Source organism: Pseudophryne corroboree, chromosome 6, assembly GCF_028390025.1.
Source record: "Pseudophryne corroboree isolate aPseCor3 chromosome 6, aPseCor3.hap2, whole genome shotgun sequence".
Classification (NCBI taxonomy): Eukaryota; Metazoa; Chordata; class Amphibia; order Anura; family Myobatrachidae; genus Pseudophryne; species Pseudophryne corroboree.
The window spans coordinates 788,769,459-788,913,637 of NC_086449.1; the positions used below are offsets into that span (position 1 = coordinate 788,769,459).

Genomic DNA, 144,179 nt, shown 5'->3' on the forward strand with positions numbered 1-144,179 from the left:
CCCCCTCGCCAGTTTTGCTCAACGGTTATCACTTTGGATCCGTTAAAAGCGCAAGATCTACACTTGGTTGCACAATCCCTCCTGGACACAGGAGTGGTAGTGCTGGTACCTCTGTCTCAGAGAGGCAGGGGATACTATTCGACCCTGTTTCTAGTTCCGAAACCAAATGGGTCCTTTCGGCCTAAACTCAACCTCAATTCATTGAACAAATTTGTGAGAGTATCCAAATTCCGTATGTAAACTCTGCTCTCTATTGTGCTGGCCATGGAACCCGAAGACTATATGGTATCCCTGGACATACAGGATGCGTACCTGCACATACCTATTGCCATGTCGCATCAGCAATATCTGCGGTTTGCTATTGGCAACCTACATTATCAATTCCAGGCCCTGCCTTTTGGATTGGCCACGGCCCCTCGGATCTTCACCAAGGTCATGGCCGTGATAACGGCCCTTCTCTACCGTCAGGTAATCAAGATCCTGCCATATCTGGACGACCTGCTGATCCTGGTGAACTCCCAAGAGGTTCTCCTCAGTCATCTGGAACTGACGGTCCAATTCCTACAAGCCCATGGGTGGCTCATCAACTGAAAAAAGTCCTCGCTGGTCCCTGCTCGGAGCATGGTGCACTGCTGGACACACGCAGCCAACGATTGTTTTTGTCTCCAGGGAAAGTCCTGAAACTTCAGGACAGGATCAGATATTTCCTCTCTCGCCCAAGAGTGTCGATACACTAGGCCTCATGGTGTCGGCTTTCGACATTGTAGAGTACGCTCAATTTCATTCCAGCCCTCTGCAGAGATTAATCCTTTCCAAGTGAGACGGCCTGCCTCATCGGATCAGGTCTCAAATGATCTCCTTGACTCCGAAGGTTCATCTGTCACTGAGTTGGTGGCTACAGGAACAACAGTTGAGCAGGGACTATCCCTTATGGTTCTCCAACTGGGTCCTCCTGACAACGGATGCCAGTCTGCGGGGTTGGGGCGCGGTGTTGGAGCAACACTCTCTCCAGGGTCGCTGGACCAGGGAGGAATCTCTCCTCCCGATAAACATTCTGGAATTGAGGGCAGTGTTCAATGCATTGACACTGGCCCTGCCTCTAGTACAGAACAGGCCTGTTCAAGTACAATCAGACAACGCCACCACGGTGGTGTACATAAATCATCAAGGCGGCACTCAAAGCCGCATGGCAATGCTGGAAGTATCAAAAATCCTACATTGGGTGGAACGCCATCTGCCAGCAATATCGGCAGTGTTCATTCCCGGAGTCCTCAACTGAGAAGCGGATTTCATCAGTCGTCAGGACATTCACGCCGGAGAGTGGAGTCTTCATCCGGAAGTCTTTCAACTCCTAGTGGACAAGTGGGGCCTACCAGATGTAGACTTGATGGCGTTTCGACACAATCACAAGAATTCCGGTCTTCTGATCAAGGACAAGGGATCCCCAAGCAGCGTTCGTGGACACACTGGCAATTCCATGGAACTTTTGGCTGCCATACGTGTTCCCTCCAGTGTCACTCCTGCCCAGGGTACTACGGAAGTTCAAGCAAGAAAGAGGAATACTACTTCTAGTCGCTCCAGCGTGGCCCAGATGGCATTGGTTCTCATACCCGCAGGGTCTATCGATCGAGTGTCCTCTTCTACTTCCTCAACGCCCAGACCTCCTCGTTCAGGGCCCTTGTGTCTATCCAGACCTGGCCAGGCTGGCTTTGACGGCATGGCTCTTGAAGCTTCACTCCTGAGGGCCAAGGGATTCTCTGAGGCGGTTATTCAAACTATGTTGAAGGCCCACAAACCAGCTTCTGCACGGATTTATTACAGGGTCTGGAACTCCTGCTGCTATCAAAGCCCATTCTACTCGGTCCGCTGGACCTTTTTGGGCGGCCCGCCGAGGCGCGTCCGCTGAACAATTGTGCAAGGCGGCTACGTGGTCCTCCCAGGATGCTTCCTTTGGACACCAGGTTCTTGTGCCCGCTACGGTGCATCCCATCCCATGAGGAACTGCTTTAGGACATCCCCGATGTATTCCCTATGGAATCCCAGTGTACCCCGCTGCAGAAAAGGAGATTTATGGTAGACTTACCATGGTTAAATCTCTTTCTGCGAGGTACATTGGATTCCACAGGGCGCCCACCCTGACGCACTTAGCTTCTTTTAAGTTTGTATGGCATTAGCCGCTGGTCCCTTCTCCTGTCGTGAGAATGTGGTTCTATGTGACTAACATTTGCTGTCTCTTTTACCTGCTACTGCATTGGACTCGTTAACGAAACTGAGCTCTAGTGCCTGGAGGCGGGGTTATAGAGGAGGCAGTGCAGTGCATCCTGGGAACAGTCAAAGCTTTAGCCTGTTGGTGCCTCGGCTCAAGATCCAACTCTACACCCGGATGTATTCCCTGTGGAATCCAGTGCACCTCGCAGAAAGAGATCTAACCATGTTAAGTCTACCATAAATCTCCTTTTCTCTAATTTTCCCCCGTCATTGTCAGTGTCCCCAATAGATATGATCTTTGACGATTTAAACCATTGGTAGCTTTCCAGCCATTGATGGAGGGCATCAGTATTGATTGGTTAACCAATCGGTGGCCAACCCTAGTTAGCTCAAATCAGGGGCATAGCCAGAATTTTGTGGGCCCTACAGCAACATTTTGGGCGGTATTCAAATGATATATCACGCCCAATCTCCTTTCTAAAGTGATCCCAGTTATTGTGCATATTGCGCCCATAGTTATCAGGTTTAGCTGCGTAAAGGGTTAGTGCGCCCTCGCTACCCCAGGGGTAACGAGCTGAAATGATTATACCACTCCCGTCAGCAGAAACAGAACGGGTGTGGATGGGGGTCAAAATAATTGAATACCACTCTTTGAAGGGGACCCTGTCCCAATGTTTCTAGAGGGACACCTCTCCGTAGCAGTTGTTAATGTTCTACCCCACAGTGGTGCCCTAGTACACATTATGTTACATAGAACACATTATGCAACACAGTACCCCAAATTCACATTATGACATACAGTGTCCCCAGCTCATCTTATGCCGCATTACAGTGCTGACCCCACTTTATATTATGCCACACTATAGTGCTTTCACTTCATATTGTGCCACATTGCAGTGTCCAGGATCACATTATGTAACATTATAATGCCCTTCAGTTTATTTTATACCACATTGCAATGAGCAGGTCCAAGGGTATACCTAGAAATATTGCAGGCCTCAACGCAAACATTTGTAAGGGCCCCTTTGTACCACCAATGGTGACATTTTTTTTATAACACATGTAACTGTGACAGGGAAGTTGGCCCCTCTCAGCTCTGGGCCCCATAGCAGCTGCACTCCCTGCACCTATGGTAGCAACACTCTTGTATATTTAGGCTGACCATATTATCCCTTTAACCTGGGACACTCATGAATTACACAGGTTCTGTGGCTGCTTAAAACCAGGTGAAATGCAGTCCTGTAGTCAGCCAGCCACAGAACGTGTGTAATCTCTGAGTGTCCCAGGTTAAAGGGATAATATGGTCAGCCTAAAAAATAACACATGTAACTGTGACAGGGAAGGTTGCCCCTCTCATATCTGGGCCCCATGGTAGCTGCACTCTCTGCACCTATGGTAGCTACACCCTTGTATATAACATATGTAACTGTGACAGGGAAGGTGGCCCCTCTCAGCTCTGGTCCCCATAGCAGCTGCACTTCCTGCACCTATGGTAGCTACACCCTGTATATAACACATGTAACTGTGACAGGGAAGGTGGCCTCTCTCAGCTCTGGCCCCATAGCAGCTGCACTCTCTGCACATATGGTAGCTACACCCCTGTATATAACACATGTAACTGTGACAGGGAAGGTAGCCCCTCTAAGCTCTGGGCCCCATAGCAGCTGCACTCCCTGCACCTATGGTAGCTACACCCTGTATATAACACATGTAACTGTGACAGGGAAGCTAGCCCCTCTAAGCTCTGGCCCCATAGCAGCTGCACTCCCTGCACCTATGGTAGCTACACCCTTGTATATAACACATGTAACTGTGACAGGGAAGGTGGCCCCTCTCAGATCTGTGCCCCATAGCAGCTGCACTCCCTGCACCTATGGTAGCTACACCCTGTATATAACACATGTAACTGTGACAGGGAAGGTGGCCCCTCTCAGCTCTGGCACCATAGCAGCTGCACTCCCTGCACCTATGGTAGCTACACCCTGTATATAACACATGTAACTGTGACAAGGAAGGTGGCCCTCTCAGCTCTGGGCCCCATAGCAGCTGCACTCCCTGCACCTATGGTAGCTACACCCCTGTATATAACACATGTAACTGTGACAGGGAAGGTGGCCCCTCTCAGCTCTGGCACCATAGCAGCTGCACTCCCTGCACCTATGGTAGCTACACCCTGTATATAACACACATAACTGTGACAGGGAAGGTGGCTCCTCTCAGATCTGGCACAATAGCAGCTGCACCCCCTGCACCTATGGTAGCTACACCCTGTATATAACACATGTAACTGTGACAGGGAAGGTGGCCTCTCTCAGCTCTGGGCCCCATAGCAGCTGCACTCCCTGCACCTATGGTAGCTACACCCTGTATATAACACATGTAACTGTGACAGGGAAGGTGGCCCCTCTCAGCTCTGGCACCATAGCAGCTGCACTCCCTGCACCTATGGTAGCTACACCCTGTATATAACACATGTAACTGTGACAGGGAAGGTGGCCCCTCTCAGCTCTGGCACCATAGCAGCTGCACTCCCTGCACCTATGGTAGCTACACCCTGTATATAACACACATAACTGTGACAGGGAAGGTGGCTCCTCTCAGATCTGGCACAATAGCAGCTGCACCCCCTGCACCTATGGTAGCTACACCCTGTATATAACACATGTAACTGTGACAGGGAAGGTGGCCTCTCTCAGCTCTGGCCTCATAGCAGCTGCACTCCCTGCACCTATGGTAGCTATGCCCTTGTATATAACACATGTAACTGTGACCGGGAAGGTGGCCCCTCTCAGCTCTGGGCCCCATAGCAGCTGCACTCCCTGCACCTATGGTAGCTACACCCTGTATATAACACATGTAACTGTGACAGGGAAGGTGGCCCCTCTCAGCTCTGGCCCTATAGCAGCTGCACTCCCTGCACCTATGGTAGCTTGGCGCAAATCGTTATTGGTCAATAGGCAAGCGAACTTCCTGCAAGGTGCCTCTCTCCACTACCACTGTGCTCGGCACAGGTTACCAATTGTAGGCCAAGATGAAAAGGTGTTTTTTTTAAATCCCAAAAGCTCATGTCGACCATACACTGTGTCGATCGCTGAGCTGCTGACTTTTTGACCATGGTGACCATATTCATGTTGACCATTTGGTGTTGACCTATTGACTGTTGACCTTTTCACTGTCGACCTATCATCCAGACAGTAGCTCAGTTGCTCCCATACTTTGCTTCTTTCAGGCTGTGAATAGGAATAGAATTCATTGAGTGACATTTAAATTAACTACTATTTCCTCTTGGTGGTGAGGCGCAGGTCTCGCTTTCCAAAATATCTGTAAAGAAAGCACAGATACTGTACACATGCTATGATGTTATTAAACATTGCACAGTGCTAAGATAATTGATTCATTCACGTTCCCAGACCACGTTGTGAACATACATTAGAATCTTGAAAATAACATGTGGCCATGTTGAAATAGACTTAAATAGGCTATGTATTGTTTTTTTATTTTAGGATAACATAGGCTGTATACCATATAATGCTATTCTTTGATGTAGTGTTAATGCTACAAAGGATCACATTTTAACCTTAGCTAAAGCACTACTGCCATCTACTGTGCAAAATTTATATTGGTAATAAAACTATTTACGGTAATCATAATTTTTATGATATCATACCTCCCAACCATCCCGATTTTGGGGACTGTCCCGCTGTCCCTCCTGCGGGCCGCAGTGTCCCGCGGTGGGGGGCTCTGTCGCTCGCTGCCCTGCTTATTCACTGGAGTCAGAGGGAGAGGGGTATGCCAGCGGCTCACAGAGCACTGGGCATGCCCCCTCAGTGACGAAAACGGGGGGCATGGCTCGCGATCGCGGGTCCTCTGTGAAGCCACGCCCCCTTTTCAGGAGTGCGCAAGACTTTGCCGCGCGTGTGTCCCTCTTTCAAAGATGACAAAGTTGGGAGGTATGTGATATTGAAGAAGATTATAAAATCTCTGTCAAGTTATACAATTATTGGAATCCCGGTGGTCGATAAAGTAACATCATGCCAATCTTACTGACAAAGAGTCCTAAAAGTGATGCACGATTTAACCTACTGGGCTGCAGCGATGAGTGGGATCCCTATACTTCTTCAGAAAACCATTGCTTGTTTGTCAACCTTATTAACTGAAGATAGGTAAATCATTTCCCTATACATCTTTTGTGTCAGTTTTTTCTTTCTTTAACAGAATCAGAATCAGCTCTATTAGCCAGGTATACTTGCGTATACTAGGAATTTGTTTTCAGTTTGCTATACAACAGCCAAGTAGGTAACAGATAAGCAGGAGGGGTGGGGGGCAAGTAAAGTCATACAGATAGGTATACATAGGGACACAAGTGAGTTACATGTACGTCTGGTTAGTCCAATGTTCAGGAGTTCAGCAGGCGGACCGCTTGGGAAAATAAACTTTTGAGGCTTCTGGTGGACCTAGTGGGGACGGCCCTGTAACGCCAGCCTGCAAATGTTAAAGGGTCAGAAGCCAAATCATCCTGCCTAGATCCTTGGGCTGTTCATTGATGGCAGCCACTACAATTACATAGAAAGGCAATGGGCAGGTGGGATCTAGTTAAATGACAAATATTGAAATTTTAAAGCATTCTTTAAACTACCAAAATGATTTGCCCCTGAAGAATTTGCTTAAAAAAATATTTGCCATTTTCTAGTATTGTACAGGATATTATTATTATTATTCTTCTGCTGCTGCCAGAATGTTCCCACCAATGATAGTTTGATGTCTAACTAAGGGAAGGTTAATCATCCCAAAAAGTGGCTATAACAAGTTCTAATTATCAGGTCTGAAACACGATAATTAGTAAATACTGTATGTCTATAAGTTATGTAATACAAAAAAATGAAAAATATGTGTGCTTACTGAAGTCCTCAGAGTCTATGACCCAAATAAACTCAATTGTTTATATTTATATTATAATAATAGGGTGCAAAATAGAAAAAGTGAGCCGTCAGAACAATCTTATGGAAATGACTTGTAGCAGGTGGCCATGTTGAAATAGTGCTTTTACTTGTACCTTGGACCCGAGTTATTGGTCAACCCCTTTCACATTGAACCCGTCTCCCCTGCAAAACAGTGTAGCCATTAAATGTCGACATCACGGGCTGTTGAGTCATGAATCCGCGCTCCTGATCCACCAATCAGCTCCATTTAAGCATGACCCGGGTAGCGACATACACACTGAAGCCTATCCGGGTCGGACGCAGGAATAACCATGGTAGCGACCCTGGTAGCAGATCCTTGGGGGAACCTGAGATGCATGACCCGGGACGAGTCCCTTTAAAATGAGACAGGACCCGAGTCGTGCCGGCTTGCCACCTCAGCGGACAACCTGGGTTATCCACTGAGTGTGAAAGAGTTGTTTGTCTACTGGATTTCATGAGACGTATTATTCATCAATCATGGGAAAAAGCAATAAAGGTTGATGACCAAAATGGCTGAGTATAATGCAAAGGCCATACAATAGCTTACAACGGGTTTCGATAAATCAGAAACTAATGTAACCCATCCATGCATATGAGATATGTAAGTTTTTGGGTAGGTGTTCCTTAAAGGACCGCTTCCAGTTTCAAGAACTTACCACAACTGAAGAACATAAAGATAACACTGTGCATCGGGATCATGGAGGAGTAATTATTCCCTCACACACAACAGGTTTCCTGCCATTTTGTTTCTTTTATCCATGGTTCAGGATGCTTGTCACCACCAGATTGTCCAGAGCTGTCACAGTAAGGGAACTAGACATGGCCAAACTGTTTTTTTGTTTTCTTGCTGAATTTACCGAGCAGCTTAGCCCCAGTAGCTAGCGCCATCCGAAGATGTTATTAGCCATTGTAGCCTATAGGCTACACTTCACACAAAGCACCCGGAGATGGATCCATAGGATCCTTCTCTACCACTCACTGCTTGTGCATGCCCAGTAGTGCAGCCTGCGCAGCTAAAAGTAAAGTGATGGCATACACATCACAGAGACAGGTTCCTATCAGGTGTTTCATGGCCGTTTTTGAGGTGTGTATCTGCTTCAGCTGCGATCATATGCGCAGAGAAACATAACGCCAGCGTCGCTACTGCCACGGCCAGTCTGCGTAGCCATAGGGCAACCCTAGGTGTTGATGTTTGTCGTTATTGCATCAGTGCTATGTATGCGTACGGAGGACTTTGTGATGGCTCCGGTGGGCCTCTGTATCCTCTTCTGGGCGGCAGCTTTACTTGCGATGTTTAGGAGTTCTGTAGCGTGATAATTCGTAGCTGTGTAGGCATGTGTGTACAAACATTAGGCCCTTAAAGCGGAAATAGGGACATAGGGTGCCTCAAAGATGGCCCCCGGAGGCAGCTAAGGGGGTGGGCCGCCGGTCGGGCCACGGAGCAAAGGCGGGAAGGGCCGGGGGCCGGAGGATGAGCCCCGCCCCCAGTTTGGCACCTCTGCTGGCCAGTGGTGTAGCTAGGGCTTATCAGGAGAGGACGGAGAAGGGAGCAGTAGATAAGGGAGAGCAGGAGGGGGTTAAGGCAGTACTCATCGGGAGAAATTGGCCACCCACCCAGCCCTCAAGGAGGAGGCGGCGGAATCACATTTTGTATTTACCAGGTGGTGGGTTGTGTGCTTTTTGTTTTTGTTCTGCGTGTTCTTTCTCTGAATTTTGGGGTAATTCTGAGTTGATCGCAGCAGGAACTTTGTTAGCAGTTGGGCAAAACCATGTGCACTGCAGGTGGGGCAGATGTAACATGTGCAGAGAGAGTTAGATTTGGGTGGGTTATTTTGTTTCTGTGCAGGGTAAATACTGGCTGCTTTATTTTTACACTGAAATTTAGATTGCAGATTGAACACACCCCACCCAAATCTAACTCTCTCTGCACATGTTATATCTGCCTCCCCTGCAGTGAACATGGGGGGTCATTCCGAGTTGTTCGCTCGCTAGCAGATTTTAGCAGCATTGCACACGCTAGTCCGCCGCCCTCTGGGAGTGTATCTTAGCTTAGCAGAATAGTGAATGAAAGATTAGCAGAATTGCGAATAGAAAATTCTTAGCAGTTTCTGAGTAGCTCCAGACTTTAAGGGGGGTACACACAGAGCGATAATCTAAGCAATCTGACTAGATTGCTTAGATTTTCAGCAAGATCGCTCCGTGTGTAGCCCTAACAGCGATAGCGATGCGCAGCCCCGCGCATCGCTATCGCTGCTGCTAGATTGGCCTGCATGCAGGCCAATCTAGCGGGTCGCTCACTTCACCCGCTGGGTGAAGTGAGCGCCCCCCCCGTCTCCCCCCGCACGCTCAGCACAGATTGCGCTGTGCTGAGCGCCGGGAGAGATGTGTGCTGAGCGGTTCGCTCAGCACACATCTCTTCAGCATCGGGCCGTGAGTACTGGCCTTTACTCCTACACTGCGATCAGCTCAGCCCGTTTCGTTCCTGGCTTGACGTCACAAACACGCCCTGCGTTCGGCCAGCCACTCCCCTGTTTCTCCAGACACTCCCGCGTTTTTTCCTGGCATGCCTGCGTTTTTCAGCACACTCCCAGAAAACGGCCAGTTTCCGCCCAGAAACACCCACTTCCTGTCAATCACACTCCGATCACTACAACGATGAAAATTCTTAGTTCGGACGTGAGTAAATCTACTAAGTTTTGTGTTAAAATACTTAGCGCATGCGCACTGCGTACCATGCGCATGCGCATTTTTGCCTTAATCGCTCCATTGCGAAAATCGGCAACGAGCGAACAACTCGGAATGACCCCCATGGTTTTGCCCAACTGCTAACAAAGGGGGTCATTCCGAGTTGATCGCTAGCTGCCGTTTTTCGCAGCATAGCGATCAGGCTAAAAACTGGCTGTTCTGCGCATGCGTATGGACCGCAGAGCGCACGTGGCAAGTAATTTCACACAAAACTAAGCAATTTTACACAGGGGCGAGCAACGCTTTTCAGTCGCTCTGCTGATCGGAGTGTGATTGATAGGAAGTGGGTGTTTCTGGGCGGAAACTGACTGTTTTCCGGGAGTGTGCTAAAAAACGCAGGCGTGTCAGGCTAACACGCAGGAGTGGCTGGGGAAACGGGAGTGGCTGGCCGAACGCAGGGCGTGTTTGTGACGTCAAAGCAGGAACTAAACGGACTGAGGTGATCGCAATCTAGGAGTAGGTCTGGACTCTGGAGCTACTCAGAAACTACAGGAAAAGATTTTCGAGCAGTTCTGCGATCCTTTCGTTTGCACTTCTGCTAAGCTAAGATACACTCCCAGAGGGCGGCGGCCTAGCGTTTGTAATGCTGCTAAAAGCAGCTAGCGAGCGATCAACTTGGAATGAGGGCCAAAGTTCCTGCTGCGATCAACTCAGAATTACCCCCTTTGTTTCTTCCAGGCGGTGCTTTGCTCGTATGTTTTGAGGAAGTTATGTAAAATTGTTACGTTTAAAAAAAAAAAAGAAGACAAATAAAAGCGATAACCATTCACATAATGGGTGTCAATGTTATAACAGCATGTGCAATGTATATTTTAGTGATGTAACACTTTCGCAGGCAGAGTGGGGAAAGGGGTGAGCAAGGCATGGTAAGGAATTGGTAGTAAGGGGATGGCAGACGGCAAAGTATATTCACCCTGGCTCCAGCTTGAGACAGATGGGCCGCATGGGCTGCACGCCTGTGAGGGCGTATGCACGAGGTGCGCGGTCCCCGGGTGGTAGGGGAGGGGGGACGCGGTTGCCTGGCACCAGTTGGGATGGCCGCGCCCCCCACCCAGGTTTGGTTGGAGGGAGGGGCGGAATGCTAGCGTTTGCAAGCGGACCGGGCACGCTCCCACCCATAGGTAGGAGGGGAGGAGGGATGTCGCGTGCTCGCTAGAGATGAGCGCCTGAAATTTTTCGGGTTTTGTGTTTTGGTTTTGGGTTCGGTTCCGCGGCCGTGTTTTGGGTTCGAACGCGTTTTGGCAAAACCTCACCGAATTTTTTTTGTCGGATTCGGGTGTGTTTTGGATTCGGGTGTTTTTTTCCAAAAACACTAAAAAAACAGCTTAAATCATAGAATTTGGGGGTCATTTTGATCCCAAAGTATTATTAACCTCAAAAACCATAATTTACACTCATTTTCAGTCTATTCTGAATACCTCACACCTCACAATATTATTTTTAGTCCTAAAATTTGCACCGAGGTCGCTGTGTGAGTAAGATAAGCGACCCTAGTGGCCGACACAAACACCGGGCCCATCTAGGAGTGGCACTGCAGTGTCACGCAGGATGTCCCTTCCAAAAAACCCTCCCCAAACAGCACATGACGCAAAGAAAAAAAGAGGCGCAATGAGGTAGCTGTGTGAGTAAGATTAGCGACCCTAGTGGCCGACACAAACACCGGGCCCATCTAGGAGTGGCACTGCAGTGTCACGCAGGATGGCCCTTCCAAAAAACCCTCCCCAAACAGCACATGACGCAAAGAAAAAAAGAGGTGCAATGAGGTAGCTGTGTGAGTAAGATTAGCGACCCTAGTGGCCGACACAAACACCGGGCACATCTAGGAGTGGCACCGCAGTGTCACGCAGGATGTCCCTTCCAAAAAACCCTCCCCAAACAGCACATGACGCAAAGAAAAAAAGAGGCGCAATGAGGTAGCTGACTGTGTGAGTAAGATTAGCGACCCTAGTGGCCGACACAAACACCGGGCCCATCTAGGAGTGGCACTGCAGTGTCACGCAGGATGTCCCTTCCAAAAAACCCTCCCCAAACAGCACATGACGCAAAGAAAAAAAGAGGCGCAATGAGGTAGCTGACTGTGTGAGTAAGATTAGCGACCCTAGTGGCCGACACAAACACCGGGCCCATCTAGGAGTGGCACTGCAGTGTCACGCAGGATGTCCCTTCCAAAAAACCCTCCCCAAACAGCACATGACGCAAAGAAAAAAAGAGGCGCAATGAGGTAGCTGACTGTGTGAGTAAGATTAGCGACCCTAGTGGCCGACACAAACACCGGGCCCATCTAGGAGTGGCACTGCAGTGTCACGCAGGATGTCCCTTCCAAACAACCCTCCCCAATCAGCACATGATGCAAAGAAAAAGAAAAGAAAAAAGAGGTGCAAGATGGAATTGTCCTTGGGCCCTCCCACCCACCCTTATGTTGTATAAACAAAACAGGACAGGCACACTTTAACCAACCCATCATTTCAGTGACAGGGTCAGCCACACGACTGTGACTGATATGACGGGTTGGTTTGGACCCCCCCCAAAAAAGAAGCAATTAATCTCTCCTTGCACAAACTGGCTCTACAGAGGCAAGATGTCCACCTCATCTTCACCCTCCGATATATCACCGTGTACATCCCCCTCCTCACAGATTATCAATTCGTCCCCACTGGAATCCACCATCTCAGCTCCCTGTGTACTTTGTGGAGGCAATTGCTGCTGGTCAATGTCTCCGCGGAGGAATTGATTATAATTCATTTTAATGAACATCATCTTCTCCACATTTTCTGGATGTAACCTCGTACGCCGATTGCTGACAAGGTGAGCGGCGGCACTAAACACTCTTTCGGAGTACACACTTGTGGGAGGGCAACTTAGGTAGAATAAAGCCAGTTTGTGCAAGGGCCTCCAAATTGCCTCTTTTTCCTGCCAGTATAAGTACGGACTGTGTGACGTGCCTACTTGGATGCGGTCACTCATATAATCCTCCACCATTCTATCAATGTTGAGAGAATCATATGCAGTGACAGTAGACGACATGTCCGTAATCGTTGTCAGGTCCTTCAGTCCGGACCAGATGTCAGCATCAGCAGTCGCTCCAGACTGCCCTGCATCACCGCCAGCGGGTGGGCTCGGAATTCTGAGCCTTTTCCTCGCACCCCCAGTTGCGGGAGAATGTGAAGGAGGAGATGTTGACAGGTCGCGTTCCGCTTGACTTGACAATTTTGTCACCAGCAGGTCTTTCAACCCCAGCAGACCTGTGTCTGCCGGAAAGAGAGATCCAAGGTAGGCTTTAAATCTAGGATCGAGCACGGTGGCCAAAATGTAGTGCTCTGATTTCAACAGATTGACCACCCGTGAATCCTTGTTAAGCGAATTAAGGGCTGCATCCACAAGTCCCACATGCCTAGCGGAATCGCTCCCTTTTAGCTCCTTCTTCAATGCCTCCAGCTTCTTCTGCAAAAGCCTGATGAGGGGAATGACCTGACTCAGGCTGGCAGTGTCTGAACTGACTTCACGTGTGGCAAGTTCAAAGGGCATCAGAACCTTGCACAACGTTGAAATCATTCTCCACTGCACTTGAGACAGGTGCATTCCATCTCCTATATCGTGCTCAATTGTATAGGCTTGAATGGCCTTTTGCTGCTCCTCCAACCTCTGAAGCATATAGAGGGTTGAATTCCACCTCGTTACCACTTCTTGCTTCAGATGATGGCAGGGCAGGTTCAGTAGTTTTTGGTGGTGCTCCAGTCTTCTGTACGTGGTGCCTGTACGCCGAAAGTGTCCCGCAATTTTTCTGGCCACCGACAGCATCTCTTGCACGCCCCTGTCGTTTTTAAAAAAATTCTGCACCACCAAATTCAAGGTATGTGCAAAACATGGGACGTGCTGGAATTTGCCCATATTTAATGCACACACAATATTGCTGGCGTTGTCCGATGCCACAAATCCACAGGAGAGTCCAATTGGGGTAAGCCATTCCGCGATGATCTTCCTCAGTTGCCGTAAGAGGTTTTCAGCTGTGTGCGTATTCTGGAAAGCGGTGATACAAAGCGTAGCCTGCCTAGGAAAGAGTTGGCGTTTGCGAGATGCTGCTACTGGTGCCGCCGCTGCTGTTCTTGCGGCGGGAGTCCATACATCTACCCAGTGGGCTGTCACAGTCATATAGTCCTGACCCTGCCCTGCTCCACTTGTCCACATGTCCGTGGTTAAGTGGACATTGGGTACAACTGCATTTTTTAGGACACTGGTGAGTCTTTTTCTGACGTCCGTGTACATTCTCGGTATCGCCTGCCTAGAGAAGTGGAACCTAGATGGTATTTGGTAACGGGGGCACACTGCCTCAATAAATTGTCTAGTTCCCTGTGAACTAACGGCGGATACCGGACGCACGTCTAACACCAACATAGTTGTCAAGGACTCAGTTATCCGCTTTGCAGTAGGATGACTGCTGTGATATTTCATCTTCCTCGCAAAGGACTGTTGAACAGTCAATTGCTTACTGGAAGTAGTACAAGTGGGCTTACGACTTCCCCTCTGGGATGACCATCGACTCCCAGCGGCAACAACAGCAGCGCCAGCAGCAGTAGGCGTTACACGCAAGGATGCATCGGAGGAATCCCAGGCAGGAGAGGACTCGTCAGAATTGCCAGTGACATGGCCTGCAGGACTATTGGCATTCCTGGGGAAGGAGGAAATTGACACTGAGGGAGTTGGTGGGGTGGTTTGCGTGAGCTTGGTTACAAGAGGAAGGGATTTACTGGTCAGTGGACTGCTTCCGCTGTCGCCCAAAGTTTTTGAACTTGTCACTGACTTATTATGAATGCGCTGCAGGTGACGTATAAGGGAGGATGTTCCGAGGTGGTTAACGTCCTTACCCCTACTTATTACAGCTTGACAAAGGGAACACACGGCTTGACACCTGTTGTCCGCATTTCTGGTGAAATACCTCCACACCGAAGAGCTGATTTTTTTGGTATTTTCACCTGGCATGTCAACGGCCATATTCCTCCCACGGACAACAGGTGTCTTCCCGGGTGCCTGACTTAAACAAACCACCTCACCATCAGAATCCTCCTGGTCAATTTCCTCCCCAGCGCCAGCAACACCCATATCCTCCTCATCCTGGTGTACTTCAACACTGACATCTTCAATCTGACTATCAGGAACTGGACTGCGGGTGCTCCTTCCAGCACTTGCAGGGGGCGTGCAAATGGTGGAAGGCGCATGCTCTTCACGTCCAGTGTTGGGAAGGTCAGGCATCGCAACCGACACAATTGGACTCTCCTTGTGGATTTGGGATTTCAAAGAACGCACAGTTCTTTGCGGTGCTTTTGCCAGCTTGAGTCTTTTCAGTTTTCTAGCGAGAGGCTGAGTGCTTCCATCCTCATGTGAAGCTGAACCACTAGCCATGAACATAGGCCAGGGCCTCAGCCGTTCCTTGCCACTCCGTGTGGTAAATGGCATATTGGCAAGTTTACGCTTCTCCTCCGACAATTTTATTTTAGGTTTTGGAGTCCTTTTTTTACTGATATTTGGTGTTTTGGTTTTGACATGCTCTGTACTATGCCATTGGGCATCGGCCTTGGCAGACGACGTTGCTGGCATTTCATCGTCTCGGCCATGACTAGTGGCAGCAGCTTCAGCACGAGGTGGAAGTGGATCTTGATCTTTCCCTAATTTTGGAACCTCAACATTTTTGTTCTCCATATTTTAATAGGCACAACTAAAAGGCACCTCAGGTAAACAATGGAGATGGATGGATTGGATACTAGTATACAATTATGGACGGGCTGCCGAGTGCCGACACAGAGGTAGCCACAGCCGTGAACTACCGCACTGTACTGTGTCTGCTGCTAATATATAGACTGGTTGATAAAGAGATAGTATACTCGTAACTAGTATGTATGTATAAAGAAAGAAAAAAAACCACGGTTAGGTGGTATATACAATTATGGACGGGCTGCCGAGTGCCGACACAGAGGTAGCCACAGCCGTGAACTACCGCACTGTACTGTGTCTGCTGCTAATATATAGACTGGTTGATAAAGAGATAGTATACTCGTAACTAGTATGTATGTATAAAGAAAGAAAAAAAAACCACGGTTAGGTGGTATATACAATTATGGACGGGCTGCCGAGTGCCGACACAGAGGTAGCCACAGCCGTGAACTACCGCACTGTACTGTGTCTGCTGCTAATATATAGACTGGTTGATAAAGAGATAGTATACTCGTAACTAGTATGTATGTATAAAGAAAGAAAAAAAAACCACGGTTAGGTGGTATATACAATTATGGACGGGCTGCCGAGTGCCGACACAGAGGTAGCCACAGCCGTGAACTACCGCACTGTACTGTGTCTGCTGCTAATATATAGACTGGTTGATAAAGAGATAGTATACTCGTAACTAGTATGTATGTATAAAGAAAGAAAAAAAAACCACGGTTAGGTGGTATATACAATTATGGACGGGCTGCCGAGTGCCGACACAGAGGTAGCCACAGCCGTGAACTACCGCACTGTACTGTGTCTGCTGCTAATATATAGACTGGTTGATAAAGAGATAGTATACTCGTAACTAGTATGTATGTATAAAGAAAGAAAAAAAAACCACGGTTAGGTGGTATATACAATTATGGACGGGCTGCCGAGTGCCGACACAGAGGTAGCCACAGCCGTGAACTACCGCACTGTACTGTGTCTGCTGCTAATATATAGACTGGTTGATAAAGAGATAGTATACTCGTAACTAGTATGTATGTATAAAGAAAGAAAAAAAAACCACGGTTAGGTCACTGGTATATACAATTATGGACGGGCTGCCGAGTGCCGACACAGAGGTAGCCACAGCCGTGAACTACCGCACTGTACTGTGTCTGCTGCTAATATATAGACTGGTTGATAAAGAGATAGTATACTCGTAACTAGTATGTATGTATAAAGAAAGAAAAAAAAACCACGGTTAGGTGGTATATACAATTATGGACGGGCTGCCGAGTGCCGACACAGAGGTAGCCACAGCCGTGAACTACCGCACTGTACTGTGTCTGCTGCTAATATATAGACTGGTTGATAAAGAGATAGTATACTCGTAACTAGTATGTATGTATAAAGAAAGAAAAAAAAACCACGGTTAGGTCACTGGTATATACAATTATGGACGGGCTGCCGAGTGCCGACACAGAGGTAGCCACAGCCGTGAACTACCGCACTGTACTGTGTCTGCTGCTAATATATAGACTGGTTGATAAAGAGATAGTATACTCGTAACTAGTATGTATGTATAAAGAAAGAAAAAAAAACCACGGTTAGGTGGTATATACAATTATGGACGGGCTGCCGAGTGCCGACACAGAGGTAGCCACAGCCGTGAACTACCGCACTGTACTGTGTCTGCTGCTAATATAGACTGGTTGATAAAGAGATAGTATACTACTAATATTATATATACTGGTGGTCAGGTCACTGGTCACTAGTCACACTGGCAGTGGCACTCCTGCAGCAAAAGTGTGCACTGTTTAATTTTAATATAATATTATGTACTCCTGGCTCCTGCTATAACCTATAACTGGCACTGCAGTAGTGCTCCCCAGTCTCCCCCACAATTATAAGCTGTGTGAGCTGAGCAGTCAGACAGATATATAATATATATAGATGATGCAGCACACTGGCCTGAGCCTGAGCAGTGCACACAGATATGGTATGTGACTGAGTCACTGTGTGCTGTGTATCGCTTTTTTCAGGCAGAGAACGGATTATAAATAAAAGTGGTGGTCACTGGTCACTATCAGCAAAACTCTGCACTGTACACTACTGAGTACTCCTAATGCTCCCCAAAATTAGTAAATCAAGTGTCTCTCTAATCTATTCTAATTCTAAACGGAGAGGACGCCAGCCACGTCCTCTCCCTATCAATCTCAATGCACGTGTGAAAATGGCGGCGACGCGCGGCTCCTTATATAGAATCCGAGTCTCGCGATAGAATCCGAGCCTCGCGAGAATCCGACAGCGTCATGATGACGTTCGGGCGCGCTCGGGTTAACCGAGCAAGGCGGGAAGATCCGAGTCGCTCGGACCCGTGAAAAAAAACATGAAGTTCTGGCGGGTTCGGATTCAGAGAAACCGAACCCGCTCATCTCTAGTGCTCGCACGGTCGGTCCGAGTGCGCCTTCACCTATAGGTATGACCTGGGGGGGGGGGAGACGGATAGACGCGCCCCCCCACCTAGTTAAGGAGAACCTTGCTCACCAGTCCCTTCCTGACTCTGCGGCATAGTGTGCGAGGTTTAGTTGATGTGCGTTTCAAGAGTGAAATAAAAGCGATGAGCAATTTGGCCCAACAGAGACGACTCAATTCTTTGGTAGGCACGGGTACAGGGGTTCGCCGGGTGGTCGGCCTCTCCCCCTTATTTGATCTAAGACATAAACAGATTGGTTTGTCCAGCTCATTTGTTTGTTTGCTTTGCTCCGAACTAGCTCAGGAGAGCGCTGGGACTATTTCCAGGTCTATATAATACCAGTATGAAGGCCTACGAGGCAGAATGCCCGCAGTCGGCATTAATATGTGGTGCCAGACAGATAATGAATCTTTAATACCCCTTTCACACCGCACAAATAACCCGGTTTATTGTCAGGTCGACACAGGTCGGCGTGCGGTGTGCAAGGAACCATGGACGAATTCCCGGGTCGCCTGACCCGGTAATTTAACCTGGGAATAAAACAGTGTTATTCCTGGGTTGAATACCGGGTCAGGTGCAGTGGGAACAAGTTGCCGGGTCGATGCGACCCAGGACCTGTTCACTACGTAGGGAGAGGCGGTACGGAGATGAGCTCATCTCCCAGAGCCGCCCCCGCCCAGATGCCGGCTCCGCCCCCACCGCTATGGCAACCTGACGGCATATTGCTGGCTCAGAGACGCAGTGTGAAAGATCCACCCGGGAAGGACCCGTTTCCAATTCCCAGACGGTACCTGGCATTTCGATCTGAAAGGGGTATTAGAGGATCTGGCACAGATTGCAGAGGTGTCCTATAAACCTACATGGCTTACATTAACGAACATATCAAGCATCTCAATGTACATAATATACGGGAGGCAATTCCAAGACCGTCTATTGGAATCCCGGCGGTCAGACATGCCGGTATCCCGACAGGTGGTAAAATGCCGCCGCCGGAATACCAGCGCCACAGGCTTTTCTCCCTCTGTGGGTGCAGAGAATATGGAAAGCGCAACAAGCCCGCAAGGGTCTTTCTAGCGCTCGCCCCACTGCCGGCCGGGATGCCACTGTCGGTATCTTGACAGCCGGCATCCCGCCTGCCGGTAAATAGTATGTATTCCCACATATACATATTGTTTGAAAGGGAATTCCACCTGGATTTATGCTTTATTTTCAATGGCCTGGATCCCTGGCACGTATATTTTCCAGCAGGCTTTGCCCTTTTCTGCCGCCTAGAACTGGGTCTCTCTTGGGATAATCAGGACTGTTGGCAGCAGTAGCGGATCTTGCTACGGGCACACGGTACTTTTGCCCGGGGCGCCGCTCCATAGATCAGAGGAGCAGCGCCAGCGGCCAGAGACGGAGGGCAGCAGCGGTCGGGAATCAGGGGCGGGGTTGGTATTAATTTTTTTTATTTTTATTTTTAAAAGCGGCACAAATGGGGGGAATACTACTGGGGCCACAAACGGGGGCAATACTACTGGGGCCACAAATGGGAGCAATATAACTGGGGGCACATTGACCACACTCCTTTATGAAGCCACGCCCCTATTTCCGCGCGGGCAGCTACAAGGGCTAGAACCGGCCCTGGTTGGCAGGTGTGCATGTGGGTCCTCAGGACGTGGTCTGCCACCAGCCAGTGTCGGATTGGGGCATGAAGGGCCCACTGGGGGAATGCAGTAATAGGGGCCCATACTTAGGGGTGTGGCCAGCCTCCACAGAGGATTGAAATACACAATAGACTTGTGCGGTGTAATGCAACATACCTACCATGTATAATACAAGTGCACAGTCTGGAACCTGATCCCTGGAGGAAGGAGTGGGGCCCCAGGCAGTGGGGCCTACCGGTGGTTTCCCTGGTACCCTTGTGGGCCAGTCCAACCCTGCCACCAGGAATGTGTCCTGTTTTACAGGACACATTCCAGCTGCAGCAGCCGGGGCGCCTGTGTCCCCTGCGGGACAATGTCTCTGACAGCGCGGGGACAGCTTGTCTGTCCCCAGCGCCTGTCAGTGTGTGGCGGCGGCGGGTGTCCGGTGCAGGGATTACCTTTTTCCCTGCACCGGACCAGAGACTGCAGGGGCATTTGAATCTTGGCGCCCTCCGGGAGCCAATCGCGGCTCCCGGAGCGGCAGCCAATCGGAGAGGGGCGCGGCGAGCCAATCGGCGCTCGCCGCGTCATAGGCCCCGCCCCCGGCGTCTGACGTCAGACGCCGGGCGGGAGCCTGAAGAGAAGCCCGCGCGCAGGAGCGCGAAGAGGACGGCGCGGAGGAGCGCGAACAGAAGAGACGCGGTGAAGAGGTCGGGCGCGCGGAAGAGCGCTGGGGAGCTCCGGTGGCCGCTGAAGAGGCCAGAAGACGTCGGCCTGCTTGAAGAAGATGTCCGGCGGCGGCTGGACGTGGAACAGCGGAGGCGACGCCGCTGGCCAGGACGGGTCAGCGGCAGAAGAGGACGCTGGAGTTCCCTGGAGCAGGTGAGGCCTCGGTGAGGCAACATTCACCCCCTCCCCTCGTCCTCCCTCGACCACCAGGGACGGGCATTAGGCCCGAGGGCACAAGTCAGGCACTAGGCCTGTGGCGCAGCTAGGAGTTTGGGGTTTCCCCGCGCAGGATCAAAGAGACCGGATCACGGACACGATGTGGAACGCCACCAAGAAGACCTCCCTGCGGATGGCTCCGGAACAGACTCACCCACGGACGCGTGCGGACCAGAGCGACTGGGTGACGGTGTCTGGGGCAGACCTCCTGAAGATAGTGCAGCGGTCGGTCCAGGGTGGAAAAGAAGAGCGCCGGGAGAAGGGGCGCAAGAAGGCCGCTGTGACGCCCTGCAAGAAATGTCGGCAAACGGGGCACTTTGCTGACAAGTGTACGTGGCGAGAGACGTCCCCAAAGAAGGTGGTCCAGGAAGCGGACCGAAGACGTCAGCAGGGCCAAGTGAAGAAGGAGTCCCGATGTTTGCTCTGCGGAAACTACGGGCATGAGCATAACAGTTGTCCCTGGGACGAAGAGTTGAGCGAAGACGAGGTTGATTCCCGGTGTGAAAGCTGTGGAGATCCCCGACATCGGCTCCTGGAATGTCCATGGACGGAAGACAGGATGGACTACGAGGCCACGGTGAAGCAGCTGACGGAATCTCGTCAGCAGCTTTGGGACCGGGTGGATGCAGAGCCTGTGTGTGCGCTCTGCGAGGCGAGAGGACATGCGCTTCCCGAATGTCCGTGGAATGAAGACCGGATGATTGCAGATGGTCGCGCCCAGAGATGGGAGGAGGAAACCAGGGGAATGGAGCGGAAGACCCTGCTTGAAGTTAGTTCGCAGGTGCCCATTTCCTCTGAGCCGGAACCAACGGGTGGAGATTCCTCAGCGAAGAAGGTGGACCAGGAACCCGTCTTGGAGAAGGTGGCAGTGGCCCTCCCTTGTTGGAAGTGTCGGCGACCAGGACATGCGGCCAGTGAGTGCCCCTGGGAAGATGCTGCGGACCTACTCTGTCCCAAGAAAGTGACCCCAGTAAGGCAGAATCCTTTCCCGCATAAGGCGGAGGTGGACGACTGGGAGGTGAAGAGACCACGCTGCGAAGAAAAGCGTGAAGACCCAGTGACGGAGATGTCCGGAATCTCCCCGCGATGGAACCGTCCACGACCAGGACGTGCGGAACAGGAGTGTCCTGGGTACCAAGAAATGCCAGCGGAAACGAAGGAGTACGCTGAGGAAGTAAAGAATCCAGCGGAAGCGAAGGAGTACGCTGAGGAAGTAAAGAATCCAGCGGAAGCGAAGGAGTACGCTGAGGAAGCAGAGGTACCAGCGGAAGAGACTAAGTACGCTGAGGAGGAAACTAATACCCCAGTCCAGATATCGGAGGAGGACTCGGACTACGGTGAGCTGTCCGCCGACGAATCCCTCCCAGAACAGATGGAGGACGACTCTGGCATCGGAAGCGCCGACGAGAGTGACTGGCAGGATCGGGTGGAGTCATGCTCCCAGTTGAATGCCCTCCGTGAAGAGGAGGAGATAGTCCTGGAGCAAGAGTACCTGCCGGGAGTGCCGAAATGGACGGACGTACGGGGACAGGATCGTGATGCCGTGGGAGGACCCGTTCCAGAGGAAGACACAGGACCTTTGGAGATGCCCCACGAGGAAATTCGACATATGATGGCTGTTGCCCGGGAGGAAATGGATGCCCCGGAGGATTCCGCTGTTGGGTGGTGGTCGGTACCACGCCCTGAAGACAGGGACGATGTCCCAGACGATCTGGAAGGCCAAGAGTGGGGGACTGCTGTCCCCGTGGTGGAAGATTCCCCTTGGTGGCCCACGTTGAGCGACCGTGGGGAGATGCCACTTCCCCAGAGGATCCACCAATGGAGGTCAGGAGGAACGAAGAAGAGGAACCCGGAGCTGGAGGTGGAAGGATGTGGGGTCACAGCCTGTCCGGGCTGGACCCTTGAACACAACCTCGCCGGAAGGACCTTGGAATTCCCTGACCCGCGGACGATGGACGTCGTGGAGATCTTTGTAGGGACTACAAAGGAAAAAGGGGGGGGGAAATGTGGGAATGTGTCCTGTTTTACAGGACACATTCCAGCTGCAGCAGCCGGGGCGCCTGTGTCCCCTGCGGGACAATGTCTCTGACAGCGCGGGGATAGCTTGTCTGTCCCCAGCGCCTGTCAGTGTGTGGCGGCGGCGGGCGTCCGGTGCAGGGATTACCTTTTTCCCTGCACCGGACCAGAGACTGCAGGGGCATTTGAATCTTGGCGCCCTCCGGGAGCCAATCGCGGCTCCCGGAGCGGCAGCCAATCGGAGATGGGCGCGGCGAGCCAATCGGCGCTCGCCGCGTCATAGGCCCCGCCCCCGGCGTCTGACGTCAGACGCCGGGCGGGAGCCTGAAGAGAAGCCCGCGCGCAGGAGCGCGAAGAGGACGGCGCGGAGGAGCGCGAACAGAAGAGACGCGGTGAAGAGGTCGGGCGCGCGGAAGAGCGCTGGGGAGCTCCGGTGGCCGCTGAAGAGGCCAGAAGACGTCGGCCTGCTTGAAGAAGATGTCCGGCGGCGGCTGGACGCGGAACAGCGGAGGCGACGCCGCTGGCCAGGACGGGTCAGCGGCAGAAGAGGACGCTGGAGTTCCCTGGAGCAGGTGAGGCCTCGTGAGGCAACATTCACCCCCTCCCCTCGTCCTCCCTCGACCACCAGGGACGGGCATTAGGCCCGAGGGCACAAGTCAGGCACTAGGCCTGTGGCGCAGCTAGGAGTTTGGGGGTCCCCATCTGAGTTGGTAGTTTGGGCATTAGGCCCAAGCCACCCCTTTCCATGCACAGTAGGCGGGCACTAGGCCCGAGGGACAAAGGCAGGCAATAGGCCTGTGGGACACATAGAGGGCATTAGGCCCTAGTGTATTTCGGGCAGTAGGTACATCTAAGGTGACCCTGGGCACAAGGCCCAGGTCACCCAACGGGCAGCAAGTTAGGCGGGCGCTAGGCCCGTGGGCGAAGTCAGGCCTCCGGCCTGTGTGCAGTTAGGGGGCGCTAGGCCCAGTGAATCAGTGTTTCCCCGGGGTGAGTACAGGTGGCCCTGGGCGCTAGGCCCAGGCCACCCTGGGGTATTTAGGTGGGTAGGCCGTGCGGCGCCCACCCCCTTCCAGCGGCAGGTAGGGATTTAAAGGGACAACACCGTGTGATCTTGTATTCCGATATTGTGATGTATGTTGTTACCGTGCAGGGCAAAGTGTATGCGTTGTTTAAGTTGTGCATAGTTGTGTCGCACCACACCCACAGAGCTAGTTTGAGGGCTCTGTTTATGTAGCTAGTGTAGCGGACGCACACTAGGGTAGTTCTTGGCCCTGCACGGCTGTTTCTCTTTGCCTCCTTACAGGGACCTGTAAGTGGAGAAGATCGGAGTGCAAGACTTGTGACGGTGAGTAGCATCCGTGTACGTTTGTCCCTTGTCTGTCCCCGAGCGCCGGAGTCGGGATTGCTCACGGACGTGAGAATCCTTTTCATCACACTACGTGCGAGAGCGCGAGTGTGTGAAATCTGGGTGGCTGAGGCTTTGTGCCAGTGATGACCTTTCACCCAACCGGTGAAGGTCGCGGTCACCCCTGGGGTATCCCCTCTTCCAGTGGAAGAAGGGTCGATACCCCCTTTAAGGTAAATTATTCTCTCCTCAGCTCGGTCGTCGGTCAGCTCCGAGAGGGAATCGCCGTGTCCGGATCCGACTGAAGATTTCCAGGTCCGTTGAAGGTTCCGGTACCTGAAGGTGAGAGAGAGCGGCGCCTGGTGAGTACCGAGTCTACACCTGCACGGCAGCAGGCACCACCACACCGCAGCCGCACCTCTCACAGTACCCTGGCTGGAATCAGGGCTTCACTTAATAAAGTTAAAAGCAAATGTCTTTTTCTGAGTCCCTCTCAAGTCCGATAATCACTATCAGCTTTATTTTATACTAACGCGTCTTGTTCCCTTCTGCAGTAATTACATTACGTGAACTTTTTGCTCTGCATTAGGAGAAACATTAATTTGTCTGGAAAGCTGCTAAATTGAATTAAGCAAAGGGTTTGTCAGCATAAGAGCAGAATACAGAGTCTTCACCTAATGGTTTCAGTAAGCAGACAGTACAAGGTTTATTACAGAAGACTTCGCTCTTTAACGTGTCATATAAAAAAAAAAGAAAAATCAAAGCAATAGCAGGAGTAAGGGGACCAAACCACTCTCTCCTCTCCTTCTGTGCTACTCTGGTTGTCAGCGGTAAGTAAAATTTACTGACAGCCACTAAAAAATATGCTGTTGTTTTTCATCAGCAGACATAAAAAGTGGTTTCTGGGGGTAATTCTGAGTAGACCGCAGCAGGAACTTTGTTAGCAAATGGGCAAAACCATGGGGGTCATTCCGAGTTGTTCGCTCGCAAGTGAATTTTAGCAGATTTGCTCATGCTAAGCCGCCGCCTACTGGGAGTGAATCTTAGCATCTTAAAATTGCGAACGATGTATTCGCAATATTGCGATTACACACCTCGTAGCAGTTTCTGAGTAGCTTCAGACTTACTCGGCATCTGCGATCATTTCACTGCTTGTCGTTCCTGGTTTGACATCACAAACACACCCAGCGTTCGCCCAGACACTCCCCCGTTTCTCCAGCCACTCCTGCGTTTTTTCCGGAAACGGTAGCGTTTTTTCCCACACGCCCATAAAACGGCCTGTTTCCGCCCAGTAACACCCATTTCCTGTCAATCACATTACGATCGCCAGAATGATGAAAATGCCGTGAGTAAAATTCCTAAGTGCATAGCAAATTTACTTGGCGCAGTCGCAGTGCGGACATTGCGCATTAAGCGGAAAATCGCTGCGATGCGAAGATTTTTACTGAGCGAACAACTCGGAATGACCCCCCATGTGCACTGCAGGGGAGGCAGATATAACATGTGCAGAGAGAGATAGATTTGGGTGGGGTGTGTTCAATCTGCAATCTAAATTGCAGTGTAAAAATAAAGCAGACAGTATTTACCCTGCACAGAAACAAAATAACCCACCCAAATCTAACTCTCTCTGCACATGTTATATCTGCCTCCCCTGCAGTGCACATGGTTTTGCACAACTGCTAACAAAGGGGGTAATTCCGGGGGTCATTCCGAGTTGTTCGCTCGTTATTTTTTTCTCGCAACGGAGCGATTAGTCGCTAATGCGCATGCGCAATGTCCGCAGTGCGACTGCGCCAAGTAAATTTGCTATGCAGTTAGGTATTTTACTCACGGCATTACGAGGTTTTTTCTTCGTTCTGGAGATCGGAGTGTGATTGACAGGAAGTGGGTGTTTCTGGGCGGAAACTGGCCGTTTTATGGGTGTGTGTGAAAAAACGCTGCCGTTTCTGGGAAAAACGCGGGAGTGTCTGGAGAAACGGAGGAGTGTCTGGGCGAACGCTGGGTGTGTTTGTGACGTCAAACCAGGAACGACAAGCACTGAACTGATCGCACTGGAAGAGTAAGTCTCGAGCTACTCAGAAACTGCACAGAGAAGTCTTTTCGCAATATTGCGAATCTTTCGTTCGCAATTTTGATAAGCTAAGATTCACTCCCAGTAGGCGGCGGCTTAGCGTGTGCAAAGCTGCTAAAAGCAGCTTGCGAGCGAACATCTCGGAATGAGGGCCTCCAAGTTGATCGCAGCAGGAAATTTTTTAGCAGTTGGGCAAAACCATGTGCACTGCAGGGGGGGGCAGATATAACGTGCAGAGAGAGATAGATTTGGGTGTGGTGAGTTCAATCTGCAATCTAAATTGCAGTGTAAAAATAAAGCAGCCAGTATTTACCCTGCACAGAAACAATATAACCCACCCAAATCTAACTCTCTCTGCAAATGTTATATCTGCCTCCCCTGCAGTGCACATGGGCCCTCATTCCGAGTTGATCGGTCGCAAGGCGAATTTAGCAGAGTTACACACGCTAAGCCGCCGCCTACTGGGAGTGAATCTTAGCTTCTTAAAATTGCGACCGATGTATTCGCAATATTGCGATTACTAACTACTTAGCAGTTTCAGAGTAGCTTCAGACTTACTCTGCCTGTGCGATCAGTTCAGTGCTTGTCGTTCCTGGTTGACGTCACAAACACACCCAGCGTTCGCCCAGGCACTCCCACCGTTTCCCCGGCCACTCCTGCGTTTTTTCCGGAAACGGTAGCGTTTTCAGCCACACGCCCCTGAAACGCTGTGTTTCCGCCCAGTAACACCCATTTCCTGTCAATCACATTACGATCGCCGGAGCGATGAAAAAGCCGTGAGTAAAATTACTTTCTACATAGTAAAGTTACTTGGCGCAGTCGCAGTGCGAACATTGCGCATGCGTACTAAGCGGATTTTCATTGCGATGCGATGAAAAATACCGAGCGAACAACTCGGAATGAGGGCCATGGTTTTGCCCAACTGCTAAAAAATTTCCTGCTGCGATCAACTTGGAATTACCCCCAAAGTTCCTGCTGCGATCAACTCAGAATTACCCCCTCTGTACACACCAGCGGATGTCTTACAACTAGGAACAGCCCAGTTACTTAACCAATGGAGTGGTTTTATTAAAAATAAAGCAGGTGCAGCCGTACTCACTGTTATACACACTGGTAGATGGATGGAACGGCACTTGAGCGGAGCAAGGTGTCACACAGTTTGCCAGCCGGTGAGTGCATGCAGATCCCGGGTAGTGGTGCAGGATCACTGGAACACCATCTGCATTGCATGTAAACACAGGTCTCACTGGAGCTAAGTGGAAGAATACTGTCTCTCACTGTGCACTCTAACACAGTCCCAAGATGGCTACGCACATGCTCAGTAGTGGCCATCTTGGTACAGGGAATGAAGCTTCCCTGGAGGAGTGGCAACATGGAGTCAGTGCAGTCTGCGCAGCGAGTCCACTTTTGGCGTAAAATGCACCTACACGAAGCCTGAGCCCACACTGGACGTTTTGGTCTCAGCAGTATAGTTGCATTTTTATTTCCAGTTCCAGTGTCTGCTTGTTGTCTACACTGCTTTTAATTTTAATCTATTGCACATTATGATATTAAATAAAGGGAATTAAGTGTTATCTTATAAAGTTCTTATTAATAAATAATTTTAAAGGGTTGTATTTTGCGCAGTCATACCTTGTAAAAATTTCTGTTGAGATGCGATACCTTATGCCGTTTGGTGCAGTATTGTGCCACTATATGCTGCGCTGCAGAATCAGTGAGTGGAGCCCGTTTGCAAATGAGCACACTGGGGGGTAATTCAGACCTGATCGCTACTGTGCGTTTTCACACAACGGGCGTTCAGCAATAGACTGCACATGCGTATGCACTGCAATGCGCACGCGCATCGGCCAACAACGGCCATCGCCGGTCAGCGACAGGATGGTACGAAAATTTTGGGCGTTCGCAAGATGACAGGAAGAGGGTGGTAACCGACCGTTTTCTGGGAGTGTCCACAAGAATGCAGGCGTGCCCAAGCGTTTTCAGGGTGGGTGTGTGACGTCAGCTCTGGCCCCGATCAGCCTGATGTGATTGCACTGGAGGAGTAAGTCCTGGGCTGTGCACACTGGATTTTAGCAGCTCGGCGTACACTTGCGATCACACACTTGCACGGCGAATTACACTCCCCCTTTGGCGGCGACTATCTGAACGCAGGACAGCAAAGTTAGCAGCCCAGCGATCAGGTCTGACTTAGGCCTGGGTCATTACAGCTAGGGTCCCACTCTCAGTAAGCAGGGCTATTCTAGCTAGAAGTGCACCAGCTGTTAGAACGGGTGGTCTTCAGGTTGCCGACTGTCGGGATCCCGGCTAACAGTATACCGGTGCCGGAATCCTGACAGATGGCATACCGGCACTTTTTCTCCCTCGTGGGGGTCCACGACCCCCCTGGAGGGAGAATAAATAGCGTGCGCCGTGCCCGCAGCGTGGCGAGCACAGCGGGCCCGCCAGGGGCTCATTTGCACTCGCCACGCTGTCGGTATGCCGGTGGTCGGGCTTCCGGCGCCGGTATGCTGGTCGCCGGGAGCCCGGCCGCCGGCATACCATACTACACCCGTTAGAACGTTGCAAGGTTCCCCTTCATTGGCTATTGCTATTGGATATTGATAAACCTTGTTTGTGTCATTCTGGTCTCATCCCTTGTTGTTTAAAGCCACAATTTGCTGCATTTTACAGTGGGTGGCAGGGCTACATGTCATCAAGTGCGCACATCCGTCAGTCGTTGCATTTTACAGTGGGTGGCAGGGCTACATGTCATCAAGTGCGCACATCTGTAAGTCGTTGCATTTTACAGTGGTTAGAACATCTATTTTGGATGCATAAATGACCAGCTCAGAAACAGATAGTTACATAATGATATACCCAGCTTGGGGAGGATCCTATTACCTCATTATTATTATTATTATATAAAGTGCACTATATACTGCATTATGAAGATGTCTGTGTACAGTCACTGTAAAGCATTATGAAGTATGCATATAGAATGATCTCACGTAGAATCTATACTGAGGTCTGAGAACTACACTTGATGGGTTCATATTTCTTCTGGCTTATGTCATTGACAGCTTTTGGGTGGAGCTGCAGTAACGCCAGACCACGTCAAAGGTCTCTAACACTTTCAGATGATGTCATTTGTCCAGCCATCAGAGTAACAATGTGTATGAGGTAAGGTACTGCAGTATTAGAGGCTTTCTCCAACCTCGCCCTGCATCACAAGAAAACACACTGCACTTAAACAAACCAAACACACATACTGCACACAGAGAGACAAACACACACTGCACACAGAAAGACAAACACACATACTGCACATAGAGAGACAAACACATATACTGCACACAGACAAACACACACTGCACACAGAGAGACAAACACACATACTGCACACTGAGAGACAAACACACACTGCACACAGAGAGACAAACACAATACTGCACACAGACAAACACACACTGCACACAGAGAGACAAACACACACTGCACATAGACAAACACACATACTTCACACAGAGAGACAAACACACATACTGCACACAGAGAGACAAACACACACTGCACACAGAGAGACAAACACACACTGCACATAGACAAACACACATACTGCACACAGAGAGACAAACACACATACTGCACACAGAGAGACAAACACACATACTGCACACAGAGAGACAAACACACACACTGCACACACAGAGACAAACACACATACTGCACACAGAGAGACAAACACACACTGCACATACAGAGACAAACACACATACTGCACACAGAGAGACAAACACACACACTGCACATAGAGAGACAAACACACATACTGCACACAGAGAGACAAACACACATACTGCACATAGAGAGACAAACACACATGCTGCACACAGAGAGACAAACACACACTGCAGGCAGAAAGACAAACAAACACACATACTGCACACAGAGAGACAAACACACATCTTGCACACAGAAAGACAAGCACACACTGCACACAGAGAGACAAACACACATTCTGCACACAGAGAGACAAGCACACACACTGCACACAGAGAGACAAACACATGCTGCACAAAGAAAGACAAACACACACACTGCACACAGAGAGACAAACACACACTGCACACAGAAAAACACACATACAGCACACAGAGAGACAAGCACATACTGCACACAGAAAGACAAACACACACACACACTGCACATAGACAAACACTGCACACAGAGAGACAAACACACACACTGCACACAGAAAGACAAACGCAGAAAATGCACACAGAAAGACAAACACACATACTGCACATAGAGAGACAAACACACACTGCACACAGAAAGACAAACACACATACTGCACACAGAGAGACAAACACACACACTGCACAGAGAGGCAAGCACACGCACTGCACACAGAGAGCCAAGCACACATACTGCACACAGAAACACAAACATACACTGCACACAGAAAGACAAACACATACTGCACAGAGAGACAAGCAAACATACTGCACAAAGAAAGACAAAAACACAGCACACAGAGAGACAAGCACACATACTGCACACAGAAAGACAAACACACTGCACACAGAGAGACAAACTCACACACTGCTCACAGAGATACAACCACACACACTGCACACAGAAAGACAAACACACATACTGCTCACAGAGAGACAAGCACACATACTGCTCACAGAGATACAACCACACATACTGCACACAAAGAGACAAACACACATACTGCACACAGAGAGACAAACACACACACTGCACATACAAAGACATACACACACTGCACATAGAAAGACATAAACACACATGCTGCACACAGAAAAACAACCACACACACAGCACACAGAAAGACAAACACACATACTGCTCAAAGAGAGACAAGCAACAATGTGTATGAGGTAAAGTACTGCAGTATTAGAGGCTTTCTCCAACCTCGCCCTGCATCACAAGAAAACACACTGCACTTAAACAAACCAAGCACACATACTGCACATAGAGAGACAAACACACATACTGCACACAGAGAGACAAACACACACACTGCACACAGAGAGACAAACACACACACTGCACACAGAGAGACAAACACACACACTGCACATACAGAGAAACACACATACTGCACACAGAGAGACAGACACACACACTGCACACAGAGAGACAAACACACACACTGCACACAGAGAGACAAACACACACACACTGCACATACAGAGACAAACACACATACTGCACACAGAGACAAACACACACTGCACATAGAGAGACAAACACACATACTGCACACAGAGAGACAAACACACACACACTGCACATAGAGAGACAAACACACATACTGCACACAGAGAGACAAACACACACTGCACACAGAGAGACAAACACACATACTGCACATAGAGAGACAAACACACATACTGTACATAGAGAGACAAATACACATACTGCACACAGAGACAAACACACACACTGCACATACAGAGAAACACACATACTGCACACAGAGAGACAAACACACACTGCACACAGAGAGACAAACACACACACTGCATATAGAGAGACAAACACACACTGCACATAGAGAGACAAACACACACTGCACACAGAGAGACAAACACACACACTGCATATAGAGAGACAAACACACATACTGTACATAGAGAGACAAATACACATACTGCACACAGAGAGACAAACACACACACTGCACATACAGAGAAACACACATACTGCACACAGAGAGACAGACACACACACTGCACACAGAGAGACAAACACACACTGCACACAGAAAAACACACATACAGCACACAGAGAGACAAGCACATACTGCACACAGAAAGACAATCACACACACTGCACATAGACAAACACTGCACACAGAGAGACAAACACACACACACTGCACACAGAAAGACAAACGCAGAAAATGCACACAGAAAGACAAACACACATACTGCACATAGAGAGACAAACACACACTGCACACAGAGAGAGAAGCACACACACTGCACACAGAGAGCCAAGCACACATACTGCACACAGAAACACAAACACACACTGCACACAGAAAGACAAACACACACTGCACACAGAAAGACAAACACATACTGCACAGAGAGACAAGCAAACATACTGCACAAAGAAAGACAAAAACACAGCACACAGAGAGACAAGCACACATACTGCACACAGAAAGACATAAACACACTGCACACAGAGAGACAAACACACACACTGCTCACAGAGATACAACCACACATACTGCACACAGAAAGACAAACACACATACTGCTCACAGAGAGACAAACACACAGCACACAGAAAGACAAACACACATACTGCTCACAGAGAGAGACAAGCACACATACTGTACACCGAGAGACAAACACACAGCACACAGAAAGACAAACACACATACTGCACACAGAGATACAACCACACATACTGCACACAGAGATACAACCACACATACTGCACATAGAAAGACATACACACACTGCACATAGAAAGACATAAACACACACTCTGCACACAGAAAAACACACATACTACACATAGAAAGACATAAACACATTCTGCACACAGAGAGACAACCACACACACAGCACACAGAAAGACAAACACACATACTGCTCAGAGAGAGACAAGCACACATACTGCACACAGAGGGACAAACACACAGCACACAGAAAGACAAACACACATAATGCTCACAGAGAGACAAACACACATACTGCACACAGAAAGACATAAACACATACTGCTCACAGAGAGACAAACACACATACTGCACACAGAAAGACAAACATACACTGCACACAGAAAGACAAGCACACACACTGCACACAGAGAGACAAACACACACACTGCAAACAGAGAGACAAACACACATACTGCACACAGAGATACAACCACACATACTGCACACAGAGATACAACCACACATGCTGCACACACAGAGACAAACACACATACTGCACACAGAGAGACAGACACACACACTGCACATAGAGAGACAAACACACACTGCACACAGAGAGACAGACACACACACTGCACATAGAGAGACAAACACACATACTCAACACAGAGAGACAAGCACACACACTGCACACAGAGAGACAAACACACATACTGCACACAGAGATACAACCACACATACTGCAGACAGAGAGACAAACACACATACTGCACACAGAGAGACAAACACACACTGCACACAGAGAGACAGACACACACACTGCACATAGAGAGACAAACACATACTGCACACAGAGACAAACACACATACTGCACACAGAGAGACAAACACACATACTGCACATAGAGAGACAAGCACACGCACTGCACTAAACTACATTTTACAGTGCCATGAAACACAGACATGACATACACAGCACTAAAGACCAGACACTGTTTCAGTTGAAACCATTCCCAGATTCAACTTATTTTGTCCCCATGCTTCGTCCTGCGTTTTCTCCTTCACCATAGCAATCGGCTGTCCCAAAGTTTCCCATGTATCATCGGTAATCTTCACACGTAAGGTAAAAAAAAAAAAAACTAGCAATATAATAGAACAAGATACAGGTCGTCCCTATGATGTGGCCACACTCGGCTCGGGCCTCTGCTGTCTTCCTACAGGTTTTTGGTCCGACACTAGGAAGACACCTCACAAAAACACGGAAACAGAAACATTTTCAACACCTTTCAAAGACGCACATACAAATATAGGACAACGGTTTATTCTTGGATTATACACATTGCCACTTTTGCTGTTTTATTTTGCTCTGCAGTACACTTCTCCATGCTTATTATAACACAGTGATCAGGTGTGTTGACCTTTAGGTAAAGTTATTGTTTAATAATTCACATTGCGCTCCGAGATGGGTTTTGAAATATTAAAAGAAAAGTAATAATCAAGAATATATTTTTTTTTTAGTATACTGCCCCAAAATTTATTAAGAACAAGCCCACTGAGAAACTAGTGGTGCTATTACATATGTACAAGGAAACCATATATTACAATGCAGCTCCTGCTTTTTGATTATCAAGCAGGGATTAAACAACAGTTGCATTTACTATTCTTCACTATATATATTTATTAACATGACTTTATCTTACATTTACTACTTCTTACACCAGTGACAGTCCATTTTCAGCTCGACAGCTGTTCAGTGAGGATGGTCATGTGGGGTCATCGGTCACTACGTCGACAGTGACTGTGTCATTCCCAGAATACAGGTGTCGGCATTTTGACACAGCTGACTTGCTACTTAGAGCATGTTAACAAGATTGGCATTACAGCTATAAAATGGCTGGTAAAGCAGCATGTTTAAAGTTGTACTGCTAATCTGGTTAGCATGCTGTAATGTAGCATGTCAACTTTGTCGACATGCTGGCGACTGCATTCCAGGATTGACATAGTCACTGTCAACATAGAGACTGTTGATCCCGTCACTACTTCCCCTTTATTGGACCTTAACCCCATGCACAAACAGCCTGCCGAGATTGGACAAGGGTTCAGGTACTGAAGGGGGCATGGGCAAATCCAGGGGACATGGTCACGCCCCCTCCAAAAAGAAAAAGAAGAATCCTAGTGCCGCAAAGCGATGCTGGCATCTGCACAGGTAGTGACAACCACACAGGGGGCAGCGGTTACACAAGAGGACATTTGTCCTCCTCAGCAGTGCTGCAAAAGGGAGGCAATGTCCCCCCCTTAGCAGCTGATGCAGGTACAAGCCAGGCCCCTCCAGCAAGCCCTGGCCCGAGTAATAAGTACCCCACCTTAAGCCGACCACCACTGTGCTCAGCTAGTTTTTGACAGCATATAAGGAAAGTCATCTACACTGTAGGCAGCCATTTTATAGGTTTGACCCATTTTCATCTACAGTAAATGCAGACTATTACTTGGAAATAGTGACGTCATTGAGGCATGAACTTCACTTCATTAGGCACGAGGTCAGGGTTGGCCAGATTTTGGATCGTCTACTTTAAGGTCAGAACATCTTAGCGATCGACCATATTTCCTCACAAAGTAGCAGATGCCGGTTGTGCACAGTGTTGATAGTGTCCATGCACTTCTCCAGATCAGCCATAGCACATTTTCCCGCCAGCAACAGATGTTTTTAGATGCTGTTATGACGCTAAAAGTGGCGCGCACCTTGGTAACTAATGCTGCGAGTCGCCAAAGAGAAGCCCGCCATCTACTGATCTATTGTTTGAGCAGCCTTCACGAGTCTGCAGTGGTTAATCCCACAAAATGGCCGCTCCCACTGTGTATACGGGCCAGGTACACTATACTAACTGGGAAAGGCGCAAAAACATTCAATAACACAATATTCTATGCTGTACATGACAAAGGAACACAGCAAAAGACTACCTGTTGGTAAGAAGGAACGCAAGACATTATGGGAGAGATCCTGTAACATGACAGGAGCTGATTGGCTGGTACTTTATCTCTCTTCACTTTATCTCCATCCAAGGCTTAGTAAAGAGACCCCAAAGTAAAATAGTTTTCCAAAGCATCCAATCAGCTTTTAACTGTCTTTATCTAGCAAAGTTTCACAGTGATAGAGGTTTATTTACTAAAGGTCGAGTTTAATCGTTTTCATCAATTTTAGGTCGATGAAAATCGATCTCAATCGATGTTGGGTTTCCAGGGCTAAACACACATTTACTAACAGATGTTTTTTTATATATTCATTTTTAAATGTTAGTAAATGTGTGTTTTACCCCTGGAAACACGCTGATTTAGATCGATTACTATCAATCTAAAATCAATGCAAACCCAATCAAAATCGACTTTTACTAAATATACCCCTTAGGAGCTATTGGGTGCTTTGGCCAACTTCTCCACTTTATCTCTCCCCAAGTCTTGATACGTCTCCCCTTATGCATGTTAGTATCATTCTCTACAGTTGCCCTAAAATACTGGAGCTTATTTATTAACACTGCAAAGAGCAAAATCAATAATGTTCTGTGGCCCACATCAACCAATCAATATTCAGATTACACTAGTCTGTCTACAAGAGAGTGTTAAAAGTGAATATCTGATTGGTTGCTACACTGCAGTATCCATCATTGCAACACAGTATTCAATAAACTCACAGTATTCTATATTCTCCCCAAACACGCGTTACCGGCAGCACGATAAGGTTTCAGCACCTGGATTGTCCCAGAGTTAAGTAGATATAATAAAGTAGTTAGTTGTGAAATTACAGTAAACAACAAACAAACTGTCTAAAATATCTATAAAACAAGTGATTAAAAAGGCGGATCTGTCCTGGGTAACGAGCCTAGTTTAAGGGGCATGCCTGACGTGTTTCTGCTTAAACGTTTCAAAGAAAGCCATGACTCCTCTTCTTCTACTCGTCCCCCCGTTTTTCTGAAGTGTGTGACCTGCCGAGTTGAAAGGAGAAATTGGGGAGTCCACAGACGCAGTCCTCTTTATTTTCAGGAGGGATTTTCCAGTTCCGCCTCTTGACTTCATCCGTGATGACGAGGCTACCACACATTTTTGATACTGGACCTGAAATGAAAAATCCAAATATGCATGATTAGAATTCTGGCACATTTCACTGGTGAGGGTTTACTCACTCCTGTGCTGGTGAGGGTTTACTCACTCCTGTGCTGGTGAGGGTTTACTCACTCCTGTGCTGGTGAGGGTTTACTCACTCCTGTGCTGGTGAGGGTTTACTCACACCTGTGCTGGTGAGGGTTTACTCACTCCTGTGCCGTTGAGGGTTTACTCACTCCTGTGCCATTGAGGGTTTACTCACTCCTGTGCCGTTGAGGGTTTACTCACTCCTGTGCCGTTGAGGGTTTACTCACTCCTGTGCCGTTGAGGGTTTACTCACTCCTGTGCTGGTGAGGGTTTACTCACTCCTGTGCTGGTGAGGTTCACTCACTCCTGTGCTGGTGAGGGTTTACTCACTCTTGTGCTGGTGAGGGTTTACTTACTCACTCTTGTGCTGGTGAGGGTTTACTCACTACTGTGCTGGTGAGAGTTTACTCACTCATGTGCTGGTGAGGGTTTACTCACTACTGTGCTGGTGAGGGTTTACTCACTCTTGTGCTGGTGAGGGTTTACTCACTCCTGTGCTGGTGAGGGTTTACTCACTCCTGTGCTGGTGAGGGTTTACTCACTCTTGTGCTGGTGAGGGTTTACTCACTCTTGTGCTGGTGAGGGTTTACTCACTCTTGTGCTGGTGAGGGTTTACTCACTTCTGTGCTGAGCCCAGTTTTCAACATCCACTCTTCTCACATTCCAATATCATTATCACACATTTTATGCTGTACTCACGCACATTGGGCATAATTCATGCATGTACGCACTGGCCGCTGTTCATGCAACACATCGATTATCGGAAGACTGCACATGCATCAAGGTGCTGCTACCAACCCGTTAGCAATGAGGATTTCATGGGAAAGTGATTGACAGGAAGTGATCGTTTGAAAGTGTTAATGGAGAGTTATCGGGGAGTGTCGTCAAAAAACGCTGACGTGTTATTGCCATTTCCACGGCTTGTATATACAGTCAGCTGCCGCGTCCAGCCTGATTAGCCACAGGGCAACCCTAGCAATCGATGTTATCCTTTATGGCGTATAGGCTGCAAGTGTGTACGCAGTTGCGAATGAGTTTGAGATGGCTCCGGTGGGTGTTCCCTTTTAATTCATGGATGCCAGCTTTACTTGCTAACATTACCAATTTCATAGCCCACAGAATCGCACTTGCAATTGCGGACAGACATGAATTAGACCCATTATACAATATCTACCCAAAATGGCCATATAAATATATTTTTTTTTTCATTTACCGGTATTTGAATTTCAAGACATTGAACTAAAAGCAAAAGTCTGTATATTTGTTATTATGCGAATTGTCACTGTCTTTAATGCTTTAGTAGGACAAAGCGTTATATAAACCTGCACTGGAGTGTGATATATACAGTATACAGTCTAATCCAGTGGTTCTCAAACTCGGTCCTCAGGACCCCACACAGTGCATGTTTTGCAGGTCACCCAGCAGGTGCACAGGTGTATTAATTACTCACTGACACATTTTAAAAGGTCCACAGGTGGAGTTAATTATTTCACTTGTGATTCTGTGAGGAGACCTGCAAAACATGCACCGTGTGGGGTCCTGAGGACCGAGTTTGAGAACCTGTGGTCTAATCCATACCTCCCAACATGACTCTCTCCAGGAGGGACAGAATGCTCTGCTCCTGGACTTCCCTCTTAATTTATGATTACCATCACCTGTGCTGAAACACCTTTCTTATCCATGAACCTGTTCAACACAGGTGCCGGCAATCCTAAATTAAGAGGAAAGTCCAGAAGCAGAGCATTGTGTCCCTCCTGGAGAGGGTCATGTTGGGAGGTATGCTAATCACTGTTCCACATTTTGATTATTTTCATACCACAATTTTGCAAAGCTACTGTAAGCTATGGACAGTGCACTGATGACTACGGGAGGTCATTCAGACCCAAACGCAGCCGCGCATCTGTACGCAGTGGCTGCAATCAGAGAGTCTGTGCAGGTGCACCGTGACCTGTGCGCAACCCTTCACCTTGCGGCGATGAAGCCGCAAGGTGACTGACAGTGGCGGCTGTTGGGGGTGTCGTTGCTGTGTTTTGTGGGCACGGTCCGGACAATGCAGGCATGTGCGGACTGTTTTCAGGGCGGCTGCGTGATGTCCCACGCAGCCGCTCTGAGCAAAGAAATGACGCCAGGCTGCTCAGGCAGGGGTTGACCTTAAATCTATGTGTCCGCAATTAAATTGCCGACGCATCACGGGGTGGCACAATACACATGCTGGACGGCCTTGGCCTGCGCTGTGCGTCCCCCAGCATGTGAGGAAATGGACGCAGATCTTGCTGCGGGTGCAACGATCTGCGTGCATCTCTGATTGAGGTCCTAGGCCCCTTAATCTGATCTACTCCTTCTTCCCTAGTAATAAAAATCTAATAGACCAATACTCACCACACAGGCGGCCTGCACTGCCTCAGATACGTTTCCAGCGTCTGGCTCGCACCAGAATACTGTGCATTGGAAGCACTGCTGTCCGACATCAACGATCACTGCGAAGGTGTGAGGGTCTTTCCCAACGCCCATAAATGTCACAAACCGAACCTGACACTGCCAAATGGGTTCCTCTTCCGCAGCCTGAAGAAGACATTACCAAACACAGCATGGGTATGAAGGTTTTATATGGAGTCAGTCTGTACAGGACAATGCAGAAATAATTATGGATTTGTATGGCAAAGCAGATTCTTTTTTCTGTATGATAGGAGAGCTGCGGTTGGCAACCTTTACTCTGGAGCATTAAGTGGCTGCCTGAGTGGAGACCAGCATTGCCCATTGATTATGTTTAAAATGCCCTGCAGAAAATTGACCGCTCACGTTTGTATTTGTGGCAGTGGTTCCACAGGGGATCCGGTCTCTAGGTCGACAGTAACTACATCGACACTATCTAGGTCAACCACTATTGGTCGACAGTAACTAGGTTGACAGGGTTTCTAGGTCGACAGGGTCTCTAGGTCGACATGTACTAGGTCGACAGGTCAAAAGGTCGATATGAGTTTTTCACAATTTTCTTTCTTTTCATACTTAACGATCCTTGTGGACTATGATTGGAATGGTAATCTGTGGATTTAGGGTAACACACTTGTCACACAGTAAATCATACCTCCCAACACGACCCTCTCCAGGAGGGACACAATGCTCTGCTCCTGGACTTTCCTCTTAATTTATGATTGCCGACACCTGTGTTGAACAGGTTAATGGATGAGAAAGGTGTTTCACCACAGGTGAGGGCAATCATACATTAAGAGGGAAGTCCAGGAGCAGAGCATTCTGTCCCTCCTGGAGAGGTTCATGTTGGGAGGTATGCAATAAATCAAATATTAAACCTCAAAAGAACTACTCAGTAGAACAATTCTGGGAATTAATATTTATAGTAGTTATATTCTGATAAAGTCTTTTATTTTGCCTGGATTCCATTTTGGAATTGTACTTGGGCAGGTACTGTATGTAATAGGCCCTACACACTGGCCGACATCACTGCACGAAATGAACGATCTCGTTAATTAATGAATGAGATAACGTTCATATCGTGCAGTGTGGAGTCACCAGCGATGAACGATGCACAGCCCCACGCTCGTTCATCGCTGGTGCCCCGTCGGCTGTGCATGCAGGCCAATTTGGACGATCTCGTCCATATTTGCCTGCAGTTCTATGGAGCCGTGTGACCAGAGGCAGAACTCTGGGAGGCAACGGAGTCATCTGCCGCCGGGCTCCTGCTCTAAAGGGGGGCACCTCTCCTCCTATTCTGTAACACCATTGAATTAAGTTAATTGATACAGTAGCTGCCGCTATCTTTTCAGTGGCTGACTTCCTCACTGGTCTATGCACCTTACAAATCACACCCTCTTTATTATACACATTTTACAAGTGTCACACCCAGGATTAGAACCCACAACCTATTACACTGGAAGCAGACACCTTACTGATGAAGATATTTGCTCCTGTATAGGAAATATGAAACTTTTAACTATATGAAGTTACTTCTCTGACAATTACACGTAACTTCATATAGTTAGAATTCTCATGCTTCCTGTACAGGAGCAAATAGCTCCATCAGTAAAGTGTCTGCTGTCAGTGTAACAGGTCATGGGTTCTAATGCTGGGTATGACTGCTAAGAAATGTGTAATTTAAAATAAAAGACAATTAAATGTATACAGTATATACATTTTTTTCAGAACACACACACACATCTATACTATACTGCGTCACTGAAAGTTAAAATTACAAGCATGGTTGTCTCGTCCGCACTCTTCCACTAATATCACTAATAAGATTTAAGGTCAATTTACTAAGCCTTGGATGGAGATAAAGTGGACAGAGGTAAAGTAACAGCCAATCAGCTCCTAACTATCATTTTTCAAACCCAGCCTGTAACATGACAGTTGAGAGCTGATTGGCTGGTACTTTATCTCCATCCAAGGCTTAGTAAAGGGCCAAGGCTTAGTAAAGGGACCACTGAATATGTTTGTTCTGTTAAACATATTAGACAAAAGCTGTGCAACAATAAAGTCATCTTGCCTGCCCTATAATCCAGCTCTCCACCAATCGTCAGTAGTACTAGTGGAGAGAAGGTCATTTAGTTTTATTTTTTTCTACAACCGTCGCTGTGTTGGACGAGTGGGACTCATCCTCCACAGTCTTGATGTATATGCAAAGGATGAGCCCCAATCTTCCTCCTCAGCCTAGGGAGTCCAAACCTTACCACATATTAAATATTTAGAAAAAAAAAATAAGTTTACAAGAGCCACTTTACAACCGTAAAATACTATTCTTCCCATATACAACCTTATCACAAATAAGTGTCCCAGCTGTTTTATCCTCTAACCAAACACCAAAGGTTCACATTTCTTATTAAAATTAATGTTGCATCTACAAAAATGTATCCATGCAGTTTTTGTATTATTTTTGTATATTATCTTTGTATTATTTTGAGTATTATTTTGTACATAATAGTTTAACCTATAAAATATAATGGGCTGGATAGTACAGGTGGGAAAATGCGGTGGAATCTCCAAAAACTGACATATTCGGAGGTCTGACCGCATTCCCCATATGTGTCAAGGTACAGAGGAACTTTCCAGAGCTTGTACCTGATAGGCTACGGCATCTATAGCATCTTTCCACATTAGTTCCTGAGATGGATCCAATAGGAATCCTCCCTGTGTCCGCCGCAGCTGGCCGATGGCTGTGCATGAGCAATAGGGCTCCCAGGTCTGTCCTTTGTGTAAATAATCACAAATCTTCATGCATACGGCGTTAATAAACACTGCTCTGCATGCAATCGGTGGTGGGATGTACATCCCGGCCTATGAACCTGATTCAGGCTGCATTGCTAATGCGATGCCACCACATTCTCACGATTTTGCGGCCAGTGTGCACGCGCAGGTCCTGTTCTGCACGTGTACGGCTGGGAGAATGCAATCGCATTGACACGAATGCCTGTAACCTGACTGACAGGCAGGGGCATCGCGGGTCGGCAATGCGGTGTTGTGGCGGCGCAGACTCGCCGTTGGGTGGAGGGGTGTCCCTTTTCTCCCACATAATCTGGATGGAAAATTTTGGCTGAAATTTGATTTTTTAAACAAAAATCTTTAAAAGAATGTCCAGGTGTTAATGTGTCATTTATCTGAAATAACAGTGAAATACCCAGTGGCCAATTTCCCATTAGGCACATGAGGTTTGTCGAAGTCAAAAAAATATTACATAAAGAGAACATACAAACTACACACATATGGTTATGCCGCACCTGCCTGTGCGCTGCGCTTGTGTGTGTGCTCTGCCTTCCTGTGTGCTGCACTTGTGTTTGTGCCTGTCTGTGCGCTGCGCCTGTCTGTGTGCCGTGCCTCACTGTGTGCTGCGCTTGTGTGTGTGCTCTGCCTGTGTGTGTGCTCTGCCTGTCAGTGTGCTACGCCTGTGTGTGTGCTGTGCCTGTCAGTGTGCTACGCCTGTGTGTGTGCTCTGCCTGTCAGTGTGCTACACCTGTGTGTGTGCTGTGCCTGTCAGTGTGCTACGCCTGTGTGTGTGCTGTGCCTGTCAGTGTGCTGTGCCTGTCAGTGTGCTACGCCTGTGTGTGTGCTCTGCCTGTCAGTGTGCTGTGCCTGTCAGTGTGCTACGCCTGTGTGTGTGCTCTGCCTCTCTGTGTGCCATGTCTGTCTGTGTGCTACGCCTCTCTGTGTGCTCTGCCTGTCTGTTTTGCCTGCCCAAGTGCTGTGCCTGTCAGTGTGCTGGGCTTGCGTGTGTGCTGGGCTTTCTGGTTTGCTATGTCTGTCTGTGTGCCGCACCGGTCTGTGTGCTTTGTCTGCCCGAGTGCTGTGCCTGTCAGTGTGCTGAGCTTGTGTGTTTGCTGGGCTTGTGTGTGTGCTGGGCTTGCTGGTTTGCTATGTCTGTCTGTGTGCCGCACCTGTCTGTGTGCCGCGCCTGATATGTGCTGTGCTTGTCTGTGTGCCGTGCCTGTCGGAGCAAGCGCCAGACATAGGAGTCCATGGTCAGATAGAGACAGAGGCAGAACTCTGGGAGGCAACGGAGTCATCTGCCGCCGGGCTTCTGCTCTGAAAGAGGGCTCTTCTCCCCCCATTCTGTGACACCATTGAAGTAAGTTAATTGATGGCTGCCGCTATCTTTTCACTATATGAAGTTACTTCTCTGACAATTACACATAACTTCATATAGTTAGAATTCTCATGCTTCCTGTACTGGAGCAAATAGCTCCATCAGTAAAGTGTCTGCTGTCAGTGGGTTCTAATCCTGGGTATGACTGCTAAGAAATGTGTGATTTAAAATAAAAGACAATGAAATATGTATATATACAGTATATAAAAAAAATTCAGAACACTCTACACACACACACACACACACACACACACACACACACACACACACACACACACACACTTATCTAAATATAAGGGGGGGGGGGGGCAACTGGTATGAACTTGCCTCCGGGCAACTGTGACGAACTTACGCCACTGGACAGAGACACTGCACCTGCCAAGGGAAGGAGTATGTAGGCAGTGTGCATATACTCACAGACAGGCAAGCTGCTGAAAGCGACGCAGAAGAAGGACAGGCCCTATGTCACACTGCAGGAAGCAATGGCTTTTGCATTGTACATCCACACACTTCTGTATCTGTACGAGTGTGTGTTAGTTATTCCAGCCCTTTGCACTCCAACTCCTCCATCACTCTCAGGCCTGCACCGCAATCTTGAAAAGGTTCCCAATTAATTTTCGTAATGGCATTGACTTTGGAAGAAGGATAAGAGTACTTGCAATTATACATTTCTTTACGACGCTGACTCATTCATATGAATCTAATACTGCGCCAATGAAGCGACTGTCCATTCCGGGAACTGACTGCTGCCTGGTATCTAGAGGTTCATAAGGAGTCATTCCATATAACATTACTGAGTCGTCATTAGTTTCAGGATTCCTTTGCAGCCCCCGATATGCTTGCTAGATTATCATGCAGCAGTTACTGCAGGCAGAATTATTTGCTGACTTTAATATACCAGTATTAAATTATTGGGATGCAGTTACCTTATCGTATGTTGACAAGTAGAAGGGGACAGCGACATGCCGACACACTAGTACTGCGATGCAAAGCATCGTTACCGTTTCAGATTTACAATTTCTAACAAGATGATTTGCCACGGTTTTCATAGTTGGGTGCATCCTTGCTTGCCTCCGTCCCCTGTCTATATGGGGTTTGACCCCCGTAATCATTACCGGTGCACACTTCCACTAGCCCTATACTACTGCAGGTGCAAAATGTGCGTTTGAAAACGGGTGTATTTATGTGTTCTTCCAACCGTGCATTTCCGGCCACACGCCCTCTCTCAGTTTTGCATTCTCCAAAGAGAATTCCCCCAAATTCAGTTACACTCAGGTCACTGCTCATCTGATAGCAATCATGGTCCTGTGTGATAGGAAGAAACTGACATTTGGCGGGTATATACACTAAGGCTATACTGTATATATGCTAAGACTATGGGGGTCATTCCAAGTTGATAGCTCACTAGCTACTTTTAGCAGCTATGCAAACGCATAGTCGCCGCCCACAGGGGAGTGTATTTTCGCTTTGCAAGTGTGGGAACGCGTGTGCAGCCCAGCGAGACGAAAAAGTTTTTTGCAGTTTCTGAGTAACTCTGGACTTACTCAGCCCTTGTGTTCACTTCAGCCTGTCCGGTCCCGGAATTGACGTCAGACACCCGCCCTGCAAAAGGTTGGACACGCCTGCATTTTTCCAAACACTCCCTGAAAACGGTCAGTTGACACCCACAAACGCCCTCTTTCTGTCAATCACCTTGCGTTTGGCTGTGCGAATGGATTCTTCGCTAAATCCATCGCCCAGCACCGAACCTCTTTGTACCCGTATGTCACGCCTGCGCATTGCGGTGCATACGCATATACGCAGTTTTGCCGTTTTTTTTTAACCTGATCGCTGTGCTGCAAAAATCGCCAGTGAGCGATCAACTCGGAATGACCCCCTATATACACCTGACCGAGACTTCAGCAGACCCATATACACGCTTACCAATTGGCCGCTAGACGAGTCAGCCCCAAGCAGTAAGGGTACGGGGGTCAGCGGACCACTCATACACACAGCCACATGCGCTAATATACAGATGTAGCCACGCTCATCCATCCTGCAGCTTGGCGTATCCACGGCAATCTAGGCGCGGCAAATGTGCCCGTACCAAAGACGTGCTCTGCGTCTAAGTACGTAGGAATACATGGGCATGACGCGTGTACCCATTCGGCCGAGCAGCAAGATGGACGAGTGTGGCAACATTTGTACAGTACCTGAAGAAATATTGGCAAACCTGCCGCTTAAGCTGGGTACACACTAGACAATATATCGGCCGTTCGAGGAAACAGACGAAATATGGCGAGGCCATCGGCGGATGTGAACCCCCGATATGACTGTGAACAGCGTCATTCACAGACATATTTCGTCCATTCCCTCGAACGGCCGATATATTGCCTAGTGTGTACCCATCTTAAGTGGCAGGTTTACTAATTTGTCAACCTAAACCGTCGCAAATATGCAACTGACCCACACTTTAGAATAGAATATTGAATCAACTTTACCTTTTTTTTTTTAGAAACCCCAGATGTACTAAGCAGGGCCGGTTCTAGCTCTTGTGGCGCCCCGGGCGAAAATAGGGGCGTAGCTTCATAAAGGGGCGTGGTCAGGTATGCCCTTTGTAGACTTGTGCCCCCGCATGTGTCTCCTGTAGACTTGTGCCCCCGTTTGTGCCGCTTACACAAAAAAAAAAAAAATTAATACTCACCATCCCCGCTCCTGATTCTCGACCGCTGCTTACCTCCATCTCCATCTCCGGCCGCCGGCGCCGCTCCTCTGATCTATGGGAGAGACGTCATGACGTCTCTCCCATAGCACAGCATAGAAACTAGAGGTCAATTATGACCCCTAGTGTCTATGTGCCGCTCCCACAATGCTGTGCTGTGCATCACGCACAGCTGTGACAGCACAGCACCGGGGGGCACCACCAGTAGCGGATCTTGCTACGGCGGCGGCGCCCTCCGGAAGGCGGCACCCCGGGCAAAAATCCTGTGTGCCCGTAGCAAGATCCGCTACTGGTACTAAGTAGCAGATTTATAACCTACTGATAAACCTGCCCTAACACTTTGTAGAAAGCACTTCCATCTTTGGTACATTTTTAAAAGGCAAAATTGCATGAGACCCTACCCACAAATTCTCATCCAGCCCTAAGTGCTGGTAGAGGAAAACTCATAGCAACAAAGGAGTCAGTCTAGTCTACTCATGAAGCAGTGAAAAGTGTGGATAAGTGAGCCAGTGGAGAAGTTGCCCATGGCAACCAATCAGCTGCTACGTATAATTTTACAGAGTGCATTTTATAAATGTTACCTCAACACTGATTGGTTGCCATGGGCAACGTCTCCACTGGCTCATTTCTCCACTCTTTTCACTGCTTCATAAATAGACCCCAAAGAGTGTGGGATCCCCTTGATTTTCTAGGTATCCGGACTCCAGGTCGACAGCACAAAGGTCGACACACCTTAGGTCGATGCCAATTGGTCGACACACCTTAGGTCGACATGGACAAAAGGTCGACATGGACAAAAGGTTGACAGGAACAAGGTCGACATGGAAAAAGGTCGACATGAGTTTTTCACGATTTTTTTCTTTTTTTGAACCTTTTCATACTTAACGATCCACGTGGACTACGATTGGAACGGTAAAGTGTGCCGAGCGAAGCGAAGGCACCATGCCCGGAGCATGGCGAGCGAAGCGAGCCATGCGAGGGGACGCGGTGCACTAATTGGGGTTCCCGGTCACTCTACGAAGAAAACGACACCAAAAAAACATAAAAAACTCATGTCGACTTTTTTCCATGTCGACCTTGTTCCTGTCGACCTTTTGTCCATGTCGACCTAAGGTGTGTCGACCAATTGGTGTCGACCTAAGGTGTGTCGACCTTTGTGCTGTCGACCCTCAGTCCCAGACCCGATTTTCTACTAACCAGAACTAGGCTTTACTAGACTGAACTAGTGGAACCATCTTTCCAGCAACCCTAGGCCAGTTGGGTGTTCAGGCCTGAAAAAAATTGTGCGGGCCCCCCTTCTTAAATAATTTTACTAAAATACAGAAGCGTGCGCAGATCTTAGGAATCTGTGCGGTGATTGAAAACAACAGCTGATCTACCGCAGGGTTTGCGGTGGGAAACCGATGGGCCTCAACAGCGGCTTTGGAAACAGCGACAAGGCTGATGCTTGGTAAATACTGTATTTGGCCGTTAATGCCCACTGCTTTCCAAACGACAGTAAACCCACCGCTTAGTAAATTAAGCCCTTGGGGGGTCTATTCATGAAGCAGTGAAAACTGTGGAGAAGTGAGCCAGTGGAGAAGAGCCAATCAGCATTGAAGCAACATTTATAATTTGCATACTATAAAATCATACAGAGCAGCTGATTGGTTGCCATGGGCAACTTCTCCACTGGCTCACTTCTCCACTCTTTTCACTGCTTCATGAATAGACCCTTTGGTTACAATGAGTTTGTTCTTTACGCAGCAAATAGGCTGCGACATTAATGACCCAATCCCATAGCATGTCATAGCTGATACGGATAAATAATATTCCCAACAGATAGAAATAAAAGATAAAAATGTACATTACGGTGCTATGAATTACAAAAAAATGCAGTTTTCATTTAATTATACCACATAGTTTATTATACAATTTACGCCCGTGGGGTGTGATCTTTAGTTGCAGCATGAATATTTGGTAATAACAGGAGAATTACCTGTCTTTGGTGTACAGTCACCGCTGTGTCCGTCACTTCGATGGCAGCTGCTGTCCACTGTTCCCTGAGTGTGGTGCTGATCATGTTCTCTATCGTATCATTTAACACATCCATCCCTGCACGGCAGAGGAGACAGGAAGCTGACCATCTACAGAGAGCTCAGAACAGTACAGCACGTCCTCTCATATGCCTAAATACAGTACTTATCAGTACACGCATAATAAGTTGGATGTATGAGCTTGGATTGATACAGGGACATTTAACACCACACAATATCCTGTTTGGATTTTGGCACCTGTGCTGCAGGAGGACCCTGCTCTTTTCACTATCTATCTTTGGCTTGCAATTGTCTCCATTCTTTCCTCATATCACAATGCTGAATCAGTCACCCACACCCATTTCCACAATCACAGGAGTGGACAGCTCAATGGGGGTCATTCTGACCCGTTCGCTCGCTGCTTTTTGTCGCCGAGCGAACGGGTCCCTATTGCGCATGCACCGGCGCCGTAGTGCGCCGGCGCATGCAAGATGGCCGAAGGCCGTAGCAGGGCTGCGATCGCCTCTGCCTGATTGACAGGCAGAGGTGATCGCTGGGCGGGAGGGGACGGAACGGCGGCATTTGGCCGCCGTTTCGTGGGAGCGGTCCGGCCAATGCAGGCGTGGCCGGACCGAATGGGGGGCGGGCCGCAACGGCTGCGTGACGTCGCACGCAGCCGCTGCGGGTCGGAGAGCGATGAGTAGCTCCCGGCCAGCACGCTAAAGCTGCGCTGGCCGGGAGCTACTCTTGAAGTGCAAAGGCACCGCCGCTGTGCGATGCCTTTGCACTTCTACAGAGGATTGTAGTCCAAATCCATTTTCTTGGGAGTATTCTGTAAGTATAGGTGTTCTATAAATGTATATTTATATTGTTACGACTCTGGCTGTATGAAATGAAGCTGATGTATAATGTTGGAAGCACTACCAATAGACTAGCTTGGAATTTAGCCTTTGCGGATCTTTAACTTTAAGGGTCAAGAATGGCAGATGCATTTTCAATAAAAGGTTCTTCCTATACCAGAAGGGACCTCACATTCCTAAATTAGGAGATGTTTTCCTAATATAAGGGCAAAACGTCATTATGTGCAATTACAATTATCACTGATTCAGCTGGACACATGAAGTGCTGCTGAACACAGGGGTGGGTGAGAACAAGACTGAAAGGGATACATTGTTTATTGGGATTTTGTTAGCATATTGCAGTATAAAACTCTGTGGCATAGCTGATGGAACGCAGTCTATGAAATAACTCACCCATTGGCTTTGAGACGGGCAGGCTGCCAAGGTAAAGCACTTCATATTTCTGAATGGACTCTCGCACCGTATCCAGAATATCAACTAGAAGAACAGTGTACATGAGACAGTCATCCATTGAATAATACAGAACATCATACCTCGTTTATAGTTTTTAGAGATGAGCGGTTCAGATTTGTTAAAAACCAAACACACCCCGAAATTTGGGGATCTGAGTAGAACCAAATCCCTGCTTGGATCACTTTTGGGGATCTGAATGGACTGAGGGGGGACATGTACTAAGCAGTGATAAAAGTGGAGGAGTGATCCAGTGGAGACGTTGGTCATGACAACCAATCGGCATTGATGTAACATTTATAATTTGCATACTATAAAGGTATACAGAGCAGCTGATTGGTTGCCATGGGCAACTTCTCCACTGGCTCACTTCTCCACTTTTATCACTGCTTAGTACATGTCTCGCTTAGTCCTGAGTTAGGTCTTCCCTACCGTTCGGAACTCGGATTTAAAAACCGAATCTGGCTTTTGGCTTGTATGTAAGTCCTTCCCTCGTGATTTCAGGTGACAGTCCACTCAGGAGAGTATATGGTGAGGTGGGCAAACATTGACTGGAAATGACTGGTAATTAGTGTTATTGATGTTAATAATACTAAAGGACACAAAACAGGTGCAAACGACGTAGTTTTAACCGTTTTTATCGATGATTATTGCCTTTTATTGTTTTTTAAAGAAACCCACACCCAAAACATGGCGCTGATTTAGAACCAAAACCAAAATTCAGGGGTCTCAGTTTTTGTTACAGAATGTTCTTGTGAATTCTGCGGTATTTCAACAAAGTGCATACATGGCTGAATAAACATCCACACTCAACATATATATAAATGAGCAAAAAAAGGTTTTATTACTACAATAGTAAAAAACACATCCAATAAACGGTCAGTTACCACCCACAAGCGGCCTCTTCCTGTCAGTCAGCTTGCGAATGGCTGCGCGATCGAAATTTACGCACCAGCTTGTCACTGTATGCAGTGCATACGCATGCACAGTCAATCGATAATGGCGCTCTGTGTGAAAACACACAACAGCGATCGGGTCTGAATTGGGCCCATTGAACGTGTGTACACAGACACATTCCTTTTTCCTGCTGCTAGGATATATTACCAATAACTGATATATTGATCTAGAAATAACAAGCGCCTGAATCCTTAAGAAAATATTTCCAACTGGAGAGTTTTTGTTTATGGGCAATTTTTCCCCCCAGAAGTCACTGCACTGCAAAACTACTGTACAAAAACTATTTTCCTACATGATGTAACAGCAGGCAATTAAAGACGTGGATATTTTTAGATGAAAGCAATATGGTGTCTGCAAAGGGAAATGTTAGCTTGAATCAATGCTCGTTTCAATAGGAAATGTTAGCTTGAATCAATGCTCGTTTCAATAGGATCCGGCTCAAAGTAAACTACTGTACATCCTCTGTGTTGTGTGTGTGTGTGTGTGTGTGTGTGTGTGTGTGTGTGTGTGTGTGTGTGTGTGTGTGTGTCTGTGTGTGTGTATATATATATATATATATATATATATATATATTTATACCCGTATAAATGAGGATAACTGAGGCAGCACTCACCGGTCTTTGTAAATATATAATAAACAGGCGTTTAGCCCCTGACAACAGTCAACGTTTCGGGACATGTACTGACGAAAGGTTTTTAAATAACACCGAAACGTTGACTGCTGTAAGGGGCTAAACATTACATTACATATTTACAAAGACTTGTGAGTGCCACCTCAGTTATTCTCACGTATTGGGCTGTGGCAACAGCCGTGGATAGCATCGGGGCCATACACATATTTCAAAGGTTGGAGTGCCGCCGTGAACCCTATTATATATATATATATATATATATATATATATATATATATATACTGCAAATAACTGGATCACAAGACAAGTCTGGAAACATTACTACATTAATACATTTTCCAATTAGTCCTCAAATAAATGTGCTGAATGAGACATAAAATATCCATCTGTTTGTGCTAAAAAGTGCGAACCTGTAGCAAATGTTCCCGGATAACTTTGGGCACCTTCCCAGTTCTAGCAAGAGAGAAATAAATAATGTAAAAATATTTGTCACCCTTTAATTTAGCTCTAAATATGTGTATTGCAGCAGATGTGGTTTGTTTTATTAGCAATAAACCTAGATGGATCCTTGTAGCTTCAGTAACATTAACATAAAGGACCCAGGGGCTAATCCAGACCCGATCGCTGCTGTGTGTTTTCGCTCAGCGGGCGATCATTTCTGAACTGCGCATGCGCAGGCACCGCAGTGCGCCGGTGCATGCCAGAGCTGTGATCGGCATCTCAGCCCAGCGATTTCCTCTGCCTGATTGACAGTTGGGCCGCCATTTTGGGAGTGCGGTCTAGGCAATGCAGGCGTGCTCAGACTGTGCGGGGGAGGCGGTCCGCGGCGGCTGTATGACGTCACATGTAGCCGCTGCAACCCGGAGAGCGACAGGTAGCTCCCTGCCAGCGTGCAGAAGCTGCGCTGGTAGGGAGCTACTCTTCAGGTACAAAAGCATCGCCGCCTCTACATGGTGCAATATGATTGGTGACTCTCAGACGCTCCACCTCGATTAGGACTTATTTTTATGAATTTTGCATCTCATTCGCTCACAGCTGCATAAAAAAGGGGGTTATTCAGAGATGGACTCAGATCTCGATTCCGCAGTCACCCCCCAACGCCCTTGGTTGTCAATCACTTTGACGGTCGCACATGCGCACTATTACTAGTGCATGTGCGCAGACCAGATGGATGCGGCCGCTGCATGCGAAAGCAGCGGCTGCGTCCATCTCTGGATAGCCCCCAACGTAGCAGCCACGCTAGATTAGTAATTTGTCACAAAGGAATTGGTATAAAGACGCAGTTTATTGGACCTCTGCCTTTTGCCTTTTTACCCAGATTAGCAACTGTGTGGCGCGCAGCTGTTAATGCAATGCCTGCGTCAGCATTCTGCTTTGTATGTTTGTCGCATTAGTGATGTGAATAAGAAGAAAAAGTCTCTGGTGGGAGCTTGGTGCGGATAAGATGCTAAACCAGCGTATCAGAGGATAGGTATACGTAGACACATCTGTACACGAGACGGTAATGCATAACATAAAAATCTCACTGCAAAGTTAGACCATACATGCCTACTCTCCCGGGCAGCCAGGAGGCTCCCTAAAATCGGGTGGAACTCCCAGTCTCCCAGAAAAGCCGCTAGCTAACCCCCAACATAGCTAGCTGTCCCAGCGGCCAATGACGCAATTGACACTGAATCGCATCATCATAGTCACGCCCCCCACTGTGCAATGCCGGCATTGTATTGCAGGGGTGTATGCCGACAATGACGTGATCCCGGCCATCACACCCCCATATTGTCACATGTGCCTTGCCCTGCACCCTATGACGCGTCACTCTGCCCTGTTCCCCCACCACCACCACCACCATTGTTCCAACCAAGCTGCCCACTCCCGGAGGGGGCAGCCAAGAAGTTCACAACCATGAGATAGGCATACCATAACCATCGGACCACACTCTTAAGCTATTAAAAAGTAAGATTGACATCGGCTCTGTTATTCACTATCATAATCCTACATCTTGAAACTTCTCAACTCAAAATTGGGAATACATTAGGCCACAGCTTCCAACCATTTAGTCCATAACCCCAAAACAAGCTCACTCTCCAAAATGCACATTCACAGCCATAATAACCGCACCGTCTACCAGTTGTTGGTCAGGCAAAATGATTCAGTTTAGAAATTGTAGGGAAAGATTTGCCAAGTCTTGGAGAGAGATAAAGTACCAACCAATCAGCTCCTAACTGCCATTTCATTGGCTGTGCTAGAAAAACGAGAGTTAGGAGCTGTACTCTGGGCTCCATGTACTAAGGGGAGACGAGGACTTCATGCTTTGCAACGAAAACAGGCCAAGCAGGTTTCCTTCACGGTAAGTGGAGTATTAGTACATGGAGCGCTTTATCTCTCTCCAAAACCTGACAAATCTCCCTTATGTGATTTTCTTCCATACCTTGCACAGGCAAGTCTTCCGGCGAGATGGTGTCTACGGTGAGGGAACGGGTCATGGTGTTACCGGCCACGGCTCTCTCTGCCATAATCTGGGAGGACATAAAACACAGACGATGAACAATCTCCTCCTTCTGCACCTGTGAGGCCAAACACAAACTCATCCACAGGAAGCGCGTCTTGCCATCCTCGCACCGGCGACTTTATGCTAATGCTAGTAAGTAACAGCCCTTCCCCTGGTGTACAAGTGTGCGACATTGGACGCACCATGGAAACTTGTACTTGCCTCGTGCTAGGTGTAGATTCTCGGTCAAAGTATGGCCTCCAATGTAAGTGATGAAACAACCAGTTATACTGCATGCTTGCAACACTCGCCTAATATGACCATAAGATGGTGCGCGTATGAATAGCCACCCTCCCAGTCACCACCAAGGAACACCCAATATATTTCTGGGGCTCAATTGGTCCTATGACCAACATACCGAGGGACACAAGTGACCTATTAGTGCTACCACGGAAAGAGACCCAGACTACAGATACAGACTGACTGGAGGGCCTACCAGTAACCTGACATGTCATACGTTCCAGCACATTATGATCGCACCCCATCTATTGCAAATGTGTCTCCAGTGCTGGGGGAGCGGCATGCAGTATTATATAAGGGCCATTCAGGTTGTATTGTGTGCTGGTTACTTAGAGCTGTATGGTGCAGTGCAGGGGTGTCTAATATGCAGTCCATCAGATGCTGTGGAACTACACATGCCAGCATTGCACAGACACAGGTTTTGCTATTTGGGCATGCTGGGATGTGTAGTTCCACAGCAGCTGGAGGACTGCATGTTGAACACCCCTGGTGCAGTGGCGGAACTACCGCCAGTGCAAGCTGTGCCTTGCACTGGGGCCCGGAACTGTCAAGGGGCCCAAAGCCAGCGGCATGTAATGAGTCAAGCTGACTCATTACATGCCGCTGTGTGCTGCGGGCCACCGCCGCCCGCCGAGGAGAGGAGAGGAGCGCAGCGGCCACGGGGGGAAGGAGGAGGAGGGAGGTGGAGGAGGGAGCCGCAGCAGCACTGTGTGATTGGTGGAGGCGCTGCTGCAGCTGTCCCTCTCTTTCACCATAGGCTGTCCTTCGCCGCTGTGAATGCTGGGAAGCGCATCCTAGCATTCACAGCGGCGGAGGACAGCCTATGGTGATGGAGAGGGACAGCTGCAGCAGCGCCTCCACCAGTTACACTGCGCTGCTGCGGCTCTCTCCTCCACCTCCCTCCTCCTCCTTCTCCCCTGCCCGGGATCTGCCAGAAGCTGCTGCACCGAGGAGCCTGACTGCCAGCGAAGACAGTAAGTATAATCTATTCTTTCTTTCTTTCCTTCTTTCTTTCTTTCTTTCTTTCTTTCTTCCTTAATGTGTAAAAAGGGGGACGCTGTCTGCCGTTATGTGTAAAAAGGGGGACGCTGTCTGACGTAATGTGTAAAAAGGGGACGTTGTCTGCCGTAATGTGTAAAAAGGGGGACGCTGTCTGCCGTTATGTGTAAAAAGGGGACGCTGTCGGCCGTAATGTGTAAAAAGGGGACGCTGTCTGCCGTAATGTGTAAAAAGGGGGACGCTGTCTGCCGTTATGTGTAAAAAGGTGGACGCTGTCTGCCGTAATGAGTAAAAAGGGGATGCTGTCTGCCGTTATGTGTAAAAAGGTGGACGCTGTCTGCCGTAATGTGTAAAAAGGGGACGCTGTCTGCCATAATGTGTAAAAAGGGGACGCTGCCTGCCGTAATGTGTAAAAGGTGGACGCTGTCTGCCGTAATGTGTAAAAAGGGGAATCTGTCCGCCGTAATGTGTAAAAGGGGCTCTACCTGGTGTAGTGGTGCTACTGTACGGCGTAATTTGAAAAATGGAGACTACTGTGCACCGTTATATGAATTGGTATTATTTTGTGGCCACACCCCTTCCCCACAAATCCACGCCCCTATATTTTTTACGTGTGCCTACGGCGCGCACTGCCCCTATTTTACACAGGGGGGGCTCCTATACCGTTTCTTGCACACAGCGCTAAAATGTCTAGTTAAGGCACTGTTGCTAGGTATCCATTTCTCTGGCCCTGAGCAGGTCCCCCTCACCAGATCCTCTCCAGGGGTGAGGGGGTTGACTTGGATGGGATGAGGGGGGGGGGGGGGGGAGCATTTTGTCGCACCTGGGCCCACCGCTCGCTAGTTCCGCCACAGGTAGTGGGTGGTTGGGGAAGTGGTGTGTACTGAGCACCTGGGGTTGTATACTGGGCTTTAGGGCTACATAGTATACCGGGTATTGAGGGATTCCATGACTCAGCTCATTTTCTATATGTATGTAATTGTTATGTGTCTGTAGCTTGACAAACACACTTTGCAGAACGATCTCAGCCTCCCGTATTCCTCCACCACTAGGCGCACGTCTAGCGCTAAATCTGCCATTGCTGATGGGGATTTTCCAGGGAGGGAGGGGGGGGTTGTTTGATGTTTGTTTTTCGTTTTTGATTTTTCAGGAACAATGTAGAATAAGATGTGTTGCCACGTGTGTTTGTGGCATGTGCACTGTATTAAAGGATCTGTTAGCGTGTAAGAAGTAGTGCAGACTGTACCTTGGAGCACATGTCATGTAGGGCGCTGGCGATGGCTTTGGCGGGGACGTCACAGCGGAACACGTGGCACTTCAGCATGCATGTGTCTTTGTCATTAGCCACAAAGGCAAAGTCCCTAAGACAATAATAAAATACATAATTACAGGTCTATTGAGTAAAACATGGCATACCGATGTTTAACATACAGTAAGGTTTTGAAAAGATAGATACAGATGGGTCCATGTTTATCTTGACCTTTAATAGGATTAACTGAGACTGGCCAATCGGACTTAATCCCCTGCTTTAATGACTTAATCCCTTGCTGTATTGTTCTCTGTATTGTATTGCAGCTGAGAACAATAGATGAAGGGTTTATGTTAATAAACCATGTTGTGCCTAGGTGCAGCAAACTAGTCAAGATAACCGTGGACCCATCTGGTATGTGATAGATACAGATACGTTTGGATTTATTAAATGCAATCTGTGCAAACAGAGACCCAACTGCAGCCTGGATAGCTAAGATCCAGAGCCCTGAGCATCTACCCATAACTTACAGAGTTAGTTCCAATGGGCGCTCGCTTACCCCAAAAAGGAACGTCTCAACTGGTGAATGTAACTGCCCCCAAGTGCAGCAGATAAGGATGTCTCAAGATATTCATCCATCAATGTTCATATGAAAAGCAACAATCAGTAACTATGGGGGTAATTCAGACCTGAGTGCTGTTGTGCGAATTTGCAAGGCGGACGGTTATTGATCAACTGCGCATACGTATGGATCGTAGTGCGCACACGCGACGCCATACTGCGAAAAAATCCAGAGACTTTTTTGATCGCTAGATGTACATAGGATGATTGACAGGAAGCGGACATTTGGGGGGTGGTAACTGACCGATTTGTGGGAGTGTCAGGAGAAACGCAGGTGTTCCCAAGCGTTTTCAGGGAGGGTGTGTGACGTCAGCTCCGGCCCTACAGACTGCACAGTCTGGAAAAATCATTCGATGGTGAGTGAGTTGCGAACGGATTTGCAGCTGACCGGCGTTCACAAGAGATTTTAACAAGGCATATGCAGACTTGCACGGGGCGAGTATTCACTCTGGCTGGGTGGCGACTTTCTGATCGCAAACCTCTGCAAATTCACAGAGGAACGGTCAGGTCTGAATTAGGTCCAATATAATGGATGCATGAATTCAGCTTGTGGGTTCTAAATGCCGGAAGACACTGATCTCTATTCCCCCAGACCCAGCTATTGGCCCTGCCTATCTTTTAGATGCCCATGTGACTAAGGGGGGAGATTTATCAAAGCTTGATGAGAGATAATGTGGCGAAAGATAAACCAACCAATCAGCTCCTGACATTTTTCAAACACAGCCTGTAACATGGCAGTTAGGAGCTGACTGGTTGTTACTTTATCTCTCTCCATTTTATCTCGACAAGCTTTGATAAATATCCCCCCATATTACTACAGAGCACCTGAACCAGTTCATCTGTTCTCAACTCCAACTCTGGGGGAGATCACGGCTAGTATAAGGCTTCCAGGTGTCCCAATTTACCTAGAATAGTCCCCTTTTTTTTCTCCAGGACAATCCCGTTTTTCCTTATAAAATCCTCAATTAGTAATTTATTGCTATAATTTTGTTCACATTTTAATAAAGGTGATACTATCAGCAGGTAGATATGGGTGGTAAATGGTGGCTTACCTGTCCCTGCAGGGTCCAAAGGACGAAAAGAGGACAAGATGAAGAGAGAGAGAGAGAGAAAGAAAAAAACTGGTTTTCAAACAGCTTGTCACAAACATGCTATATACATACAGTATACAGCTTCATTCATGTATCATAACTCCTGGAGTATCACAGAACTATGACAGTGTTTCCCAACCGCGGTCCTCGAGGCACACTAACAGTCCTGGTTTTAGTGATATCCAGGCTTGAACACAGGGGACTTAATTAGTAGCTCAGTTATTTTGATTTAACCATCTGTGCTGAAGCCTGGATTTCACTAAAACCTGCACTGTTGGTGTGCCTTGAGGACCGCGGTTGGGAATGCCTGCATTATGAGCTGGCAACAGGACAAGTGGAGGTGTTGCTCACAGCAGCCAATGAGATTCTAGTTATCATTATGTAGTTCATTCTATAAAATAATATCGAGGCTTTGATTGGTTGCTTCGGGGGAACATATCCACTTGTCCAGTTTCCAAAGTTTGATGCATCCCCCCTCTACATCTACTATGAATGCAGCAGCAACTACTATTATTATTTGTATAAAAAATAATACAATTTACATATAATAATAATAATAATAATAAAGGTCTCTGTGACTTCTCCCCATGATCTAGCAGAAGTTACAAGGTGGCACCAGGCTACACGTATATTTCCTAAATACGCTATCTACTGACCCCCTACCAATCAATTCTGGATAGAGAAATAAATCTACATTAATAGCGGCCAAACCTTAAAAGATGTCTGTATGTGACCAGGAGCGCCGTTCCCAAACGCCCAGTCACTTAAGGATTTTAGAATTTATGTATATCACAAAGCCCAGGTCTGCAGTTCTGTGACTTGGGTGTAAAGGTTCATTTGTAACAGGAAATGACATCACCATCCAAGTGCAGTCACTGCTACCAATACAGACACGCATACCTTCCGTTATTGCAACCGACGCCCCACACGCGGATGTTGATGATGGGTTGCGAATGAATCAGACTGTGATCTAGTGGATCCACCAGTGTCATTGTATCTTTCTTCAGAATCATGACCATATTTTGTCCCTGGAAGATAAACACAAGAACTAAAAAGATAGAACGAACTGAGATCTAGGCTCAGTTGTAAGAACCCGCGAGATGCGGCAAGTTACCGTGTCCGCTTTTTGTTCCTATCCTGTGTTAAATTATTCACACAAATTAAGGGACTCTGCAGGGATGTAACTAGAACTTTGGGCCTAATTCAGACCTGATCGTAGATGTGCAAAAAAACCCGCACATCTACGATCAAAATCTTTGACATGCGGGGGGACGCCCAGCACAGGGCAAGCCCGCTCTGTCGGGTCCTGTGCCCCTCTGCAGATGTGCGAAAGCATCTCCACAGCGGCGATGCTTTCACACCTGCCAAGTAGCTCTCTGCCAATACAGCCTAGCTGCGGAGGCAGATGGCTATCCGCCATGTTTTAGGCAGCAGCGGCTGTGTGTGACGTCACGCCCCGCAAATGGTCCAGACACGCTTGTGTTGTCCGGACTGCGTCACAAAAAAAGCAGCCCCAACGCCGACACGCCATGCGACCGCCTCTGCCTGTCAACCAGGCAGAGGCCATCAGAGGCGTAATAAGGGTAGGGCGAGTGGGGCACGTGCCCTGGGCGCCTTGGCAGGCCCAGGAGAGGGGGGCGCCACCAGCGGCCAGGGCATCATGCCCCACTCGCCCCCATCACGCCGAAATGTGAGAGGAGAGGAGCGCAGCGTCTCTCCCTCCCCTCACCGCCGCCAGAGCACTAACAGCGCTGCCAGCAGCGCTGCGTGTGTCCGGTCTCCGGCGTTAGCCAATCAGAGCTTGCGGACCGGTCCGCAAGCTCTGATTGGCTGGCAAACCGGCGCCACACAGCCGCCGGGGACCGGGAGCGGTGAGGGGAAGGAGAGGCGCTGCGCTCTCCTCCCCTCACAGACACAACAGCAGGTGAGTGACCGGGGGGGGGGCGCACAGTGGGGCATGTATCTGGCACAATGGGGCACAGTGGGGCATATATCTGGCACAGTGGGGCACAGTGGGGCATGTATCTGGCACAGTGGGGCATGTATCTGGCACAGTGGGGCACAGTGGGGCATGTATCTGGCACAGTGGGGCATGTATCTGGCACAGTGGGGCAATGTATCTGGCACAGTGGGGCAATGTATCTGGCATAGTGGGGCACAGTGGGGCATGTATCTGGCACAGTGGGGCATGTATCTGGCACAGTGGGGCATGTATCTGGCACAGTGGGGCATGTATCTGGCACAGTGGGGCAATGTATCTGGCACAGTGGGGCAATGTATCTGGCACAGTGGGGCAATGTACCTGGCACAGTGGGGCAATGTAACTGGCACTGAGGGGCATGTATCTGGCACTGTGGGGCATATATCTGGCACTGTGGGGCAATGTATCTGGCACAGTGGGGCATGTATCTGGCACTGTGGGGCAATGTATCTGGCACAGTGGGGCACAGTAGGGCATGTATCTGGCACAGTGGGGCATGTATCTGGCACAGTGGGGCACAGTGGGGCATGTATCTGGCACAGTGGGGCACTGTGGGGCATGTATCTGGCACAGAGGGGCACAGTGGGGCATGTATCTGGCACAGTGGGGCACAGTGGGGCATGTATCTGGCACAGTGGGGCATGTATCTGGCACAGTGGGGCACAGTGGGGCATGTATCTGGCACAGAGGGGCACAGTGGGGTATGTATCTGGCACAGTGGGGCACAGTGGGGCATGTATCTGGCACAGTGGGGCACAGTGAGGCATGTATCTGGCACAGTGGGGCATGTATCTGGCACAGTGGGGGACAGTGGGGCATGTATCTGGCACAGTGGGGCATGTATCTGGCACAGTGGGGCATGTATCTGGCACAGTGGGGCATGTATCTGGCACAGTGGGGCAATGTATCTGGCACAGTGGGGCAATGTATCTGGCACAGTGGGGCAATGTAACTGGCACTGAGGGGCATGTATCTGGCACTGTGGGGCAATGTATCTGGCACAGTGGGGCATGTATCTGGCACTGTGGGGCAATGTATCTGGCACAGTGGGGCACAGTGGGGCATGTATCTGGCACAGTGGGGCATGTATCTGGCACAGTGGGGCAATGTATCTGGCACAGTGGGGCAATGTAACTGGCATTGTGGGGCAATGTAACTGGCACTGTGGGGCATGTATCTGGCACTGTGGGGCAATGTATCTGGCACATCGGGGCATGTATCTGGCACAGTGGGGCATGTATCTTGCACTGTGGGGCAATGTAACTGGCACTGTGGGGCAATGTATCTGGCACTGTGGAGCATGTATCTGGCACTGTGGGGCAATGTATCTGGCACTGTGGAGCATGTATCTGGCACTGTGGGGCAATGTATCTGGCACTGTGGGGCAATGTATCTGGCACTGTGGGGCAATGTATCTGGCAATGTAACTGGCACTGTGGGGCAATGTATCTGGCACTTTGGGGCAATGTATCTGGCACTGTGGGGCATGTATCTGGCACTGTGGGGCATGTATCTGGCACTGTGGGGCATGTATCTGGCACTGTGGGGCAATGTATCTGGCACTGTGGGGCAATGTATCTGGCAATGTAACTGGCACTGTGGGGCAATGTAACTGGCACTGTGGGGCAATGTATCTGGCACTGTGGGGCATGTATCTGGCACTGTGGGGCATGTATCTGGCACTGTGGGGCATTGTATCTGGCACTGTGTGGCAATGTAACTGGCACTGTGGGCCATTTTCAGTGACCACACCCCTTCTGGTGCGTGGCCACACCCCTTCCGGTGTGTGACCACGCCCATTTTTCAACGCGCGCGCACATGCTTCTTTTGCTGTTTTTTTTTTTTTGTGGGGGTGGGGTGGGGGTGCGCCATTTTCCATCTTGCCCTGGGCTTCAAAAACCCTAGTTACGCCTCTGGAGGCCATCATACAAGGGAGATGCCATCCGCTGCAGCGACCAGGTCTGAATTAGGCCCTTTGTTGGACCCATTTCAACATTTTGAAGGAACCCCCAAGGTTTTGAGAGACATCGCTCCCCGGGTATTATTAGTTTGGACCAGGCTGGCGTACTTACTGCTGCCCATCATTTTGATGCATCATCATCCTTAAGTCTTTTCAATGACCAGGCAACACCAACCCGGATTTGCTTTTTAAGTTCTAGGCATTTAAAAAATATGGGTAGACTCGTCGGAATTGCGGCCATGCCTGGATCTCGCTGGCTATTACATAACCTTTGAGCTTTGAAATATCTCATGATCTATGGATCTGGGGAGAGTAACATACTATCTTGTGCGTAACCCGCATCCTGTAAGGATCTTCGCAATCTGCCAAACTCCATCCATAGCGGGGAGCAAACATTTACGCAATCAGCAGCATTTTCACTAAGCCACGGCGTGAACCTATACAAACGTGTGCAATTGTGTAAAAATAGGTGAATGACATTTGCACTGCTGGGCTATATGTTTGCAGCCTCATAAATGACCCTTTATATGTTTTATGCATGACCATGGAAGAGAGACACCAACAAAACACAATGTAAAGACTGCGTAGGTCATGAATGTGGCCGAGACAGCATAAACTCGCCGGCTGGGCATGCGGCACGCCTCTTAATGCATCACTCTGGCACGGAAGGGGTTACATTTTTTATGGGAGGAACTGAACAAAAGCTGCCTGGATTGTTATTGGCTGGATTCTGTATAGGGGCTGGTCTGACATACATATAGTCTTCAGACCTAGGACACCCTGTCTCTTCCTGGTTTTCCGTGAGACTGATAAGTACTACTGCTTTATTATTCCTTCATTATTTTATTATCATTTTATTTCCTAACTATCTCTCTCTGGTCTTTCCCTATTCTTCCTTCTATCCTCTCCCTGCTTTCTCCTATATCTTCTACCTTTCCTTTCTTGTGCCCCCTCCCCACTCTCCTTTTTACACGGGCTGCCGGACCTTTGAGCAGCACGGCCTTCCTCCGCCCGGCTCACGGACTCTGCTGTGGTCCGCGAGGCCCGGGGTAGACCCGCTGCAGCTACTGTAGGGGACTCAGGGCGCACGCGGCCGGGCTCGGCCGCCCGCCCGTGCTCCCCTGCGTCCGCGCTCTCCGTGTCTGTCCCCGCCGCTGGCCGCGGCGGTGGACGGAGCGGCGGGGTCCGGGAGCATCTGAGGCGGCCTGACAGGGACGGTGTTCTCCCGTCCCTGAACCCGCCGCACGTGGAGCTGGCGGCCGTGCGAGTCGCGGAGGGGGACGGGACAGCGTTCCCTCCATGCGGCTCGGCGACCCCCCCCCGCCAGGGGGGGCAGCCCCCATTTTCTTACATGGCTCAACACTCCCGTCCCTGAACCCGCAGCACGTGGAGCTGGCGGCCGCGCGAGCCGCGGGGGGGACGGGACAGCGCTCCCTCCATGCGGCTCGGCGGCTCCCATTTTCTTGCATGGCTCAGCACACTAATCCCCTGAGCCTCAGGTACTAAAAAGTGCACTGCTTCAAATTAAAGGGGGCTTTTGTCACGCACTCTCCAGCGGGCGGGGGGTCGCGCGGCCGCCGGACGTGAAGGGTCTGGGCGGCACGCGCGTGCCGGCACTCATGCAATCGCCAGGGGGGCCCAGATGAGGCCTACTCCCTCTGGTGCTGCTAACTACGTTCCCTTCCCGGTCAGTGCCCTCCCGCGACAGGGCGAGGCGACACGCACGCTCTGCGGCTGCGGATGGGCTGTTGCCGACGGTCAACATTGCAGGGCCCGTCAGGCGGGGGCGTGCCGCGTCCGCCCGCGGTGGGACGGGCCACCTGGCCTCTCCTGCCGTGGTTTGGGACCCGCGGCGCCAACCCCCTTTCCGGTTTGGCTCGTGTGTCGCTTCTGCCAGTCTCAGGCTGGGGTCTCAGCTGCCGGTCACTCGCCCCTTCTGGGGGCGGCGTGCGCAGGCAGGTGGTGAGCGATCTGGCCCCTCCCTGCGTTCAGACGTCTCCTTCCGACACTGCAGTGGATGGCACTCAGTCCGACATTCCTGCACAACGGATGGTGTAATGGTTAGCATTACTGCCTTACAGCTGTGAGGTCATGGGTTCGTTACCACCATGGCTCTAAATGTGTGGAGTTTGTATATTCTCCCTGTACTTGCGTGGGTTTCCTCTGGGTACTCCGGTTTCCTCCCACAATCCGAAAATATAATGGTAGATTAATTGGCTCCCTACAAAATTAACCCTAAAAAGAAGCTTCCTCTCTCTAGCAATTACGACTCTCCGGTTTCCCATCCTGAGGCCAATGCTTGGGATAGGAGGAGGTCGGCCGGGGTTTTATCGCAGCAGGACGGAGGTGCCGTGATACCTGCAAGGGTGGGCTCATACGGGTCCTTGCTCCCGACGGGAGGTTTGCGAACCTCTCGTGGGGCGCTCGACTCGCGTGTCGGGTCTGATCTTAGAGCACCTGCCGCGGCGCCCGCACCCTTGGTGGACGCCACCGTCTTGTCCGCCATTTGTGCCGCTATCGTGTCGGCGGTGGCTCCATTGTTATCCCCCGTACCCGGGGGACGGGGGCGGCCCACTGCTTCTTTGGTGGATGGCATTGCGCAAACTCTTACCCCGCTCCTGTCCTCTGGTGCGATGGTCGCCCCGCCAGCACCGCTCCCGGCGGCTGTGGGACCAGTGGGGGAGCAGGGGCACGATGTCTTTTTTGTCTCTCCAGCAGTCGTCGTCGGATCGGGAATGGCGTCGGTCGGTGCATCTACAAGTCGTCTGGAGGCTGTTGGATCGGATGGAGTTCCCTCTCGTGCAGGCGAGTCTCCATCGGACCCTGCCGGGTCCGAGGGGAGCGCCGTTACCCCCGTAGCGGCTTGGGATCAAGTACTCAATCCTGCTCCTCTAGCAAAGGTAACAGTGCGCGTAGGTTTTGCCAGCATGCACATTAGACACAGGCGCAGGCGTCGGGTCACAGACTCCTTCCTTGCCTACACGTCCTCGGTGGTTGTGTCCTCCGACCACGGCGGTTTGCGCGGTCAGGTGTCGCAAACGGCGCGAGCGCCGGTGTTCAACCTCTTCAGCCTCGCAAGGTGGAGTCGGACACCTTTCACAGCGCCAACACGGCAGTGCAACGTGGGCTCAGGCCCCGGGTCCGGGACCGGATCCGTAAGGGCCAATACGTCAATATTTTGCTCTTACTAGCGATGCTCATAAAGCCTTGCTTTCAGCTACATAAACGGCCAGGGTAGCGAGGACGCTTCGCTTTGAAATATCTCATGATCCATGGATCTGGGGAGAGTAACATACTATCTTGTGCGTAACCCGCATCCTGTAAGGATCTTCGCAATCTGCCAAACTCCATCCATAGCGGGGAGCAAACATTTACGCAATCAGCAGCATTTTCACTAAGCCACGGCGTGAACCTATACAAACGTGTGCAATTGTGTAAAAATAGGTGAATGACATTTGCACTGCTGGGCTATATGTTTGCAGCCTCATAAATGACCCTTTATATGTTTTATGCATGACCATGAAAGAGAGACACCACGTACAGTATGACCAATAAAACACAATGTAATGGTCTGACCCTAGGAAGCATGGATATAAAAGTTACTTACATCATTAGCTGATATGTCAGCACTGTCACATTTAGTATGAGCCAGCTGCTGAATGCAGTTGTTAACCGTGATACTGCTTTTACCAGGGGCCAGATCTTCTTCTGGGATTTCCACCCAGCCGAGACAATGAACAGCAAAACTCTAAAAGAACAGAAATCATGTAATACAAATTCTTTTAAAATTAATTATCTTCATCACTATATAGTGTTAACTTTAATCATAGTATTACTATCAGCTACTGTCTATGGACCTTAATTGTTTTAAATAAAAAAAAAGGGTAAATTAAAAATTTCAAAAAGTCTGCCAAAAAGTCGTCCATATTTTCTTTAATGAGGACCGACATACGACAAGACACATGTACAGTATGGAGCAGCAGAATCTAGTAGGATGAATTCCTATGATCTGCCTGCGTTCCCGTTACTTTGTTGCCTAAGTGTAAAGCTCGCAGGCGCAGAACACTCGGCAGCCAACTTCAGACGCTGGATGGAACTGTAAGTACACAAAACACCGCTTTTCAAACTTTGTTAAGTTGAACACACTTTGCAGTCCCCATAGCTATCATGGTGCAAATGGAGGGACTGTAGAAGAAACCTGTGATTTCTTAGTAATTTCCCTCTTTTTAAATATGGATACTGTAAGCAGCAGAGGCGTAACTGTAGGAGGCAAAGGAGTCGGCTGCCGCCGGGCTCCTGCTCTGTAGGGGGGCACCTCTCCTCTGTTCCGTGTTCAGCTACACCATTCAATTAAGTTAATTGACAGCCGCCGCTATCTCTTCCGTGGCCGACTCCCCTCCCTCACTGGTCCCTGCACCGTACAAGTCACACCCTCTTTATTATAGATGCACATTTTAAAAGTGTGACAGGATTAGAACCCATTACCTATTACACTGGAAGCAGACACCTTACTGATGGATCTATTTGCTCCGGTATAGGAAGCATGACAATTCAAACTATATGAAGTTACTTCTCTGACAATCACACTCAGCTTCATATAGTTAGAATTCTCATACTTTCTGTACAGGAGCAAGTAGCATATATATATACTGTATAATATATATATATATATATATATATATATATATATATATATATACACTGCTCAAAGAAATAAAGGGAAAACTAAAGTAACACATCCTAGATCTGAATGAATGAAATATTCTTATTAAATACTTTGTTCTTTACATAGTTGAATGTGCTGACAACAAAATCACACAAAAATTATCAATGGAAATCAAATTTATTAACCCGTGGAGGTCTGGATTTGGAGTCACCCTCAAAATTAAAGTGGAAAAGCACACTACAGGCTGATCCAACTTTGATGTAATGTCCTTAAAACAAGTCAAAATGAGGCTCAGTAGTGTGTGTGGCCTCCACGTGCCTGTATGACCTCCCTACAACGCCTGGGCATGCTCCTGATGAGGTGGCAGATGGTCTCCTGAGGGATCTCCTCCCAGACCTGGACTAAAGGGGTCTGGGACTCCAGGTCAACAACAAAAAGGTCGACACACCTTAGGTCGACATGGACAAAAGGTCGTCAGGAACAAGGTCGACATGAGTTTTTTATGGGTTTTTTGGTGTCGTTTTCTTCGTAGAGTGACGAGGAACCCCAATTAGTGCACCGCGTCCCCTCGCATGGCTCGCTTCGCTCGCCATGCTTCGGGCATGGTGTCTTCGCTACGCTTCGCTCGGCACAGATTACCGTTCCAATCGTAGTCCACGTGGATCGTTAAGTATGAAAAGGTTCCAAAAAAGAAAAAAATTGTGAAAAACTCATGTCGACCTTTTGTCCATGTCGACCTTTTGTCCATGTCGACCTAAGGTGTGTCGACCAATTGGCGTCGACCTAAGGTGTGTCGACCTTTTAGTTGTCGACCTGGAGTCCGGATACCGACTAAAGCATCCGCCAACTCCTGGACAGTCTGTGGTGCTACGTGGCGTTGGTGGATGGAGCGAGACATGATGTCCCAGATGTGCTCAATTGGATTCAGGTCTGGGGAATGGGCGGGCCAGTCAATAGCATCAATGCCTTCATCTTGAAGGAACTGCTGACACACTCCAGCCACATGAGGTCTAGCATTGTCTTGCATTAGGAGGAACCCTGGTCCAACCACACCAGCATATGGTCTCACAAGGGGTCTGAGGATGTCATCTCGGTACCTAATGGCAGTCAGGCTACCTCTGGCGAGCACATGGAGGGCTGTGCGGCCCCCCAAAGAAATGCCACTCCACACCATTACTGACCCACTGCCAAATCGGTCATGCTGGAGGATGTTGCAGGCAGCAGAACGTTCTCCTTGGCGTCTCCAGACTCTGTCACGTCTGTCACATGTGCTCAGTGAGAACCTGCTTTCATCTGTGAAGAGCACAGGGCGCCAGTGGCAAATTTGCCAATCTTGGTGTTCTCTGGCAAATGCCAAACGTCCTGCACGGTGTTGGGCTGTAAGCACAACCCCCACCTGTGGACGTCAGCCCCTCATACCACCCTCATGGAGTCTGTTTCTGATTGTTTGAGTAGACACGTGCACATTTGTGGCTTGCTGGAGGTCATTTTGCAGGGCTCTGGCAGTGCTCCTCCTGTTCCTCCTTGCACAAAGGCGGAGGTAGCGGTCCTGCTGCTGGGTTGTTGCCCTCCTACGGCCTCCTCCACGTCTCCTGATGTACTGGCCTGTCTCCTGGTAGCGCCTCCATGCTCTGGACACTGCGCTGACAGACACAGCAAACCTTCTTGCCACAGCTCGCATTGATGTGCCATCCTGGATGAGCTGCACTACCTGAGCCACTTGTGTGGGTTGTAGACTCCGTCTCATGCTACCACTAGAGTAAAAGCACCGCCAGCTTTCAAAAGTGACCAAAACATCAGTCAGAAAGCATAGGAGCTAAGAAGTGGTCTGTAGTCACCACCTGCAGAACAACTCCTTTATTGGGGGTGTCTTGCTAATTGCCTATAATTTCCACCTGTTGTCTATTCCATTTGCACAACAGCATGTGAAATTGATTGTCAATCAGTGTTGCTTCCTAAGTGGACAGTTTGATTTCACAGAAGTGTGATTGACTTGGACTTACATTGTGTAGTTATTGTGTTCCCTTTATTTTTTTGAGCAGTGTGTGTATATATATATATATATACATATATATATACATACATACATACATACATACATACATACATACATACATACATACAATAAGTTACATAAGTGATAACCCCTTTTTCTGTAGAAAATAAAAATACTTCAGAAAGAAAGTGTTATTTCTGCCTGGTAGATAAATAAATCCCTTTAGACTTGGAAGTATTTGCTCTTTGTAATGTTGCTCTTCAGGTACAATTTGTACATGTGTGCCATTAGAGCTAATCGTCGTAGCTGTATTTAGCGGTTACGCAGTCAGGATGTTGACATTCACTAATGTCGACACCAGAATGTTGAATGTTAAGATGCTGACATGGAGGAAACGTTGGCACTAGCATTAGTGTCTGCGCTAGGTTTATACTGGGTACACACCCAGGCCCAGCGACAGTGGAGGGACTAAGGGCACATCAATACCGGGTCCAGTTGTTTTAAGGGGCCTCGGAAGGGCCCACAGATAATCAAAGGTCTCTCTCACCGCGGCCTGCGCTGCTGTATGTTCAGCAGAGTGCAGGCAGGTACGGGGCCCGTTGTAACATTATTGCACCCGGCCATCACCGGTGCAATAATTTTTTAGGGGTTTATTGCGGAAAGGCGCAGCATGTATGACGCCATAAGGAGCTACACCGCTGACAGACAGCAGAGGAACCACGGCGGGCAGCAGAAAACATAGAAGAAGGTAAGTGCCAGGGCTGGAGGGACGCAACGCGGCTGACTGGAGTTACACTGTGGGGACTATGGTTGGAGGGACACTGCGGCTGGTTGGAGTTACGCTGCTGGGCTCGCTGGGGGGACGTTGTTGGGGCTAGGTCTGAAGAGACAGAAGGCAGCTGGAGAGACATTGTGGGGCTGGCTGGAAGGACATTGTGGAGACCTGGGGATGGGGGCCCCTAGAAAAATGGGTGTACAAAGGCCCCATGATTTCTGAGCTGTCAATCTTGCTGGTTGGACTGACATGTATCTAAAGGTGCATACACATGGTGAGATTTTGGCTATCTTCAATATGGACTATGCGACATGGACTATGCGACATGGACTATGCGACATGGACTATGCGACATGGACTATGCGACATGGACTATGTGACATGGACTATGTGACATGGACTATGTGACATGGACTATGCGACATGGACTATGCGACATGGACTATGTGATATGGACTATGCGATATGGACTATGCGACATGGACTATGTGACATGGACTATGCGATATTGGCTATATGTGATTTTGACTATACTTTAGTACTAGACAGTCAAAATTGAGTTGCCTGCACAGTCTATCTGACCTTGCGATACCAGCTCCGCGGGGCTGCGCATCGGTATTGCATCTGTATCACAAGGTGGCTAACACCTTGCGATTTGCAGTAACTTTCCTTGTGATTTTGACTATATAGTCAAAATCGCAAGGTAATATCGCACCGCGTGTACACACCTTAACACTATTTTGAGCTGTGAGTATCTAACACTATTCTAAAGCTGGCTACACACTATCAGATAGTGAGTCCCCATCCCATAAACACTCTGATCCAACGGAGCGATTATCAGATCGGCGGGCACCGCTATTCACTGAGCAATTTCTCTCTCATTGCGCAAGTTTACGTATTTGACGGTGTATTATTCTAATAATGAAACGGACTAATGTCTGCCCTTTATAGAGTACACAACATTCATCTAATGACTTGAAACTTGTCTATTTCTTTCAGAGAGAGAGGCAGCTGCATCTGAGAGACATGAATTGTACTCAAGACTTGCTGCTGCTAAAGGTGAATAATGAGCGCTATGTGTGTGTAGCCGTAGCAATAACATGTTAGTTTACATCAACAAGCAATAAAACAATAAAAACAGCATTAAGAGAGCGTAAAAGCAATAAAATTAGCGATAATGCTATAGCTCTTTCCCAATATATTTTCTGTGTCTCTAAGAAGCTGGGTGAGTGCGGGAACAGGTCTTTATGGCTCCTTACCCTAATCCTGCCCTGTCCCTTCCCTCCAGATCTTCTGTAGCGCCAGAGATCTCTTCCCCCTGCTGATGTCTCTTCTGTGCTCCACTCTTGGCAGGAACTAGGGGATGCCGGATGGTGTCAGTATTGGGGGTATTCAGTCCACGGTGCTAGTTAAACCCAACGCGTTTCGTACTTGGTGTACTGTATCCGGAGGGAAGCGACCGGGCAAATTTAGGCTAAGGAGGCTTTCCAGCCATAAACGACACCTTACCAGCTTTTAGAGAGGTGCAGAAATGATCGGAAATGAGCTGTAACATTATCACTAATCAGCAACTCATTACATTGCTTTTATTCGCTTTTACTGCTAGTTTTACTGTTTGATTGTTTTACTGCCTGTTGACACAAGCTAACATGTTACTGCGACAGGTATTGCTACTCGTTTTTCATAGCAGCACCTGAGAATTTGGGAGTCTCGGATGCACAGACGGAGGCGGATCCCGGAGTGCGCACCTCTCATGAAATATTGCATGACATTTATTAAGAGTTGTTGATATCAAACACATGGAGAAAAAAATTGCAGCAACTTCTTTTATTACCTTACTTCCTGGTTCATTAATATTGAGAAATAAATCCTCATCGTGCCACGGAAGAGAAGACCTATAAACAAAGGTATGTAACAGTAAGGTACTTGCAATGCAGGATTGCCCAACATGTCGCCTTGAAAAGTTATTAAAAGAAATGTTAAACCCATATCGCCCCTGCAGTCTCCCCAGTACCAGGCAGAGTGCACTACAGCAATACAGGCATTATATGGACATTATGAATATACATGTAGGCCAGTGCTGAAAGTAGGGTGGTACGGGGTGGTACAGAGTACCATTAAGAAATATGGTGGTGGTACTCAGTACCACCAGCCCATAGCTGGGGCATAATTTATAAGGGGCATTTTCGTGTGTGGGTCATAAAATGGTGCCAGTGGCATAACTGTGTGTGGCATAATATATAATAGGCATTACGATGTATGGTACAATTTGTAAGGCATTACAGTGTGTGGCATAATGTTTAACGGGCATTACGGTGTGTGGCATAATGTGTAACGGGTGTTACAGTGTCTGGCATAATGTGTAATGGGCTTTATGGGGTGTGGCATAATGTGTAATAAGCATTATGGTGTGTGGCATAACGTGTAATATGCATTACAGGGTGCGGCATAATGTGTAATAAGCATTACGGTGTGTGGCATAATGTGTAAGAAGCATTACGGGGTGTGGCATGATGTGTAATGGGCATTAAGGTGTGTGGCATAATGTGTAATAAGCATTACGGGGTGTGGCATGATGTGTAATGGGCATTACAGTGTTTGGCTTAATGTGTAAGGGGCACTACGGTGTTTGGCTTAATGTGTCCATGCCCCTATTGTCATGTAGCCACTCCCCTAGTTTTGTGTCACCACGCCCCTTCATGACACGTGGCCACACCCATTTTTAACTATCAGTACCATTAAGAAAAAATTTCTACTTGACCACTGATGTAGGCAGGGTATCTGTGTAAATGAGGATGTGTTTCTCACCTTCTGTCAGAGGCAGACGCTGTTGCAGGAAATGGCTGAGCTGGAAAAACATCATTGACTGAAATCCTATGGACTTTCTGAGCATGAGAAAAGTATTATAAGTGTATTAAAGCAATGTCACAGATATAGGCAGTTATCTACAACGGAACAACAGTATGGTGCGCTGTGCAAGCATGGAAGTGCACCCCGGAAAATAATGATGGCTGCATGCAGTAAAGCACATCACTCAGACTGTAGTTAAAGAGCATGGCCTTCTTAGGTGGTAAAACCCCACCCTCACTCCCCAAGCACAGCCATTCCTAGGGGTCATTCAGATGAGTTCCTGTGCGGCGTAAGTGTGGCTATGCAAGAAATCCACAACTGTGGGTCATGATTGGGCTGTGAGGGAGGCGAGTAAAGGTGCCATTAGCAGGCGTTACCCCTAATGTCATTGTGACACTGTGAGTCTACTGCACGTGCGCAGGTCTCCGGAAACGGGTCTGGGACTCCAGGTCGACAACGAAAAGGTCGACACACCTTAGGTTGATGCCAATTGGTCGACACACCTTAGGTCGACATGGACAAAAGGTCGACAGGAACAAGGTCGACATGGAAAAAGGTCGACATGAGTTTTTTTATGGTTTTTTGGTGTCGTGTTCTTCGTAGAGTGACCGGGAACCCCAATTAGTGCACCGCGTTCGCTTCGGGCATGGTGCCTTCGCTCCGCTTCGCTCGGCACAGATTACCGTTCCAATCGTAGTCCACGTGGATCGTTAAGTATGAAAAGGTTCCAAAAAATAAAAAAATTGTGAAAAACTCATGTCGACCTTTTTCCATGTCGACCTTGTTCATGTCGACCTTTTGTCCATGTCGACCTTTTGTCCATGTCGACCTAAGGTGCGTCGACCAATTGGCGTCGACCTAAGGTGTGTCGACCTTTTTGTTGTCGACCTGGAGTCCGGATACCCCGGAAACATGGAGCCTGAGCTCTTTTCCCACTGGTTTCTGTACTGGACATGAGTGAGCATACTTCCAGGCATATGGTGTCTGCGCCATTTTACTGGTGATTTGTGCAGTGTGGGCGTGGGACTCTGGGGAGTTAAACACACTGTATGGGTGCAGGGAGTGCGGGACTCAGGGGCCCATGTGCACCGCACACCCTGCACTAGGGCCGGATTAAGGGGGTGGGGGGCCCACAGGGTCAGTCACCACACTGGGTTGGTCTGACCCTGCGATTGCCGAGAACAGGTTCCCAGCGGGGGCTGCCGCGGCTCTGTGTTCTCTGTTCTCTATGCACATTGCATACAGCGCATAGCGGCTCCCCAGACTCGTAATCCGCGTCATGTGACACTGATGAGGGAGCCGCTCTGGGCTGTGTGCATTGTGCGTATACAGAACAAACAGCCAGAAGTATTGAAGAAGAGCCACAGAGGTGAGTAGAGTACTCACGGGCACTAGAGGTGGGGGCACTGTGGGGCATATAGGGGATTCACTGTGGGACATATTGGGAGGTACTGTGGGGCATATTGGAGGGAAACTGTGCGGCATACATTGAGGGCACCACAGTTTTGCTAACATGCCCTAATGTGGACCAGTCTGCACCCTTGCTGGCTGGCTACAGAGCATCAATTTTATTGGTGGAGGCCCACACAATTTAGTTGCCCCAGGTCCCTTACAAGATTTAATCCATCCCTGCCCTGCACCCATTATAGATATACCAGTGAATACCAGCCTACACATGCATGTTACTCCAGCACACAAAATGGCTGCCCCCACAGAGGATTGTTAACTTTAAGGAAACAAACCTCTATAGAAAGAGCATGGAGGACGGAAAACCACTGGGGGAAGGAAAACCACTGGAAATCACACTCCTGAAATGTCTATACTACATGGTTTATGGTAAAATACAAGAATTTAATATACCAGTTCTACGTTTTGTTATCCTACCTTTTCCTGACTGGTGCTTAAACTATGAGATTTTTCTGAATTGTACATTGGGTGCTGCCATTGAGTGGTTCCTGTTGGCACATGCCAGTAATAGGTCCCGGAAGAATCGTGGATTGTCCTCCATCCTGGAGGAAGGTCGGGATCAGCCTCAAAGTTCTGGTCACTCCATAGATTATCTGTGCAAAGCAAATATAGGTATGATGGTGCATTAGTGTGGGTAGCATAGGTGGGAGTAGGGTAAGCATTCATTTATAGATGGATTTTCAAAGAGAATTTGAAGGCTGTGGGAGAGTCTGATTGGTTGAGGCAGGGAGACGTCTTGGAGACGTGAGTGAGAGGAGGTTACCAGAGAAGAGGCAGGGAGACATCTTGGAGACGTGAGTGAGAGGGGGTTACCAGAGAAGAGGCAGGGAGATGTCTTGGAGATGTGAGTGAGAGGGGGTTACCAGAGAAGAGGCAAGCACACGTCTTGGAGACGTGAGTGAGAGGGGGTTACCAGAGAAGATGCAGGGAGACGTCTTGGAGATGTGAGTGAGAGGGGGTTACCAGAGAAGATGCAGGGAGACGTCTTGGAGACGTGAGTGAGAGGGGGTTACTAGAGAAGAAGCAGGGAGACGTCTTGGAGACGTGAGTGAGAGGGGGTTACCAGAGAAGATGCAGGGAGACGTCTTGGAGACGTGAGTGAGAGGGGGTTACCAGAGAAGAAGCAGGGAGACGTCTTGGAGACGTGAGTGAGAGGGGGTTACCAGAGAAGAGGCAGGGAGACGTCTTGGAGATGTGAGTGAGAGGGGGTTACCAGAGAAGAGGCAGGGAGACGTCTTGGAGACGTGAGTGAGAGGAGATTACCAGAGAAGAAGCAGAGAGACGTCTTGGAGATGTGAGTGAGAGGGGGTTACCAGAGTAGAAGCAGGGAATAAAACTGATTTAACTCTGTATAATATAACTACTATGTACAGTATTTGCCTTTCCTAAAGAGGTGTAACACAGCACCACCTGTAAAATAACCCCTACAACTTTCACCAGTTAAAGCCAATTTAGCTTGTTTAAAGTGGACCAGTGTCACTAAGTCCTTGACTTTTACTTTTTAAATAATCCTTGTGCCAGGTCCTCTTTAAAGGGGGAGGTGTATCAAGCCTCAGCGAGAGATAAAGTGGAGAAGCTGCCCAAAGCAACCAATGAGCGTCTAACTGTCATTTCATAGACTACGCTAGATAAATGACAGCAGCGGATTGGTTGCTTTCGACAACTTCTCCACTTTATAGCTTTCCAATGGCTTGATGCATCTCCCCCTAAATATGATATATGTCGGTGCACCATTAGAACCACACCGCACCCACTTATGGCCCTCATTCCGAGTTGTTCGCTCGCTAACTGCTTTTAGCAGCACTGCACACGCTAAGCCGCCTACTGGGAGTGAATCTTAGCTTTGCAGAATTGCGAATAGAAATTTCTTTGCAGTTTCTGAGTAGCTCCACACTTACTCAGCCATTGCGATCAATTCAGTCAGTTTCGTTCCTGGTTTGACGTCACAAACACACCGAGCGTTCGCCCAGACACTCCCCCGTTTCTCCAGACACTCCCGCGTTTTTCCCAGAAACGCCTGCGTTTTTCCGCACACACCCATAAAACGGACAGTTTCCGCCCAGAAACACCCACTTCCTGTCAATCACACTCCGATCACCAGAACGATGAAAAATCCTCGTTATGCCGTGAGTAAAATACCTAACTTTTGTGTAAAATAACTAAGCGCATGCGCTCTGCGAAACTTGCGCATGCGCAGTAAGCGACTAATCGCAATATAGCAAAACTCGGCAACGAGCGAACAACTCGGAATGAGGGCCAATGTTCTGTGTCCCTCTCAGTAGAAGCAATTAAATGTAAATTAAGAATAGAACATGTACAACCTAAGCAGTATTGTCCTTCATTATTGTCAGTAACCAGGTCTAACAGAGGATGACATTATCCCGCCTCGTGCACACACAGACCCCCAGACTGTCCTGGCACTTGTGCAACTACCGTTAAATGGTAACTGTCTGCACTCCTTGGAATGTCAGCACCAAGACTACAGCGGACAAGTGTTACAAGGATGAGGGGCTTAGTAAGGGTGACAATAGATGTGTCTTTGATAGGCTTAGCTGGTGGATGAGAAGTTAATGGATTTAAAGGACCTAGCTTGCTGCTAGGCAAGGAAATAATTGTTTATATCTGCACTGTTTAATAACGCAAATATAATTTTGCATAATTATTAACGCTCACTGGTTTATCCCTAATTAAATGCAATTCATAATCCCTATCACTGTACACTACTCATTCACTCCACCACACTATAGAAAACGTTATATTGTAATAACAATGAGAGTTGCTGGCTCCAAGAGATCTATAAGTCATATAGGCCACCTTGTATGTCTCTCTGAGGACAGTAATTGTATCTGTGCATATATTGAAGGAGGCTAAAAATATACAAAGGTTACAGCCTGCCTTCCCTGGTAAAGTGAATCACGCTGACACCCTATCAGAACATGGGAGAACCGTCTCCTAGCGACAGGACACGTCATGTCACTACCACGCTGTGTTATATCACATGTGAATACCACTGAGATTAATGCACAGATGTGGGGCTTAAATAGGTAACAAGAGAATAGATACTGTATACAGATAGTAACACAGAGGGACATTTATATCACCAGCAGCTGGTGCTCTGGAAGTAAGAATGACTAATTCCGTACAACTCTGGATAAACATTTGCAGTGTTGCTGGTATCATTTACTAAACGTTATACACACAGCAGAAACAATGACAAGATGTAAGGCTTCAGGGATATTGCATGTGTGTTCTGCAGCCAGTTGCTGGTGTCTTTGCCTTTGTATATAACTATTTGCATGTGCACACTGCAGACCAATCTTCAGTATTATAAGTAGAGTACATTACAGCACTGTGCACACTTTTGGCAAAGTAAATTCACGTACTTGAAATCAGTGCCGTAACTAGACATTTATTTTTAGCGCTGTGTGCAAGAAACAGCATCGGCGTACCTCCCAACACGACCCTCTCCAGGAGGGACACAATGCTCTGGTCCTGGACTTTTCTCTTAATGTATGATTGCCGGCACCTGTGTTGAACAGGTTAATTGATAAGAAAGGTGTTTCAGCACAGGTGATGGCAAACATACTGTAAGAGGGAAGTCCAGGAGCAGAGCATTTTGACCCTCCTGTTGGGAGGTATGGCATCGGCGTGGCTTCATGTGAAAGAGGCGTGGCCACAGAGCTCCCTTTGACACATTACGGCAGGCAGAGCCCCCTTTTACACATAACAACAGGTAGAGTCACCTTTTACACATTACAGCAGTCAGAGTCCCTTTTTTTTACACATTAGGCAGGCAGTCCCCCTTTTTTACACATTACAGAAGCAGAGTCCCCCTTTTTACACATTAGGCAGGCAGATTGCCCCTTACACATATGGCAGGGTTAGAGCAGGTGAGAGGAATGTGGAACGAGGGTTAGGGAGAGAGCAGGTGAGAGGAACGCGAGGGAGGATTAGGGAGAGAGTGAGAGGAACATGGGGGGAGGATTAGGGAGAGAGCAGGTGAGAGGAACGTGGGGGGAGGATTAGGGAGAGAGCAGGTGAGAGGAACGCGGGGGGAGGATTAGGGAGAGAGCAGGTGAGAGGAATGCGGGGGGAGGATTAGGGAGAGAGCAGGTGAGAGGAACGCAGGGGGAGGATTAGGGAGAGAGCAGGTGAGAGGAATGCGGGGGGGAGGATTAGGGAGAGAGCGAGTGAGAGGAACGCGGGGGAAGGATTAGGGAGAGAGCAGGTGAGAGGAACGCGGGGGAAGGACTAGGGAGAGAGCAGGTGAGAGGAACGCAGGGGGAGGATTAGGGAGAGAGCGAGTGAGAGGAACGCTGGGGGCGGACTAGGGAGAGAGCGAGTGAGAGGAACGCGGGGGAAGGATTAGGGAGAGAGCGAGTGAGAGGAACGCGGGGGAAGGATTAGGGAGAGAGCGAGTGAGTGGAACGCGGGGGAAGGACTAGGGAGAGAGCAGGTGAGAGGAACGCAGGGGGAGGATTAGGGAGAGAGCGAGTGAGAGGAATGCTGGGGGCGGACTAGGGAGAGAGCGAGTGAGAGGAACGCGGGGGAAGGATTAGGGAGAGAGCGAGTGAGTGGAACGCGGGGGAAGGACTAGGGAGAGAGCAGGTGAGAGGAACGCAGGGGGAGGATTAGGGAGAGAGCGAGTGAGAGGAATGCTGGGGGCGGACTAGGGAGAGAGCGAGTGAGAGGAATGCGGGGGAAGGATTAGGGAGAGAGCAGGTGAGAGGAACGCGGGGGAAGGACTAGGGAGAGAGCGAGTGAGAGGAACGCGGGGGAAGGACTAGGGAGAGAGCAGGTGAGAGGAACGCAGGGGGAGGATTAGGGAGAGAGCGAGTGAGAGGAACGCTGGGGGCGGACTAGGGAGAGAGTGAGTGAGAGGAACGCGGGGGAAGGATTAGGGAGAGAGCAGGTGAGAGGAACGCGGGGGGAGGATTAGGGAGAGAGCAGGTGAGAGGAACGCAGGGGGAGGATTAGGGAGAGAGCGAGTGAGAGGAATGCGGGGGAAGGATTAGGGAGAGAGCAGGTGAGTGGAACGCGGGGGAAGGACTAGGGAGAGAGCAGGTGAGAGGAACGCAGGGGGAGGATTAGGGAGAGAGCGAGTGAGAGGAACGCTGGGGGCGGACTAGGGAGAGAGCGAGTGAGAGGAATGCGGGGGAAGGATTAGGGAGAGAGCAGGTGAGAGGAACGCGGGGGAAGGACTAGGGAGAGAGCAGGTGAGAGGAACGCGGGGGAAGGACTAGGGAGAGAGCAGGTGAGAGGAACGCGGGGGAAGGATTAGGGAGAGAGCGAGTGAGAGGAACGCTGGGGGCGGACTAGGGAGAGAGCGAGTGAGAGGAACGCGGGGGAAGGATTAGGGAGAGAGCAGGTGAGAGGAACGCGGGGGGAGGATTAGGGAGAGAGCAGGTGAGAGGAACGCTGGGGGCGGACTAGGGAGAGAGCGAGTGAGAGGAACGCGGGGGAAGGATTAGGGAGAGAGCAGGTGAGAGGAACGCAGGGGGAGGATTAGGGAGAGAGCAGGTGAGAGGAACGCTGGGGGAGGATTAGGGAGAGAGCGAGTGAGAGGAACGCAGGGGGAGGATTAGGGAGAGAGCGAGTGAGAGGAACGCTGGGGGCGGACTAGGGAGAGAGCGAGTGAGAGGAACGCTGGGGGGAGGACTAGGGAGAGAGCGAGTGAGAGGAACGCGGGGGAAGGATTAGGGAGAGAGCAGGTGAGAGGAACGCGGGGGGAGGATTAGGGAGAGAGCAGGTGAGAGGAACGCTGGGGGCGGACTAGGGAGAGAGCGAGTGAGAGGAACGCGGGGGAAGGATTAGGGATAGAGCAGGTGAGAGGAACGCAGGGGGAGGATTAGGGAGAGAGCGAGTGAGAGGAATGCTGGGGGCGGACTAGGGAGAGAGCGAGTGAGAGGAATGCGGGGGAAGGATTAGGGAGAGAGCAGGTGAGAGGAACGCAGGGGGAGGATTAGGGAGAGAGCAGGTGAGAGGAACGCAGGGGGAGGATTAGGGAGAGAGCGAGTGAGAGGAACGCTGGGGGAGGACTAGGGAGAGAGCGAGTGAGAGGAACGCGGTTGGAGGGCTTGGGATAGAGGTGAGCTATGAAGGGGAGAGCTATGAAGGGAGCAGGTGAGAGGCCCACCGGGGGGTGGAAGGAGGGCTTTAATAAGTCGCTATCTGTCCCTAACCTGTGGTGGTGGTGTGCGCTGGTGTAAGTCCGACTCCTGGATGGATGAGTCCAGTGCTGACAGGCGCTGATGTAGGGTCCCTGCTCCATGTCTTCCCCGGCTCTTCTGCGGCTGCAGCTCCCAGCTCCGAACGCTGGCTGGCTATGAGGAAGAGGCTTCCTGGCTGTCCTGGGCATGCATGATGACGTCACGCACGGCGTTGAGTAGTGCAGCTGAGGGGAGAAGGGATTGCTGAACAGCATGTCCAGCACTTCAGCCACATCACCTCAAGATCAGCTGCTGCCGGGTGACTCCTCCAGTCCTCCACAATAGCAACGCTGGTGAGCGGAGCAGCGACGGCGCAGCCGGGTTGGGGATGGAGGAGGAGGATGGATAAGGGGGATAAGCAGGGACGGATTGGGAACAAAAAGCGGCCCTGGAAAAATTTGTACTATTGGCCCCACATGGGCAGCAGCAGAGGTGTAAGGTCTAGCCATGGGCCATGGCAGCAGCGCCCTCCCCCCAAGACTTTCCAGATAGTGGGCATGTCCAGCATCAAGGGGGAAGTTAAAAAAAAATGAAAAATAAATGTTATGAGCACATTATATGATACACCTTCAGAATTTAGGAAACTATATCATTCTTTAGAAAGATATATTTTCTTGCTTATTACACCAACCGTATCCCAATCACTATTCACTCATTCTTATCTGTCAGCCAAGCAGGCAGACAGAGCATACACTAGATCATCTGCAATCACAGGCTAAGTGGCAAAAGTAATTTTCATATATGCAAATTATTTTGCATCTTATTCATTATGTCTATAAAAAGGACCACATGTCCTTAAATAAAACAGGCCCCACGGGTGCGTCGGCCCACCGGGAATCTTCCCTGTGAATCCTATGGCCAATCCGGCTCTGGGGATAAGGGAGATGTAGAGGCGATCACAGCACCCATCATACTAGCAGTTCTCTCCACCCGGCGGGTGCATGTAGAGATTTTTCCGCCTCACAGAGCATTGCCCCTCTCGCCCATAGCTAGTTACGGCACTGCTTGAAATAAAGAACTACACAAACCTTACTATAAATGTAACACAATTTTAAGTCTCAATGGGGTATATTGACCAAAGGCATTTTGTGGAAGATCCCTGAAAACAGTCAATTTCACACAGTAAGTATCTCCATGATGTACAGTAAGAAGGGGTAGAGGAGCTCAGCAGGTATCATAGGGCTTTAATCCTCTCATGGGGAAAGGTGTCTGCAATGGCTCTGCAGGGGACGGCCATGCAAAATGCACTCGCTCCTCATTCCTCTTAATGGGGTTCTGCCAACTGTGGTGCATATGCATTTGCTTTGTAACAGTGGACTTGGGAGTGCGTACTCATTGTGGAGAAGATGGTTTAAACCTTGGAGAGAGTTAAAGTGGAGAGAGATAAAGTCAGCGGCATCACTGAAGTCGGTAACATCCAGCGCGCCAAATATCCCCCTAAAGGTGCGCGTGACTGAAAAAGGGCGTGGCATTGTGAGCAGGGCATGACCTTGTGATCCCCCCCTTTCCATCACTCTGGCGGCGTTCCCACAGATGTTGGCCTGCCCCCTAGAGACTCCCCCTGCACTGACAGATGCTGTGTGATAATGTAACAGTGCAGCACCCGACTCTAGGTCACTGAGGAGGAGCCAGCATTTTGACGGCAACCCCCTAGTGACACCAGTGGATAAAGTACCAGCCAATCAGCATCTGTCATATAACATGCTGTGTGAGAAATGACAGACGTTAGTACTTTATCTCTCTCCAAGGCTTGGTACATCTCCCCTGATGACAGTTGTACTGTGCCTTGCTGTGTCTGCTCTGTTATTTTCTAGGCTCTCTGTTGGGTTTGCATAATATACTGTTTTTGTTTACTGCAGGTGCAGTAGCTAGAGGTGTACAATCCACCATACAATGCAGGCCACGTGACTGGTGGGATCCCTGACCCTTAATGGTCTGGAAGGTCTCCATATTTCCGGACTGCTCTCAGGCTGCAGGAGGCAGGTGTATATGTATGCTCACATCCATCATCTGTATAAATATTGTAGAGAGCACTTATATGGAACATAGGTGGTCATTCCGAATTGATCGCTAGCTGCATTCGTTCGCTGTGCAGCGATGAGGCAAAAAAAGGCACTTCTGCGCATGCGTATGCGGCGCAATGCGCACGCACAACGTACTATTACAACGAACGATGTAGTTTCACACAAGGTCTAACAAAGCTTTTTAGTCGCACTGCTGGCCGCAGAGTGATTGACATGAAGTGGGCGTTTCTGGGTGTCAACTGACCGTTTTCAGGGAGTGTTCGAAAAAATGCAGGCGTGGCAGGAATAATGCAGGCGTGACTGGGCGAATGCAGGGTGTGTTTGTGACGTCAAAACAGGAACTGAACAGTTTGAAGTCATCGCAAGCGCTGAGTAGGTATTGAGCTACTCTGAAACTGCACAAAAAAAATTGGCCGCCGCTCTGCGATCCTTTCATTCGTACTTCTGCTAAGCTAAAATAAACTCCCAGTGTGAGGCGGCTTAGCGTTTACACGGCTGCTAAAAACTGCTAGCGAGCGAACAACTCGGAATGACCCCCATAGTGTACAGTGAAGCCGCAGCAGCATGTTCCTTCCAGCCGTTACTCATGACCTTCTGCCACAAGGGCACTTCCGATATAAATTTATCCTCCATGGTCAGAGCCGGGGTGTGACAGACGCTGCGTGTTAGCATGAAAGGGATGTGATCTATGACAGAACACACCCACATGACTGATGGTTTAGTCAATACGTACTAAAAGTAGCATTACGACATGGGCTGAAATTGATTATCCGGTGATTTAGTGCATTCTCATAGATGTGTAAGGTACTTCCCACAATGTCACTTAGGAGTGCTTGTTGTCTACATGCAGGAACTGATATCTCCCATACTGGAACTGATATCTATTTTAAAAAAAAATCAAAGCACAATTTCCATATGCCTTTGGGTTCATGAGAAATCAGCCTGACTAGGAACCAATCACATCACTGAATACGCGGCCTATCAACTCACTAGGAGCCAGTCACATCGCTGAATGTGCGGCCTATCAACTCACTAGGAGCCAGTCACATCGCTGAATGTGCAGCCTATCAACTCACTAGGAGCCAATCACATTGCTGAATGTGCGGCCTATCAACTCACTAGGAGCCAGTCACATTGCTGAATGTGCGGCCTATCAACTCACTAGGAGCCAGTCACATTCCTGAATGTGCGGCCTATCAACTCACTAGGAGCCAGTCACATCGCTGAATGTGCGGCCTATCAACTCACTAGGAGCCAGTCACATCGCTGAATGTGCGGCCTATCAACTCACTAGGAGCCAGTCACATCGCTGAATGTGCGACCTATAAACTCACTAGGAGCCAGTCACATCGCTGAATGTGCGGCCTATCAACTCACTAGGAGCCAGTCACATCGCTGAATGTGCTGCCTATCAACTCACTAGGAGCCAGTCACATCGCTGAATGTGCGGCCTATCAACTCACTAGGAGCCAGTCACATTGCTGAATGTGCGGCCTATCAACTCACTAGGAGCCAGTCACATTGCTGAATGTGCGGCCTATCAACTCACTAGGAGCCAGTCACATTGCTAAATGTGCGGCCTATCAACTCACTAGGAGCCAGTCACATTGCTGAATGTGCGGCCTATCAACTCACTAGGAGCCAGTCACATCGCTGAATGTGCGGCCTATCAACTCACTAGGAGCCAGTCACATCGCTGAATGTGCGACCTATAAACTCACTAGGAGCCAGTCACATCGCTGAATGTGCGGCCTATCAACTCACTAGGAGCCAGTCACATCGCTGAATGTGCGGCCTATCAACTCACTAGGAGCCAGTCACATCGCTGAATGTGCGGCCTATCAACTCACTAGGAGCCAGTCACATCGCTGAATGTGCGGCCTATAAACTCACTAGGAGCCAGTCACATCGCTGAATGTGCGGCCTATCAACTCACTAGGAGCCAGTCACATCGCTGAATGTGCGGCCTATCAACTCACTAGAAGCCAGTCACATCGCTGAATGTGCGGCCTATCAACTCACTAGGAGCCAGTCACATCGCTGAATGTGCGGTCTATCAACTCACTAGGAGCCAGTCACATCGCTGAATGTGCGGCCTATCAACTCACAAGGAGCAAGTCACATCCCTGAATGTGCGGCCTATCAACTCACTAGGAGCAAGTCACATTGTTGAATGTGCGGCCTATCAACTCACTAGGAGCCAATCACATTGCTGAATGTGCGGCCTATCAACTCACTAGGAAGCAGTCACATCGTTGAATGTGCGGCCTATCAACTCACTAGGAACCAATCACATCGTTGAATGTGCGGCCTATCAACTCACTAGGAGCCAGTCACATCGCTGAATGTGCGGCCTATCAACTCACTAGGAGCCAGTCACATTGCTGAATGTGCGGTCTATCAACTCACTAGGAGCAAGTCACATCGTTGAATGTGCGGCCTATCAACTCACTAGGAGCCAGTCACATCGCTGAATGTGCGGCCTATCAACTCACTAGGAAGCAGTCACATCGTTGAATGTGCGGCCTATCAACTCACTAGGAACCAATCACATCGTTGAATGTGCGGCCTATCAACTCACTAGGAACCAATCACATCGCTGAATGTGCTGCCTATCAACTCACTAGGAGCCAGTCACATCGCTGAATACGCGGTCTATGAACTCACTAGGGAGCAGTCACATCGCTGAATACGAGGCCTATCAACTCACTAGGAGCAAGTCACATCCCTGAATGTGCGGCCTATCAACTCACTAGGAGCCAATCACATTGCTGAATGTGCGGCCTATCAACTCACTAGGAAGCAGTCACATCGTTGAATGTGCGGTCTATCAACTCACTAGGAACCAATCACATCGTTGAATGTGCGGCCTATCAACTCACTAGGAGCCAGTCACATTGCTGAATGTGCGGCCTATCAACTCACTAGGAAGCAGTCACATTGCTGAATGTGCGGCCTATCAACTCACTAGGAAGCAGTCACATCGTTGAATGTGCGGCCTATCAACTCACTAGGAACCAATCACATCGTTGAATGTGCGGCCTATCAACTCACTAGGAGCCAGTCACATCGCTGAATACGCGGTCTATGAACTCACTAGGGAGCAGTCACATCGATGAATACGCGGTCTATGAACTCACTAGGGAGCAGTCACGTCGCTGAATACGCGGTCTATGAACTCACTAGGGAGCAGTCACGTCGCTGAATACGCGGTCTATGAACTCACTAGGAGCCAGTCACGTCGCTGAATACGCGGTCTATGAACTCACTAGGGAGCAGTCACATTGCTGAATGTGCGGCCTATCAACTCACTAGGAGCCAGTCACATCGCTGAATACGCGGTCTATGAACTCACTAGGGAGCAGTCACGTCGCTGAATACGCGGTCTATGAACTCACTAGGGAGCAGTCACGTCGCTGAATACGCGGTCTGTGAACTCACTAGGAGCCAGTCACTTCGCTGAATACGCGGTCTATCAACTCACTAGGGAGCAGTCACGTCGCTGAATACGCGGTCTATGAACTCACTAGGGAGCAGTCACATCGCTGAATACGCGGTCTATGAACTCACTAGGAGCCAGTCACGTCGCTGAATACGCGGTCTATGAACTCACTAGGGAGCAGTCACATTGCTGAATACGCGGTCTATGAACTCACTAGGGAGCAGTCACTAGAGATGAGCGGGTTCGGTTCCTCGGAATCCGAACCCGCCCGAACTTCAGTTTTTTTTACACGGGGCCGAGCGACTCGGATCTTCCCGCCTTGCTCGGTTAACCCGAGCGCGCCCGAACGTCATCATCCCGCTGTCGGATTCTCGCGAGGCTCGGATTCTATCGCGAGACTCGGATTCTATATAAGGAGCCGCGCGTCGCCGCCATTTTCACACGTGCATTGAGATTCATAGGGAGAGGACGTGGCTGGCGTCCTCTCCGTTTATAGAGAAGAGAGTGAGACTAGAGTAGAGAGAGACACAGTAGTAATTTTGGGGAGCATTAGGAGGAGTACTTTAGGAGGAGTACTACTACTTGCTGAAGTGATAGATAGTGTGACTGTATAATGTATATCTGACTTGTGGGGGAGACACTGACAGTGGGGAGCAGTTAGAGTCTGAGAGCAGGACTTGCTGCCAGAGTGCCACACTGCCATTGTGACCACACTGACCACCAGTATAATATATATTGTGATTGTCTGCTTAGGAGTACTACTTGCAAGTTGCTGATAGTGTGACCAGTGACCTGACCACCAGTTTAATAATCACCACCAGTTTAATATATATAATATATATATATAATTGTATATAATATATATATAATATTGTATACCACCTACCCGTTTTTTTTTTTTCTTTCTTCTTCTTTATACATACTACTATAGTAGCTTACTGTAGCAGTCTGCGGTGCTGCTGAGCTGACAGTGTCCAGCAGGTCCGTCATCAGTCATTACATAATAAATATATATTATATACCTGTCCGGCTGCAGTACTAGTGATATTATATATATATATATTGATTTCATCTCATTATCATCCAGTCTATATTAGCAGCAGACACAGTACGGTAGTCCACGGCTGTAGCTACCTCTGTGTCGGCAGTCGCTGGTCCATCCATAATTGTATACCACCTACCCGTGTTTTTTTCTTTTTTCTTTCTTCTTTATACATACTACTATAGTAGCTTACTGTAGCAGTCTGCGGTGCTGCTGAGCTGACAGTGTCCAGCAGGTCCGTCATCAGTCATTACATAATAAATATATATTATATACCTGTCCGGCTGCAGTACTAGTGATATTATATATATATATATTGATTTCATCTCATTATCATCCAGTCTATATTAGCAGCAGACACAGTACGGTAGTCCACGGCTGTAGCTACCTCTGTGTCGGCAGTCGCTGGTCCATCCATAATTGTATACCACCTACCCGTGGTTTTTTTTTTCTTTCTTCTTTATACATACTACTATAGTAGCTTACTGTAGCAGTCTGCGGTGCTGCTGAGCTGACAGTGTCCAGCAGGTCCGTCATCAGTCATTACATAATAAATATATCTACCTGTCCGGCTGCAGTACTAGTGTGATATTATATATATATATATATTGATTTCATCTCATTATCATCCAGTCTATATTAGCAGCAGACACAGTACGGTAGTCCACGGCTGTAGCTACCTCTGTGTCGGCAGTCGCTGGTCCATCCATAATTGTATACCACCTACCCGTGGTTTTTTTTGTTTTCTTTCTTCTTTATACATACTACTATAGTAGCTTACTGTAGCAGTCTGCGGTGCTGCTGAGCTGACAGTGTCCAGCAGGTCCGTCATCAGTCATTACATAATAAATATATCTACCTGTCCGGCTGCAGTACTAGTGTGATATTATATATATATATATTGATTTCATCTCATTATCATCCAGTCTATATTAGCAGCAGACACAGTACGGTAGTCCACGGCTGTAGCTACCTCTGTGTCGGCAGTCGCTCGTCCATCCATAAGTATACTAGTATCCATCCATCTCCATTGTTTACCTGAGGTGCCTTTTAGTTGTGCCTATTAAAATATGGAGAACAAAAATGTTGAGGTTCCAAAATTAGGGAAAGATCAAGATCCACTTCCACCTCGTGCTGAAGCTGCTGCCACTAGTCATGGCCGAGACGATGAAATGCCAGCAACGTCGTCTGCCAAGGCCGATGCCCAATGTCATAGTACAGAGCATGTAAAATCCAAAACACCAAATATCAGTAAAAAAAGGACTCCAAAATCTAAAATAAAATTGTCGGAGGAGAAGCGTAAACTTGCCAATATGCCATTTACCACACGGAGTGGCAAGGAACGGCTGAGGCCCTGGCCTATGTTCATGGCTAGTGGTTCAGCTTCACATGAGGATGGAAGCACTCAGCCTCTTGCTAGAAAAATGAAAAGACTCAAGCTGGCAAAAGCACCGCAAAGAACTGTGCGTTCTTCGAAATCCCAAATCCACAAGGAGAATCCAATTGTGTCGGTTGCGATGCCTGACCTTCCCAACACTGGACGTGAAGAGCATGCGCCTTCCACCATTTGCACGCCCCCTGCAAGTGCTGGAAGGAGCACCCGCAGTCCAGTTCCTGATAGTCAGATTGAAGATGTCAGTGTTGAAGTACACCAGGATGAGGAGGATATGGGTGTTGCTGGCGCTGGGGAGGAAATTGACAAGGAGGATTCTGATGGTGAGGTGGTTTGTTTAAGTCAGGCACCCGGGGAGACACCTGTTGTCCGTGGGAGGAATATGGCCGTTGACATGCCTGGTGAAAATACCAAAAAAATCAGCTCTTCGGTGTGGAAGTATTTCAACAGAAATGCGGACAACATTTGTCAAGCCGTGTGTTGCCTTTGTCAAGCTGTAATAAGTAGGGGTAAGGACGTTAACCACCTCGGAACATCCTCCCTTATACGTCACCTGCAGCGCATTCATAATAAGTCAGTGACAAGTTCAAAAACTTTGGGCGACAGCGGAAGCAGTCCACTGACCAGTAAATCCCTTCCTCTTGTAACCAAGCTCACGCAAACCACCCCACCAACTCCCTCAGTGTCAATTTCCTCCTTCCCCAGGAATGCCAATAGTCCTGCAGGCCATGTCACTGGCAATTCTGACGAGTCCTCTCCTGCCTGGGATTCCTCCGATGCATCCTTGCGTGTAACGCCTACTGCTGCTGGCGCTGCTGTTGTTGCTGCTGGGAGTCGATGGTCATCCCAGAGGGGAAGTCGTACTCGTAAGCCCACTTTTACTACTTCCACCAAGCAATTAACTGTCCAACAGTCCTTTGCGAGGAAGATGAAATATCACAGCAGTCATCCTGCTGCAAAGCGGATAACTGAGGCCTTGGCATCCTGGGTGGTGAGAAACGTGGTTCCGGTATCCATCATTACTGCAGAGCCAACTAGAGACTTGTTGGAGGTACTGTGTCCCCGGTACCAAATACCATCTAGGTTCCATTTCTCTAGGCAGGCGATACCGAAAATGTACACAGACCTCAGAAAAAGAGTCACCAGTGTCCTAAAAAATGCAGCTGTACCCAATGTCCACTTAACCACGGACATGTGGACAAGTGGAGCAGGGCAGGGTCAGGACTATATGACTGTGACAGCCCACTGGGTAGATGTATGGACTCCCGCCGCAAGAACAGCAGCGGCGGCACCAGTAGCAGCATCTCGCAAACGCCAACTCTTTCCTAGGCAGGCTACGCTTTGTATCACCGGTTTCCAGAATACGCACACAGCTGAAAACCTCTTACGGCAACTGAGGAAGATCATCGCGGAATGGCTTACCCCAATTGGACTCTCCTGTGGATTTGTGGCATCGGACAACGCCAGCAATATTGTGTGCGCATTAAATCTGGGCAAATTCCAGCACGTCCCATGTTTTGCACATACCTTGAATTTGGTGGTGCAGAATTTTTTTAAAAACGACAGGGGCGTGCAAGAGATGCTGTCGGTGGCCAGAAGAATTGCGGGACACTTTCGGCGTACAGGCACCACGTACAGAAGACTGGAGCAACACCAAAAACGCCTGAACCTGCCCTGCCATCATCTGAAGCAAGAAGTGGTAACGAGGTGGAATTCAACCCTATATATGCTTCAGAGGTTGGAGGAGCAGCAAAAGGCCATTCAAGCCTATACAATTCAGCACGATATAGGAGGTGGAATGCACCTGTCTCAAGCGCAGTGGAGAATGATTTCAACGTTGTGCAAGGTTCTGCTGCCCTTTGAACTTGCCACACGTGAAGTCAGTTCAGACACTGCCAGCCTGAGTCAGGTCATTCCCCTCATCAGGCTTTTGCAGAAGAAGCTGGAGACATTGAAGGAGGAGCTAACACGGAGCGATTCCACTAGGCATGTGGGACTTGTGGATGGAGCCCTTAATTCGCTTAACAAGGATTCACGGGTGGTCAATCTGTTGAAATCAGAGCACTACATTTTGGCCACCGTGCTCGATCCTAGATTTAAAACCTACCTTGGATCTCTCTTTCCGGCAGACACAAGTCTGCTGGGGTTCAAAGACCTGCTGGTGAGAAAATTGTCAAGTCAAGCGGAACGCGACCTGTCAACATCTCCTCCTTCACATTCTCCCGCAACTGGGGGTGCGAGGAAAAGGCTCAGAATTCCGAGCCCACCCGCTGGCGGTGATGCAGGGCAGTCTGGAGCGACTGCTGATGCTGACATCTGGTCCGGACTGAAGGACCTGTCAACGATTACGGACATGTCGTCTACTGTCACTGCATATGATTCTCTCCCCATTGAAAGAATGGTGGAGGATTATATGAGTGACCGCATCCAAGTAGGCACGTCACACAGTCCGTACTTATACTGGCAGGAAAAAGAGGCAATTTGGAGGCCCTTGCACAAACTGGCTTTATTCTACCTAAGTTGCCCTCCCACAAGTGTGTACTCCGAAAGAGTGTTTAGTGCCGCCGCTCACCTTGTCAGCAATCGGCGTACGAGGTTACTTCCAGAAAATGTGGAGAAGATGATGTTCATTAAAATGAATTATAATCAATTCCTCCGTGGAGACATTGACCAGCAGCAATTGCCTCCACAAAGTACACAGGGAGCTGAGATGGTGGATTCCAGTGGGGACGAATTGATAATCTGTGAGGAGGGGGATGTACACAGTGATATATCGGAGGATGATGATGAGGTGGACATCTTGCCTCTGTAGAGCCAGTTTGTGCAAGGAGAGATTAATTGCTTCTTTTTTGGTGGGGGTCCAAACCAACCCGTCATTTCAGTCACAGTCGTGTGGCAGACCCTGTCACTGAAATGATGGGTTGGTTAAAGTGTGCATGTCCTGTTTATACAACATAAGGGTGGGTGGGAGGGCCCAAGGACAATTCCATCTTGCACCTCTTTTTTCTTTAATTTTTCTTTGCGTCATGTGCTGTTTGGGGAGTGTTTTTTGGAAGGGCCATCCTGCGTGACACTGCAGTGCCACTCCTAGATGGGCCCGGTGTTTGTGTCGGCCACTAGGGTCGCTTATCTTACTCACACAGCTACCTCATTGCGCCTCTTTTTTTCTTTGCGTCATGTGCTGTTTGGGGAGTGTTTTTTGGAAGGGCCATCCTGCGTGACACTGCAGTGCCACTCCTAGATGGGCCCGGTGTTTGTGTCGGCCACTAGGGTCGCTTATCTTACTCACACAGCTACCTCATTGCGCCTCTTTTTTTCTTTGCGTCATGTGCTGTTTGGGGAGTGTTTTTTGGAAGGGCCATCCTGCGTGACACTGCAGTGCCACTCCTAGATGGGCCCGGTGTTTGTGTCGGCCACTAGGGTCGCTTATCTTACTCACACAGCTACCTCATTGCGCCTCTTTTTTTCTTTGCGTCATGTGCTGTTTGGGGAGTGTTTTTTGGAAGGGCCATCCTGCGTGACACTGCAGTGCCACTCCTAGATGGGCCCGGTGTTTGTGTCGGCCACTAGGGTCGCTTATCTTACTCACACAGCTACCTCATTGCGCCTCTTTTTTTCTTTGCGTCATGTGCTGTTTGGGGAGTGTTTTTTGGAAGGGCCATCCTGCGTGACACTGCAGTGCCACTCCTAGAGGGGCCCGGTGTTTGTGTCGGCCACTAGGGTCGCTTATCTTACTCACACAGCTACCTCATTGCGCCTCTTTTTTTCTTTGCGTCATGTGCTGTTTGGGGAGTGTTTTTTGGAAGGGCCATCCTGCGTGACACTGCAGTGCCACTCCTAGATGGGCCCGGTGTTTGTGTCGGCCACTAGGGTCGCTTAGCTTAGTCATCCAGCGACCTAGGTGCAAATTTTAGGACTAAAAATAATATTGTGGGGTGTGAGGTATTCAGAATAGACTGAAAATGAGTGGAAATAATGGTTATTGAGGTTAATAATACTTTGGGATCAAAATGACCCCCAAATTCTATGATTTAAGCTGTTTTTTAGGGTTTTTTGAAAAAAACACCCGAATCCAAAACACACCCGAATCCGACAAAAAAAATTCGGTGAGGTTTTGCCAAAACGCGGTCGAACCCAAAACACGGCCGCGGAACCGAACCCAAAACCAAAACACAAAACCCGAAAAATTTCAAGTGCACATCTCTAGCAGTCACATCGCTGAATACGCGGTCTATGAACTCACTAGGAGCCAGTCACATTGCTGAATACGCGGTCTATGAACTCACTAGGGAGCAGTCACATCGCTGAATACGCGGTCTATGAACTCACTAGGAGCCAGTCACATCGCTGAATACGCGGTCTATGAACTCACTAGGGAGAAGTCACATCACTGAATACGCGGTCTATGAACTCACTAGGGAGCAGTCACATCGCTGAATACGCGGTCTATGAACTCACTAGGGAGCAGTCACATCGCTGAATACGCGGTCTATGAACTCACTAGGAGCCAGTCACATCGCTGAATACGCGGTCTATGAACTCACTAGGGAGCAGTCACATCACTGAATACGCGGTCTATGAACTCACTAGGGAGCAGTCACGTCGCTGAATACGCGGTCTATGAACTCACTAAGGAGCAGTCACGTCGCTGAATACGAGGTCTATGAACTCACTAGGGAGCAGTCACATCACTGAATACGCGGTCTATGAACTCACTAAGGAGCAGTCACATCGCTGAATACGCGGTCTATGAACTCACTAGGGAGAAGTCACGTCGCTGAATACGAGGCCTATCAACTCACTAAGGAGCAGTCACATCGCTGAATATGCGGTCTATGAACTCACTAGGGAGCAGTCACGTCGCTGAATACGCGGTCTATGAACTCACTAGGGAGCAGTCACATCACTGAATACGCGGTCTATGAACTCACTAAGGAGCAGTCACGTCGCTGAATACGAGGTCTATGAACTCACTAGGGAGCAGTCACATCACTGAATACGCGGTCTATGAACTCACTAAGGAGCAGTCACATCGCTGAATACGCGGTCTATGAACTCACTAGGGAGAAGTCACGTCGCTGAATACGAGGCCTATCAACTCACTAAGGAGCAGTCACATCGCTGAATACGCGGTCTATGAACTCACTAGGGAGCAGTCACATCGCTGAATACGAGGCCTATCAACTCACTAAGGAGCAGTCACATCGCTGAATACGCGGTCTATGAACTCACTAGGGAGCAGTCACGTCGCTGAATACGCGGTCTATGAACTCACTAGGAAGCAGTCACGTCGCTGAATACGCGGTCTATGAACTCACTAGGGAGCAGTCACGTCGCTGAATACGCGGTCTATGAACTCACTAGGGAGCAGTCACATCGCTGAATACGCGGTCTATGAACTCACTAGGAGCAGTCACATCGCTGAATACGCGGTCTATGAACTCACTAGGGAGCAGTCACGTCGCTGAATACGCGGTCTATGAACTCACTAGGGAGCAGTCACATCGCTGAATACGCGGTCTATGAACTCACTAGGAGCAGTCACGTCGCTGAATACGCGGTCTATGAACTCACTAGGGAGCAGTCACATTGCTGAATACGCGGTCTATGAACTCACTAGGGAGCAGTCACATCGCTGAATACGCGGTCTATGAACTCACTAGGAGCCAGTCACATCGCTGAATACGCGGTCTATGAACTCACTAGGAGCCAGTCACATCGCTGAATACGCGGTCTATGAACTCACTAGGGAGCAGTCACATCGCTGAATACGCGGTCTATGAACTCACTAGGAGCCAGTCACATCGCTGAATACGCGGTCTATGAACTCACTAGGGAGCAGTCACATCGCTGAATACGCGGTCTATGAACTCACTAGGGAGCAGTCACATCGCTGAATACGCGGTCTATTAACTCACTAGGGAGCAGTCACATCGCTGAATACGCGGTCTATGAACTCACTAGGGAGCAGTCACATCGCTGAATACGAGGTCTATGAACTCACTAAGGAGCAGTCACGTCGCTGAATACGCGGTCTATGAACTCACTAGGGAGCAGTCACATCGCTGAATACGAGGTCTATGAACTCACTAGGGAGCAGTCACATCACTGAATACGCGGTCTATGAACTCACTAGGGAGCAGTCACATCGCTGAATACGCGGTCTATGAACTCACTAAGGAGCAGTCACATCGCTGAATACGAGGTCTATGAACTCACTAAGGAGCAGTCACGTCGCTGAATACGCGGTCTATGAACTCACTAGGGAGCAGTCACATCGCTGAATACGCGGTCTATGAACTCACTAAGGAGCAGTCACGTCGCTGAATACGAGGTCTATGAACTCACTAGGGAGCAGTCACATCACTGAATACGCGGTCTATGAACTCACTAGGGAGCAGTCACATCGCTGAATACGAGGTCTATGAACTCACTAAGGAGCAGTCACGTCGCTGAATACGCGGTCTATGAACTCACTAGGGAGCAGTCACATCGCTGAATACGCGGTCTATGAACTCACTAAGGAGCAGTCACGTCGCTGAATACGAGGTCTATGAACTCACTAGGGAGCAGTCACATCACTGAATACGCGGTCTATGAACTCACTAAGGAGCAGTCACATCGCTGAATACGAGGTCTATGAACTCACTAGGGAGCAGTCACATCGCTGAATACGCGGTCTATGAACTCACTAAGGAGCAGTCACGTCGCTGAATACGAGGTCTATGAACTCACTAGGGAGCAGTCACATCGCTGAATACGAGGTCTATGAACTCACTAGGGAGCAGTCACATCACTGAATACGCGGTCTATGAACTCACTAAGGAGCAGTCACATCACTGAATACGCGGTCTATGAACTCACTAAGGAGCAGTCACGTCGCTGAATACGCGGTCTATGAACTCACTAGGGAGCAGTCACATCGCTGAATACGCGGTCTATGAACTCACTAAGGAGCAGTCACGTCGCTGAATACGAGGTCTATGAACTCACTAGGGAGCAGTCACATCACTGAATACGCGGTCTATGAGCTCACTAAGGAGCAGTCACATCACTGAATACGCGGTCTATGAACTCACTAGGGAGCAGTCACATCGCTGAATACGCGGTCTATGAACTCACTAAGGAGCAGTCACGTCGCTGAATACGCGGTCTATGAACTCACTAGGGAGCAGTCACATCGCTGAATACGAGGTCTATGAACTCACTAGGGAGCAGTCACATCACTGAATACGCGGTCTATGAACTCACTAGGGAGCAGTCACATCGCTGAATACGCGGTCTATGAACTCACTAGGGAGCAGTCACATCGCTGAATACGAGGTCTATGAACTCACTAGGGAGCAGTCACATCGCTGAATACGCGGTCTATGAACTCACTAGGGAGCAGTCACATCGCTGAATACGCGGTCTATGAACTCACTAGGGAGCAGTCACATCGCTGAATACGCGGTCTATGAACTCACTAGGAGCAGTCACATCGCTGAATACGCGGTCTATGAACTCACTAGGGAGCAGTCACATCGCTGAATACGCGGTCTATGAACTCACTAGGGAGCAGTCACATCGCTGAATACGAGGTCTATGAACTCACTAGGAGCAGTCACATCGCTGAATACGCGGTCTATGAACTCACTAGGGAGCAGTCACATCGCTGAATACGCGGTCTATGAACTCACTAGGAGCCAGTCACATCGCTGAATACGCGGTCTATGAACTCACTAGGGAGCAGTCACATCGCTGAATACGCGGTCTATGAACTCACTAGGGAGCAGTCACATCGCTGAATACGCGGTCTATGAACTCACTAGGGAGCAGTCACATCGCTGAATACGCGGTCTATTAACTCACTAGGGAGCAGTCACATCGCTGAATACGCGGTCTATGAACTCACTAGGGAGCAGTCACGTTGCTGAATACGCGGTCTATGAACTCACTAGGGAGCAGTCACATCGCTGAATACGAGGTCTATGAACTCACTAGGAGCAGTCACATCGCTGAATACGAGGTCTATGAACTCACTAGGAGCAGTCACATCGCTGAATACGCGGTCTATGAACTCACTAAGGAGCAGTCACGTCGCTGAATACGCGGTCTATGAACTCACTAGGGAGCAGTCACATCGCTGAATACGCGGTCTATGAACTCACTAGGAGCCAGTCACATCGCTGAATACGCGGTCTATGAACTCACTAGGGAGCAGTCACATCGCTGAATACGAGGTCTATGAACTCACTAGGGAGCAGTCACATCACTGAATACGCGGTCTATGAACTCACTAGGGAGCAGTCACATCGCTGAATACGCGGTCTATGAACTCACTAAGGAGCAGTCACATCGCTGAATACGAGGTCTATGAACTCACTAAGGAGCAGTCACGTCGCTGAATACGCGGTCTATGAACTCACTAGGGAGCAGTCACATCGCTGAATACGCGGTCTATGAACTCACTAAGGAGCAGTCACGTCGCTGAATACGAGGTCTATGAACTCACTAGGGAGCAGTCACATCACTGAATACGCGGTCTATGAACTCACTAAGGAGCAGTCACGTCGCTGAATACGCGGTCTAAGAACTCACTAGGGAGCAGTCACATCGATGAATACGCGGTCTATGAACTCACTAGGGAGCAGTCACATCGCTGAATACGAGGTCTATGAACTCACTAGGGAGCAGTCACATCGCTGAATACGCGGTCTATGAACTCACTAAGGAGCAGTCACATCGCTGAATACGCGGTCTATGAACTCACTAGGGAGCAGTCACATCACTGAATACGCGGTCTATGAACTCACTAAGGAGCAGTCACGTCGCTGAATACGCGGTCTATGAACTCACTAAGGAGCAGTCACATCGCTGAATACGAGGTCTATGAACTCACTAGGGAGCAGTCACATCACTGAATACGCGGTCTATGAACTCACTAAGGAGCAGTCACGTCGCTGAATACGAGGTCTATGAACTCACTAGGGAGCAGTCACATCACTGAATACGCGGTCTATGAACTCACTAGGGAGCAGTCACATCGCTGAATACGAGGTCTATGAACTCACTAAGGAGCAGTCACGTCGCTGAATACGAGGCCTATGAACTCACTAGGGAGCAGTCACATCGCTGAATACGCGGTCTATGAACTCACTAGGGAGCAGTCACATCACTGAATACGCGGTCTATGAACTCACTAGGGAGCAGTCACATCGCTGAATACGCGGTCTATGAACTCACTAGGGAGCAGTCACATCGCTGAATACGAGGTCTATGAACTCACTAGGGAGCAGTCACATCACTGAATACGAGGTCTATGAACTCACTAGCAAGCAGTCACGTCGCTGAATACGCGGTCTATGAACTCACTAGGAGCAGTCACATCGCTGAATACGCGGTCTATGAACTCACTAGGGAGCAGTCACATCGCTGAATACGCGGTCTATGAACTCACTAGGGAGCAGTCACATCGCTGAATACGCTGTCTATGAACTCACTAGGGAGCAGTCACGTCGCTGAATACGCGGTCTATGAACTCACTAGGGAGCAGTCACATCGCTGAATACGCGGTCTATGAACTCACTAGGGAGCAGTCACATTGCTGAATACGCGGTCTATGAACTCACTAGGGAGCAGTCACATTGCTGAATACGAGGTCTATGAACTCACTAAGGAGCAGTCACATCGCTGAATACGCGGTCTATGAACTCACTAGGGAGCAGTCACATCGCTGAATACGCGGTCTATGAACTCACTAAGGAGCAGTCACGTCGCTGAATACGAGGTCTATGAACTCACTAGGGAGCAGTCACATCGCTGAATACGCGGTCTATGAACTCACTAGGGAGCAGTCACATCGCTGAATACGCGGTCTATGAACTCACTAGGGAGCAGTCACATCGCTGAATACGCGGTCTATGAACTCACTAGGGAGCAGTCACATCGCTGAATACGCGGTCTATGAACTCACTAGGGAGCAGTCACATCGCTGAATACGCGGTCTATGAACTCACTAGGAGCAGTCACGTCGCTGAATACGCGGTCTATGAACTCACTAGGGAGAAGTCACATCGCTGAATACGCGGTCTATGAACTCACTAGGGAGCAGTCACATCACTGAATACGAGGTCTATGAACTCACTAGGGAGCAGTCACATCGCTGAATACGCGGTCTATGAACTCACTAGGGAGCAGTCACATCGCTGAATACGCGGTCTATGAACTCACTAGGGAGCAGTCACATTGCTGAATACGCGGTCTATGAACTCACTAGGAGCAGTCACGTCGCTGAATACGCGGTCTATGAACTCACTAGGGAGCAGTCACATTGCTGAATACGAGGTCTATGAACTCACTAGGGAGCAGTCACATCACTGAATACGCGGTCTATGAACTCACTAAGGAGCAGTCACATCGCTGAATACGCGGTCTATGAACTCACTAGGGAGCAGTCACGTCGCTGAATACGCGGTCTATGAACTCACTAGGGAGCAGTCACGTCGCTGAATACGCGGTCTATGAACTCACTAGGGAGAAGTCACGTCGCTGAATACGAGGCCTATCAACTCACTAAGGAGCAGTCACATCGCTGAATACGCGGTCTATGAACTCACTAGGGAGCAGTCACGTCGCTGAATACGCGGTCTATGAACTCACTAGGGAGCAGTCACGTCGCTGAATACGCGGTCTATGAACTCACTAGGGAGCAGTCACATCGCTGAATACGCGGTCTATGAACTCACTAGGGAGCAGTCACATCGCTGAATACGCGGTCTATGAACTCACTAGGGAGCAGTCACATCGCTGAATACGCGGTCTATGAACTCACTAGGGAGCAGTCACATCACTGAATACGCGGTCTATGAACTCACTAGGGAGCAGTCACATCGATGAATACGCGGTCTATCAACTCACTAGGGAGCAGTCACGTTGCTGAATACGCGGTCTATGAACTCACTAGGGAGCAGTCACATCGCTGAATACGAGGTCTATGAACTCACTAGGGAGCAGTCACATCGATGAATACGCGGTCTTTTAACTCACTAGGGAGCAGTCACATCGCTGAATACGCGGTCTATGAACTCACTAGGGAGCAGTCACATCACTGAATACGCGGTCTATGAACTCACTAAGGAGCAGTCACGTCGCTGAATACGCGGTCTATGAACTCACTAGGGAGCAGTCACGTCGCTGAATACGAGGTCTATGAACTCACTAGGGAGCAGTCACATCGCTGAATACGAGGTCTATGAACTCACTAGGGAGCAGTCACGTCGCTGAATACGCGGTCTATGAACTCACTAGGGAGCAGTCACATTGCTGAATACGAGGTCTATGAACTCACTAGGGAGCAGTCACATCGCTGAATACGCGGTCTATGAACTCACTAGGGAGCAGTCACATCACTGAATACGCGGTCTATGAACTCACTAAGGAGCAGTCACATCGCTGAATACGAGGTCTATGAACTCACTAGGGAGCAGTCACATCGCTGAATACGAGGTCTATGAACTCACTAGGGAGCAGTCACGTCGCTGAATACGCGGTCTATGAACTCACTAGGGAGCAGTCACATTGCTGAATACGAGGTCTATGAACTCACTAGGGAGCAGTGACATCGCTGAATACGAGGTCTATGAACTCACTAGGGAGCAGTCACGTCGCTGAATACGCGGTCTATGAACTCACTAGGGAGCAGTCACATCACTGAATACGAGGTCTATGAACTCACTAGGGAGCAGTCACATCGCTGAATACGCGGTCTATGAACTCACTAGGAGCCAGTCACGTCGCTGAATACGCGGTCTATGAACTCACTAGGGAGCAGTCACATTGCTGAATACGAGGTCTATGAACTCACTAGGGAGCAGTCACATCACTGAATACGCGGTCTATGAACTCACTAAGGAGCAGTCACATCGCTGAATACGAGGTCTATGAACTCACTAGGGAGCAGTCACATCGCTGAATACGCGGTCTATGAACTCACTAGGAGCAGTCACATCGCTGAATACGCGGTCTATGAACTCACTAGGAGCAGTCACATCGCTGAATACGCGGTCTATGAACTCACTAGGAGCAGTCACATCGCTGAATACGCGGTCTATGAACTCACTAGGAGCCAGTCACTTCGCTGAATACGCGGTCTATGAACTCACTAGGGAGCAGTCACGTCGCTGAATACGCGGTCTATGAACTCACTAGGGAGCAGTCACATCGATGAATACGCGGTCTATCAACTCACTAGGGAGCAGTCACATCGATGAATACGCGGCCTATGAACTCACTAAGGAGCAGTCACATCGATGAATACGCGGTCTATCAACTCACTAGGGAGCAGTCACATCACTGAATACGAGGTCTATCAACTCACTAGGGAGCAGTCACGTCGCTGAATACGCAGTCTATGAACTCACTAGGGAGCAGTCACATCGATGAATACGCGGTCTATGAACTCACTAAGGAGCAGTCACATCGATGAATACGCGGTCTATCAACTCACTAGGGAGCAGTCACATCACTGAATACGCGGTCTATCAACTCACTAGGGAGCAGTCACATCGCTGAATACGCGGTCTATGAACTCACTAGGGAGCAGTCACATCGCTGAATACGCGGTCTTTTAACTCACTAGGGAGCAGTCACATCGCTGAATACGCGGTCTATGAACTCACTAGGGAGCAGTCACATCACTGAATACGCGGTCTATGAACTCACTAAGGAGCAGTCACGTCGCTGAATACGCGGTCTATGAACTCACTAGGGAGCAGTCACGTCGCTGAATACGAGGTCTATGAACTCACTAGGGAGCAGTCACGTCGCTGAATACGCGGTCTATGAACTCACTAGGGAGCAGTCACATCGCTGAATACGCGGTCTATGAACTCACTAGGAGCAGTCACATCGCTGAATACGCGGTCTATGAACTCACTAGGGAGCAGTCACATTGCTGAATACGAGGTCTATGAACTCACTAGGGAGCAGTCACATCGCTGAATACGCGGTCTATGAACTCACTAGGGAGCAGTCACATCGCTGAATACGAGGTCTATGAACTCACTAGGGAGCAGTCACGTCGCTGAATACGCGGTCTATGAACTCACTAGGGAGCAGTCACATTGCTGAATACGAGGTCTATGAACTCACTAGGGAGCAGTCACATCGCTGAATACGAGGTCTATGAACTCACTAGGGAGCAGTCACATCGCTGAATACGAGGTCTATGAACTCACTAGGGAGCAGTCACGTCGCTGAATACGCGGTCTATGAACTCACTAGGGAGCAGTCACATCACTGAATACGAGGTCTATGAACTCACTAGGGAGCAGTCACGTCGCTGAATACGCGGTCTATGAACTCACTAGGAGCAGTCACATCGCTGAATACGCGGTCTATGAACTCACTAGGAGCAGTCACATCGCTGAATACGCGGTCTATGAACTCACTAGGAGCAGTCACATCGCTGAATACGCGGTCTATGAACTCACTAGGAGCCAGTCACTTCGCTGAATACGCGGTCTATGAACTCACTAGGGAGCAGTCACGTCGCTGAATACGCGGTCTATGAACTCACTAGGGAGCAGTCACATCGATGAATACGCGGTCTATCAACTCACTAGGGAGCAGTCACATCGATGAATACGCGGCCTATGAACTCACTAAGGAGCAGTCACATCGATGAATACGCGGTCTATCAACTCACTAGGGAGCAGTCACATCGATGAATACGCGGCCTATGAACTCACTAAGGAGCAGTCACATCGATGAATACGCGGTCTATCAACTCACTAGGGAGCAGTCACATCACTGAATACGAGGTCTATCAACTCACTAGGGAGCAGTCACATCACTGAATACGAGGTCTATCAACTCACTAGGGAGCAGTCACATCACTGAATACGCGGTCTATCAACTCACTAGGGAGCAGTCACGTCGCTGAATACGCGGTCTATGAACTCACTAGGGAGCAGTCACATCGATGAATACGCGGTCTATGAACTCACTAAGGAGCAGTCACATCGATGAATACGCGGTCTATCAACTCACTAGGGAGCAGTCACATCACTGAATACGCGGTCTATCAACTCACTAGGGAGCAGTCACATCGCTGAATACGCGGTCTATGAACTCACTAGGGAGCAGTCACATCACTGAATACGCGGTCTATCAACTCACTAGGGAGCAGTCACATCGATGAATACGCGGTCTATGAACTCACTAGGGAGCAGTCACATCGCTGAATACGCGGTCTATGAACTCACGTTCCTCATATTGTTAATGGCTTAAGAATTCAGTACAAAAAAAATCACTGAGAAGCTACAGTATGTGGTCTATGTACTAAGCCTTGGAGGGAGATAAAATGGATGGAGATAAAGTACCAACCAACCAGCGCATAACTGTCATTTCTAAAAGATAGCCTGTAGCATGTCAGCTAAGAGCTAATTGGCTGTTATTTTATCCCTCTCCACTTTATCTCTCTCCAAGGTTTAGTACATAGGGGGAGATATACTAAGCAGTGATAAGAGCGGAGAAGTGAGCCAGTATAATTTGCATACTATAAAAGTATACAGAGCAGCCGATTGGTTGGCATGAGCAACTTCTCCACTGGCTCACTTCTCCACTCTTATCACTGCTTAGTACATGTCCCCTATGTGTAAGTGGTTTAATAGTGGCCCAGATATTGTGGTATGATAGATAGACAGTGTCTAGTTAGACAGTCAATAGATAGACACCACATGTTAGACAGACATTAGGTTGACAGGGTCAAAAGGTCGACATGGAAAGAGTAGACAGTACAAAAGGTCGACAGGGTCAAAAAGTCGACATGTAAATAGTCGACCAAAAAAAAAGTAGACCCCAATTTTTTTGCATTTTTGTGGATTGTGTGAATAGTTTTGTCATCTGGACCCCCAATTGTAGAAAGGCATACCCTCGCGGGGCTCGCTTCGCTCGCCACTCTTCAGGCCACAAAGTTTATAACCAACTCTATGCCGACATGGATAGAGAAGGTATGCAGTGCGTCATACAATGTGAGATAACTCTCTCTGCACATGTTACATCTGCCCCACCTGCAGTGCACATGCTTTTGCCCATTAGTGTGCTTTTATGGCTTGCTAACAAACCGGAATAACCCCCATTATGTGGCAATACTATTATTTCTTTTCTTATGCTACCTTGGACATTATTCTGTTGTTACCATATACTTCAATGACAGGGTTTGGAGGCAGTGTCGTGCTGCAGCCCAGTTGTACACAACAAACCGCTGGATGTGACAAGACAGCACACCTGCGCAGTGCGACTTAAGGTGGGTACACACTATTAGATATATCTGCAGATCAATTGATCTGCAGATATATCTATGTACGGATCGGGCAGTGTGCTGTGCATACACACAGCCCGATCCGTCGGGGGACTGACATCATGAACTGGGCGGGCAGGCACTCGCGCCCGCCCAGTTCACCTGTCAATCACCGCCGGCCGCCGCAGCATGTGTACGGGCGGTCGGACGACCGCCCCGTACACACACAGCGACGCGCCAATATATCGTTAGATATATTGGCTGTCGGCTGTGCTGCGCGGCCGACGCGATACGTCTGTGAACGACGGAGTTCACAGACGTATCGCCCGTACACACTGGCCGACGGTCCCGCGATGTATCGGCCGTTCAAGAGAACGGCCGATACAACGACCAGTGTGTACGGGCCTTTAGACACATGCGTAAAATAAAATCATTGCTCTGCTGCGTCTGACATCGAATGCATGATCTGGTCCAAGGTTTTGGTTTCTTTTTCAAACACTTTATGTAACAGGTCCTCTCTCCTGGCAGCAATGTGTGGTTTGCAATGAGCTGGAAATTGGGAGAAATAAAATATGTGACGCTTATAGATTTTGTAATAAAACAGCGCATACAATACATATGAGTTTAGGGCAGCACTCAGGATCGGGAATAAATCTGCTGCACATTGCTGACAGCGGAGAGGATTTAATCAAGAAAATGAAGGCTCTTAGCTGGAGGATTACCATGTGAAAATGCTGCGTTTCAGGGGTTAGTAGTGGCTGTGTGTGTGCTCGGGCCTGTGCCAGCGTAAGCTGATTGGTGAGTGAGACAGATGCACATCTGTGCAGGGAAAATCCTGTGTGCTTGCATCTAGAAATTTGAGAACTGTAAATTGATGTTGCGATATATATATATATATAGATATACTGTATATCTCAAGCAGGAGCGGTTCTTGGTGCGGACAAGCAGTGCCTGCGCCCGGGGCGCTGCGGCCTGGGGGAGCGGCCGCAGTCACCCCGTAGGCGCACGCCGCCTACCCGCACCCTGCTCCCCGGCTGCAGCAGATGCCGTGGGCTGTGTGGGCGTCCGCTGCAGCCGAGGCACCTGTCAGACGATAGAGGTCATTATTGACCTCTAGTGTCTGTGCAGCGATGCTATTGGAGAAATGTCATGACGTCTCTCCCACAGAGAGGAGCCGCGGGCGGCCAGACGCAGCAGCAGCGGTCGGGGAGCAGGAGCGGGGCAGTGGTAAGTATTGTTTTTTGGGGGGTTTTGTGTGTGTTTTTAAGCGGCTACTAAGGGGCACAGCAACAGGGGGCACAACTACTGGGGCAAATCTACTGGGGGCATAGCTATAGGGGCACAACTACTGGGGCAAATCTACTGGGGGCATAGCTATAGGGGGCACAACTACTAGGGCAAATCTACTGGGGGCATAGCTACAGGGGGCAAATCAACTGGGGGCATAGCTACAGGGGGCAAATCAACTGTCGGCACAACTACTTGGGGCAAATCTACTGGGGGCACAACTACTGGGGGCATAGCTACTGGGGGCACGCCCCTCCCCTATGAAGCCACGCCCCTATTTTTTGTCGCACGCCTTCGGTGCACATTAACTGTTTTACCACTGGGGGGGGGGGGGCACCAGTAGAGACTTTCGCACTGGGCGCCACAAGGTGCAGAATTGGCCCTGATCTCAAGTATATGGGCGGCACTCTACATCCTGTGTCCTGACAAAAGCACAGTAAAGTTATGAAACACTCAGTGGGGCAGATGTATTAAGCCTGGAGAAGTGATAAACCAGTGATAAGTGCAAGGTGATGACGCACCAGCCACTCAGCTCCTAACTGTAAATTTACATATTGGAGCTGATTGGCTGGTGCGTTATCACCTTCCACTTATCACTGTTTTATCACTTCTCCAGGCTTAATACATCTACCCTAGACTGATTGCCCAAACTGTCTGTTTTGTCATTTTTTTTCAAGTCGTCCAGAATGCCGCCGTTTATTCCCCCTCACTCCGAGGAGGTAGTCAGGAGGACGCCAGGACGCCATTGTTCCTTGTTAGCACAGGCAGGCCATCTCAAATGTTATTTCCGTTGTAGTGGATTACCTTGGAATGTATATGGGTTGAGCACAGGCATGCTGGGAGCTGCTCCAAGTACAAGTGAGTGACCTATTTGGATCCTCCTTGCAAGAGAAATAGTAAAGGGCCCGCTTTTCCCTTGCAAGGAGGAGGTGAGTGCAATTTATGGTTATTTGTATGGACCCTGCACCATTGCTGCGTTCCTTCTCCAATATAGGACTCAAGGCGTGCAGTGCGCATGCGCAGGTGATTTTCGTACTGCGCATGCGTGAAATGCCAGGAAAATGGCCACCGCCGTTTCTGCAGCGCTGCTGCTGCTGACATGGGACTTCCGGCAGTCCTTTGTTCAGGATCCCGGCGTTCAGGATACTGGTGTCGGCATTTTGATCCATGTCAGGATCCTGGTGTCGGTATTCCAAGCAGTGTTGGGATTCTGGTGCCGGTATTCCGACTGCCGGGATTCTGAACGCGGGGATCCTGACCAAATCCCCTGCAGACCTCTCCACTCCTTTTAGCATGGAGACTGAAAGCAGGGAGTGACGCTGTGTCTGTACACCGCCAGCCTGTTACTGTTCAGCCATAAGAGGGGGTGCGTTACACGGTGTTATTATATATACACACAGGCTTGGACTGGTCCACAGGGGTATAGAGGAAACCACCGGTGGGCCCCACTGCCTGTGGGCCCACCGCCTGCTCTAAGGATCAGGTTCCAGACTGTGCACTTGAATTATACATTATACATATGTTACCTTATACTGGACTATGGTGTATTTTCTACAGTGCATTGCTGTTATTAATCTGGTACATTATCATGCATGCAGCAGCTGTACTATTTACTGAATATATTGATGAAGGGGCCCAGACTTTACACTCTCTAATGGGTAGTCAAACCAGTGAAGTGGCAGGCCACACCCCCTCTGCAGACTGGCCACACCCCTAACATGGGCCCCTACCACTGCATTCCCCCGGTGGGCCCTATATACCCCAGTCCGACACTGTATACACATAAAATACCTGCAGTCAGTTTCAGTTTCCAGAGTTTGCAGAACACAAGGCAGCCCCTAATAATGAATGGGTCGTAAAAATATTGGGAAAGTAGCATTTCCGCATGTATAAAGGGCCCATTAGTGAAGATGAATAGGCACCACAAATACATGCCTACAGTAAGTACAGATTAAAAGGCTGTAAAACTGATATTACACTGATTAGCAATATGTAACCTGATTATTGTTTTACAGACCCGCAGCAAATAAAGTACAGTACAGTACTGCCTCCTCCTCACTCCATTACCGAGAGAAGCCACCTCATACATTTATTGTACCTGTCCTCACAGCGTCTGATATACGTTTAGAAAGATTATTCCGCAGGCATTTGGCATTCTGTGACTCTCCCTTCCCCTGTGCATAAATCAACCAAGTATCACAGTGTACAGCTGCCAAAATGCCAGTCACTGTCTGCTTGTGTAGTTAGGGGAGAACCTTCCTCCTTGTAGCGGGCACTGTGCCTGATTCAGCTCCCGACGCAGTGGGGATTCGGTCACAAATACAGTGTATGCATCGGAGCCGCAGTGCGCATGTGTCTCAAATGGTGTTGCAGCTCCAGTCGCAGTGCACTGTTACCCACGGTCTGATAGACACAAGCAGGGAGATAAAAAAAAAAAAAGATCATCCAGGGAGGCTGGGGTGGGGTGGGGAGAAGGGTGGTGATTGCCTGCTGCACAAGGGCCCCCTAAGCTCTTAGGTCCTAATTCAGAGTTGATCGCAGCAGCAAATTTGTTAGCAGTTGGGCAAAACCATGTGCTCTGCAGGTGGAGCAGATATAACATGTGCAGAGAGAGTTAGATTTGGGTGGGGTGTGTTCCAACTGAAATATAAATTGCAGTGTAAAATTAAAGCAGCTAGTATTTACCCTGCACAGAAACAAAATAACCCACCCAAAGCTAACTCTCTCTGCACACGTTATATCTGCCCCACCTGCAGTGCACATGGTTTTGCCCAACTGCTAACAAATTTGCTGCTACGATCAACTCTGAATTACCTCCTTAATCTCCCTAATTTTCCCCATTGTTTCTATAAAATTATATTGTGACTTATATTTTTGCCGTCTAAAAATCCTCAGGGGCCTATTTATCAAATGATATTTGCAGGATATGCCCTGAAAACCATTTAAAAAATGTTTTTGGTTGGGGGGGTTACCTGCAAATATTAAACATTCCTGACTTCTGCCCAGTCCCTCCATTTCTGACAGCAGCTGCAGTCCCTGAAAGCTTTGCATTCTGTAGTTTGGCCTCAGCAGCTAATGACATCTAAAGGTGGCGTTAGCTCGTTGTAGTCTGTGGGCTACATTTCGCACAATTTACCAGGAGAGGGATCCTCCGGAACTGTCCCCGGCAATGGCCCCCAGACATGCTTGGACAGGGCACAATGCCTGCGCAGAAATCCCGACAGAGGGGTCTATTCAATTAGTGTCGAATTTCCGACAAGTCAAAAAAACTGCACTTTTCAAATTTTTTGGTTGAATCTGGATTCAAATCCAGTTCCGGTTTTCTGACTTGTCAGAAAACACGTGGATCGGCGGATTAGCCGCGGATCCATGTTTTTTGGCGAATTTGCAGGCATTAGAAAAAGGTGAATAGGCATTGTCGAAAACGGACCAAAAACCTGTCGGAAACGCCCGCAATTGAATAGGGGTTGTCGGATTGGAGCCGTATTTTCGACTTGTTGGAAATTCCGACTTGAATTGAATAGACCCCAGAGGAGCGAAGAGACCGCTGATACAGTCACTCACTCCGAACACATTACAGAACCGCTTATAACAATACATTCAGCGGTATTTTCTTACTGCCGCGATGAGAGATTACAACTATCCGGTTTTAAACCCGATAATTGATAAATATTCCCTTTAGGTGGTCATTCCGAGTTGATCGCTCGTTATTTTTTTTTCCGCAACGGAGCGATTAGTCGCTAATGCGCATGCGCAATGTCCGCAGTGCGACTGCGCCAAGTAAATTTGCTATGCAGTTAGGTATTTTACTCACGGCATTTTGAGGTTTTTTCTTCGTTCTGGTGATCGTAATGTGATTGACAGGAAGTGGGTGTTTCTGGGCGGAAACTGGCCGTTTTATGGGAGTGTGTGAAAAAACGCTGCCGTTTCTGGGAAAAACACGGGAGTGTCTGAAGAAACGGGGGAGTGTCTAGGCGAACGCTGGGTGTGTTTGTGACGTCAAACCAGGAACGACACTGACTGAACTGATCGCAGATGCCGAGTAAGTCTGGAGCTACTCAGAAACTGCTAAGAAGTGTCTATTCGCAATTCTGCTAATCTTTTGTTCGCAATTTTACTATGCTAAGATTCACTCCCAGTAGGCGGCGGCTTAGCGTGTGCAAAGCTGCTAAAAGCAGCTTGCAAGCGAACAACTCGGAATGACCACCTTAGTTTGATATCCCAACTTTTAAGTGGCAACAGGTCTCTATTAAAATCCATCAGGTAAAGTGTTAAACCATAACTTGATAGCGACACATTGGGGACTGACGGCCCTTTGAGGCATGATACAAGAAGTACTTGTGAAATTATAACATTTCTCATAAATAGGACGCCCATAGGTGTGCGCAGGGGGGGTGCCTGGTGCGCACAGGCACCCCCTGATGTCTGGCACCCCGAACTCACATGCCTGATGCAGCGATAACCGAGCAGGCTGATTACTGTCCCCTCTGCGCTGCACCCTGTCAGGACTGCATTACTGACCGGACGCCTGGGTTAATCAAGGGTGCCACTGCCACCGGCTATCAAACTCCCGGCTCCACCCCCATGTACAAAAACAGCGTGATGTGATTACGTCACGCTGCTTGCACGCCCACCTGCCACATGCCCACCTCTCTCCTTTTATGCTATGCCAATGCCAGCCACTGATGAGGCTCAGCATGCAGCCAGTGTTCCTCTTAGGAAAACAAATTCAATACTGGCAGGCGGCTGGCAGCAGCATTGACACGTCACTCATTTTTCCAGCAGCAGCAGCAGTACTAGTCTGCGACTGTCAGTGTCAGTGAGTGACTGACTTGTAAGTAAGCTGCTGCTGCTTGCAGGGGAAAGAGAGGGTGAGCCAGACCAGGCTGAGGAGGAGCAGTGTAATTGCAGTGAGTGCCATCAGGGGTGTTTGTTTGGTGCACACTACAACATCTGACAATGTATCTGCATTATTTGGATTAGTACAAGGGTGGATATTTTATATTGCGTTGACCGTCAATAGATGGTGCTAGACACGCCCAAAAGGCGGTGCTAGACACACCCCTCCGACAGTGCACCCCCTAATCAAATGTGCTGCGCACGCCTATGAGGACGCCCACGTGAAGTGACACATTTGTAATTAAGTACTTGGAAGATTCTAAAAACCTAATTATTATCTAGCTACCAGTGCGATGCTGCTTTAGTATTTCCAATTTGTGCACTAAGGGGAAACTCCAGGAAAGGTAATAACTTTTACTGCTATTTCCCTCTGTAACTAAATGGTAGAACTGCAGGAGCTCCGTAACCAGCAGCCTCTGTAATTGGTGCGTAGCCATGACCATCTGTAGTACAATGAGTAGAAATGGTCTGAATCTGAGTTGTCCGATCGAAGACATCTCGCGATTTTCAGCAAACTGCACATGAGCTGCAGCCAACCTACGCAACGGAGACCAACTACAAGTCGGACGCATCTCAGTCGCTTCTCATTGATGCCATAGGAGTCTCTGGGTGGCAACGATGCGCACTGTAAAAGTGTCCCATGGGGGTGTAGCAGAATACAACTCAGAATACGAGCACGCAGTTCTGTGCAATTTAGAAGGGTGAGGGATTGTTTAATTACAGTTCCATGTCACAGACATGCTGGAGGTTATCACTATCCACTAACAGCGGCCGAGAACCTTTTCTTTGTTCGCAAGTCTGAGTAGGCAGCACCCTCTTCAACGCCACGTGTGTAGGTACTGCTTTCTCAATCTCCAGGAAATGCTTTTTCCAGAATACGTAATGTAACAGGGTCAGCGTGAACATACCTAGCATGGATATAGAACTGCAGGGTGTGGCTGGAAAGAATCCAAGCCAGGTATTCGGTGTGGTCAAGTCTAAGAAACAGCAAGCCTGATTGCAAACACCTGTCAGCCTGTTTGAAAAAGGTATCAGATAGAAGGAACAGGGCTCCTGATGGTGAAGTAGCCGCCCAGGTCATAGGCCAGGCGGTGGGTACTGTCAGGGGTCCTGGAACCTAGTGGCATCTGGAGAAGTAACACTCTGTTTGCAAAAGACCTGCTGTGAACTGTTATGTGACCTGTGGCTTGCCTGTAACTGCTGACATTCTGCTAAGGGTTGTGGTATGAGTGACCGGCGGTCAGGAGACCACCGGTCAGCATACCAACGCCGGTATCCCGGCAGTGGAATGCCGGTGGGGGCAAGCGCAACAAGCCCCTTGCGGGCTCGCTGTGCTCGCTATGCTGCAGGCTCGGTGGTGACCTATGGTCGCCACGGGTTCTATTTCCACTGTATGGGTCAAGTGGGAATAGTCCCCGTTGGTCCCAATAAGTATATATATATATATATATTTTTTTAGGGGTGTTTTAAGAGAGTAGGGGACCACGTGCAGCCTCCATCTCGGGCCCCTCTCCTCTCCGGCAGCAAATAGACTCTGGCATAATACCAGAGACTACTGCGCATGCACAGGTCTCCGGGAACATGGCACCTGTGTCTTGTTTCCAGGCACATCTCCAGTGCGCATACGCAAATCACTCAGAAATGGCCGCAGCGACCATTTTCTGAGTGATTTATGCCCGCACTGGTGGGCCGCTGTCGTGGAACTCAGGAGTGGTAAATAAGATTTTACTTACCGATAAATCTATTTCTCGTAGTCCGTAGTGGATGCTGGGGACTCCGTCAGGACCATGGGGATTAGCGGCTCCGCAGGAGACAGGGCACAAAACTAAAGCTTTAGGATCAGGTGGTGTGTACTGGCTCCTCCCCCTATGACCCTCCTCCAAGCCTCAGTTAGGATACCGTGCCCGGACGAGCGTACACAATAAGGAAGGATATTGAATCCCGGGTAAGACTCATACCAGCCACACCAATCACACCGTATAACTTGTGATCTAAACCCAGTTAACAGTATGACAAACGTAGGAGACTCTGAACAGACGGCTCACAACAATAACAACCCGATTTTTTTGTAACAATAACTATGTACAAGTATTGCAGACAATCCGCACTTGGGATGGGCGCCCAGCATCCACTACGGACTACGAGAAATAGATTTATCGGTAAGTAAATTCTTATTTTCTCTAACGTCCTAAGTGGATGCTGGGGACTCCGTCAGGACCATGGGGATTATACCAAAGCTCCCAAACGGGCGGGAGAGTGCGGATGACTCTGCAGCACCGAGTGAGAGAACTCCAGGTCCTCCTCAGCCAGGGTGTGCCCCTGACCAAGTAGCAGCTCGGCAAAGTTGTAAAGCCGAGACCCCTCGGGCAGTCGCCCAAGATGAGCCCACCTTCCTTGTGGAATGGGCATTTATATATTTTGGCTGTGGCAGTCCTGCCACAGAATGTGCAAGCTGAATTGTACTACACATTCAACTAGCAATCGTCTGCTTAGAAGCAAGAGCACCCAGTTTTTTGGGTGCATACAGGATAACAGCAAGTCAGTTTTCCTGACTCCAGCCGTCCTGGAAATCTATATTTTCAGGGCCCTGACAACATCTAGCAACTTGGAGTCCTCCAAGTCTCTAGTAGCCGCAGGTACCACAATAAGCTGGTTCAGATGAAACGCTGACACCACCTTAGGGAGAAACTGGGGACGAGTCCGCAGCTCTGCCCTGTCCGAATGGACAATCAGATATGGGCTTTTGTGAGACAAAGCCGCCAATTCTGACACTCGCCTGGCCGAGGCCAGGGCCAACATCATGGTCACTTTCCATGTAAGATATTTCAAATCCACAGATTTGAGCGGTTTAAACCAACGTGATTTGAGGAATCCCAGGACTACGTTGAGATCCCACAGTGCCACTGGAGGCACAAAAGGGGGTTGTATATGCAGTACTCCCTTGTCAAATTTCTGGACTTCAGGAACTGAAGCCAATTCTTTCTGGAAGAAAATCGACAGGGCCGAAATTTGAACCTTAATGGACCCCAATTTGAGGCCCATAGACACTCCTGTTTGCAGGAAATGCAGGAATCGACCGAGTTGAAATTTCTTCGTGGGGCCTTCCTGGCCTCACACCACGCAACATATTTTCGCCACATGTGGTGATAATGTTGTGCGGTCACCTCCTTCCTGGCTTTGACCAGGGTAGGAATGACCTCTTCCGGAATGCCTTTTTTCCCTTAGGATCCGGCGTTCAACCGCCATGCCGTCAAACGCACCCGCGGTAAGTCTTGGAACAGACATGGTACTTGCTGAAGCAAGTCCCTTCTTATCGGCAGAGGCCCTGAGTCCTCTGTGAGCATCTCATGAAGTTCCGGGTACCAAGTCCTTCTTGGCCCATCCGGAGCCACGAGTATAGTTCTTACTCCTCTACGTCTTATAATTCTCAGTACCTTTGGTATGAGAAGCAGAGGAGGGAACACATACACCGACTGGTACACCCATGGTGTTACCAGAACGTCCACAGCTATTTCCTGAGGGTCTCTTGACCTGGCGCAATACCTGTCCAGTTTTTTGTTCAGGCGGGACGCCATCATGTCCACCTTTGGTCTTTCCCAACGGTGCACAATCATGTGGAAACAACTTCTCGATGAAGTCCCCACTCTCTCGGTTGGAGGTCGTGCTGAGGAAGTCTGCTTCCCAGTTGTCCACTCCCGGAATGAAAACTGCTGACAGTGCTATCACATGATTTTCCGCCCAGCGAAGAATCCTTGCAGTTTCTGCCATTGTCCTCCTGCTTCTTGTGCCGCCCTGTCTGTTTACGTGGGCGACTGCCGTGATGTTGTCCCACTGGATCAATACCGGCTGACCTTGAAGCAGAGGTCTTGCTAAGCTTAGAGCATTGTAAATTGCTCTTAGCTCCAGTATATTTATGCGGAGAGAAGTCCCCAGACTTGATCACACTCCCTGGAAATTTTTTCCCTGTATGACTGCTCCCCAGCCTTTCAAGCTGGAATCCGTGGTCACCAGGACCCAGTCCTGAATGCATAACTGTGGCACTTTAGTAGATGAGCACTCTGCAGCCACCACAGAAGAGACACCCTTGTCCTTGGAGACAGGGTTATCCGCTGATGCATCTGAAGATGCGATCCGGACCATTTGTCCAGCAGATCCCACTGAAAAGTTCTTGCGTGAAATCTGCCGAATGGAATCGCTTCGTAAGAAGCCACCATTTTTCCCAGGACCCTTGTGCAATGATGCACTGACACTTTTCCTGGTTTTTGGAGGTTCCTGACTAACTCGGATAACTCCCTGGCTTTCTCCTCCGGGAGAAACACCTTTTTCTGGACTGTGTCCAGAATCATCCCTAGGGACAGCAGACGTGTCGTCGGAGACAGCTGCGATTTTGGAATATTTAGAATCCACCCGTGCTGTCATAGAACTACTTGAGATAGTGCTACTCAGACCTCCAACTGTTCTCTGGACCTTGCCCTTATCAGGAGATCGTCCAAGTAAGGGATAATTAAGACGCCTTTTCTTTGAAGAAGAATCATCATTTCGGCCATTACCTTGGTAAAGACCCGGGGTGCCGTGGACAATCCAAACGGCAGCGTCTGAAACTGATAGTGACAGTTTTGTACCACGAACCTGAGGTACCCTTTGTGAGAAGGGCAAATTTGGACATGGAGGTAAGCATCCTTGATGTCCAGGGACACCATATAGTCCCCTTCTTCCTGGTTCGCTATCACTGCTCTGAGTGACTCCATTTAGAATAGGTCTCACCGAGCCGTCTGGCTTCAGTACCACAATATAGTGTGGAATAATACCCCTTTACTTGTTGTAGGAGGGGTACGTTGATTATCACCTGCTGGGAATACAGCTTGTGAATTGTTTCCAATACTGCCTCCCTGTCGGAGGTAGACGTTGGTAAAGCAAACTTCAGGAACCTGCGAGGGGGAGACGTCTCGAATCTCCAATCTGTACCCCTGGGATACTACTTGTAGGATCCAGGGGTCCACTTGCGAGTGAGCCCACTGCGTGCTGAAACTCTTGAGACGACCCCCCACCGCACCTGTTTGTACGGCCCCAGCGTCATGCTGAGGACTTGGCAGAAGCGGTGGAAGGCTTCTGTTCCTGGGAATGGGCTGCCTGCTGCAGTCTTCTTCCCTTACCTCTATCCCTGGGCAGATATTATGGGGACGAAAGGACTGAGGCTGAAAAGACTATGTCTTTTTCTGCTGAGATGTGACTTGGGGTAAAAAAGGTGGATTTTCTAGCTGTTGCCGTGGCCACCAGGTCCGATGGACCGACCCCAAATAACTCCTCCCCTTTATACGGCAATACTTCCATGTGCCGTTTGGAATCTGCATCACCTGACCACTGTCGTGTCCATAAACATCGTCTGGCAGATATGGACATCGCACTTACTCTTGATGCCAGAGTTTCGCATATATAGAAATGCATCTTTTAAATGCTCTATAGTCAATAAAATACTGTCCCTGTCAAGGGTATCAATATTTCCAGTCAGGGAATCCGACCAAGCCACCCCAGCGCTGCCCATCCAGGCTGAGGCGATCGCTGGTCGCAGTATAACACCAGTATGTGTGTATATACTTTTTAGGATATTTTCCAACCTCCTATCAGTTGGCTCCTTGAGGGCGTCCGTATCTGGAGACGGTAACGCCACTTGTTTTTATAAGCGTGTGAGCGCCTTATCCACCCTAAGGTGTGTTTCCCAACGAGCCATAACTTCTGGCGGGAAAGGGTATACCGCCAATAATTTTCTATCGGGGGAAACCCACGCATCATCACACACTTCATTTAATTTATCTGATTCAGGAAAAACCACATGTAGTTTTTTCACACTCCACATAATACCCTTTTTTGTGGTACTTGTAGTATCAGAAATATGTAACATCTCCTTCATTGCCCTTAACAAGTAACGTGTGGCCCTAAAGGAAAATACGTTTGTTTCTTCACCGTCGACACTGGAGTCAGTGTCCGTGTCTGTGTCTGTGTCGACCGACTGAGGTAAAAGGACGTTTTAACGCCCCTGACGGTGTTTTAGACGCCTGGACAGGTACTAATTGGTTTGCCGGCCGTCTCATGTCGTCAACCGACCTTGCAGCGTGTTGACATTATCACGTAATTCCTTAAATAAGCCATCCATTCCGGTGTCGACTCCCTAGAGAGTGACATCACCATTACCGGCAATTGCTCCGCCTCCTCACCAACATCGTCCTCATACATGTCGACACACAAGTACCGACACACAGCACACACACAGGGAATGCTCTGATAGAGGACAGGACCCCACTAGCCCTTTGGGGAGACAGAGGGAGAGTTTGCCAGCACACACCAAAAACGCTATATTATACAGGGACAACCTTTATATAAGTGTTTTTCCCTTATAGCATTTTAATATATATATACATATCGCCAAATAAGTGCCCCCCCTCTCTGTTTTAACCCTGTTTCTGTAGTGCAGTGCAGGGGAGAGCCTGGGAGCCTTCCCACCAGCCTTTCTGTGAGGGAAAATGGCGCTGTGTGCTGAGGAGAATAGGCCCCGCCCCCTTTTCGGCGGGCTTCTTCTCCCGTTTTTCCGAGACCTGGCAGGGGTTAAATACATCCATATAGCCTCCAGGGGCTATATGTGATGTATTTTTAGCCAGAATAAGGTATTATACATTGCTGCCCAGGGCGCCCCCAGCAACGCCCTGCACCCTCCGTGACCGTTGGTGTGAAGTGTGTGACAACAATGGCGCACAGCTGCAGTGCTGTGCGCTACCTTCATGAAGACTGAAAAGCCTTCTGCCGCCTGTTTCTGGACCTTCAATCTTCAGCATCTGCAAGGGGGGTCGGCGGCGCGGCTCCGGGACGAACCCCAGGGTGAGACCTGTGTTCCGACTCCCTCTGGAGCTAATGGTGTCCAGTAGCCTAAGAAGCCAATCCATCCTGCACGCAGGTGAGTTGAACTTCTCTCCCCTAAGTCCCTCGATGCAGTGAGCCTGTTGCCAGCAGGACTCACTGAAAATAAGAAACCTAAAAACTTTTTCTAAGCAGCTCCTTAAGAGAGCCACCTAGATTGCACCCTGCTCGGACGGGCACAAAAACCTAACTGAGGCTTGGAGGAGGGTCATAGGGGGAGGAGCCAGTACACACCACCTGATCCTAAAGCTTTAGTTTTGTGCCCTGTCTCCTGCGGAGCCGCTAATCCCCATGGTCCTGACGGAGTCCCCAGCATCCACTTAGGACGTCAGAGAAAGTATAATATATGGGTGCAGTGTGTGCAGTGGGGGCACCGGCACTCACCCTCTCATTGCTCTGATGTGTCCCACCCCTCGCTGCTTTCCTCTATGCCACCCCCCTCTCTGCCCGTTCCCCCTTTTAATGGGATATCTAAACAGGAAGTCCACTGTGCACAGCAAAATAGCTTCCTTCACTACAGTATCTCAAATAGCTTTAGCCCTGATAAGCAGCCGTAACCTACAGGTTTGTGTACAAGTCAACTTACATTTTGTACAAGTCAACTTACTAAACATGGCCGCCATGTCTGGTACAAATGTGTTTACTTTAATAACATTTTCTCTGTAAGACCAGATCACACTTTTGCTTAAATCAGTTGTTATTCTGACAAGAAGTAAAAGACAGAGGAATGCTAATTGGAAAATATATTGGAGCCAGTTGAACAAACAGCCAACGTGTGGCGATGAGGAATGATAGTCCGTATGGCTTTGCAGAGCACAAATGTTCCTTTCAAACAGAACTACACAGCAGCCATGTACAGTAAATAATAACTGATTAACTTTACAACTGCCCAAAAATCCTATATCAATGTAACAGCAATATTGTACCACTGCAATGTATAGCTACTAAATATAATGCACACTTAAGAGAACCGAACATAAAAATAGAGCAAGTTTTAAATAATTAATGATGAAATGGAAAGGATTTAAATTTCAATACCTATTTATGTACAACACACTGCTGCCAAAATAATTTCCATAAGATGTGTGGAGCACACACTAGATTAGGGATAAACACTTGGAGAGCTTTATAAATACTAACAACAACAATAAAAATAATGTGTGCATTAATAATTACTATTACACCTTTGACATACAGGCCCCTGGCCCAAACTCCCTGCACCCATTTCTTCTACATTCACATTTCCGGAGTCCCGTGTCAACAGCTTTGCACGAATCACATGGGAAAGGGCATGGTGGCCATTTTCCCGGGGTTTTGTGCATGCATAATAAGAAAATCAAAATGGTGCGGCGGACATTTTTCTGGAGCCCTGTACTCTGGCCACACGTAGTGGCGATGTTCACGTAGTTGAGACATTTTTTGTAATTGCGTATTTGTGAAAATTCCTAACAGTTGTACCTTACATGCACAAAGCCGCTGTTGCTATCGAGAAGCATGGCATCACAAATTATGAGGAAAAATTATCTGCATTTCTGGGAAGTGGCTAGTAGTGCATGCAAAAATGGGCCATTTAGTGGACGTGTTGTAAGAGTGTTGCAGATAGATAAATGACAGAAACTGCTTGGATTCTTTGGGCAACTTCTCCACTTTATCTCTCTCCAAGTCTTGATAGATCTCCCCCTGTTGCTGAAGTGGTGGAGAAACGCGTGGAGCCACCAGAAGAAGTGACCCTTCCCAGCAGCGAAGCTACGCAGTCGGTGCTTTTCCTGGCATTGTGACGTTAGCGTGGAGTCACGTCTGCTGGCGGCTCCTCCTCTAGAGCCCTGCCTGCTAGGTGCCCTCGTTAAGCAATGTCACCCAACACATTTGCTAATATGGCCAATGCCCATGGCTGGTTCTGCTCATTCTAAAAACGTAGCCACAGATGGGACATGTGCGCCACGTTTAAGCATCAAAGTTTTTACAATTAGGATTTTATCATGTAGAACTAACGGGGACAACCGTGATGATAAAGTCAACCCGTAAGTCAACCTGGCATGTTGACAAATTACTTATCAATTTGGTTGTCCACAAATCAGTTAGAGAAGCTTTCATGTATAAATACAGTATAGGATATGTTTTATATACAGTACTGTAGATTTTCAACACAATGTAATAGGGCCACCAGTCACTTATTAACATCTACAGAATCCAGATGAAAAGCAAAGTTAATGAAAGTCGTTAGCTTTTAATGACTTAACTCTCCTTATTCACCATTTCCCGCAAGGGCTAGCACGCTTCCAAAGTTGAGCTTTATCTTCCAGCCACAAACTGACATGGGTGATTGGTTTGGCACTCATCAGGTCTATAAAGACACAGCTATAAACCAGCAGCAAGGCGCTATAAAACAAATGAGCCTTAACCAATCCTTCTGAAATCTGCTAAAGAGTTGATTGCATTAATAGTTATCCTTGTGCCCACAATCATAAAACTCCAATCCCAATAATTATTACAGTAAAAATAAAAATCTAACTTGTGTTTTTACCTGTGGATTCCCTATTGGAACACCGTAGAGTAATACTGCTGGACAAAAGCATGAGATATTTCCACTACATAATATATCCATGATATTAACTCTTACACATAATTCCTGGGGTAGCGTGAACTGACATCAGCAAACTCGAGCTGTTAGCTTCATCACCTTTCATTACTTAAATCAGCGCTTTCCATTACAGATCTGCCTGAAGGGAGAACAGTTGTACTTGTGTTAATAAACTCCGATTTCTCACGTAGTGGGTACCCCTTTGCCTGGGGGCCATAACATGGGAGTACACTTATATAGCAGACACAAATACATTTATAATGATGATGGAGCAATCAGCCATATACAGATGGAGCCATCTCTATCTTGACCTTTAATAGGATTAATTGAGCCAGGGCAGTAAGATTTAATACCCTACTCTAATGACTTAATCCCCTGATGTATTGTTCTCTCTGTATTAACTGTATTGTATTGCAGCCGAGAACAATAGATGAAGGCTTTATGCTAATAAACCATGGTGTGACTAGGCGCAGCAGAGAAGCCAAGATAAACGTGGCTCCATCTGTAGTCTGCTGCTTAGACACTCACCTTGCCCATGGTACCCTGAGGAAGTCTGATCTGATCACATGACCCTATTGTATGCCCAATGTCTGCTCTGTCTATCTTATAAACCACCTAGATTGTAAGCGCTCACAAACAAGGCCCCTATCCCTCTGTATTCTTGACATCATCATCATCATAATAATAATAATAATAATAATTATTATTATTATAATAAATAATGTCATCTGGGAGCTGCAATTATAATTCTGTCTACAGTATATGTAAAGTTATGTTCTTGCCTGTACCATTTTTGCAATTGTTGTAAATATTACCCTGACATAAGGCGCCAGGGCTGTAACTACGGGGGCACGAGCTGTGCCATCGCCCAGGATCCTGGGGGCAGCACAATTGCTACACCATGGTACCTGCAGTTTGCAACCATGCTGCAGCAGATGCCCTTAAGGACGCTCAGGGCAGCATTACTGGTGCTGGTGGCCCCGCCCCCTCATGATGTCACGTGCATAGGGGCGCAACATTGCTCTGCCACTGTACAGTGCTGAGGAGCCTTTGTGGCGCCATATAAAGGCTAATAATAATAATAATAATAATAATAATAAAATAGTAAATCCAGAGAATCTACATTAAATGTTGTGATTGTCTTCATCCTTTCCCCTGTTAGATAATCTACAATTTCATGTGCACAAGCAAATCTTTTATTGGTAGGATCTTGAATTGTGCTCTGGAGTACGGCCAGTGTCGGACTGGGGCATGTGGGGCCCACCGGGGGGATGCAGTGGTAGGGGCCCATGTTTAGAGGTGTGGCCAGTGTGCTGAGGGGGTGTGGTCTGCCACCTCATTGGTTTGACTAACCATGAGAGTGCAGCGTCTGGGCCCCTTCATAAATATATACAGTAAATTCAGCTGCTGCATGCATGATAATGTACCAGATTAATAACAGATTAATAACAGCAATGCACTGTAGAAAATACACCATAGTCCAGTATAAGGTAACATATGTATAATGTATAATTCAAGTGCACAGTCTGGAACCTGAGCCTTAGAGCAGGAGGAGGGGCCCCAGGCAGTGGGGCCCACCGGTGGTTTCCTCTGTACCCCTGTGGGCCAGTCCAAGCCTGAGTACGGCGTACAGACTTCTTCATGAGTAATCCACAGATTGGCTGTGAATACGCCCTGCTCATCTACTAGTAAATTATTACTGGTGCTATGTGTACAAGATAACCTACGTATGGCAAGTATCTCCTAGTAGCGTATTCTACAGTGAAATATAATTATTTCAAATAAATAATTCAAGGCAACACATCTGTATATGGGGACAACATCACACATCTTGGGCGGGATGTAATGCCGCACAAATTCGGTGCCGTGCGGGAACTGTGAAGTTTTTTAAAGGGGCAATCACTTACAAGGCATGGTTTAGCCTTGTAAGTGATTGCCCCTTTAAAAAAAAATCTGCACGGCTGCCGTACTCAGGCGGCATTAAATCCCGCCCATTGTGTTATAGTATATATATATAGAATGGCCACGTATACTAAAGACAAACCTTCATAACTGTCTTTGTTGTATGATTTGTGGCCAAGTAAACAAAGTGTAACATATATAATTGACATACTGTCAGTGTCTATATTGGTCTGTACTTATATATCCTGTTGTCAAGAATATCTCCTTGCACGATGGAACCTTGTGGACCTTATAAATAAAAGATAATAACAGCCACCTGAGGATATCCAAAAATCATATGCAAAACGTAATAATGGCAACTTTACTATTGCAATTTGAGCTGGGTACATACTGGACGACATGCACCATGAACGATATCAGCGGGCGAAATCCCTTGAACTTCCCGGACAAGTGATATACTGCATACACACTGAGCAATTTTACAAATGACCAAACAATATACAGGAGTCCACTGACACTATCAAATTATTGGGTTTAACCTATCGTTCGTCGTTCGTAGCGTACACACTGGACGCTATTCACTTAGTCATCAACGACATTGGTGAAATTGACCTGCATGTACAGATGACAGAAGACCCATTAATGACTCGCAGTAGCGCTTTGTTGACGACATAGGCCCTCATTCCGAGTTGATCGCTCGCTAGCTGCTTTTAGCAGCCGTGCAAACGCTAAGCCGCCGCCCTCTGGGAGTGTATCTTAGCTTAGCAGAAGTGCGAACGAAAGGATCGCAGAGCGGCTACAAAAAAAGATTGTGCAGTTTCTGAGTAGCTGCAGACCTACTCAGCGCTTGCGATCACTTCAGACTATTTAGTTCCTGTATTGACGTCACAAACACGCCCTGCGTTCGGCCAGCCACGCCTGCGTTTCCCCAGGCAAGCCTGCGTTTGTATCTGACACGCCTGCGTTTTTACACACACTCCCCGAAAACAGTTAGTTACCTCCCGGAAACACCCACTTCCTGTCAATCACTCTGCGGCCAACAGTGTGACTGAAAAGCGTCGCTAGACCTTGTGTGAAACTACATCTGCTGTTGTGAAAGTACATCGCGCATGCGCAGTGCGGCTCATATGCATGCGCAGAAATGCTGCTTTTTTACCTAATCGCTGCGCTGCAAACGAAAATAACTAGCGGACAACTCGGAATGACCCCCATAGTGTGTACACACTGGACGATTTGAATGATATGTCGTTCAGAAATGTTGGAATCATCCACATTGTTCAAAAGGTCGTCCAGTGTGTAGTCAGCTTAAGTTTCCTTTCCTATAAAGCACAGGTTCTCAACCTCGGTACTCAGGAACCCAAAAAGTTGACATTTTCCAGGTCTCCTCACAGAATCACAAGTGAAATAATTAGCTTCTACTGTGGATGTTTAAAAATGTGTCAGTGAGTAATGAGTACACCTGTGCATCTGCTGGGTGACCTGGAAAACATGACCCGTGTGGGGTCCTGAGGACCGAGTTTGAGAACCACTGGTCTAACCTATCCGTCTAGCTGTCGTTATGTACTCAATCACAGTGTGATCAGTAGCAGGCAACACCCAAGTAGATATAGACAAATCACCTCAGTGTAAATGGATGATAAAGATTAAGGGGTGTATTCAATGCTTGTTGGATCCTTTCCGATGGAAAGGATCCGACAATGTATTCAATTAGCGGCCAAATCCAACTGGATTTGGCTGTTCCCGACATTGCCAATCCAACTTTTTTAAAAGTTGGATTGACATTGTCGTAAATGGGGCTAAAACGTGTCGGATTTGGCCACGAATCCGTCAAAACACGTGGATCAGCGGCTTAGGCAGCCGATCCACGTGCTTTCCGACTTTTTTCTGACTTGTAGGATAATCGGGAGTATGATTGAATAGGTCAAATCTGGATTTGACCTTAAACTCCCGTTAATCCGCAAGTCGGGAAATCTGACTTGAATTGAATACACACCTAAACTATATCTACATGATATATCGACAGTGTATTGGTCAACAGTCAATAGATCGACACCATATCGTCGACATGCATTAGGATGACATGTACAAAAAGTCAACATGTGGAAGATCGACACGTACAAAAGGCCAACAGGTTCAAAAGGTCGACATGACAACAGTCGACACACAAATGTTCGACCCATGATATTTGGGGTTTTCACGTTTTCTCAACAGTTGCTTGATTTACTAGCCACATGGACTACGACTGGCAACAGTAACCTGTGGCGAGCGAAGCAGTAGTAGAGTGAGGCAACTTGCCCGAAGCGTGGCGGCCAAAGCGAGCCCGCAAGGTTCTACGTTTGATTTGATGGTGGTCACATAACATGGAATACACAAGATTTGGCATAAAATCAACAACAACAAAAACTTGTGTTGACCGCTGTCTGTTAACATTTTCTCCCTGTCGACGTTTTGTACCTGTCGACCTTACCCACTGTTGACCTATTGTACCTGTCAACTGACTGTATGTTGACCATGCGTTGTTGACCTGATCTATCAAACCACACCCAATTAAACTGCACTCGTCACTGACAAGTTATATTCATAACAACTATGCTGCATACAGTCATTATAACCCATAGGCATCCCAAATATACAGTACATTTGGCCATGAACTACATTATGTACTAAATGGGCAAATATTCATTAGGTTCTGGCCCCTAGTGAGTTAATGTCTCCTGGATATGGGTTCGCTGTGTGTAGGTGACAAATTACCTTTATCACTTATTATTTTGTCTTTTTTTTTTTTTTTTAATACCTCTTATTATTGTAGTGTTTAGAATGCAAAATACACCACAAACTACTCTGATTTACTATTTAGCTATCTGTTGCCAGCAAGTTGTATGCATCAGAATTATATAACCAGCCATTTACTGTAGCACAATAAGCAACTTACTCATTTTCTCTTTTTTTTCTGCCTTTGACACTGGCCACTAATTCTGTTGTTTTTTTTTATTATTATTATTATTATTATTATTATTATTATTATTTTTGCAGCTAATATTGCACATAAACATCAACAATGCCTCCTTCTCTGTGTAACCAGGCAGAAAAGGGAAAATCTATAAAGTTTGTCTGAAGTTTCAGGTTTTAACACCGTCAGGCGCTGAAAATGCATTTACAGAGCAGCAAACACTCCCTAAACAAGCAATATCACCGCACGCAGCCTTATATCCCACCAGTATGTACATGGAACCTAGGGAAACTATTGTCCTATTGTTATACAGCATTAAAGCATGAGCCCTTTAAACTGCAAATGACCTGCGTTAGCCTAACTGATATGATGCTCTTTGCAATAATAATCCTAAAAGTATGCATGAATTCTTTGGCACTTACCTGGAAGACATCATGAAAGTCTGCATAGATACAGCAATCCTGATAACTATTAATGACCCAAGTGCCTGGCAATGCAACTCTGTGCCTGTGCAGGAAAAGCCTGGTGTGGGCTGTAAAATCAGAATCAACTTACCATCATAATTCACAATGATGATAGCCAACATGTAATCCTTCCCCAACATCTTCAGGGAGCCACGGATGCAATCACCAGCTCAGTGTATTTGACCTCCACCAAATGTGACGCTTAAAAAAAAAATCAAGCAGGGGAAAGAACAGAGGTGTGGAGTGTGTGGTTTGCTCCTTGTCAGCTCAGCCTGCTATAAGCAGCACCCATCTGTGTGTTGGTGGTAGTGAGATGCACAGTAGTCTGGCCAGAGGAGAGGCAGCGATGTAATGTAGGGGAGGCAAGGCTGGGAGAACAGCTATGAGCTGGAGGAGGAGCTGTCCAGTGCTGATGAATGATGCTCTTCCTTGGTACAGTAGCTGAGTGTAACAGACTACTTCTTCAATCAGGCGCTGCTGCAGTGCATCCTGTACATTCAAGCAATGCAGCCTCATGCATGGTAGCAGAATATCCATGATTAAATCCATTCTACACACTTCATAGTTCATCCTGGACACACAATCCACCTTGTGAATTACTAGATTTGTTTTTAAAGTTGCATTTGTATTTTTTTTATTTCTAGAAAAATGAATCCCCCTCCTCCATTGAAGATATGGGCAGGTCCTTCCTTGGGAAATGTGCTATATATAGACGCTCACCTGCAGGATTCCCAGGGCCAGCACAAACGGGATACACAGTATAATGATCGGACAAATGCAACTGGCGCTACCGGAGGCCTGGCGGGATTTGAATGACTGAGCAAATGATATGTAGGTCGGAGAAAGACTGCACAAAGAAAGACAGTTCCAAAGGGGTCATTCCGAGTTGTTCGCTCGCTAGCAGTTTTTAGCAGCCGTGCAAACGCTATGCCGCCGCCCTCTGGGAGTGTATTTTAGCTTAGCAGAAGTGCGAACGTTTTTATCGCAGTGCGCCTGCAAAATGTTTGTGTAGTTTCAGAGTAGCTCAAAACCTACTCAGCGCTTGCGATCACTTCAGACTATTCAGTTCCGGATTTGACGTCACACACCCGCCCAGCGTTCGCCCAGCCACGCCTGCGTTTTCCCTGGCACCCCTGCGTTTTTCCGCACACTCCCTGAAAACGGTCAGTTGCCACCCAGAAACGCCCACTTCATGTCAATCACTCTGCGGCAAGCAGTGCGACTGAAATGCATCGCTAGATCCTGTGCAAAACGACATCTTTTTGTTGTGCCCGTACATCGCGCGTGCGCATTGCGCCGCATACGCATTCACAGAACTGCCATTTTTTAGCCTGATCGCTGCGCTGCGAACAAATGCAGCTAGCGATCCACCCATATTCTGAATTATGCTGTGATGTGTTTACAGGGGGCTGAATTGTCAAGCCAATTGTAAAGTGTTTGTCAGCTTTGTAGCTTCGGCACTAAGGGCCCGATTCTGAGTCGCATCCAGCTCCGTAAGTGGCCGCATCTAGTGAATATCAGCAAACCGCGCATATGCAGCAGCAGGTGAAAGGGGCGTTTCTGTGTGGCAACAAAGTGGGCGTTTCATGGGAGGGACAGAGGAGTGTCACAGGTATGTAGCCAGAGTTCCGTGCTGTTCTGAGTCACACGAATGGTGAAGAGATGCCTGTTTCAGATGGATCTTTTGCACCCAGCATGAATAGGTGTATGTACTAATAATACTAATAATGACACTTGCGGCTATGGACAGAAAAAAACGATGTCGGCTCCGTGCTTGAAGCTGTGTGAATAGCTGCCTAAAGGCCCATACACACGGTGAGATTCGGGCTATGCCCGATTCTCACTATGCGACAGGGGCTAGGTCGGCACATAGTCAGTATCGCAAGCACATAATGAGTGTGCTTGCGATACTGACTATGTGCGATTTTGGCTAAGTGTCAATTTTGACTATCTCTTCTATAGAGATAGTCAAAATGGACTTGCCTGCACAGTCTATCTAGGCTTGCGATGCCGACCGCGCGGGACCGCGCATCGGCATCGAATCGGGATCGCAAGGTGACTTTCACCTTGCGATCTGCACTAACTTTTCTTACGATTTTGACTAAATAGTCAAAATCGTAAGAAAATATCTCACCGTGTGTACACACCATTAGGGTGGTACCCTATTACCCGCGTCCATTGACCGCAGGTAATTGGTGCGCTGGGGGCTATCCAATTAGTCCCGATAAGCCAGTGCAATGCGCGTCTGATCTTAGATTTTGCTTCACCTGCCTCATGCAGGCAAAACGAAATCCCCGAAAGCAGACCCATTTTCATGCGAAAACGTGGCTGCGGCCACTGAAAACACATAGGTTTCACTGAAAGAAAGGTATTTTTTATGGGCGATCCTAATTCGATAGCCTGTAGAAAAACATTGGTGAAATATCATGAAAAAGTGCAAAATATGGACAGCATCAGGCTTGGAATGATAACAGTAGGTGACGATGTATGTAGGTAATCCAGCTGGATGTCCCAGAGCTCAGAGACTGATTTGTATGACAAATCTTCCATTGGCAAATTTCCTGTGACATACCTTATGTGTCTGAATGAAGCTGATCCTCCGAGTGTCTGTGCCCTGAGGAGTGTACCGCAAACGACGAAGGACAAGGTTATTGCTGAATTCATTCACATGCCTGCACCGGGTGCTATCACACCTGCGGAGGAAGCTACTACATGGGTATCTACAATGGTGCTAGCTGTGAAGAAAGACGGGTCAGTTAGCAAAGACCTTATGCATCCACATTGTCCCCTGAACTAACTGAACAGGTGACTGTCAATGCCCAGTGCCAACGTTTTCAGCATGTTAGATGCCAAATGTGGATTTTGCCAGATCACATTTTCATGATGCCAGTGTCACGATTCCCAGCAGTATCCATTCCCTGCCAGCAGGGGTCACCAGCTTCCTTGTGCAATCTGACTGCGGTCTTGTGATGGTAATTGCCTAATCACCAGCACGGATACACCTGACTCCTGGCTATGGGGGTCATTCTGACCCGATCGCACACTGCAGTTTTTCGCTGACGTGCGATCGGGTCTGGAATGTGCATGCGCTGCAGACGCAATGCGCAGGCGCGTCGCTACCCGGCGACGGGGAACGCCAGGCAGTGATTGTTCTAACAAAGATTTAGATCGCAGCGGCGATCGCAAGGTGACTGACAGGAGGAAGGCGTTCCGGGGTGTCAACTGACTGTTTTCTGGGAGTGGAGAGGAAAACGTAGCCGTGTCCAGGCATTTGCAGGGCGGGTGTCTGACGTCAATTCCCGGGACCTGACAGGCTGAAGTGATCGCAGCGGCTGAGTAAGTTCAGAGCTACTCAGAAACTGCACAAAATGTTTTTGTATCGCTCCCCTGCACAAGCGTCCGCACACTTGCACAGCTAAAATACACTCCCCCATAGGCGGCGACTATCTGATCGCACGGGCTGCAAAAAGTTGCAGCGTGCGATCAACTCGGAATGACCCCCAATGTACAGTTGCCAAATACAACACTCAGTACTGGACACTCACTTGTCCCTGGACTCTAGAGCTGCTCGGAGCCCTGTGTGTCTGCAAGCAGTGGATCTTCTGACTACCTACCATGTTTCCATTCTTTGCAGATTTCATTATCTGGGACTGTATTTGTTTCTGCCACTGTTTTCACTCTGGACTCCCAGCTACTGCCTGCTTCTTATTTATTTATCTTATCCGGGACTGTAGTGTTAATAAGTGTTACATACATAAGAAGTAGAAGCTATGTGTTACATAGGTGAGAAGTAATAATAGGATTTTGGTTACCTACCGGTAAATCCTTTTCTCGTAGTCCATAAGGGATACTGGGGTCACTCAGTACGATGGGGTATAGATGGGGTCCAGAGGAGCTGGTGCACTTTAAATTTCTTCAACTGGGTGTGCTGGCTTCTCCCCTCTATGCCCCCTCCTACAGCCAGTCTAGGTAAAACTGTGCCCGAAGGAGAATGGACATACTCGAGAGAAGGAACATAACAACAACGAGTGGTGAGATTCACACACCAGCACACCACAACATAAACCGACGAGCAACTGCTGAAAACAAAACAGCTGAACAGGTAAACATTTACAGAAGATAAACCTGCAGAAAAGTCAACGCACTGAGGCGGGCGCCCAGTATCCCTTATGGACTACGAGAAAAGGATTTACCGGTAGGTAACCAAAATCCTATTTTCTCTAGCATCCATAAGGGATATTGGGGTCACTTAGTATGATGGGGACGTCCCAAAGCTTCCAGAATGGGTGGAAATGTGCAGAGACTGCTGCAGAACCGCCTTACCAAACTGGATATCCTCTTTTGCCAGGGTATCAAACCTGTAGAACTTCACAAAGCTGTTCTTCCCCGACCAGGTAGCAGCTAGGCATAGTTGCAAGGCCGAGACTCCACGGGCAGCCACCCAGGAAGACCCCATCGATCTTGTAGAGTGGACCTTCAGAGACTGAGTAACAGGTAAGGCTGCCGACACATAGGCCTGTTGGACAAGCCAACGAGTAATGGACTGATTAGAAGCAGGGCAACCCTTTTTCTGCGCATCATAGAGCACAAACAGGGAATCCGTCTTTCTGATCCGAGTTGTCCTCTTGACATAGATCTTCAAGGATCGCACAGCATCCAATGCCTCCGGAGGAGCAGAAGAGCCAGAACTAGATGGGACCAAAATAGGTAGGATCAAGTGGAATGCAGAGACAACTTTCGGCAGGAACTGCTGCCTAGTCCTGACCTCTGCTCTGTCTTCGTAAAAGACCAGGTATGGACTTTTACACGATAAGGCCCCCAATTCTGAGACACGCCTAGCAGAAGCCAGGGCCAGCAACATTACTGTCTTCCACGTAAGGTACTTGTCTTCTACCGCCATCAAAGGTTCAAACCAGGAGGACTATAGAAACTCCAAGACAACATTCAAATCCCAGGGTGCCGTTGGCAGCACAAAGGGAGGTTGTACTGTATGTGAAGTACCCCTTGCAAGAAAGTCTCAACTTCTGGCAACATTGCCAACTTCTGGAAGAAAATAGAGCGGGACGAAATATGGACCTTGACGGAGCCCAGACGTAGGCCCATATCCACTCTAGCCTGTAGGAAACGCAAGAAGCGTCCTAAGTGATAATCTGCAGAAGGATAAGCTCCTCACACCAAGAGACATATCTCCTCCAGATATGATGGTAATGCTTTGACGTTACAGGCTTCCTGGCCTGAACCATGGTTGCAATAACCTTTTTGGAAAGGCCTTTGCGAGCTTGGATGTTCTACTCAACCGCCATGTTGTCAAACAAAGCTGCCGTAAGTCCGGGTAGACGAACGGTCCTTGTTGAAGAAGATCTCTTCTCAGTGGCAGAAACCAAGGGTCTTCGACGGACATGTCCAGAAGATCCGCGTACCACGACCACCGAGGCCAGTCTGGGGCAATTAGAATTGCCTGGACTCTTTGATGCCTGATTCTCTTTAGCACCCTTGGGAACAACGGAATCGGCAGAAACAGGTAGACCAACTGGTAAGGCCATGGCGTCATCAGTGCATCCACTGCTATCGCCTGAGGGTCCCTGGTTCTTGAACAATACCGGCGAAGCTTCTTGTTGAGCCGAGAAGCCATCAGGTCGATCTGCGGGCAGCCCCACAGGTCGGTGATCTGCCGAAACACCTGTGGGAGGAGGCTCCACTCTCCCAGGTGGATGTCATGACGACTCAGGAAGTCCGCTTCCCAGTTGTCCACCCCTGGAATAAAGATGGCCGACATTGCTCTTGCATTTCTTTCAGCCCAGAGGAGTATCCTTGACACTTCTCGCATGCAGGCTCTGCTCTTTGTTCCTCCCTGTCAATTGATGTATGCCACTGCCGTGGCGTTGACCGACTGAACTTGAATGGTCCGATCCTGAAGCAGAGAAGCCTGAAGCAAAGCGTTGTAGAGAGTTCCGGAATGTTGATCGGAAGTAGGGCTTCGTGGGAGGACCACCTGCCTTGGAACTGAGCCCCTTGGGTGACAGCTCCCCATCCCCGCAGACTCTCATCCGTTGTGAGGAGGATCCAATCCTGAATCCTGAAACTTCGACATTCCAGCAGGTCTGAGGACTGTAGCCACCACAGGAGGGAAACCCTGGCCTGAGGTGAGAGGCGTATGATCCGATGCATCTGAAGATGTGATGCGGACCACTTGCTCAGGAAATCCAATTGAAATGTTCTAGCATGGAACCTTCCATACTGGATCACCTCGTAAGAGGCTACCATCTTTCCCAACAAGCGTATGCAAAGATGGATGGATATCCAATTCGGTCTTGGAACCGCTCGGACCATTTCCTGGAGCATCCTTGCCTTGTCCTCTGGGAGGAATAGCTTCTGAGCCACTGTATCCAGAAACATTCCCAGGAACAGGAGCCGCTGAGTTGGCTCCAGGTGAGACTTCTGTAAATTTAGAATCCACCCATGATGTGACAGAAGCTGAATAGTGCGGTTGATATTGAGCAATAGAAGCTCCCTGGATCTCGCCTTTATCAAGAGATCGTCCAGGTAAGGGACGATGTTGACCCCCTGGACTCGGAGCTGGAACATCATTTCCGCCATCACCTTCGTGAAGACCCTCGGAGCTGTGGACAGGCCGAAGGGCAGAGCCTGGAACTGGTAGTGGTCCAAACCGCAGGTAAGCCTGGTGGGGCCAAATCGGGATATGGAGATAAGCATCCTTTATATCCAGTGAAACCATGAACTCCTGTTCTTCCAGACCCGCAATCACTGCTCGCAGGGATTCCATCTTGAACTTGAAGACCTTTAGGTAAGGGTTCAAGGATTTTAGATTCAAAATGGGCCTTACCGAACCGTCTGGAGTCGGTACCATAACCGGTTGGATTAGTATCCCCTGTTTTCTATATGAGGCGGAACTAGAACTATAGCTTGGGTCTGACCCAGTCTTAGTACAGCCTCTTGTAATATCTCCCGCGATTCTTCGGAATGTGAAGTGGAGTGAATTTAAACACACTCTTCATGCCAGGGTAAACAGATCTTTTACCCAGGGATCCTGGCAGGAGCTGTTTCTAAATATGCTGAAATATTTTAGACGGGCCCCTAACCTGGAATACCTTAGGAGTGGAGGACCACATTCATTCCGAAGTGTTTATGGAATAGACTTGGTACTCTGTTTTTGTGATCCTGTAAAACAGGTCTGTTTCTCCTCTGGTGCCTCTGTTGCATTGAGGCACCACTGGCACTGCCCCCAATACTTGCAACCCTAAGATGATGATCTTGGGTAAGCACATCTGGTGGGCGTAGCCGCGACGGTAGGTACGTGGTCCCACCGGTAGTGATCCGTGAGATTCCTGAACCCAGCATTCAGTAACCACTGATGTAATCATAAGCTCTGCGAGCAGAGAATGTCATAGTAGTACTGCAGTACCCGGTTAATGCGCAGAGTGGACAGAGCAAGTTCTTTACCCATCTCCCTGTTCTAAATTTTCATATAATATATGGCTCCCAGATAGGGGGCGTATCAGACATGAAACTAATAGGAACAGATACTACCCTTGATCTTGGCCAGAAGGCTGAGAGGCGATGCACAGGCATTTATAATGCCTAATTTTTTATTATTATTATTATTATTTTTTTTTAACCACCTCGCATAGGAAGCTTTTAAACTCCTGCATATGCCGCATAAGCATCATAAAGCCAGCTGGCGATGCTTTCTTGTTTTAACCCTGCTATGTACCAATGGCCTGCATAATCCAGCAGCCTACAGAGATGGGTCTCTAACCTTGTGGATATGTATTAGATATCAGTTTTCCATTTCGTGTGAAAGCACAGCATACCTCCCAACTGTCCTGATTTTTGCGGGACAGTCAGAGCCGGCGCTATCCGCTCAGCAAAGGGATGCAGTGCAGGGAGGCGCACACTGCGCCTGTCACAGTGGCTGGCAGGTAGCGGCGCTGGCAGCTTACAGCGCGGCTCCCTCCCCCTCGTCCTCCCCAGAGAGCCGCTGTCACATCCCGTGCTGCCTAGATGTATGGGGGCGTGGCCTAATTGTGGGAGCCGTGGCCACGCCCCTTTAAGGAAAAAGTACTAAAAGAAAATATTTCCAGTGCCGAGCAGGGTGGGGGGTGCAGTCTGCAGTGCCTGATACCTCAGTCCTCAGCCCTCACCAGGGTTAATTCGAGGGGGGAATGTGATCAGCGTGATCACTCCCCCCCCCCCCACCCCCGGCCCCCGCCCATACAGGAACAGACAGAGGCTCAGCAGCAGCAGCCTCTCTGCCCCACTGCTGCCGAGAGCTGCTGCTGCTGCTGCCCAGTAAGGTAGGAGGAGGGGGGGGGGGGGGAGTGCAGCGGACCAGGGCCCCCGCCAAGCCCCACCATCAGTCCCAGGCTCGGGTAATTAGTACCCGCTCCCTCTCCCCCTTTCGGGGTCACTGAAAACATACTACAGAGCCACTGGAGTAACGAAGCCAGCAAGAACCCAGAGAAGAAGAGAGAGGAGGAGCAGCGCCCATGGTGGGAACTTCTGCAGGTAACGGGGCCGCACTGTGGAGGGAATGAAGGCTGTACCTGGCATAGGGGGTCATTCAGAGATGAACGCAGATCGCTACATATGCAGCCGGATCTGCGTTCATCTCTGTACATGCTGAGAGCCGCCCAGCAAAAAGCAAGGCTGCTTAGCATGTGTAGCGCCACCTCCCGACGCATCCGCAATTACATTGCCGACTCATCTGATCTAAGGATGACCCTTGGCAGCGCTGTCAGCAGCCTTTTTTTTCGAAGCGGCTGTGTGTGATATCATGCAATCGCCCCGAAAATGGTCCCGGCCCACCCCCGTTTTTCCGGCGCCACCCCCGCATCGCCTTAACCCTGCTGCGCTGTAGCCTGTCAATCACATTGGGGTTGCATCCATCGGGATGCGACCACAATGTATATGCCCACTGCGCATGCACAGTTTGCTGCCACTGGCAAACTGCACTGTGGGCCACTAATGTGGCAGGGTCTGAATGACCCCCATAATGTGTATAATGGACTGTACTTGGCATAATGCGTATAATGGGCTGTACCTGGCATAATGTGCATAATGGGCTCTACCTGGCATAACATGTATAAGGTGCTCTACTGTGGCGTAACGTGTATTAGAGGCTTTTACTCTGTCGTAACATGTATAAGCGTCTATCCTGTGTGGTGTAACGTGTATAATGGACACTACTGTGCAATGTAATGTGAGTAACGGACACTACTGTACAGGGTAATGTGAGTAATGGACACTACTATGCGTGTAATGTGAGTAACGGACACTACTATGTGGTGTAATGTGAGTAACGGACAATACTATGCGTGTAATGTGACTAACGGACACTACTATGCGTGTAATGTGAGTAATGGACGCTACTATGCAGTGTATTGTGACTAACGGACACTACTATGCGTGTAATGTGAGTAATAGACACTACTGTACAGGGTAATGTGACTAACAGACACTACTATGCATGTAATGTGACTAACGGACACTACTGTGCGGTGTAATGTGAGTAATGGACGCTACTATGCAGTGTAATGTGACTAACGGACACTACTATGCGTGTAATGTGAGTAATGGACGCTACTATGCGGTGTAATGTGACTAACGGACACTACTATGCGTGTAATGTAATAGACACTACTGTGCAGTGTAATGTGACTAACGGACACTACTATGCATGTAATGTGACTAACGAACACTACTATGCGTGTAATGTGACTAACACACTACTATGCATGTAATGTGACTAATGGACACTACTGTGTGGTGTAATGTGAGTAATGGACACTACTATGCGGTGTAATGTGAATTACGGACACTACTATGCGTATAATGTGACTAACGGACACTACTATGCGTGTAATGTGACTAACGGACACTACTGTGCGGTGTAATTTGAGTAACGGACACTACTATGCGGTGTAATGTGAATAACGGACACTACTATGCGTATAATGTAACTAGCGAACACTACTGTGCGGTGTAATGTGAGTAACGGACACTACTATGCAGTGTAATGTGAATAACGGACACTACTGTGCGATGTAATGTGAGTAACGGACACTACTGTGCGGTGTAATGTAACTAGCGAACACTACTGTGCGGTGTAATGTGACTAACGGACACTACTATGCGTGTGATGTGACTAACGGACACTACTATGTGGTGTAATGTGAATAACAGACACTACTATGCGGTATAATGTGACTAATGGACACTACTATGCGGTGTAATGTGACTAGCGAACACTACTGAGCAGTGTAAGGTGACTAACGGACACTACTATGCGGTGTAATGTGACTAGCGAACACTACTGTGCTGGGGAGGCGGGGTCATATTAATATTTGCTGATGAAGGGGGGTTCATAGTAATGTGTGCTGGGGGAAGCGTCATGTGTAAAAGGGTGCCCTACCTGGCGCAAAGTGTAAAAGGGAACTCTACCTGGCTCAGTGTGTAAAAGAGGACTCTACCTGGCGCATTGTGTAAAAGGGTGCTCTACCTGGAATAATGTGCGACTGGCTCTACCTGGTGCAATATGTAAAAGGAGTCTCTATCTGGCGTAATGTATATAAGGGACTCTACCTGGCGTAATGTATATAACTGGTATTACTGTGTGGCGTAATTTTGAATAATGGAGACTACTGTGTATCGTAATTATTTTACACCACTATACTTTACGTAATTTTTTTATGCCCCTATTTTTTTGCGCCGTGCCTTTGGCACGCACCGTCCATATTGGGGATCTTGATAGGGAGGGGGGCACCAAAATATCTAGTTACAGCCTTGAGGATGAGATCGGTCACATTTGTATTTGTAGAAAGGCGCAAAATTGATAGTTTGCAGGAGGGCGCCGAACACCCTAGCACCGGCCCTGGGGACAGTCCCTTTTTTTGGGACTGTCCCGCTGTCCCACCCACGGGCCGCAGTATCCAGCAGTGGGGGGGGGGGGGGGGGGGGGGTTTGCAATTGGGAGGCTCCAGCACTCACTGCTCTGCTTAGCAGAGGTGCAGAGAATAGACGTTGTGCATGTTTATTCAGAGACAAAAGGAGAGGGGGCATGCCAGCAGCTCAAAGAGCGCTGGGCATACCCCCTCAGTGACGAAAACGGGGTGTGTGGCTCGCAATCGCGCGCGCAGATGTCCCTCCTTGCTAGAGACAAGTTGGGAGGTATGGCACAGGGAGAACATACAAACTCCACACAGCCAAAGTTAATGGGCACAGAACCCCCAACCCCAGCGATGTGAGGCAGCAATGCCAATCTCTGATAAACAACCCCCTCTGAACAGGTATTCCTGTTTATTTTTTGATATTGAGTTATCTATCCTCTGGAGGGAAGGGAAGGCTGTATATGAATTTCTTAGTCACATGAAGTTTCATATTAGGCAGACTCCATGTCCCCTGAATGAGTTACCAGTTAACTCCTTAATGGAGACTTTTCTGTGTACATAAATATCTGGCATATTTACACAGATCTTATAGCATAATAATTGCTCTACTCCTAAGGTAGAGAATTTCTATAACCTCTTAAGAAGCACTATCTTAAGTTTTGGCAACATCTAGCAAGTTTACCCTTCAGACATTGGGGGTCATACCGAGTTGATTGCAGCGCAGCGATCAGTTTAAAAAATGGCAAAACTGCGCATGGGTATGCATCGCAATGCGCATGTGCGTCGTACGGGTACAAAGCGGATCGTTGCTGTGTAATGCTTCTAGCAAAGAATCAATTCGCACAACTTATTGCAAGAAGATTGACAGGAAGAGGGCGTTTGTGGGTGTCAACTGACGCGTGGCCAGGCGTTTGCAGGGCAGGTGACTGACATCAATTCCGGGACCGGACAGACTGAAGTGATCGCAGCGGCTGAGTAAGTTCAGACCGACTCAGAAACTGCAAAAAACTTTTTCGTACCGCTCGGTTGCACATGCGATCGCACACTTGCAAAGCGAAAATACACTCCCCTGTGGGCGGCGACTATGCGTTTGCACGGGTGCAAAAAGTAGCTAGCGAGCGATCAACTCGAAATGAGGGCATAGTACAGAGCAGTGGCGTAACTATAAATTTTTCTCCACCGAGCCAAAACATTCCCTGCCCCCCCCCCCCCCCCCCCATAATTGCCACTAGTAAAGTGATGTGCCACAAAAGGGTCGTGGCCTTGCTGAAATGGGCATGGCTTTGCATAACGGGGCGTGGCATTGCAGGAAAAGACTACCTTATACCCCAGTTTTGCAACCTGCACGCCCAGACGTTAGCCACCACAGGAAAGAAAAATAATCCTGATTCATGCCCCTTACATTATTTGTCATTTTTCCTCCTTATAGTAATGTCCATTATACATTATGCCACATACTGCGATGGCCCTTAGACATTATGCCACACACAATAATGTCCATGACACAATATGCCACACACCGTAATGCCCCCGACACATTATGCCACACACCTTAATGCCCCCGACACATTATGCCACGCATCACAATGTCCGTTACACATTATGCTACACACTGCAATGCCCCTGATACATTATAGCACATACAATGCCTGTGAAACATTATGACACACACCGCAATGTCCGTGATACATTATGCCACACACTGCAATGCCCCTGAGACATTATACCACATACCACAATGCCAGTGATATAGTATACCACACACCGTAATGCCTGTGACACATACCGCACTGCCCGTTATACCCTATGCCACACACTGCAATGCCCGTTATACATTATGCCACACACTGCAATGCCCCAGAGACATTATACCACATACCACAATGTCCGTGATATAGTATGCCACACACCGCAATGTCCGTGATACATTATGCCACACACCGCAATGCCCATTACAAATTAAGCCCTACAGTAAGGCTTCTAATTACTTTTAAATTACCTGCTCATTGCCAGGGGTTTCATGCACTGGGTATCATGCTCGTTGCCAGGGGTTTCATGCGCTAGGTGTTATGCTTGTTGCCAGAGGTATTATGTGCTGGGTTTCAAGCTTGTTGCCAGGGGGTAATATTCGTTGCCAGGGGTTTCATGCACTGGGTGTCATGCTCATTGCTAGGGGGTAATGCTTGTTGCCAGGGATTTCATGAGCTGGGTGTTGTGCTTGTAACCAGGGGGTAATGCTTGTTGCTAGGGCTGTGCTCCCAGTGCCACATATGCCCCAGTGCCAGGTATTCCCCCCACAGTGCCAGATACACATATGCCCCCAGTACACCATATGCCCCCCCAGTGCCAGCTACACACATACCCCCAGTGCCAAATATGCCCCCAGTGCCAGGTACACATATACCCCCAGTGCCAAATATGCCCCCCAGTGCCAGGTACACATATACCCCCAGTGCCAAATATGCCCCCAACAGTGCCAGGTACACATATACCCCCAGTGCCAAATATGCCCCCCAAGTGCCAGGTACACATATACCCCCAGTGCCAAATATAACCCCCCCCCCTCCCCAGTGCCAGGTATACATATACCCCCAGTGCCAAATATAACCCCCCCCCCCCTCCCCAGTGCCAGGTATACACCCTCCCTGGGCTCCCCGGGGCTACCGCTGCTGTGAGTTTTGGGAAGGAGCCGGAGCGATGGGAGGGCACAGCGTGCGCCTCTCCTGTGTATCCCTCCTGTGTATCCAGCGGTGTGTCTGTCAAATGTAGTGCCGGTTCGTGAGCCAATCAGAGCTCACGAACCGGCACTTCATTTAACAGACACACCGCTGCCGCCGGAGACCCAGGAGGGACACACAGGAGAGGCGCGCGCTGTGCCCTCCCATCCCAGCAGCAATCAGTGGCGGCGGCGGCGACCCTGCAGCCCTCTGCCTCCAAGCCACCGCAGTGGCTGCGGGGGCAGTAGTTACGCCAGTGGTACAGACTGAGACACTGTGTGGATGATGGCTGCTGAGAATCACACCACACAGAGGAAAACCAGTCTGAACTAGTTTTTACTCAGAATAGTATATATAGTTGGACATACGTGGGGAAACAAGCATGCTTTTCACAGTTTATACAGAGAGAAAGAACCAGCATACCAGCCTCCAGCTAAGTGCTGGGCTACATATAATATATACAGACTTGCCTACTCTCCCGGAATGGCCGGGAGGCTCTCAAAAATCGGGTGACCCTCCCGGCCCCCCGAAAGAACAGGCAAGTCTCCCGATTTCAGGGGTTCCCCACTGCCCGGCCGCCCACTTAGCGAGTAAAGTGGGCGGTCCGGGCAGGCGATGACGCGATTCTTGTTGAATCGCGTCATCATAGCCACGCCCCCTGCTGTATAATGCCGGTAATAGCGATCCCCACAGCCACGCCCCGTTCCGCCTCCGCCACGCCCCGTCGCGCCTCTGGCCCGCCCCCCTCTGCACGCCCCATCACTGCCCGCCCCCCTGCTGAGCCGACCTGGCTGCTCTCTCCCGGAGAGAGCAGCCAGAAAGTCGGCAAGTATGAATATATATATTATATAATATATCTGTACTAGGACCTTTTGTTTTTTTAAAAGCTCCTGTAGTATCACTCCACCCTACAATAAACCCCATTGCCATTTGTGGCATTGGAGTGTCCCTGGAGGAGTTGATTTGTCCCCTGCAGCGTCTGTGTAATCAGTGTGCAATAAAATGGCAGTTAGCTCCGCCCCCTGTAATGGCGCCGGAGCAATATACTTATTTATACTGGCAATGTCTCCTATATGGTGCCAAACAGAGTATAATTACTTGGTTCCACCCAACCGCTGGCCAGTTTACGCAGGGGGCTATAGAATCCCACTAGGGGGGGGGTCCGGATGCCGCCCCTGTGATCGCGCCGCACCCTAGCGGGGTCCCTGGTGTGTACTCACCACTCTTCTCACCTTCAGGCATATGTTAGGGGTGTGCGGCGTGCTGCGAATGTGCTCGCTAAGGCGCCGTGGTAACACGACCTCTCAGGACAGTGGTCCTCCAGCGGGAAAGCGTCTCTGACGCCTTACAGAGGCCGGTGACCGTCATCCCCCTAACTCCCATGGTGCAGGTATACTGTTGCCCAAACAGCTTACCTGAAAATAACAAACAGAAACTAAACTGAAGAAAAACTCTCTGGAGCTGCAGAGTGTGAATCCTCTCCTTAGGGCACATTTTTCTAAACTGGCTGTAGGAGGGGGCATAGAGGGGAGGAGCCAGCACACCCAGTTGAAGAAATTGAAAGTGCACCGGCTCCTTTGGACCCCATCTATACCCCATTGTACTAAGTGACCCCAGTATCCCTTATGGATGCTAGAGAAAATTAGGATGTTAAAACTTGGTGTTACATAGGAACGAACAATGGCCCTCATTCCGAGTTGTTCGCTCGGTATTTTTCATCGCATCGCAGTGAAAATCCGCTTAGTACGCATGCGCAATGTTCGCACTGCGACTGCGCCAAGTAACTTTACTATGAAGAAAGTATTTTTACTCACGGCTTTTTCTTCGCTCCGGCGATCGTAATGTGATTGACAGGAAATGGGTGTTACTGGGCGGAAACACGGCGTTTCAGGGGCGTGTGGCTGAAAACGCTACCGTTTCCGGAAAAAACGCAGGAGTGGCCGGAGAAACGGTGGGAGTGCCTGGCCGAACGCTGGGTGTGTTTGTGACGTCAACCAGGAACGACAAGCACTGAAATGATCGCACAGGCAGAGTAAGTCTGGAGCTACTCTGAAACTGCTAAGTAGTTAGTAATCGCAATATTGCGAATACATCGGTCGCAATTTTAAGAAGCTAAGATTCACTCCCAGTAGGCGTAGGCTTAGCGTGTGTAACTCTGCTAAATTCGCCTTGCGACCGATCAACTCGGAATGAGGGCCAATACCTGATGGTTTGCGTATAACTATGATACTTGGTGATCGGCACATGTGCAGGTTGTGTACTGCGCTTATGCCGATCTGTGAATGCGAGATTGCTCACAGTCAGAGGTGTAGTTTGGTGCCATGGTTATCGGAGCATGGGTATGTTTTGGAGCCCCTTCCTTGTACTGAATTTGGTGCTTGTTAAATTTGAAAAGAAAAACATATAAAAAAAAACTCCTAAATTGGTGACAGGGCTGGTTCTAGACCTTGTAGAGCTCAGTTTCCTTTGGAAAATAAAATAGGGACAGTGTGTGCAAAAATATAGTGGCTTCATAAGGAAAGGGCATGGCCACAGAATAGTACCAATTCAGATTACACTGCACAGTAGTGTCTGTTATTCACATTACACCACATAGTAGAGCCCCTTATACACGTTACACCACAGTAGAGCCACTTATACATGTTATGCCACAGTAGAGACACTTATACATGTTACTCTGCAGCTTCTTATGCAGTGAGAGGTGCTGCAGCCGCAGCTGGGGCAGATGCCCTCATTCCGAGTTGTTCGCTCGCTAGCTGCTTGTAGCAGCCGTGCAAACGCTAAGCTGCCGCCCTCTGAGAGTGTATCTTAGCTTAGCAGAAGTGCGAACGAAAAGGATCGCAGCGCTGCTACAAAAAAAGATTGTGCAGTTTCTGAGCAGCTCCAGACCTACTCCTAGCTTGCGAACACTTCAGACTGTTTAGTTCCTGATTTGAGGTCACGAACACGCCCTGCGTTCGGCCAGCCACGCCTGCGTTTCCCCAGGCACGCCCGCGTTTGTATCTGACACGCCTGCGTTGTTCCACACACTCCCAGAAAACGGTCAGTTACCTCCCAGAAACACCCACTTCCTGTCAATCACTCTGCAGCCAGCAGTGCGGCTGAAAAGCGTCGCTAGACCTTGTGTAAAACTACTTCGGATATTGTGAAAGTACGTCGCGCATGCGCATTGCGCCGCATACGCATGCGCAGAAGTGCCGCTTTTTTGCCTAAACGCTGCGCTGCGAACGAAAACAGCTAGCGAACAACTCGGAATGACCACCAGAGAGGGGTGCTCTAGCATCAATGTAGAGAGAAGTGCTGCAGCAGCCGGGGCAGAGAGAGGTGCTGCAACAGCCAAGGAAGAAAGAGGTGCTGCAGCAGCTGGGGCAGAGAGAGGTGGTGCGATGGCTGGGCAGAAAGAGGTGCTGTAGCATGTAACCCTGATGCACAGCTACAAGCAGACAGCAAGACATATAAAAGGGCAGCAGAGCTACGTCATGTGCTGGCTGTCAGTGTCTCCTACTATCGCCTCTGGCCTGCCCTGTTCTCTACCTAGTCTCTGAGATGGTATGACTGAGAGATTAAGCAAGAAGGAGATGATGGTGTGGCTGTGAGACGCAGGTGGGAGATAACGGTGTGGTAGAGATACGCATGCGAGAGTTGATGGTGTGGATGAGAGAAGCGGGGGAGGACATAATGGTGTGGCTGAGAGATGCAGGGAGGAGATGATGGTGTGACTGAGAGACGCAGGTGGGAGATGATGGTGTGGCTGAGAGATGCAGGGAGGAGATGATGGTGTGACTGAGAGACACAGGTGGGAGATGATGTGGTTGAGAGACACAGGTGGGAGATGATGGTGTGGTTGAGAGACACAGGTGGGAGATGCAGGTGGGAAATGATGGCGTGGAAGAGAGACACAGGTGGGAAATGATGGTGTGGAAAAGAGACGCGGGGAGGAGATGATGGTGCAGCCGAGAGACGCAGGGGAAAATTATGGTGTGGCTGAGAGAGTCTGGTTGAACCTCTGTTGTATGACGATGGCTTTGGTTATATTCCAACACCAACAGGTATCTTCCAGACCATGTGATTTCCTACATGAATAGTGAATACTGACTAAAGGCGCTATCCGACCAGGAAGAATACATTTCTTCAGAGGTTCCCCATTGTGAGAAACCACCATATAGGTAAGGTGCATATGGATTGGAAAGTAATGCCAATAGGCCGTGCTAGACACGTCCGATAGGCGGTGCTTACCTTTAGGCTTTTATCTGCATGTATGTTTAATGTCTTCTTCTGGCATACTGTTCCACACCCAACAGTGGCCACTTTGTAAATCAGTCCAGTGATACAGCATCATCTACACAAGCGTTACTCCCATTCAATTTTATTTTGTGGTGGTACTCAGGGGTACTCAGTACTGGCCCTTTTTTCGCACGTGTGGTCTGCGGACTGCCTGTGGCAAATTTCCCATTAGGCACGTGCCCAGCAACGGCACTTATTGGTGGGTGGCACGTGGATGCTTGTATTGGAAACGTCAGCCCAAAAAGTAGCAATAACGGCAGAATATTTCCACTGTGCTGTACTATGTGCCATCTTGAATGGAGTGTAAACGGGTAGGACATGCACATATTGCCCCCTGTAAGCTGTCCCATTTAGTAAATATGTATACATCATTAAAATAAAAAAAAAGTCTTAGTCAGTGGCTTTTTTTTAAGTATTCTATTAACTTGGCCATCATCAACCAATAAATAAAAATAGGATTTTAATACCTACTGGTAAATCCTTTTCTCTTAGTCCGTAGAGGATGCTGGGGACTCCAAAAGGACCATGGGGTATAGACGGGATCCGCAGGAGACATGGGCACCTCAAGACCTTGAATGGGTGTGAACTGGCTCCTCCCTCTATGCCCCTCCTCTAGACTCCAGTTATAGAACTGTGCCCAGGGAGACGAACATTTCGAGGAAAGAATTTATTGTTTAAACACGGTGAACGTCATACCATCTCACACCTCAAACATACCGCAGAACGTGGCATTCAATAGAACACCAGCCGACGGCATGAAAAATATACAGCAATATGCTGACCGAAAATGTAACACAACCTGTGTGTAAACACGACCAATAATAGCATACCGCATGCCATGGCATGAATAAAGTCAACAACAGACTGACTGAAACAACACAACATGTGTAACCATAACCAATAACTGCAGATACAGTATGCACTGGGACGGGCGCCCAGCATCCTCTACGGACTAAAAGAAAAGGATTTACCAGTAGGTATTAAAATCCAATTTTCTCATACGTCCTAGTGTTATGATTCCAGTACTCCTGACCGGAGGAGATCTCATGGCAATGGCCAGAGCACTGGAAGGGAATGCTGGTTACGGGATCTGGAAAGACTAGTTGCCCCTGGCGCCCTAACTCTATTGTCTCACCCGTGCTATCGGAAATCCCTTGCGAGACTATGGTTTCTTGAGCCCCTGGCAGCCACGTTTGAAAGGCGGATTATGTCTGCCCAACTCCGGTGCCCCCCGGTCTTAGTGAGAGACAAAGGGAAATCCGAGGCAGGATGATGACAAGAGGACCTCTGACTGACAACAGGCCAGGGGCAACAAGCTAACTAACCAAACCAGAAGTATGCGCGGAAAAACCGCCAGATAAAAGGACAACCAAAATCCACTAGTCCGTTACTCCTACCCAGCACCGCTGGATACCAGAGTGGATCTGTGGGAGCGGAATCCTCCGCAAAAGCTCCGAAACACAAATAATAAATAATAAATAATAAAGCGGCCAAGCCGCAACACACGGCTACGCCGTGACTCACGAACACCACTGGATGTTTAAAGGTGCTCAGTCAGGACTCCAGGAACAGATGACGACTTCCGAGTACAGGACAACTGAGGACAGGAACGACCGGGTACAGCAGGACTGGAAACACTCTCAGCAAACAGATACAGCATGCAGGAAGCTATTACCGGCGTCTGTGAGAAGCCCTGGGAGTGTACTTATCAGGGAGTCCTCCAATCAGCTGTTTAGAGGCTGATTGGACTAAATGCCGTGCAGCTGCCTTGCTGCACGGCCAGGAAACAGGTGCCCTTATTAATTTAAATGGACCCAGCAACGGGGAACGCGGTCCGCCAGTGGCGTCCCCGTTGCTAGGGTCCGTGCGGCTCCGTGCGCCCGGCGTCTAGCGTTGCCAGGGAGCCGGCGGCTGTACGCGCACGGCGTCCCTGGTTGCTAGGCGCCGGGCCGCACCGACGAGCGGACCCCGGCGCCTAACAGTACCCCCCCCCCTTGAGGAGGGGTCAAGGAACCCCTAAAGCCAGGTTTCCGAGGAAATTCCCGAAAAAATGCCCTCTTGAGCCTCGGGGCATGGAGATCCTTATCCAGGACCCAAGACCTTTCCTCTGGACCATAGCCTTTCCAGTGCACCAGAAAATAAAGCCGACCCCGGGACAATTTGGAATCGAGAACCTTCTCCACCAAGAACTCCTGATGTCCCTGTACATCTACTGGTGATTTCCCCTGAGAGATCTTCCGAGGAAATCTACTGGAAGAAACGTATGGTTTCAACAGGGAGCAATGGAACGTATTTCCGATCCGGAGAGCTCTTGGTAAACGTAACCGGAAAGCAACTGGATTGATTTTTTTAATAATATGAAATGGTCCAATAAATTTGGGGCCCAATCTAGCTGAGGTTTGTCGAAGTCTAATGTTACGAGTCGACAACCATACCCTGTCTCCCACCTTAAAAGTGCAAGGACGCCGGAGCCTGTCAGAAAAAAATTTCTCAATTAGCTCTGGGGTGAAAACCAAAAACTGAAAAGAATGGAGACACATTAGTGGAGGAATGACAAGAATTG

At 48.7% G+C, this 144,179-nt stretch overlaps 1 protein-coding gene and 1 non-coding gene across 2 annotated transcripts; both read right to left on the reverse strand.

Moving 5' to 3' along the window:
* Window positions 1-33,800: 33,800 nt before the first annotated feature.
* APBB3 (amyloid beta precursor protein binding family B member 3) lies at window positions 33,801-118,526 on the reverse strand. The gene is made up of 12 exons (XM_063928769.1): window positions 118,432-118,526; window positions 73,741-73,916; window positions 71,815-71,891; window positions 70,841-70,901; window positions 65,177-65,317; window positions 58,523-58,656; window positions 55,914-56,028; window positions 53,309-53,396; window positions 49,239-49,322; window positions 47,949-48,064; window positions 39,057-39,239; window positions 33,801-36,602 (listed from the first exon to the last, which is right to left on the reverse strand). The coding sequence occupies exons 1-12, from the start codon at window positions 118,496-118,498 to the stop codon at window positions 36,375-36,377; spliced, it is 1,470 nt and encodes a 489-aa protein (XP_063784839.1). The 5' UTR covers window positions 118,499-118,526; the 3' UTR covers window positions 33,801-36,374.
* A 12,573-nt stretch (window positions 118,527-131,099) lies between these two features.
* LOC134938163 (U2 spliceosomal RNA) lies at window positions 131,100-131,288 on the reverse strand. The gene has a single exon (XR_010180787.1). It is a non-coding gene; the product is annotated as a U2 spliceosomal RNA (small nuclear RNA).
* Between the last annotated feature and the right edge of the window lie 12,891 nt (window positions 131,289-144,179).

Excerpts from the sequence above, each read along its gene's own strand:
- APBB3 (XM_063928769.1), bottom strand. The coding sequence starts at position 118,498 with ATGAAAGGTGATGAAGCTAACAGCTCGAGTTTGCTGATGTCAGTTCAC. Across the intron at positions 71,892-73,740 it reads TAAGCACCAGTCAGGAAAAG|AAAGTCCATAGGATTTCAGT; the intron begins GTAGGATAACAA and ends TCTCATGCTCAG. Across the intron at positions 36,603-39,056 it reads CAGTGCAGGCCGCCTGTGTG|GTCCAGTATCAAAAATGTGT; the intron begins GTGAGTATTGGT and ends TTTTCATTTCAG.